The sequence below is a fragment of the Sebastes umbrosus genome, chromosome 16 (genome assembly GCF_015220745.1).
Source record: "Sebastes umbrosus isolate fSebUmb1 chromosome 16, fSebUmb1.pri, whole genome shotgun sequence".
NCBI lineage: Eukaryota > Metazoa > Chordata > Actinopteri > Perciformes > Sebastidae > Sebastes > Sebastes umbrosus.
In genome coordinates, this window is record NC_051284.1 from 16,242,614 (window position 1) to 16,379,941 (window position 137,328).

The 137,328-nt window shown below is 39.6% G+C and overlaps 3 protein-coding genes across 5 annotated transcripts; 1 reads left to right on the plus strand and 2 right to left on the minus strand.

Moving 5' to 3' along the window:
- Positions 1-4,801: 4,801 nt before the first annotated feature.
- ivd (isovaleryl-CoA dehydrogenase) lies at positions 4,802-15,576 on the minus strand. Its single transcript, XM_037746949.1, has 12 exons — positions 15,251-15,576; positions 13,001-13,090; positions 12,771-12,822; positions 12,482-12,651; positions 12,278-12,371; positions 11,162-11,292; positions 10,863-10,959; positions 10,616-10,709; positions 9,376-9,457; positions 9,117-9,221; positions 7,816-7,888; positions 4,802-5,239 (listed from the first exon to the last, which is right to left on the minus strand). The coding sequence occupies exons 1-12, from the start codon at positions 15,383-15,385 to the stop codon at positions 5,106-5,108; spliced, it is 1,257 nt and encodes a 418-aa protein (XP_037602877.1). The 5' UTR covers positions 15,386-15,576; the 3' UTR covers positions 4,802-5,105.
- Positions 15,577-20,697: 5,121 nt separating this feature from the next.
- itpka (inositol-trisphosphate 3-kinase A) lies at positions 20,698-33,769 on the plus strand. Its single transcript, XM_037747132.1, has 7 exons — positions 20,698-21,357; positions 28,193-28,289; positions 28,823-29,036; positions 30,169-30,373; positions 31,174-31,275; positions 31,688-31,759; positions 32,072-33,769. Exons 1-7 carry the CDS (start codon positions 20,998-21,000, stop codon positions 32,333-32,335), a joined length of 1,314 nt encoding a protein of 437 aa, XP_037603060.1. The 5' UTR covers positions 20,698-20,997; the 3' UTR covers positions 32,336-33,769.
- A 2,184-nt stretch (positions 33,770-35,953) lies between these two features.
- On the minus strand, positions 35,954-101,821 carry ltk (leukocyte receptor tyrosine kinase). Of its 3 annotated transcripts, none has more exons than XM_037747099.1 (29): positions 101,551-101,821; positions 74,212-74,310; positions 72,422-72,571; positions 71,902-72,130; positions 69,959-70,098; positions 69,537-69,674; positions 66,854-67,003; positions 66,264-66,364; positions 65,965-66,125; positions 65,068-65,162; positions 62,721-62,792; positions 62,207-62,381; positions 60,962-61,112; positions 60,638-60,766; positions 60,217-60,373; positions 56,012-56,197; positions 55,216-55,314; positions 50,582-50,746; positions 50,291-50,401; positions 45,907-46,093; positions 45,611-45,701; positions 45,051-45,115; positions 42,752-42,881; positions 42,561-42,658; positions 41,969-42,061; positions 41,640-41,741; positions 39,776-39,910; positions 38,409-38,499; positions 35,954-38,276 (listed from the first exon to the last, which is right to left on the minus strand). In XM_037747099.1, exons 1-29 carry the CDS (start codon positions 101,600-101,602, stop codon positions 37,260-37,262), a joined length of 4,569 nt encoding a protein of 1,522 aa, XP_037603027.1. In that variant the 5' UTR covers positions 101,603-101,821; the 3' UTR covers positions 35,954-37,259. The 3 variants fall into 3 exon arrangements, with proteins under 3 accessions (XP_037603027.1, XP_037603026.1, XP_037603028.1); XM_037747098.1 differs by having other exon boundaries at positions 50,291-50,404; XM_037747100.1 differs by lacking the exon at positions 101,551-101,821 and adding an exon at positions 100,083-100,625 and having other exon boundaries at positions 50,291-50,404.
- Positions 101,822-137,328: the final 35,507 nt, after the last annotated feature.

The following is a 137,328-nucleotide window of genomic DNA, read 5'->3' on the forward strand; positions in this document are numbered from 1 at the left end:
CTTTGTGTTAATCTGAAGAGCATTACTGTCACTCCACTCGACCATTTTGTTCACGCCATGTTGGTGCAGCTCAGGGTTGTCCGAGTGACTTAACAGAGATATTATAGCCGTATCATCAGAATACTTTAGGATGTATTGATTTGGTGTATTTGTACGACAGTCATCGGTGTAAAAGGTGAAAAGCATAGCTGAACTCACGCAACCCTGAGGGGCCCCGACGTTGGTCGTAATGGCAGTGGAAAGGATTTTATTCACTTTTACAATTTGAACTCTGTTAGTGAGAAAAGAGGCATACCAGTGTATCAAATAGGGATTCAGTTCCCGCTGGACCATTTTTGACACCAAGATGTCTGTCTGTATTGTATTGAATGCTGATGAAAAGTCTAGAAAAAGGGCTCTTGCATAGGTTTTTGGTTTGTCTAAATGTTTTGTAATAACATGAACCAGAGTGGCAACAGCGTCTTCTGTACCACAACCCTGCTTATATGCAAATTGATATGGATCAAGTTTGTCTTTTGTTGTACTGACAAGATATTGGAGCAGAATTCTTTCTAGAGATTTCATAATCACTGAGGTAAGGGCTATTGGTCTAAAATCCTTGTGTTCTTTAGGACATGGTATTTTGGGTAAAGGTTTTATGTGCGCAGTTTTCCATGACAGAGGTGCAGTGTGCGTGTCTACAGAAGCCTGAAAGACTGGTTGCCACACTGATGCCAGCTCGGTTGCAAAGTTCTTCAGAAGGAAAGCGCTGCATTCATCCGGTCCAGCAGCTTTCTTGGAATTTGTACACCGAAAACTTTTCCTAACATCTTCGACAGTGATGACAATTCTGTCTGAGGTAGTTGGTATAATAGTTTTAAGTATTTCAGTGCACTTATCAGAATTATCTAGTGATTCAAATCTGGTAAAGAAAGTGTTTAGGTCGTTGGCAAAGCAAAATTCATCATCTGTCACAATAGGTTTAGTTGGAGATGACATTCCTGTCATAGATTTCATGGTATCCCACACCTTTTTAGAGTTATTAGCTTTAAAGGCATCTTCCAGAAGCTGTCTGTGTACCAGTTTTGCTTTCCTCAATTTGATTTTGAGCTCTTTTCCTGTCTGTTTAAGTGCTCCATAATCTTTGTTTTTGAAAGCCACTTTCCTTGTATTTATTACTTGTATTATGTCCCTGGTCACATATGATTTATTATTTGGATAGATTTTAATCTCCTTTGTGGGGACAACCAGCTGTACACAAACATTTATATAATCATTTGTAACAGTAGTCATTTCTTCTAGTGATCCCTCCTGAAAGATTTCCCATTATGTCACAACAATGACCGGTTAGCTGTACATTATCCCGCTTATTACATGGCTACTCAATAATTTGACACAACAACGGTCCGCCAGAGTCTGACATCAGAACTGCGTCCATGGCAACGGTCTGTTATACATAGCAACTGTCTGCTATAAAGAAATAACAGACTGTAGAATACCGTGTTTGACCAATCAGGATAGAGTATTCAACAAAACCGTGTTATAAGTAGTCATTTTAAGTAACAAAAACACAAGGTTTCTTATTTTCAGGTGATTATACACTAATGAAAACATAGTTATGAATATTATATTCCATTTCTGCCAATAGATCCACTTAAATGTTACACAGTCTTCCTTTAATAATGCTTTATAGATCAGTTATGAGCTAGTAATGTAGGAACAACTTTGGGGTTGCCAGGTTGTGGAAAATCCTTTTGTCCTCTGTTTATCCTTTCTATTACGTAATAAATGTTGATAATCCATTAAAAAATGCATTTGGGGGGTTTCTCATTCCAAGTAAGTGGACAATTGAGCAACCCAAAAGTTATTCTTAATGATCTACAAAGCTTAGTAAAGTAAACCATTGATGAAGCCATTGTTGTTTAAATATATAAACCCTTTAAGAAGGTTAAATAGCATCTAACAAACATTTATCAGTTAGCTCCAGATGCTTATTGTAAAGAGGAAAACATTCACTTGACAATAAGGCATTATTCAGTTTACACCTCTCCCCTGCAGGGAGGAGTCCTTCCTGCTTCATAAAGAGCCCCACAGCTAAACAGACGAAGCACACTCCACTGACAGGAGTTACACAACAGCTTCCTTCACAGAAGCCCAGAAGTTTCCATTATAAACACTTATAACTGATCTGCAACACATTAAATGATTGATTAACCTTTTAAAAAGACAACTTTATTGATGTGCTTTACTCTAAAGTTGGACCTAAGCTGATAATAAGCCATCGTATATTTAATAAAATAACAATATATCAGCAAAGCTATAAACAATAATGGTCTATTTGCTGGATATATAGTGGTATAACAGTCTGACTGCTGCGTGCCACAGATGCACCATCATCTCTGAAGTGAACCATCATCCTTCATCTTGTCGTCGTGCTTTTGAGAGGAGAATGGGCCACCTGCCACTTCACGACAGGAAACAGTTAGATTGATTGTCTTTAAGAACATCGGAGGTCTTCAGAGGTATAAAGTGATATATTTGGTATTTCTCTTGAGGTCAGTTTCAAAGAGAGAAGAGGTGAAAATGAGGAAAGTCAGTCTGTTTGATTATCATTTATTACATTTCACACACGGATTATTGTTTCATAGCTTTGCTGCGTTGTTTGCTTGAACAGCCGCCTCATCAGAACTATATAGTTTGACTTTTGCACTTTTGAAAATCACATTAGCCAGTTCATAAGTGGGTTCTTGCATTAACTGTGTACTAACCAGGGTTATTATAGTAAACTAAAACAAAAACAAAAATAAGCTGTGAAAAATATTTGGTAAAAAACTAATAAATAAATAAATGAAATAAAATTAAATGGAATGAAATAAAATGAATTAAAACAAAATAAAATAAAATAAAATAAAATAAAATAAATTAATTTCAGTTTTAGTTTTTTTGCCACATTATATCACTACAGAAAAAAGATTGTACAATTAATATCTCAAGTTCAGCAGCAGCCACAACCATTTAACTAAAACTACTCTTAGAGTAAAGTAAGTACAATATTGAGGTACTTGTACCCAATTTATATTTACACTTTATGCTAATTTATACTTCTACTCCAATACATTTCACAGGAAACTATTGTCCTTTTATTCAGTACATCTCCTGATAGCTACTTGGTAGTTAGTTGCTCCATACATCAGATTTTAAAGTATGATGGATTGTTACAGATTAAACTACCTAAGTGTAGTTACAGTTATCTATATCCTGGTAAACATAAAAGTGCTTCCTAAATATTAATACATCAATAATAATAATAAAACACTCATAGCGTAATTAGCACTTTTACTTTGATACTGCCGCACATTTTGCTGCTTGTACTTCTGCACTTCATTTTACCTTTATATATACTTTACATATTGTTTTATAAACTGTTAGACCTCTGTGTATATATACACATATTTATTACTCCTCTATACATTCTACATTCCCGTTTACACCACTGTATATATATATATTAGGTACTTCTCATTATTACATACTACATTCTGTTAACATTCAGTTTTCCCATCTGAAACACTGTCATCAACAAATTACACATTTACATTACTATTATATATTTACTTATGTTTATTTTTATTTTAACTGCACTATTTTATGCCTTAGATTATCATTTTGCTTTTATATATACTGTACATATTTTATGATCATTGTTGAAGGAACCAAAGATTTTCATTGCCAATGACTGACTTTGCTGGAATTGACAGAGGACAAATAAAGAACCTTGAACCTTGTACATTAGAACATTTCCTATGCCAAGAGGAGTGCGGTATTAATATGTAAATGATGTGAATACTTCTTCCACTGTTGGTCATATGTGCCCAAAAAATATTAAAGTCACTTTCTCAATCAGTCCCATAAAGTGTCTGTGATCACATCACATATTAAATTTGTTTTTAACTCTTTTATGTAATCGTTAACACTCCTGTATCGTGGACTTTTAAGAGGATATATTCTTAGAAAATAACATTTTAATCTAATTTCTTATCAACATCTCATTCCAGTCCAGTTACCGCAGTGTGTTAGAGATAATAATGTTGTCTTGTTTCCTGTAAAGGGAAAACCCACCCTGAAACATGTATTATTCAAATGCACTGGGATAGTTCAATCATTGTCTGCACTAGCTGTCTCCCCTTTGGCTTTTCTACAAACAAGGAGCTCGGTGTTCAGCGGGTGTAGAGAGACGACAGAAACATGGATGTTTTCTTTACAATGTTTTTCTAAATGTGACACAAACACCAGAAATAAATAAACATTTTTTTTTGTTTTTTATTCATGGCAAACAAATTTACATTATTTCATATATTTCACACTGTACATCTATATTTAGTCCTTTGGAGAAGAGACAACAAACACATCTTTAGGAGTGTTTCTGCAGTCGGACTGCACAGACAGTTATACAACAGTGGAATATATTTGCTCCAAAAAATGGACAAATGGTTTTCTAATGCTAATTCTCTACAACAGAATCCTCAGACATCAGATGTTTTCTTCCTCATTGATCAAAAACAGCAATTAGTTTGCACCGAAATCATTAAAATTAAGTTATAAAAGACTCACAAAACAAGTTTAAATCAACTATAGTGATATTAAAGGTCTTATTGATAACATCTTTATGTAGCCAAATATTAAAAAAACAAAAAACAAAACAGCCACAGAGCCTTTAGAATGATGCCGAATAAAAGTATGTCTCTTTCTGAAAAAAAATTAATATGATTGTGAATTAACAATTTTAAAAATGTTGGCGGGTCCGATATGACTATTTTGTTTATCTCTGTGGAAGATATCTGACGTTTGGTTCCCACTTCTAACAAGGCTTGTGAGCCAATAGTATAACAGCGTTGGTATCACGTGGTAACATCTTTGTCGACTGTGATTTCATGTATTTATATACTGTATATATATCTATGAATCAACATCCCGTGTGTCAATGATTCTCAAACATGTGATAATCCAACAACATCCCACCAGCAGCAGCAGTTCCTACAGTATAAGGCCCAGGGTGTGAGTAACTGTGTTCATCCACGGCAGACAACTCATGACAGTCTTTAGCGATCGCCATTTCTCACTTCTGATTATTTGTACATGGAGTTGAAGGCTCGTCCGATAATGAGCCGGCGGACTTCACTTGTGCCGGCGCCGATTTCATACAGCTTAGCATCGCGCAAGAAACGCCCCATGGGGTAGTCGTTGATGTAGCCGTTCCCACCTGTTGACAAGTGGCACATGAATTAAAGTTAGTGTGCAGTAACGGAGCCGGTTGCTTCAGAGTGCACATACTGTAGAAATAAAATGCACACTACATGAGTCCCTGAGCTCCTAACATCTTTGTCAGTTGCTGCTGATAAAGCTTGTGTTGCATGGCATGATAACTCAACCAATGTATATTTTACACCTGAAGTATAAATAACTAATCCTACTTTATCAAAAGCCTAATTCATCTACATACTGTATATCTATTACCACTCAACAAAAATGATCAGAGTGATTTAACACATTAATACAATAGTCAGCCAACTACAACGTGAAGCTGAGATTATAAAAATAAAAATTATGAACGAAAAGCATTTACATTTAATTACCTTGACATGGTAATTTCTTTGCAAATATGATCACATTCTGTGCACAAAAAAATACTATAAAATGAAGGCATTTACTGGGAAAAACAAAGCGATAATATGTCATGTGCACTCACTTTCATCAAAGCTTATTATACAGCTTTGTTGAAGACTCGATTCTGATTGGTCAATCATGGCGTTCTACGGTCTGTTATTACTTTATAGCAGATCGTTGCTATGCATAACAGATCGTTGCTATGTATAACAGACCGCTTCTATGGGCACAGTTCTGATGTCAGACTCTGGCGGACAGTTTTGGTACCAAATTATTGATTTCTTAAGTAAGTAGCCGTGTAATAAGCAGGATAATGTACAGCTAGCGGATCATTGTTGTGAAATAAACCCCTCCAGGACGATGCAAGTCGTGGCATCACCCTGTCGGGGTTTATTTCACAACAATGACCGGCTAGCTGTACATTATTCCTTACCTTGCATGAGGTGAAAATGCTCACAGGCAATATCACATGAACACAAAGAGGCAAATTCTTTATAAGCATGCAAATGAAGGCAATTATAAAACTAGAGACCATCTTGCGATGGGATCACACCTGCCGCGACGCCAAATCGGTCCAGGGGTGTGAAGTCGAGGGGCCCCCTCGCCACTTTACCTTGCTCGGACAACACCCATCTTTATGTTGATCTCATTTACACACCTGTCAAGTTTCGTGACTACATCTTTCACGGTTGAGACTATTGAGGTGACAAAATCTGTCCACAGACAGAAATATAATCACTATACTATTACGGTATACCAGGGTATTTAGAAATCCCGACGGTATCGTTTTAACTACCGTCATAAATACAGACGATCTGCTTTCTACGATGCTGTATTGATGTGTTGTATTGTAGTGCACAACACGCGCCACCAGAGGTCAGCCTCTACTACTGGAACAGGTAGCTGAGCTTAGAAAGATGGTGACTATGAGTGGTGGGGATTAGGGCTGCAACTAACGATTATTTTCATTGTCGATTAATCGTTTAGTTGTTTGGTCTATAAAATGGTGATTTTTCACAATTTTCTGACATCAGTGTTTCTCAAAGCCCAAAGTGATGTCCTCAAATGTCTTGTTTTGTCCACAACTCAAAGATATTTAGTTTACTGTCATAGAGGAGTAAAGAAACCAGAAAATATTCACATTTAAGAAGCTGGAATCAGAGAATTTGAACTTTTTTCCTTAAAGGTCCCATATTGTAAAAAGTGAGATTTTCAGGTCTTTTACATTATAAAGCACATTTAAGTGCTTTATAAATACTGTTAAACTATCAAAACGCTCAATATATGGAGAAATACACACAGCCTGTATTCAGAAATTGCGCGTTTGAAACAAGCCGAGTCCATTTGTGATGTCACAAATATACAATATATAGACCATTACACGGTTTTAAACGTAAACATTCTAAATGGGTCCCAGTTTATTTCCTGTTGCAATGTATGTAAATAACATCAGCTGACAGGAAGTAAACATGGACCCAAACTGTTGCCTAGCAACGCAATTCCGTTGCAATTCCATTGAAATGCACTAAAACGGAGCGTTTCAGACAGAGCGTAAATACAGGTATATTCAGGCAGACAGTACGAGGAAAATAATGTGTTTTTTTGAGCATTACAGCATGTAAACATGTTCCTTTAGAAACACAAAATACAAGTATGAACCTGAAAATGTGCACGATATGGGACCTTTAAAAAATTACTCAAACCGATTACCTACATAGTTGGCTATTAATTTAATATTTAAAAACTAAATGATTAATTGTTGCACTTAGGGGTATTTTGGGTTTAGTCTTCTTCCAACTTCAAAAGCAGTTTATAGCCACATGATTTTATTCAACTTCCAGTCTGCCCCCCCCCAGAAAAGGAGAGCGTTCGTGACGGCCCAGTGAATATGAAGTAAGCAGTAACGTTATACAGTAGCTGTGAAAGTAGCAGTGCTAATGAACACACACACAGACTCACAAGGTGAAAACAATACCAGTGCTGCCGTGTAACGTGTCTACAAAGCAGTTCATGTCCGTCACTCAGAATCGAATCTCTATGTGCCATCAGCAATACTCTTTGTCCATAAAATAGATTATTCTGACTGAAATAAGGTAATTTTCACTAGATAGTACTGTAAAGATTATATTTTTAAAGGTTTTCATTTGAGCCACTCAGTTTCTTGGCACTTACCCAAACACTGAATGCCATCCAAAGCAACCTGGGTGGCGTTCTCCGCACAGTACAGGATCACTCCGGCACAGTCCTGCAACGACAACGCAAGTCAGCACGTTCACTGTGTGCAGTGGTGGGGGGTAAATAATGGTAGTACAATTTAGGAGAAAGTAAAATAAGATGCAGAAAGAATAAAACATCTTTCATTCTTCCTTGAGTTCCATCATGTTAAGTCTGAGGCATTTTAAACTTGTTATGCAAAATACAATCAATTAAACAATATTTGACCACAATATGCAAAGTTAAACACATACATAACCACCATATGACACAATATGACATAAATGTTTACAGGTCACTGATAACTCTTTGTTTCTCTCTCCAAAACTCTTCAAATGATTTTCTGACATTATAAACAACATTTTTGAAGTTTGTGACAGGGTCAAAAATGACTTATGCATGATTTATGTTTTATGGTTGTTTTTATTCTATTTTGCATGTTTTATGGTTTTTATTCTATTTTGTATATTTTATCCCTGCTTGTTGGTTGCTTTTAATATGTAGATTGAAGTGTGTTTTTAAGACATGCGGACACAGGAGGATCGCTGTTTTGGACTGGACTAGAGTGGAGTGGACTGGACTGGATTAAAGAGCCGGATTGGACTAGATCACTGGATTGGACTTTATCACTGGATTGGACTGGACTTTTTATAGGGTTTTTAACCTTGTTGCTAGTAGCATTTTATTCCTTTTAGCTTTTAGACTAATCATTCATTTTTAGACCCATGCTATTTTAATTGCAATAAATCTGGTTTTAATTTGATTTAGACTTCTGCCTGGTTTTTAACTCTGCTCACCTGATTTAAAAGAACCTGAATTTATCAGAGTCCTAGGCTCTAAGTATTTCCTAGGTGGCGTTGTCGGCTCTAAGCAAAAACATTCATTAAATCTAACTGGTACTTTAGGTTGCGGCCTTGCCGTTGGGCCCGGGCCACATTTCGACTGCTCGAAATATTGCAAATGATATGTGGTATGTTGGCATTAAACATTAAAGAATTAACTGTATTTAACACTGTTCAAGGAGACCCATTTAGATAATTAAAAAAATATATATTTTTCTACAAATCAACAATGCAATATTAAAAATATAAAATAAAACACACTTACAGAAGTTAAAGGAAGAAAAATTCACACAAATGAATCGATACCTGCTCCAAATATTTTTTTTCATGATTGAAGTGGAAGTTTTTTTGCAAAATTGAAATCATCTTTTTTCTAAAAAGTGTGCTGCAGGAGTAGATAAAAAAACATCCTCTCACCATTGAACTAAAATGTCCTTTGTCACAAGCGCGGGCGACATTGTACAAATACTGCCGACAGGAGCTCAGCCTGGTGTACATGTCAGCCATCTTGCCTTGCATTAGCTGCAAACACATTAACATTAAGCATTACGTCAATTTACAGTTTTAAATTCTATAGCTGCCAGCTTGACACTAGAGGTATTATAGTTACAAAGCATGTTTACAGTGACTTTTCAAACTCTACTTTCTTGTATAAAGTGAAAAGTGAAGGTCAAACCTGAAAGTGTCCGATCTTCTGTCCGAAAGCTTCTCTGATGTGCAGGTAGGGAACAGCGTTGTCCAACACTGCCTGCATGATGCTGAAAAGTCATGATAGTGTTAACGACTGCTCAACAATTCAAACAAGTCTCAAGTGAACAATTGCTTTTATAAAACAGTCATCAAGTTTGGCATCATGAAATCAGCATTAAAGACACATTCCATTTTTTTTTTTATTAATAAATAATGACATTCACAATCAAATAGGCTCTCCTTCCTGCACATACTAAGGCGGTTGCTATGGACTGTACACTAGCAGCTAGCATATTTCTATTTTCATCACAAGCTAATGTTACATTCATTTAATAATTTGCATGTTGCCTTATATTGTGCAACCACTGAAAACCGTCCAGCATCAGTAGGATGGCTTTGATAACTAGGCCTGCCTATTTTTGTAAGATTGAGGTGTGTTGCTTGGCGTGGCGACAATGTTGCTCCACTTTCTTTGTTACTTGGTTAGTTTATAGGCTGCAGAAGATTTAAAGACTGCAGCAACCAAAATAAACTGCACTCAGCAATCCGTTTGGTGAATTCAGCCGCGGTATCTCCACCAAAAATCAACTGCGTGTCTACATCGCTTTGTACGGTAAAGCATGTGGGCACCGACCAGGGAAGTCATGGTGCATTCAGGTGTACCTCATAGACTCTGAGAAACTCTAGCTGTTGTTGTAAAGTTCCCTCCTGCCGTCTAGTGGATCTTTATTTTGTTGTTTAACAGCTTGTTCCCCTATTGACCAACAGTATCAACCGGTGCAACAAGTTATTGTTATTAAATAAATGATTTAAATTTAACCATAAGGCCTTACTGTGGTACAAGCCGAAAAAAAATATCACGCTCGATACCATGTAGTCTCTCTTTTTAAAGAAGAATTTGAAAAAGACAGTTGTCAGGACATAAAACCAATGATCTGTTGATCTGTATGAATCAAGACTCCATAGTTTAACAATGGCATTTTGAAATCGAAAATCAAATCGAATTGTGACACCCCTAGTATGTGGACTGGATTCAGGTAAATAACAGACAGCACTATGCATAACAGTAGCTAAATGTGTAACAAATACACTAGAGAACACAAAGATGACCCCCTGCATATTACACTTTATGGATTATTTTCATTTTGCAGTATGTAATTACAATCTAAGCAATGTCTCCATTTTTCAAACAGTTTAATTCAAGCTTATCTCTGATATGAACTCACCCTACAGGTCCTGACGCAAGCACCAGCCTCTCCAGATCTAAGCCGCTCATCATCACATAAACGCCTTTGTTCAACGGACCAAGGATGTTCTCCTCTACAACAAACAAAAAAAATTACAAACAAAATCAGTTTGAAGGATCACACAACACACATGCAAAGAAATGGGACAGAACAAAAAAAAAATTATCTATTGATTCTCCTGTTTTTACATGAGTGAACCTGTGGCAGAGTCGGCACTTAAACACACCTGGGATTTTGCAGTCTTCAAAGAGCAGCTCGCAGGTGTTGGAGCCCCTCATGCCCAGTTTGTCGAGCTTCTGTGCCGTAGAGAATCCAGGCATTCCCTACAAAATACATATGAGTACAAACTTTGTTTAATCGCTGTGATTCATGCTCCTTTTGCATAATTTTGCATCATATTCATTTGACTAAATGCAAGGCTGATTCCCAAAAGAAGAGACCAAAACATGCGAACCCACTACGTCAACCGAGACACAAGCAAATCCCGAGACAGAGAAGAATACGTCTTCACTTGACTGGATTTACCTTTTCAACAATGAAAGCTGTGATGCCTTTTTGATAGGCCTCGGGATCTGTCTTTGCATAAACAATAATGATGTCGGCATCTGGCCCGTTTGTGATCCAGAACTTGTTGCCGTTCAGAACATAGTAGTCGCCTGTAGAAAACAAAAACGAAGTCAATATAGATATAAAGTGAAACTAAAACAGAGTCACACTGCAGAATTAAGATTTTAAAACCATTTGTCTGGATCCATGGTAAAATCTTGAAATGTTATTCACAGGTTAAAAGACAGATGGTGCGAGAGTGCAGACCTGCGATTGTGGTTAGTAAATAGTTTGTTGCCTTCTCATAAAAAGGACACAGCTCAACAATAAATTCAGTCATCCTGAAAACATCTCAGTCTCTCTGGTTAAACCAATACAAACCAAACACTACTCTGCCAGCCAGTGATTGGCTTCTCAGTCCCCACAGTCTTAAAAGCAACAGGCGGCCTTTTTAACACTTTAATTAAATGTACAATCAATCAAATTCAGTATTCACAAGGCATGAAGGAAGTTCAAAGACATAAAAAGGTGCAGCCTCCGACACTCACTTAGTGGTGCATCTGTCAAAGTATGTAGCAACTACAGTATATTTCCATCTCTGTGAACAATAACCTTTAAATTTTCTTTGATATAATTAGTTATTTGAGAAACATAAAGGCAATGATACATTATAGACTGAAATTTTAATAAAGTTTTGACCAATTTGTTGCTGCATTAAAAAAAGGTTTACACCTGAATTGTAATTCCGGTTAATTAAGATTAAGATTTTTTTTACCAAGTTGCTGGTGTACGATTTATTATTTTAATAATAAATTAATCTATTTGTCACATTTTGATTTACAAAGTTAGGAAAACAATGTTTAAGTTAAGCCTGATGTTGCCTCACACATAAAAGAATGACCCCAGTCACTTCCACACAGTGAGGCATACAGCTTATTAATTAAACACTTGTATCAGATCGGTACTCGGTATCGGCCGATACCCAAAGTCCAGGTATCACTATCGGTATCAAGACTGGAAAGATCGGATCGGCGCATCCCTACATGAGCGAGAGACGCAGCAGTTCAGCGAGGTGTAATGCAGAGGGCGTCCTACCTTGCTTCTTGGCTGTGAGTTTCATGGATACGACATCAGAGCCGGAATTGGGCTCACTCATGGCCAGGGCTCCTACGTGCTCTCCTGTCATTAACTGGAAACAGGAAAGACCGTGATGCAGGGTGATGAAGAATTTAATCCATCATACTTTGTGTTTTTATGTAACAGTTTATAATGTAAAGCATGAGATGTTTTGGTCCTGACCTTTGGCATGTACTTCTCCTTCTGTTTCACGTTGCCGTGGCGTACCATCTGGTTGACACAGAGGTTAGAGTGGGCGCCGTAACTTAGAGCGATGGCTGCTGACACGCGTGACATTTCCTCCATCACAATTACATGCTCAAGGTAGCCCAAACCTGTGCCGCCATACTCCTCTGAAAAGAGATGTAGAGAGTGAATTCACTTTAAAACGCTACAAAAAAAAGAGAAGACCAGTTTCCTATAGGTAGCTGTAGTGCAACTACTTCTAAACATAGAATGACAGTGTTTCTACCTGGAGCAGTGATCCCAAGGAGTCCCATCTCCCCCATGTCTTTCCAAAACTCCTGGTGGAGAGACAACGCAAAAAGTTACCAAGGCAGACATCCTGCATGTAAATTTACATGTGGAAATACACAACTCCTGTGTGCACATACAGCACAGCAGAAGTGCGGATCATATTCACGACTTTCTGAACTATTCAACTCAATCAGGAAACTACAGGTACAGTGTTCAATAACTCACCCGCATTCCTGGAAACTCATTCGTCTTGTCGATCTCGTTTGCTTGAGGCCCAATCTTTTCTGCACAGAATTTACGAACCGTCTGCCTGAGCTGTTTAAAATACACAACACAAACAATAGACTTTACTTTAACTCATTCATATTATTATTAGTTTATTAACCCTCTGAGACCCACAATAGACCCGTTTTTTTTTCTTTTTTAGGGGGGTACAGGGGGTCTATAGGGGAGATAGAAGGTCAACAATAGATGTCACATATTCGTGTACATCATCTGAAAGCTGGGAACCTGAAGATTAATTTGAGATGCAGCTCAACACTGTGTGTCAAGTTGTTCTAGTCATAAATCAGAAATAAAACATGAATGAATTAATTATTTAAAATGAATTGTAAAAGTGTATAAGAGCTTAGAACATTATGATCAAAGTATATGATGACCATCCCCATGCTCTATTATGTCTCAAAAGTTGTTTCAGTGATTTTGGGGTTTACACCATTTGTTACACAGATTTGGTGCTAAATTTAACCATTTTGTACCATTCAAGAATTAATAAAAATGATAATTTATCCCTCTAAAATACCACATTAAGACACCAAGACCTTGAAGAACACCATAGAAAAAGCCATGCTGTGATGTGGTATCAAAAACTTTTGACATTTGGAAATTTCTCTGCAAGAATTGCATTTTTTGGCAATTGGATGGCGAGCGTTTCTGTTCTGGAAACTTCAAAGAAACCTCCTTATTGTCAATCTAACTAGGAAAGCCATCCATCTTCTGAATGCTCTAGGTTTCTCCTTTGTGGTTGTAAGGTTTCATGAGGCTGTGATTATCCTAGAGGTCACCACAAGTCATTTTGTACAGTGAGGTCAAATTTTTAAAAAATGGTCTCACTGCAATGAAATGGCTACTATGGGGACTAACATCATCACACATGAATACAGTTGGGCTCATTAGATCCACAAGAGTTTCAGCTAATTCTAAGACTGTTTAGGGACTCCAGTATGCAGAAATATTCAAACATAATTTTTAGTATAGGTGAAAATAACACATTTATACTGCATTCAAAAACGTTTTTACTGCATGTTTTTCGCCCAAAACCGCATGTGATTATCATAAAGTGGGCATGTCTGTAAAGGGGAGACTCAATTAACAACACAAAACAATGACAAATATTGTCCAGAAACCCTCACAGGTACTGCATTTAGCATAAAAAATATGCTCAAATCATAACATGGCAAACTCAAGCCCAACAGGCAACAACAGCTGTCAGTGTGTCGGTGTGCTGACTTGACTATGACTTGCCCCAAACTGTATGTAATTATCATAAAGTGGGAATGTCTGTAAAGGGGAGACTTAATTAACAACACAAAACAATGACAAATATTGTCCAGAAACCCTCACAGGTACTACATTTAGCATAAAAAATATGCTCAAATCATAACATGGCAAACTGAAGCCCAACAGGCAACAACAGCTGTCAGTGTGTCGGTGTGCTGACTTGACTATGACTTGCCCCAAATGTCTGTAAAGGGGAGACTTGTGGGTACCCATAGAACCCATTTTCATTCACATATCTTGAAGTCAGAGGTCAAGGGACCCCTGTATGATTGCTACCAATGGATCCCTTAGGTTTTCTAGTTTCATATATCAGTACCTTCACTCTAGCTCTAAAACTGAACATGCTACAGCCTCTGATGTTCCTCCTTCATTTGACTGAATCAGAATCAGAAAGGTGTTTATTGCCAGGTGTAAGGGGTATACACTAGGAATTTTCTTTGGCTTTGTTGGTGCAGTCAAACAGTATAATTACAAAAGAATAGATAAAAAACGTAGAATAAAATAAGAATAAAATAAAATGTACAATTTACAAAATAAGCTATAAACAGATGTAAACAGATGTAAACAGATGTAAACAGATGTAAACAGATGGTGCAAATGACATGACAGACTGAGACATTGATTAGCCATATCTTTAACAAGTGTGTTGTTTGAGTTACAGGTGAATGAGCTGAGATGTTGCACAACCATGCAGAAATCTGTTAACCTGACTGTATATTCAACTTTCATAACACCCAGGATTAGAGGACAGCCACTTTCACCCAATCAAATTCTTCATATGAACCCCCCACCCCCCTAGCTAACGTTACGTCATCACGTCATCACGTCACAATATCCTTAGATAACCGTCGTCTTTTGACCGTTAAACTTATTATTAAGCCGTTACTGTTCTTTAACTCCGTTGCTAGTGGTTACCTGTATCTGGTCATCGGTGAGTCCGTTCACCACGTCGTCCACCGGGATGGCAGCAGCACCGGCGCAGCCTCTCCTCGCCACCGCGGGGACGGACAGCCTGGAGCCGAGGCGGAGAGCGTTTCGGACGGCAAACATTGTGTGTTGGTTTCAAGCTGACAGATCAGTGAGACTAAATAAAACACAGAAGCGTAGAGACGCTGTCACTCGAACACACCGGAGCTAGTGTCCTTAGCTTGCAGAGATCACAAAGAGAGGTCTCACTCTGATACTGTTTACCTGCACCAAACGACCTCCCTCTTCTTCGCTCTGCTTCTGCTTCTTTGGTGTTTATTGGTGGTTGGCATTACCGCCACCTTCTGGACTGGAGTGTGCAGCAGTAGATTGGCAGGATAATTGAATACAATAAAATAAAATAAAGAATATTAAGAAAGTACACAATCTTCTAATTAATTACTTGAGGGCAACAGAAATAATGGAAAGAATATTATTATTATTATTATTATTATTATTATAACTAACTAAAACTAAAATAATAATAATCCCTCCAAAATACCACATTATTATTATTATTATTATTATTATTATTATTATTATAATAACTAACTAAAACTAAAATAATAATAATCCCTCCAAAATACCACATTATTATTATTATTATTATTATTATTATTATTATTATTATTATTATTATTATTATAATAACTAACTAAAACTAAAATAATAATAATCCCTCCAAAATACCATATTATTATTATTATTATTATTATTATTATTATTATTATTATTATTATAACTAACTAAAACTAAAATAATAATAATCCCTCCAAAATACCATATTATTATTATTATTATTATTATTATTATTATAACTAACTAAAACTAAAATAATAATAATCCCTCCAAAATACCACATTATTATTATTATTATTATTATTATTATTATTATTATTATTATTATTATTATTATAATAACTAACTAAAACTAAAATAATAATAATCCCTCCAAAATACCACATTATTATTATTATTATTATTATTATTATTATTATTATTATTATTATTATTATTATTATTATTATTATTATTATAATAACTAACTAAAACTAAAATAATAATAATCCCTCCAAAATACCACATTATTATTATTATTATTATTATTATTATTATTATTATTATTATAATAACTAACTAAAACTAAAATAATAATAATCCCTCCAAAATACCACATTATTATTATTATTATTATTATTATTATTATTATTATTATTATTATTATTATTATAATAACTAACTAAAAATAAAATAATAATAATAATATTACCAATAATTCAATTCTCTCCATTATTCCTGTTGCCCTTAAGTAATACGCTTTGATAAATCAAAGCGTATTACTTAAGGGCAAAGTAATACGCTTTGATTTAAAATAAATCAAAGCGTATTACTTAAGGGCAACAGGAATAATGGAGAGAATTTTCCTGTTTGCTGCTGCTGCCTTTTATTAAACCAGATAATGATCTTATTCTGCACTATAGCTTTTACTCTTGTGTGTTATACTCTATTTTAGCTTCTATCCTAGCTTTTATTTTCTAGCTTGTTTTTATTTTCTAATCTTTAATGATTTTATAACTGTTTTAATTATGTCTTAATGTTCTTTTGCACTTTGTTGCAATGTTCTTGAATGTTTATGTAAAGCACTTTGAATTGCCCTGTTGCTGAAATGTGCTATACAAATAAAGCTGCCTTGCCTTGCCTTGCCTTAATAATAATAATAATATCTAACTAAAATAATAATAATAATAATAATAATAATAATAATAATAATAATAATAATAATAATAATAATTACATTCTCTCCATTATTCCTGTTGTCCTTAAGTAATTAATTAGAAGATTGTGTACTTTCTTAGATGTCTTTCCTAGCAGATTCCCCATTGAAATATTTCCATCATTTACTCCTGATAGCAATTCCCTTCTTTTTTCTTTCTGCTTGTTGGCACTGGGCAAACCAGTTTATTGGCACATTAACTCCACCTACTGGACTGGGGTGATTCCTATTCACAACGACAGCCACATAAAATCTGCAGTAGGCAGATTGTTTTTGACATCATTGGGCAAAAAAATCCATAATAACTTTTCAGCATATTGTAATAATTCAAGTTCTCGGTGAGATAGCTAGACTTCTGCACCTCCTCATGGCTCTGTTTTCAGGCTTTAAAAAATCTAGCCCTTGACAGGAGACTTTAGCCAATTAATCAATCAATCAATCAAGCTTTATTTATATAGCACCTTTCAAACAAGTCGAATGCAATTCAAAGTGCTGTACAGACGATTGATAAAAATGTAGAATGTTAAAAATGGATTTAGAGACTAATGCACACCAAAACAACCAATATAAAGTTCATTGAATAAGAAAGAAATAAAAGATGGGTATTTAAGATAATAAAAGATAAATAAAATACAAGGAAATAAAAATAACAATACAAAATGAATAAATAAAAATTATGAAACTAAAATAAGCAGATTGTATTAAAATAATTACATTTTAATAAAATAGAATAAAAGATAATGATCAACGATAAAATGTTGATTAAACAAAATATAGTAAAATAAACACTACAATGATGATGATGATAAATAAAATAAGTATAAACAATAAAACCATCAAATTCTAAAGTTATAAGACACTACATAAAAGCCCGACTAAATAGATGGGTTTTTAGTTTACGATTAAAAATATAAATATTTTCAGCTCCTCTCAGTTCCTCTGGAAGGTTGTTCCAGCGGCTGGGAGCGTGAAGGCTGAAAGCAGCATCACTAAATGTTTTTGTTCTGCTTTGAGGAACAACTAAAAGAGAAGAACCGGAGGATCTGAGGGGCCTTCCTGGTTCATAAACCAAAAGCATTTCTGCAAGGTAGTCTGGTGCAAGGCCATGTAATGCCTTATAAACTAATAAAATAATTTAAAAAAACAATACGAAAACTAACAGGTAACCAGTGTAAAGACTTTAAAATAGGCGACAATCACAGGTCATTTCAGAGAGAGAGCGTTCCTATTGGCTGTGCTCCGGCTGGTGGGCGGTGCTTGGTATTTCCTCAACTGATCTCAACATGGCTGCTGGGTCACAAATTTTCAAACTTATGTTATCTGGAGAAATAGTTAGACAGGACGCAGCATCCTCAGCCTACCACAGAGATAAAGAAAGACCAGAGAGATAGGCAAAGGGAAACTACAGCAAAGACAGGGCTCTGACGGAGATAGAGAGATTAAAAAATGTTCATGCATTGCATGTATGCACAGTGTGTGGGCCTGCATGTGTGCATGCAGGTGGTTTGAATGTGGAAAAGAGATGATGGGAGGTTGGGAAGGTCAGAACATGAATGAACAGATGAGGAGTGCTGAGGAAAACATTCAGCTGAGACTTGAGGAGATTGCATTTTGGTCTGTCATGGAAGCAAACTAGTTTAATTACGCACATACTGTTCAAAAGTTTGGACTCATTTGTTCTATTGTTTTGGCCAAAAAAAGAAGAAGAATTATATAGGTAAAACTTCCATTTAGTCGATGTCCCCACAGTGTTGCATGACATGAGAAAATACTGTTATAAAACTTTGATTTTTAATTTTTTTTCCTTTCTAGAAAAGCATAAATGACCCGAGATCAGTGGTTAGATTGAATATGTTTAAACTGTGATTTGTCAGTCTTTAGTATGTTCAGCTGTTATTCCCTGATCCAGCTCCAATAGTGCTAACCCTCCTAAACTAACCTATTTTCATTGTGAAGTTTGAAGAATAGCTCAGCTTGTTAAAAGTTGCATTATTGTGACCTTGACACTGAAAAAAAGAACCTGTTTCTATCTGCACATATTTTGATGCTAAGCTTCCAGTTTCTTTCACCAATGACTGCTGATTTCTTCTATTCTTATTTAACTGTTGCTCAGAGGGATCTTTGTCTCTTTCTGTCCTTTCAATTGTCAGTCTGCTTGAATCATCGTACAGCGTTTTGTTCTCCATCTCCAGCTTTATTTATATAGCACAGTTCACACACAGAGACAATTCAAAGTGCTTTACATAGTCGAATAAAAGCACCAGAATTATATTTAAAAACAATAAAATATTAAAACCAGAATAAATTAAACTAAGACAGAATACAATTTGATTTAAAAATTGGATGAAAAGAAATAAATTACATAAAATGTAGGGATTTCAAAATTAATGCGTTAACGCAAATAAATTTTAACGCCACTAATTTCTTTAACGCATTAATGCAACTTGCGATTTTTAAGGTTGCAGGGGGCTCATACTAGCTTGTCTCAAAGGAGGATAAGTAACGCTCCAAACCTACGCTAAACTTAAAGGAACTGTTTGTAACTTCTTACACGTATAAATCAATCTGGGTCGGTGTCCCATGCGAGCTCGCGCGTGGCTACGCTGTTCAGACTCAGACTCCAACACAAACTACACGGAGGCACCAAAACCGCAAAGTTCTATCTAGTGAAGCCCGTCTGTTAAACAGTGTTTGCCGCGGTTGGAGGACCCAGGGGAGACCGTAGCTTTGGTCTCCAGGGCCGGAGTCTCTGCTGTACTCTGCTCCTCTGCCTGCCTGCTTGCCTTCACTCACACACCGCACGCGTTCCCGCTATTTCATTCCACTCTTAACGTGCATGCGCTACACACTGCAGAAGAGTTAGTAGCTCTGAGAATATCTAGTGAATGTACAGTGGACGTTTGTGCAGAAATAAATGCTGCAGCTCCTCCAGACCAACAGAGGTTTCCCGTGTCTTGTGAAGTGACGGGGCTCCGCAGCGAGAAACGTTATAAAACTCCGGTGTCTCCCCTGTTCCCTCCGGCCGCGGGAGGCTGAGGCAAGAAAAGCCAACACTAGGATCAGCAGTGATTCATGGAGAGACCTTCGTCTGGTCAGCTAACATTACTGACAAGCAGGTGAAATATAGAGTGATATTGTGGTTTTAGCTGACGTGTGTTGCCTCACTGTTTTGATTGATGCTAGTTCATGTCTATTTAGAGCGAGCACAAGCGCGAGCCCGAAACTGACTTTCGTTGATTTAACGGCCACAGGTGTCCCTGTTAACAAGCATTTCTGAAAGTTACAAATAGTCCCTTTAAGTTTACTTTAAATGCAAGAGTAGTAAACTTTGAGTACACAACTAATTTACATCCAAGTTGTATTTTGTACTGCAACTAACTTATGAACTACACCATAAGTGAACTTACATGTATACTGTTAGTTTACTAGTTATATACTTGTAGCCCACTTTTTATTAGAAATAAACACAGACTGGGAATAAAGTGGTTAATGACACTATTGTGTTAAAGTAAAGCAGTGAGCTTGTGGGTAATATTTCGATGCAGCCAATAAAACAAAAGTCTGTAACTCTCAGGAAACTGAACCTGTCAGCTGTTTTTTTTTCAGTCAGGAAGCGAGAGAGGCGATGCGGAAGATAATAAGCTTTGTACAGTTGTGTGAGTGCGCCGGCGCGCTTGTGTGTGTAAAGCGCGTAAAAGCACCACCTCCAGCAGCAGAGAGGGGTTCCCCTTTCCAGCAGCTTTACGCGCAGAGAAGAGAGTCTGACACAAGCTTTTCATGTGTCAAAAAACGGACAACAAGCAACGAGGAAGTACCGCAGAGAAAACGACTGAACACTGAACTTTTCTTAAAGTGAAATGACCAGATTTTGAAGGTTAAATTGAACGCACCTCTCTCTTCGTGCGCTCTCACGGCGGATTTAATGCCCAAAGAGAGCAGGAGAAAGAGCTCCAAGGACATCTGGCTCTCCGGGAAGGTTTGCGATGATCTCGTCTCTCAGAAAGCCGCTCAAACAACCGGAGGAGCTCGGCCGACTGTGATGATGGATGCTCCCCGGGTACCGCAGGTCACCATCACCCCGGAGGCAGGCGGCTCCTCCCGGGAGATGCAGCAGGAGGACTGGGATGATCCTGTGGACGGCACGCTGCGCAGGAAGCTGTCCAACTCCTCCATCTCCTCCACGGGCTCCTCTGTTGTGGAGTCCGAGGATGATTTACTCAGCGACAACGAGAGCAAAAGCAAAGGCATCATCACTTTGGAGCACCTGGTGGACGCTGGAGAGGTGAGTAGATATAAAGATCAGGACTTCAAGAGGGGCATTAAAGGTCCCATATTATAAAAAAGTGAGATTTTAATGTTTTTTTTTATGATAAAGCAGGCTTCAGTCCTATATAAATACTCAATCCACAGGGAAATACACACAGCCCCGTATTCAGAAACTCTGCATTTGAAACAAGCTGTCAGGATTTCTGTCCATTTGTGATGTCACAAATATACAATATTTAGACCTTTTACACAGATTTAAACGTAAACATTCAAAATGTGCCCCAGTTTAATTCTTTTTTGCAGTGTATGTTAATGTCATCAGCTGACAGGAAGTACACATGGACCCAAGCTGTTGCCTAGCAACGCAATTCTGTTGCAATTTAGTTGCAATTCCGTCGAAATGTGCTAAAACGGAACGTTTAAGACAGGAGGGTAAATACAGGCATATTCAGGCCGACAGTATGAGGGAAATGAAGTTTTTTTTTAACATTACAGCATGTAAACATGTTCTAGTAGAAACACAAAATACAAGTATGAACCTGAAAATGAGCAGGATATGGGACCTTTAAGGTTCCTTAGTTTGAGTTTTCATGGGTCACTTGCAGGGTCCCTTGCAGGAATAGTTTATGATATGTCCCAGTTACATTGTATAAAATAATTCAAAATAATCTGTTCCATCCCTGTATACATTAATATTATATAATGCATGACTAAATCAACTACAGGTCGTCCTAAATGGAAGTTATTTCTTGTCATATATGCACAACAGTTACAGTGCAGCTGAGACTCCCTCCAACAATGCTCATACAAATATGCATAAAAAAAAAAGAAAATCCCACAATTAAAAATGAGAATATAAAGACAAAAAATAGTGCAGAAGTTACAAAATATAAAGTAATTTGTTGCAGACAGGTGTACAGCAATTGCAAAATGAAATAATGTAAAAAGGTTGTGCAGTAAATATAAATGAGAATCGACCGGATGTTTACTGACATAAAAAATCTCACTTTGCCATCTCTGACCTCCTGTCTGTATCTGCTATAATTACCCACAAGTTACAGTAAAGAGCTGATGTTTTGAAAAAAAGAAACAGTGAAGCAGAGCAGGACACAAACAACCTGCAAACTACTTCCTCACAGAGGACCTCTGGGATCTGTGACTGCAAAGAGAGAGGAGACAATTACTGTTTTGTATTTCCTCAGTTAGTTTAGTTGAAGTCCCATAATCATGTCTTACAAGTGCAGCAAAAACTTTTTTTTTTTTCATGGGACATTAGTCACTTCTTCATTTCACAAGTTATTTTTGTATCTGTTCTGCACTTGAGATCTGGGAAATCTCAGTTGTCAGATGTACCGGCGGTCAGAGTTGAGCTGCTTAAGATCAAGAAAGATTAAACAACCTTGAGATCTCTGCGAGAGAGAGCGCAGGATAATCGTTGAGGAAATGTGATTGTCCCCATTGAAATCTCATCATCTCTCCTTATGTTTAATGGCTGATCAGAGCCTTTCACATCACCTTAACGATCCCACGCACTGCTGTATGACCACAAAAAAGCTGCTGATGACCTTTGCCGTGTGGCAAAGTGACACATCATTTTGTTTACTGCAAATTATCTTAAAAGGCCACGTAGTGCAAATGAATTCATGATAAAAGACACAGCTTCATGTCATTTTTTTAGTGGCATCTTTTAAAATGATAATACTTTTTTTAGCACAGGCTATGGAGTGGATAACTCCTGCACATGTTATGCACATTAATAATAGTAATAATGTTAAATGTCAGATCATGTTTTGGAACTGTAAGTCCTGACCTTTATCACTGTGCGTCCCTCCTTCAGCACACACATACACACTATAGCGTTGAGGGATCGGTCTTTACTTCAGTAGACGCTGAGGGTGGAAATTTGTTTGACATTCTTGGCTGATAAAGCTTTTACCCGGGCGTGTGCACGCAAATAGTGCAGTTTTATACCTCTCAGATGCACAAATTCTGATATTCTACATTCAGATTTGAACACATGTTTTTGCAACTGTTACTCGCCAGAACATAATCTGCTTCTTGTCTACACTGTCAGCACATTACACACAGGTTCGTTGGCTGTGTGTGTGTGTGTGTGTGTTTTAATGGTGCACTTCTCTTTGCCGTCTCCATACAAGGTCTGTAGCTGTCACTTTACTTTAAACAGACTGAATACACATGGCCTGTTGAGCCTGTGTTTGTGTGTGTGTGAGAGAGAGAGAGAGAGTAGTTAATCAGGTGAGGCTCAGTGTGAAAGCTTTATCAAATAAAAGTCTATTCTGGCTCTTTATTGGCTCTTTAAGGCATCATAACGTCTAATGGAAACATGTTGGTGGTGTCACCTCTGAAAATAACCACTTTAGTGCTTTTGCCCCTTCAGCCCACACACACACACACACCCATACAAACCCACACACACACACACAGCACAGGCTAACATGTCATTGTGTAATGATGTTTTTCTGTGGTCAATAGCCAGTTTGAGCCATGGCCTTTGACATTTAGAACCACTTCAGGAAGTCTTGTTTCTTAGCGTTTGCTAGTTCACACTTTGAAGCGTGTATAATAGAGATTAAAGCTGCAGTGGGTAGAAATGGAGCAAATGAGATTAAAAAAAGGTTATTTTTATAAAACGGTCACTATATCCTGACAGTAGTGCATGAGACAGGTAATCTGAAAAAAAAATCATGTGCCTCTGTGTCCTCCGGTGTCCTATGGTGCTCCTAATGGCATCTGTAAGATTTTACAGACCGGAGGAAAACAACCAATCAGAGCCGAGCTGGAGTCTTGCCGTCTATAAGCAGCCGTCAATAATTCGCAAACTCCGATCAAACGGTCAAACTAGGCGGCACTGATCAAATATGAATTAATATTCTGTTACTGTAATGCCTATTTCTCACCTCAAATGTTTTCAGAAACATCTTGAAGTGTACTGTTTAGCTGTAAGTTTGTGACACCAAGCACTGCCCACCAGCCGGAGCACAGCCAATAGGAACGCTTTCTCTCTGTAATGACCTGTGATTGGCCAGTCTCCCATCCCGGGCTAGCTTTTTTAAAGCCTGAAAACAGAGCCACGAGGAGGTGATGAAGTCTAGTTTTCGCTCAGAACACTTTAATTACAATATGCTGAAAGGTTATTATGGAATTTTTGCCCAATGATGCCAAAAATATATATTGCCTACTGCAGGTTTAATCTGCACAGCAAAGTGCTTTTTTAATGGAAATGCAGCAGAGGAGAGGAAACAGACACACAGGTGGACAAACAGGCTCGTCATAATGTGATCGTCTCGCAGTGGTTTACATCCCATCAGCACTTCAAGATGACAAGTATTAACACGGAAGGCGTGAGTTATAATGGTTCGGCTGAGTGAGTCACATCTCATGTCTCACCGATTGTTCTCCTCACACCTTGAAAATGCATTATTGCTTTCAAAGTTTGCTTTCAGTGGTCTGTATTGCTCATGATGAATACTCAGACTGTTCATATCAGCGTGGTGATCTGTCAGCTAGTTTGTCACACATACACACACACATGCACACACACACACACACACACACACACAGACAACAGGCCCCGTGTTACCAAGAAAAGGTGTGTCTGTCTGACAGCAGAAAGCAAAGTGTTGAAGAAACCGCTCAGATAGCAAACAATAGGTTCCCTTTAATTTGTGGGAGTAAATAAAACTGTGCATCTTTGTGTTAAGTAGTGGTGGAAAGTAAATATGTACATTTACTAACGTTCTGTACTTAAAGCAGCAGTGGGTAGAAATGGAGCAAATATGATTAATAGAAAAGTCACTATATCCTGACGGTAGTGTATGAGACAGGTAATCTGAAAAAAAAATCATGTTCCTCTGTGTCCTCCGGTGCTCCTAACAGAATCTGCAAGATTTCACAGACCAGAGGAAAACAACCAATCGAGCTGGAGTCTGTCGTCTCTGAGCAGCTGTCAATAACTCGCAAGCGGTCAAACGGTCAAACTAGGCAGCGCTGATCAAATGTGAATCAAAATTCTGTTACTGTTATGCCTATTTCTCTTCTCAAATGTTTTCACAAACATCTTGTAGTGTACTGTTTAGCTGTAAAATGAGAAAGTTTGTGACCCAGCAGCCATGTTGAGATCAGTTGAGGAAATACCAAGCACCGCCCACCAGCCGGAGCAAACTTCCTCATTTTACAGCTAAACAGAACACTACAAGATGTTGTAGTAGAGGCGGATGATCCTGAGGCACATGGGAAAAGAACAGTTGATGTCAGGATCCAAAACAACACGAGGAATAGTGCTCCGCAAACATAAAACTAGAGGCTTGCAGCTTGAGAAGTTACCTCGGAGACGATGATCTGGCAGCAGATGTGTGAAGAGCCGGGGTTGAAATACTGCGAGGCTGATAAACTGATGAGAGGCAGGTGAGCAAACTGGGAGGGGCGATGTGGCGATTGATGGCAGGTGAGCAGATATCCAGGAGCCAGGAGAGTGTGTGGCAGGACAGGAAGGACACACACAAACACAGAGACACAAACAGGGGACACGGCAGGACATGAAGGACACAGAGAAACACATGAGACAGACAGGGGAACACGTTCTCATCCCACACTAGTCACATACCGCTGCTTTGTCACGTCCCTTCTCTCTTAATTTTTGGCATCAAAACCACTATAGGCGTTGGCGTAAATAGTAAATGGACTTGCATTGGAATAGATCCTTTCTAGTCTTCAGACCACTCAAAGCGCTTTACACTACATGTCAACATTAACACTGACATTCATACACTGATGGCAGAGGCTGCCATGCAAGGTGCCAACTTTGCCCATCAGGATCTAATCTAAATGCTCATTCACACCCCGATGGCTCAGCAGCTTGCCACAGCCGCCCTTTAGGATTAGGCAGCAAAACCGCTATAGTTATGTTTAGGAAAGAACATCATGGTTGGGCTTAAAACTACCACTTTGTGAACACGGGAGAGGCACAAACAGCTGATTGTATTGTCACACACGGGACATAAAAAGCGGTCTCCTGGACGAAAGGCTTGTGGCGCTGAAGGGTGCCGCGCGCGGCGGTACCGAACGCCGACTGCCGTAAAAAAAAAACTCAGAATTTGAAGCCCTGGGAACGAGAATGTGACACCCAACCATTTTGGCTTTTGATGCCTCATAATAACAGTGTGTAATTGAAGGTTAGGTAGGAGTTGTCAGCAGTTCAAGGCCCAAAGAGGTCAAATGATCCAGTATTTTACTAGGTTACGTATCGGAATGATGCACTCTGATTCATTCAGTAAGCAGACCTGTTATTTCTGATTGTTATCAGTACAAACTCTTCTGGTTTCTGTCGTCAAGGCTGGCTGGGAGAGCATGCTGTGAACTACATGAAGTTTCAATGTCAAACTATGTGTAAAATAGAAATATTGGCTGTGTGGAGCTGCAGGGTTGTTATGTTTACATCAAAACTCAGAGATCAGATCCAAGTTTCCATTCCCTTTCAGTCCGTGGATAAAACTCCAGACATCTATTATATTATATTATTCTCTTCTGTATGTAATCAACCGGTAATATGCTGAAAATATTCATGAGACAGTAACTCACTGTATTTTCTGCGTTAATTGACCAGCCAGTAAAGTTAATAAGCAATAAAGCAAATGCTCTTTTGGAAGTCTCACACCTTCACAGTGCGATATTATCAGTAAACAAGTAGCACTACAGTAAGTGAAGCATATCACCTGACATTTAGCAGAGACTTGGCTGGCTGCTGCAGAGCTTTGTGTTTCACTAACACGAGTCCCTGTTTCATTTCCTGTTTCAATCAGAGCACGCAGAACAAAATGACCTCTCCAAAGTCTAAAGATAGGATCTAAGAACATGTACTGCTTTTCCTCTCCAACGCCTGGGACTTTGTGGATTCTCTGTATTTTTACTAAGAAGTATATTTCAGATGATTGTATAGAAGGAAGAGTGTATTATTTGAGATGTGGTCAGTTTTCTTAGAGGGAATAAAACAGGCAGTTCTCCACAAGTGTGAAGAGCTACTGAGTCTGTGAAATACGCAAGCTGTTACTGTGTTTTTCTGTGTGTGTGAGTGTGTGTGAGTGTGTGTGTGCACAATGAGAGACGAGGAGAAAGCGAGGGTGGTATAAGTAGAGTCCTTAAACAAACAACCACGAAAACATCTCTGCCAAGAGAAGATAATTCACCCGTCAGTCATCTATTTTTTTTGTTGTTGTTCAGGATTCAGTGCAAACTTTGATTTGTTGCAAACAAAGAAGTGAGAGGGAGTTGAGAGGCCGGCAGCAAGGACAGTGTCACCTTTTATGATTTGGAGTTAAACCTTTAGATTTTTTAGATGACAAATGATGCATGCACTAAATGTTTTAGAGGCAGCGTGATATTTGTCATCGCATTTTTGTTTTTTAACTAATTTTGAATCATTTTGGATAATTTTTCCTGCATCAAATCAACGTCTATGGTTGTTGCTTAAGATATTAATCCTGGTTTGAAAATAGTTTTTTGTTAAAAGTCAAATATTGTTCTCCCAAATGTTGGTGTGCACTTTTCTACAAGCAAGAATTAAAGCCCATCACCGCTACACCAAGCTGGAGATGCTGAACAGAGATTTTGAGTGCCGATAAGAGTTTCCACAGAAATGGCATTTAACTGACCTACATTGGAGGTTTCACACATACAGACTTACTGGGTACAGTTGCTTATTCGATCAGATTTCTATTCAGGCCATGTAGGGTGGACCGAGGTCGGCACTTCTTCCTGTTCTCAGATCAGGAACACAGATACACCCACGATTCTGTTATATGATATTTATTTCTGTTTGTTTTCTTGCCCTCCAGAGCAAGCCGTGGCGGAAGTTGAAGACGATCGTCAACTGGCCCTTCAGTGTTACGCCGAGACGAAAACTGAACTGGGTTCAGCTAGCCGGGCATAAAGGTATGATGTGTTCAGATCATTGTTGTGGTGTTTAATCTTTCTGGCAGCTTTTCGGAATAAAAAAAGGGACGAAAAAACATTATCGCCACGCCGACAGGTATTAAAACACTTCTGTCATGGATGACTGACCTTAGAGCTGTTGGTTTCCTTTAATAATAATCTCCCTGCAGCAGACAAACACTGAATGTCACTGGAAGTTACAGTCATTTCCAGCATGCAGGCACATTTCTGGGCAGTCTAACAAAATCAGGGCTTATATCTTTAAATGTCTGGATTTTCTCATCCCTCCTGTTTGTGGCAAGGAGGGTGAAAAGAGGAGATGTTACGCGTCATCAATGCGTCATATCTTTGGTGTACAACACATGCGCAGTAAAACCTGGTCTGCACTCGCCAAAACTGAGCCAATAGCAACGCACGGCCGCAGCTCCAGTTACACTGCACATGTGTCATACCCTCAAAGCTCAACACCGCGTCCCAGCCTCTTTCAATAGGCCTTGGTTTGTGAAGCATCGCTCTTCATCTCATCATCTCAGGTAACTTCAAAGCAGCGGACAAGGGCAACATCCTGAAGAAGTTCTCGGAGAACGAGATGCGGTGCTTCGAGAAGCTGAGGGACGACGTGCTGCTCCCATTCGTGCCCGGTTACCATGGCACCGTGGAGAAAGACGGAGAGTCTTTCCTACATATGACTGACCTGCTGGCGAACTTTGACCTTCCCAATGTCATGGACTGCAAGATGGGAGTGAGGTAAGGAAGTAAGGTGTTCGTTTAATCACTTATAACAGATATTCAGGCATCTATTTTAAATTATAACCCTATTTCATTTACATACATGTCAAATAGTCTTTCTGCCGCACTAATTTGAAATGATAATGTCAGATAATTTCCTTGTTTGTTTATGTATTTGATGTTTGTGTTAATACTTAATGCTCCGCTGCAATGGATTAATGAGACGTGCAGCCTGGTGACAGTATGTGGCGCCTAAAGCGTTTTTGCTCTACAAGGGAACACCTGTTGTAACTGCAGGCTATATGCTTGGCTTCCTGCCACAACGGGCGGGGTGCCTCGCTGCATCACATGCACAGGCACAAATACACACACACACACACACACACACAGACACACACTGTATATGCATGAATGCACACATGAATGTATACATGCACTTGCTCATGCATGCACAGACGAGAACTTAATTTCTGTTTCAACATACCCATGTGCACTAAACTTACAGACACACACTTGAACAAATTGTTTTATTGTCTACTAAGTGTGTATGTGTGTGTGTCTGCATTTCTGAGGTTACACAAACACACGCACGCACACAGACACAAACACACACACACACACACTCAGGGTGTCCCTGGAGACTCCCCTTTGTCAAAAACACTCACAACCACAAAGTTGCAAAACCGCTACGTTGCACGAACACACACTCAGACTTTCACACAGTTGCACGTTGGAGTCTCCTCTCAGCTTCCTTCTTCAGCACAGAGGAAGTGAACTGTGAACAAACTGAAACTGAAATTTACATCTGTTTGCACACAAGTGTCTGGTATGAAGTGTGCATGTGCTGCTCTACTGTTCACCAGCAGAATTTAATACTTATACAGCATGTTACTGTCGGCTGAGCGGCTCAGTCATGGCGTTTTTGTTGCACTGGTCACCTTCTCTGCGTGAGTGAACGCCATTAGAAAAGAGCTGATCTCAAAGAGTCCTCCCTTTGTAGGATAACTGTGTATCTTACATCTTAATAACTGTGAATGTAAGACAAACCCTGAAAGTAAACAAACTGTATTTACCTACATGCAGAGAACACAGTAGTCTGTAAACATGCAGCTCCTGCACCTGAAGGCCTTGTTCCCCCCTGCTGTTTCAGGACGTACTTGGAAGAGGACCTCGTCCGGGCGCGGGAGCGGCCCAAGCCGAGGGAAGACCTGTACAAGAAAATGATGGAGGTGGACAGCGAAGGCCCGACTCCCCAGGAGCATTCCCAACGAGGTGTCACCAAGCCGCGCTACATGCAGTGGAGGGAGACCATGAGCTCAACCCACACCCTGGGCTTCAGGATAGAAGGGATCAAGGTAGAAAATACACGTATAGAGTTGAACAAGACACTGCCATAATAAAGAATAAATCTGTAAAAGAATAATAAAACAAATGTGGAAATATAAAGATGTATAAATAAAATAATATATAACTAAATAAATAAATGTGGAGATATGAGGAATAAATAAAATGATAAATAAATGTGGAAATATGAGGAATAAATAAAATAATATAAGTAAATAAATAAATGTGAAAATATAATGAGGAATAAATAAAATAATCTAAGTAAATAAATAAATGTGAAAATATAAAGATGACTATATAAAACTCTATATAAGTAAATAAATTAATGTGTAAATATAAAGAGGAATAAATAAAATGATATATAATAAATAAATAAATGTGTAAATATAAAGAGGAATAAATAAAATGATATATAATAAATAAATAAATGTGTAAATATAAAGAGGAATAAATAAAAGAATACATAAGTAAATAAATAAATGTGTAAATATAAAGAGGAATAAATAACAGAATGAATAAGTAGATACAAAATTTAAAAATATAAAGAAAAAAATATTATTATAAATAATATATTTCTATATTTATTTATTTATTTATTTACTTATTAATTCTTGTATTCATTCATCTTTATATTTACGCATTTATTTTCTTATTCTTATACAGATGTATTCTTTATTATGGCACTCGTATGAAGCACTTAAGTGGCCAAAAATAACTTTTAATTAAATTAAATTATGGAAGAATGGACATAAATTCAGTCCAACCACAGGTCAAAAATAAATTTAATTGTGCGATATTTCCTCTCTTTTAGAAATGTGACGGTACGTGTCGGACTGACTTCAAGAAAACCAGATCGAAGCAGGATGTCATCCAGGTGTTCAGGGACTTTGTCGGAGGAAACGTCAACATCATGGTACGTGGCAACGAGTTCGCTTCTGCACACATTATATATACTGTTTATTCATGCATGTGGACACACACAGAACATACTTTACTGAGCATATATACAAGGCAGTCTCTCACAGGGATTACCTGAAACAGGTTGGGGACAGTCTGGTGATGAATGCAAACAGCTTTGAAGTGTTTGAACTGCACATAGCAAATATACACTGCAAGTTAATGCTGTTTGAGTTTTCTAGTATGTTGTGTACACATATATATATATACATATATATACATACTGTATATATACACTGTTTCGACACCCTTTTTACTTTACAACTCTTCTAATTCATGGATTCAGTTTAAAACATATTAAATTAAATCACAGGCTTCGGATAATGTTATGATCCGCCCGTCACTGTTTTTTTTTTCTTGAAACACAGAAGTCTTACCTGAGCAGACTGACGGAGATCCAGCAGGCCCTGAAGATGTCCGAGTTCTTCAAGCAACACGAGGTGATGACTGATCTAAACATGAGAAAAACAAACATAAAGCACTCTTTAAATGAAGTGTTGCAGCAGGAACTTCATCTGAAACTTTACTTTAGGGATTGAACACCATTTCTCCAAAAGATATTCTCGCATTTTGATGATTAGGTGGAGAGCGCTGTCTAACACGTTGGTCAAAAATGACTTTTAGCAAACTATTTCAACTGTTTATCCTTCACTTTTAACTAAACTGTTTAGAACTAAGCATGGATGGATGAATAGAAGGAGACCTAAAAGCAAAAGCTAATATGAAACCCTTATTGTTTTGTTTTTTTGCAGGTCATCGGCAGCTCTCTCCTCTTTATCCACGACCACACGAGCACTGCACAGGTCTGGATCATTGACTTTGGCAAGACCACGGCGTTACCAGAGGGCCAGACGTTAAACCACGACATTCCCTGGCAGGAAGGCAACCGGGAGGACGGCTACCTGTGGGGGCTGGAAAGTCTCATCCACACTCTGGAGTCTGTAAGCAACGAAGTGACGAACGAAGAAAGCTCAGTTACCAAAGAAAATATAACTACAGAAACAGATGGTCAGTGACCTTTGACCTGTAGCTCGGTGAAAGGAAGTCAAACTATTTTAATGGACACCACAGAGAGGTTGATTTGCTTTGGGTGCTCGATGATAATAAAAAACATTTTGTGTGAGGAGCTTCATAAAGTCACTGACAGAGGAGACAATGAACAGAGAGAAGCAGAGAATTTGTCACTAGTTGCTGAACGATTGAGCAAATGAACTGACACTAACTCAACTTCCTACTAAATGAACAGAAGTGAAAGTGTAGGGATTCTGCATTTCAGTTTCAGGGACACGTGAAGGAAATACTCAGTCCTCCTTATTGCCATTTAACCCTCAGCATAATATTAAAGGGCAGTATGAAACTCACAGACCTCCGTCATATAACTACAACATATAATACTGCATACTGTGTAATGATTAGAGTGTATTATCTGCGTTACTGTTCTGACAAACTCTTTTATTACTTTTCTTTCACTGATTTTATTCCTGTAATCAAACTTGTAATTATTTCAATTTCTTTGTTAGAGCACATTTGTTTATGAGGGGTGGAAGTAATGGAAATTGGAGGTGATGGAAAGGCGTGTGATTTGACTAAATTAAGCCGGAAAAATGGATGTGAAAGGAAAAATGGAGAGATGAGTCATCAAGTGAGTAGGGCTGTGTTTTGGCAAGAATCTGGCGATACGATACGTATCATGATACAGGGGTTACGATTCAATATATCGCGATATTACTGTAAGCAAGGCGATATATTGTAAATTGTTTTAATCTAATTTAAGGAAAACTGTCGTATAAAGAACACACCACCTTATGCATAAAATCTGAGTAACTTTGTAATTTTTTAAGCAATCATAACAGTTGGATCTGCATTTATCACACTCCTGTAACATCCAACATCACAGCACTACTTTTAAACTATTAATTAAAAATCAATACAGCGTTTTTGAGAATCGATACGGTATCACGAAATGTAATATCGTGATACTCGAAATTTTCTTACACCCCTACAAGGGATTTGATTCATTTAAAGCCGATTTGACAAAAACAGTCGCGATATGATGAAAGCGGAGCCATGTTTCATCATTTTTCCCATCTTACATTCATCATTCACAACACAAAATTGCCATTTATCACTTAAGGAAAGTGGCCTCAAGATGATAAAGGGCAATTTTGTGTTCTGAATGATGAATGCAAGACGGGAGAAATCATGAAACATGGCTCCGTTTTCATCATATCACGACAGTTTTAGTCAAATCGTCTTTAAATTAATTCAATCACTTGATAATTTATCACTCCATTTTTCATTTCACATCCATTTTGACGGCTTTCTCTTTCAAATCACATGCATTTATATACATTTTTGTTACTTCCACCCCTCAGAGTCTTGGTCCGTGATGTTGGTGCATATGAAATGAATGAAAATGTCTATGGAATTAAAAAGGGCAAATACTGTTATTTCTTTTAATTTTCAATAGTAAAACACTATTGTGGTATGTTTAATATGTAACTGATCAAATTCCCACACATAAGATCAATATATATATGTTGATTTATTTGGGGCACAGTTAGGTTAGAGGAAAGTGTCAAAGACAGTATATTGCATAGAATGTCTTTGCATTTTTGGTTGAGGCGTAACACCGTCAGCTACATAAAGAATACAGAAAAAAAGTGTGAAATAAAATGCACCAGGCCATAACAAAGATAAACTGTGAGCAAGACAGAGGTGTTTCTGTCTCCTTCTGTAAACCTCCCCACCCCCACAGTAATCCATATTTCTAAATGGCACAAATTTCTCGCTAAAAATGAGTATTTGGTGAGTCACCTTTTCTAACAGATGTTGTTTTAGAGCAAACTGTTGAGCAACCAAAATAACACTAATATCAGCAGGCCTGAGCATAAAAACACACAGTAAGAACCCTTAAATGTATTCAACATACTAAAAAATAAACTATCGACATGTTTAGGCTCAAAATAAAGACACATATCGGATACAACTACCAACTTGATTAAATAAGAATAACCTGAACACATAAATACTGAACTGAGATACCTGCAGCAGCATGTTTGGTATATCAAGGCTGAATACCGCCCCCTGCTGAGTAAACATAGGTACTACCAGCACTACACCGGTAGGTGCAGCGCAGTGGTATTTAATGGCAGTGATCAACTACAAATACAGATCCATCATTAACATAAAAGAATACAAATAAATGATAAAACAAAAGCAATGGGTTAGTCCAGTGTGTGGTGTGAGTACAAAAATAACAAATATTTTCACAGCTGCGTGGTCATCAAACTCTACACGCTTATACATTTATGAGACCTCCTGCAGTCCAAGTAAATATTGGGACATGGGGAAAGAGAATGGTCAAAAATACGCAAAACCAAATCAAGATCTAAAAAAATGATCTCAGCAGAGAAAATACAGGAAGCACAAACTATTTTAACACCTTAAGGGAATTGTTTTTTTGGAGGAGAAATATCCTTATTTGCTTTCTTGCAGCATTAGATGAGAAAATCGATACCACTTTCATGTCTGCACAGTAAATCTGAAGCTACAGCTGGTTAGAAGAAGACTGGAAACAGGGAAGCAGGTTAGTCTGGCTCTGTCCAAAGGTAAAGATATCTGCCTGCTACCACCTCTACAGCTCACCAATAAACACATCATATGTTGTTTGTTTTAATCTGCACAAGAACCGAAATGTAAAGTGGGTTTAGGAGCGGGACTGTTTCTTGGCCAGGAGCTGTGACTTTCTGGAGTCTTGTCCTCAATGTGAGGTTACCAGGAAATCAGCGGTGGCTCTGTGTCTGTCTGTTGACTGTGAACATCAGACCAAAACCAGCAGCATCAACTGGGAGGTCAAAGTCACTGAAAGGAGTCAGTGGACGGCTGGAAAAAGATTCATATTTGTCACCTAAGACTGCATTCACACGAGATCAAGCGTTGCGGTGAAAAAACACAAATTTTCCCATTCATTTTGAATGGGGGTAGTGCATTTGGGCTGCGGCTGCCACAGGGGGTGCCAAAAAAAAAGTTAAAACAGAATCAACTTTTGAAAAAAAAACGCAACCTGACGACATGCTGCGGTGGCGATCCAGAGCTGTACAACCCCGCCATGAGGGAGCAAATAGGATTAAAAAAAGTAATTTTTATGAAACGGTCACTATATCCTGACAGTAGTGCATGAGACAGGTAATCTGAAAAATAATCATGTGCCTCTGTGTCCTCCGTTGCTCCTAATGGCATCTGCAAGATTTCACAGACCGGAGGAAAACAACCAATCAGAGCCGAGCTGGAGTCTTGCCGTCGCTGAGCAGCTGTCAATCACTCGCAAACTCCGATCAAATGGTCAAACTAGGCAACGCTGATCAAATATTAATAAATATTCTGTTACTGTAATGCCTATTTCTGGACTCAAATGTTTTCAGAAACATCTTGTAGTGTACTGTTTAGCTGTAAAATGAGAAAGTTTGTGACGTGACAGCCATGTTGAGATCTGTTGAGGAAATACCAAGCACCGCCCACCAGCTGGAGCACAGCCAATAAGAACACTCTCTCTCTGAAATGACCTGTGATTGGCCAAAGTCTCCCGTCACAGGCTAGATTTTTTAAAGCCTGAAAACAGAGCCATGAGGAGGAGCAGAAGTCTAGTTATCGCTCAGAACACTTAAATTACAATATGCTGAAAGGTTATTATGGAAGTTTTGCCCAATCATGCCAAAAATATACTGCCTACTGTGGGTTTAACGGGCCACCAAAGTGACTCGCCCAGACCTCTGCACAACCCTGCGGAGAATCGCTGCAACGCCTGATCAAGTGTGAATGCAGCCTAATGGTGCAGATCTACCAAGTCACCAAACTTTCTCATTTTATAGCTAAACAGTACATTACAGGATGTTTCTGAAAACATTTGAGGAGAGAAATAGGCATTACAGTAACAGAATATTGATTCATATTTGATCGCCTAGTTTGACCGTTTGATCGGAGTTTCGCGAGCCTGCTGCCTTGCGATGGACGAACCTCATTAGTTGAGGTCGAGTCATGATTATGCAAATTCAGATACGGCGACCGGTCTGTCAACTCGCCGTGTCTGATCCATTATGCAACACGTGGCCGGAGCTCCTGCTCTCCATAGAGAACGAACAGGATCCATAGACTTCACGTTAATCAACTGATTTGGTGGATCTTCTGGTGTATGAGACCATCCTCGAATAAAAACAGGGTTTATGATCTCCTTGTGACTCCTCCATGGACAACTGAGCAAACTCCATCTGCTGGGGAAGCGTTGGAAACAACCAGTAAGACCGTGTGTTGAGAAAAAGCATCGAAGTTATTGCAGTATATTAGGCGTCAGTGTTTTCACATTATTTAGGGTGAAAGCAAAACAGAATCACGGAAATGTACCGCAAGTTTCTAAAGTATGCGTATAATTATAAATGAAGTTGTTTTAGTAACTCTACTGCTTTACTGAACAAAAAGACATGCATGGAGATTCTCTTCCCAATGGCTCAATATTTTAGCTTGTTATGGTCCTACTGTACACTGATGACTACAAATTCCAACAAATTGTTTACTATAATGCAACATATACTACTTTCAAAGCTTCCATGAAAAAACAAATAGGTAGAAAAGGAGTCCAACTACAGCTGCGGGCATTGAGAAAGCGCAGGGCTGCGTGTCATCCAGTGTTTCAGCTACCAGTGTACCAGAGGCCCAGGAAGGAGCTCTGAGTCCAGCGTTGGCTCTCTGTATCACAGTGCAGAGTAGTGTTTGTGTTTTCCAGCATTCCAGGAGATCTAATAATTGGATGTTGTGGCTCTCAGACCGTAGCGGAGCCCTCGTGGTCATGCTTTTTGTTCCAGATATCCAGTCTTAGGTTGTGAGAAAAAGGGGCTCTACGTGACATTTGACTTTCATATCGATCCTGTTACGGCGAGCCGTTTCTTAGATCGGAGTAACGCTGAGGTCTTCAGACAGAGAAAAGCCCGAGTCTCGGTCGCGTGTGGGCTTCTCAGCTTTGGTGTGTCTCCTCACGTCCTCGTGTCCGTAGCTGGCGTGGCGCTTCAGCAGCAGCTTGGGCATGCAAGATGAGGCGGTGTGGAGGCCTAACGCCAGTCCCAGGCTGGTCCCCGAGGACACGCTGGGGGCAGAGCTGGTGTTTGTGATGCCTTCTGGGACTTTGGGCATAACCAAGGGTAGGCTCTCTGCCTCATAGCTTTGCTCATCATAGGCGTAGTTGACGTTACCGCAGGGGAAACTCTGGAGCTTAGCCAGGTCCATGCCAGCTTTTGTGGCACCACCTGCCAGGGTCTTATGGGAAGACGTGCTCGGCACAGGTTGAGCCTGGCAGGGCGGGGACGGAGTCGAGGAAGTGCAGCTGTCGCACCCAGCCTCGTTGCTCTCTATGGTTGGGTTGCAGGTCTGAGGAGTGTTGGAGGTGGAGGTAGCGGAACTGGAGAGCGGCATGGACTGAGTGTGAGCAAGAGTTTTCTTCCCCCGGAAGCTTTCCAAAACCCAGGAACCGTACGTGGGGTTCCACAGGTTCTTCGTCTTGTTTTTCAGCCTCTGGCTCCCCGAGGAGGAGCTGTTTCTGGAGCAAGGCCGGTGATGAGGAGGCTCAGGGTGGAGCCAGTGGCCTCCCGCAGACAAACCAGGGGCAGGAACGGGCTCGGCCCAGGACGGCTCCAAAGCCTCGCGGCACGATGTCACTTGGTGGTGGACGGGCTGGGTCCTCTGGAGGAGCAGACGGGGTTTGGTGGGCTGTGGAGGGACAGGGGTTGGACCCAGGCCCAGAGAGGAGAGACCCAGCTGGGGGGAGGAAGCCCGGGAGACAGGACGGGACACCAGGAGTGGAGTGAGGCTGGTGGAGGTGCGGTCAGAGGGACGCATTATTGTGCCGCCTTCGTCCTCTGCAGTGGGGGAATATTCCACTGGCAGGGGTGTGTTGATCACATCTGGGTCCTGGTAGAGAGTAGAGAAAGGGAAAGGTAATAATAAAAAAACAGAATGAAGGAAGGAAGAGTAAATAAAATCTTACATTTATTTAACACTAATGCCAATATATTAATTATTATTATAATATATAGAGTGTACCTGAGAGCAGTAGTTTATTCTCTCCAGGATAGTAGAGAAGTTGGGTCGGTGCTCGGGACAGTGCTGCCAACACTGGGTCATGATCCGATAGCTACATACATAGTAACAGACACACATTTCAGGTATATTGTTTAACCTCTTCCACTCCACCCCTCTTTTTCATAGCCCTGTTTTGGTCTTTTTTAGGGGGGGTACAGGGGGTCTTTAGAGGGAGATAGCACGTCAACAGTAGATGTCTCATAAAAGTGGTGTACATCATCTGAAAGCTGGGAGCCTGAAGATTAATTTTTGCAGCTTTAGTAAGTCGTTGCAGGAATTTTTGAGTTGATACCATTTGTTACACAAAATTTAACCATTTTGTACCACTCCAGAATTGATAAAAATGATCATTAATCCCCCCAAAATACTACATTAAGACATCAAGACCTTGAGGAACACCATAGAAAAAGCCATGCTGTGATTTGGCATCAAAAACTTTTGACATTTGGAGATTTCTGCAGGAATTATATTTTTCTGCAATTGGATGGCGAACACTTCTGTTGTGTAAAATGCTCAGAAACCCCCTTATTGTCAATCTAGCTAGTAAAGCCATCCATCCTCTGAATGTTCTAGGTCTGTAGTTTGTGGTTGTAAAGTTTCATGAGGCTGTGATTATCCTAGAGGTCACCACAGGTCATTTCACACAGAGAGGTCAAGTTTCAATAAATGGTCTACTATGCGGAGTAACATCATCACACATAAATACAGTTGGACTCATTGGATCCACAAGAGTCTTTGCTTTACAGTGATACCCAATTTATGTAATTCCAAGACTGTTTAGGGACTCCAGTATGCAGAAATATTCAAATACACCATTTTATAATAGGCGAAAATAACACATTTATACTGCATTGAAAAAAATGGATGGTTTCTGCCCCAAACTGCATGTGATTATCATAAAGTGGGCGTGTCTGTAAAGGGGAGACCCGTGGGTACCCATAGAACCCATTTTCATTCAAATATGTTGAGGTCAGAGGTCAAGGGACCCCTTTGAAAATGACCATGCCAATTTTTCCTCACCAAAATTTAGCCCAACTTTGTTATCTACTGAAAAATAACACTGAGAACTGAAAACGATAAAGTTGGCCGAGGGTGCCGGCGCCCTCAAGAAATGGAAGAGGTTAAGCTGTATGTTATATGAAATAAGTATACTAGAAGTATGTTATGCTATTAGATAAATTGTATTATCATAACATAATAATCCTCACTGGTTATACATCAAGAAGAAGCAGAGGAAACCTCCAGAAAAATTCAATCAATTCCACATAAGTCATTCCTAAAATCCTCCCAGCTGTGCCCATCCAGGCTCGTCTCCTGTCGGTACTCACACAGGCCCCGGACAGCTCTTGGGAGGATCCATCCTGCCTCCGCTGGTGACAAACTCCAGCACCTCCTGGTTGGTTTTACAGGGATACGGCATGTAGCCCAGAGAGAGGATCTCCCACAGCAGCACTCCGAATGACCTGCAGGGGGAGAGACAGACCAACAATTGAGCTGAACGTCGCTCATGTTCCTCAGACTGGAGACACCAGAATCAGTCTGAAAGTCTAAATTTGAGTATCTACATTACTCTAGTGCTCCCAGATGAACTGAGATGTTACAACACATTTTGAATTTTCTCTTAACCAGTGTGCTTGAAGTGGAATAAAACAAGTGCCAGTACTTCTCTTATTCACATGTTGCCGTGTGTATCAGCCGGTATCAGCAATCTCCTGCGACTTGTTCCTATTTATTCATTATTTCAGTCATAATCGGCTGTGATTTTATTGCTATATTATTATACTCGGGTTATACATCCTCTATAGTAGGCCTATAATACTCCAATAATATTCACACTGGAACATTATAGGGTTACGGTGGTGTGTTTGTATATTTACCCATAGTGTTAATAGTTGAAGTGCCTTCCTGAGTTATCTGTAGCCGGTGGTGGAATGTAACTAAGTATATTTACTCAAGTGATGTACTTAAGTACAAATTCAAGGTACTTGTACTGTACTTGAGTATTTTGATTTTCTGCTACTTCATACTTCTACTCCACTACATTTATCTGACAGCTTTAGTTTTATTTAAAGATAATTTTCATACCCTTCCTGTCCAGTAAAAAAACATGCTTCTCCAGATGTGCTGATGTTGAATGTTTGTGATAAACAGAAGGATTAATTGTTCCTTTACGTGAGTACATCATTTTGGACCATTATTATTACTAGTTAAATGATTTTATCTGATTTTTATTTACACATATCACAGCCTTCGTCTGAACATTTAATTCTTCTGGAAATGTTTGCCGTGTAAAATCATATTCTGTAAATCCAAAGAGCAGATTCAGAAAACTTTTAAAATAATGTTTCATTGATTATATTTGTTCACGAATAAAAACAAAACAAAAACATTGTCTCGATAAACAGCACCTCGTTCTCGTGCTCTTTATTTTCCCACAGTTGTTGACTGCGGTTGAGTTCTGGTATAACTGGATGGAAAGCCTCACAAGCCAGTATTCTTGTTTTTTCATTTGTTCTGCTGGAAAAGAAATTGTCTTCTAAACAACTTTAAGCGAGAAGGAATAATGTGCCTCACCAGAGTTTAACAATACAAATTTTATCCGGCACATATTCCCACCACTAAGTGTGAGTTTTATGGACAGCTCGGCTGTATAAATCCGCCGTCTCAACATAAAAATCCGGATTTCAACTATAAAGTTCGGACTTTTTCGGAACTTGATCTGTAAACAAATGTTTCCTCCGGTCTTCAAACATGAAATTTTGACGTTGTTTGGTCCGTGCTAAATATTCAACTTCTTTTATCATTGGAAAAGTGGTTTGGACTTTGGACAACGCTCCTCACGGTGTTCTTTGCACAGCTGGCTCTGTGTCTTCAATACAGATGCTGTTGCTGTCTTGTTCACGCGATATACTGCTCTTCAGACGTCAGGTTCTCCGTAGGTCTTGAAAATTACTTCAATCTCTCCAGCTTGTCTTGTATTGACCGCATGGAGGTTTTTTGAATTAGCTGCAATTACGCGCCGGGATACTTGTCAGAACAATTTGGGTTTGACATTGTTAGAAATGAAAAATATTAAAATCGGCTTGCAACATCTGCCAAAAAAAACACATGATTCTGTGATTGAAAACAGTTCCTCTATGTGGATTCATACTTACTACCGTATACGGTATATCATGTGTTTAGTATTCATACCATGTATCCGTCTTGCAGGTGAAGATTCCCTCCATGAAGGCCTCCGGTGGCATCCATTTGACCGGCAGCATGGCCCGACCACCTTTCCTGTAATAGCTGGCTCTGAAAAAAGAAAGAGAAATCTGATTTAGTTTAGAAGAGAAGGTAAATACCTCAAGGCCATGAACTCTGGAAGTACATTTTGAATCTGGCCCCACGGAGGATAATCAGATAGCTTTTCAACTGGTCCCCCATTTACCACATCAACCCAGTGCAGCCCGGACTCCTGCCTCCATGAGAGACGTATAAGTCATCCTGTGTGCTTTGCTATGTGGATTCAGCATACAAACCTGTATATGTCTCGTGCCATGCCAAAGTCCCCAATTTTGGCCACTCGGTCTGGTCCAGGGCAGGTAAGCAGGCAATTTCTGGCAGCAATGTCTCTGAAAAACACAGGATGTGTTACTAAATGTAGCTCCATGAAAGCACTAAACTCTCTAACGTGCCAAATTAATTTACTGTATGATAAGCAAAGCTCATAGTTTATTGTTGCCATTTTTAGATTTGTTGGAACCACATTTTTTAAAAGGATATTGATATAAAGATGGGTATAAACCAGTTTTCACCTGGATTTATATTCACCTAAAAGTTGACATGTTTCCTGCTGCAACAAAATGTTGAGCACTATAAGTTTACAGTAAACATGGTCTACTTGAACATTTAGTTTATTTGAGAAGGGAAAGTTCAAATTAATAAATACTAGGGCTGTCAAAGTTAACGCGATAACGCAAATTTGTTTTAACGCCACTAAATAAAATAGTGAGGCGTAATGCTATAAGTGTTTTTGTTGGAATAAAAGGGGCATTCTTACAACCCCAAACACTTTATTTTTGTGTCGTTTAAACTGAGCTCTTAGCAGTAATAACTGGTGCAGATCTGAACCTGTGTATGAAGTGGTTCTCCTCCAAGTAGCGACAGCCGAAGGCGATGTCTCTGGCCATCTGCAGCAGCTCCCGCATTATGAGAGTGGAGGTCTGGCCCTGGATATAGTACAGCTCAGTTTAGTGTACCACACAAACACCTCAGACACACACACACACACACACACACAGAAATGTGTAGTATGGACGTACAGCTCGTGGCCTGTTCTGTCTCAGGAAGCTCTTCATGTCTCCTCCGGTCATCAGCTCCAGCAGGATGAAACGTGGCAGGATGTTCAGACTGACGCCGATGCAGCGCACGATGTTGTCATGGCTGAACTTGCTGTGTGGACAAACAGTTGTGTTAGCAGGCCTGTACTTGTGTTTGTTATTAATCATAGAAAATGTGTTTGTTTATGTATTTTTATGCTGGATACAACTTCTTTTTGTATGTGTTTTTATGTGAAGCGCTTTGTATTTTGTTTTGTTAAGTGCTATGTAAATTATTATTAACTGGGCAGGAGAAAGATAAAGACATTTCTGATAGATGAGAGAGAGAGAAAGAAGATGGGTGCTGGTACACACTATGTTTGTCCAGATTTAGTAACCACAAAAATGGGGCAAGGCGGCACTGAGACGAGCTAGAAATATTCAAACTATTTCCAATTACAAGAGGAATAGCCCAGATGGCTGCCCCCCCCACCAGGCAACCAGAAACTGGCTGTTACAACAAACAATGTGAGCAGAACCCTGCTGAAGGTGAACCCACACAAAGCTGGCGGCCCAGATAACCTCCCTAGTCGTTTGTTCTTTGACTGCTCTAAGCACAGGTTGTAAATTTGATTTCCTTTATTTTCCATCACTGCAATAAAACAAGTGATTTCCTGAGAACACCGGCACCATGTTGCTTCCCTTACCCCTAGACCACCTCTGGGTTGTAACACTGTTCATTGACTTTAGCTCAGCCTTTAATACCATCATTCCCCAGATCAATGAGCTGAGCTCTCTTGGAGTGAGCACATCAATGTGCAACTGGATTTTAGACGTTCTGAGTAATAGGACACAGACGGTCAGAATCCATACTGGGAGATCTTTAAATGCTACTGTGAACACTGGAGTCCCCCAAGGCTGTGTGCTGGGCCCACTACTGTACACACTGCTGACCCCCACCAGAGCAACTACATCATCGAGTATGCTGACGACACCACAATCCTGGGGCTCATCACCAACAACGATGAACCTGCCTACAGGGACGAGGTGAGACAGTTTGAGACAAGAACCTCTCTGTGAATGTCGACAAGACGAAGGAGATGATTGTCAGCTTCAGGAGGCTGGAGCAACTCACTCCTCCCTACAGGTTGCTGGTAAGACTGTGGAGACAGTTTTACGTTCTTGGAGGTGCACATCAGACACAATCGCTCCTGGAGCTAGAACACCTCCTCCTTAGTGAAGAAGGCTCAACAATGCCTGCACTTCCTAAGAAGGCTAAAGAGAGCTCCTCTCCAGGTTCTACAGATGTACCTTAAGCTGTGTTTGCACTGCTGCATGGTGCGGCTCTGCTCGACTCGACTCACTTTTGGTACCAGGTCCCTTTCAAACAGAGGAACGTCTGCCCTTCGTCAGTTGTACGGCGTAGTTTTCTCTGACCTAGTGTTTTAGCTCCACCTTCTAGTATCGGCTCAGCTCGCTGAGTGGTTCTTTTGGTACCATCCACAACATTTGCTAATGGAAACATGAAAATAACTCTTCTAATGTGTAACAAACTGAACTGAAGTGAACTGCTTGATGGAAACACATCTATGGAGTCCATACTGAGTGTAGCATCACTATTCGGCATGGGAACTATTAAGCTGCAAACAGGAAGGCCCCGCAGCAGGTTGTGAAGACCGCCCAGCTCATTACTGGGACCTGTTTCTCTGTCATCAAGGACATTAACACCAAGAGGTGTTTCATGGTCTATCAGACCCGCTGATGAAGGCTTAGGACACTTTCATGTTTCTAACTTTTTACTGCTTTGTCTTAATTTACTTTTTCTAGTGTCCAATGCTATGCTTGTTTTTATTGTTTTTCCACTGTTATTATGGATTGTACTACGGCCCAGGGGGCACTTGATTTCATTCCTGCTTCTTGCATAACCTGTAAGGAGGAAGGACTAATCTAAATGAGGAAATCTTCTTTGATCTGGATCACGTCTTGTCTTTCTAATAACGACTGTAATTAAAGCATAAATGCCCAACAGATGTTTGGGAATGAGGCTAGTTACACACAGGTCATAAACTAGGGTCAACTTATCTGTATTACAGTTATTATACCGAGATCAAAAAATATCCCTGCAGACACTGTCCTGGACTAATTAATTAAGCTGAAAAAAAAAAAATCCAGCTGTATTATCTACAGTCGTGGTTTGATTTCTAGTGAGTAAAGTTCCACATCTGTTAGCTCCTCTAACTCAGAAGCCTCTATAAGAACGATGCATTGGGTCAATCAATGTGTGAACTCCAGTATGGTGCACCTCATAATCAGGGCCTCCATCAGGAAATCCATTTCGTCCTGTTCGGAGCAGATTTCTGGAAGAGTCTGTGGAGCAGAAAGAATCAGAGAAGTGCTATTGTCAAGAGGAAAGATATCGTTAGACCCAATCAGCAGACTATTGAAAAGTGAAACACATGTTGAGCTCACTCAGCTTTTTCTTTTTTAACCTTGTGGAGCTTTGAAGCTAAGCGATCTGAGGGCATTGACTGACTGACTTCTTTTTTTTTCAGTCATCAATCTGTTCTGTGCAGTCATGAGGAAGTTGCAGTTTGTGATTTCATTTTTGCATTATACAGATTTACACATCAAACCACCTTATTACATAAAGCAATTAACCCTTCTCTAAATAAACAAATTATATAAACCTTGTCTTTTCAAATCCTTCATGCGTGTGTGACCTTTAGATCCAAGAGGCAGGAAGCACCCCTGTGAGATGCTGTTGAGTTGATTATATGTAATCGACGCAACTCCCAGTGAGGTGCTATCATCTGACACTTAGATGCAACTTGTCCTCGTGTGTTTCACAGAGTGCGAGCTGACCTTTATCGCCACCTGCATGGGGCTGTTATCGCTGCTCATCCCCAGAACTTGTCCTTCGTAGACTTCACCAAATGCACCATGGCCGAGAGCCCTGAAAAAGGTGAAAGGGAAAAGGGAAAAGTGAAAAATACAACAATTGAGGTGAAAACATCAATAAAAGGACACTGCGTACTGTAAGTGTGGACATCAGCACGGAGAGCAATCAGAACCTCAAACTGACATTTTGACAGGGTGTGCTATCAACACAGTATCACAGCCAACTTGTCAAATACCGTGAGAACGGATTGGTGCTGTACCTGAGCAGTGTTATGTTCTTGCGCGGTACTTCCTTCAACTCGTTGAGTGAGGCGGCCTTCCCTGCGAAGCAGTAGTTGGGGTTGTAGTCCGTCATGATGGTGGAGGAGCGGATCTTGCTCAGCTTGTACTCTGGACTCTGCAGACGCCCCCTCACTGCGTGCAGGTCGTTCTTCCTGCGATACCACACTAAAGACAAAAACAAGTTTCTTTTACTTCAAAGTCTAAGAAGGTATTTTCAAAAATCACAACCCTAACTGGACCCCACACTTGCATGTAAGTTGTAGAAGCAACTTCCTGACTATCTGCCAACTGTAGGAGCGGTAACACAAGGAGGGGTCAAGCTGCATCTCAGTAGTCGATGCTTTTCAATGTAAAAACAGCATCATAGGACCAGTGGGAAAAAGTGAAACTGTGACAAATCCTTCCACACGCAAACACAATGTTTTGCGGGATGCATGTGGGATGTCCTCTCCTTGGTTACTGCTCCTAGACAGTCTGTGCCAGTGAGTTTGGACTCACCCGCCGTGGAGGCAGCCCACGTCCCCGATGCAGGTTGGTAGTCTGCCAGGGAGGGGGGGCGTTGCGTGCAGGTAAGAGGTGCCGTCGAGCCATCGCCCGGTGCAGATGCTAGGGACTCAGGGGGGTTGGGATGAGGGGTGGGTTGAGGAGGAGGAGATGGAGGAGGAGGAGGAGGAGGGGAAGGAGGAGGAGGTGCAGATGGGGCGCCCAGGGAACAGACTACCTCCCTGCATGGGGGAGAGCTCAGGTGAAGAGACACTGTTAACCTGAAGGGTGTGTGTAGGTGTGCTTTGTTGCAACGGAAGGCAACATGTATGTAATTGCACAGATGTCATGTTTTTGTTTTAGTATTTGATTTATTCATTTGCAAATTCACACAATTACACACAGTGCAGTTAGTGGAAGTCACACTAAATAGCTTGTCCATTTTTCATAAAAAACTTGTGCACAGAAGTCTAGTTTACACTTTGTCTGGTAATTACAGGATGTCATGCAGTTACTCCACAGCTGTTTGTTCATTACTGGTTATAATCAGCAAAACAACCATCTTATCTGCAATTAATATCAGTCTCATTACACTAAGATTACACAGAGTGCATCTATGTTTAGTGATACCTAACCAAACTCAAACCTTTTGTTTCACATACTAACATTTTCATTTTGTTTTCCGTCTTTTGTGTTCAGAACTTTGTGTTTTTTATCTAAAAATACCATTTATCTGATGACTAATATTTGCTGGCCTGACTGATCTTAACCCTGCTTTCACTTAAATGTGTTTCACATTTTTCTAAAATATTAATGCCATATGAACATTGTCTAATAAACAAATAAATAGCTTGCACTCTGCAGGGCTCCAATGTTCACTACTTTATTGCACAGTCATGTTCGGAGCACAACTGGGCCATCAATTTGTGAAAATTGGAGCCCTGCAGTGTGCGAGCTAATTATTTGTTTATTCTGTGATCTGCTCACTTTAACATGCCCTTTTTTGGATTTGATGCGCGTGTATATATGCCTATATGAACATTGTTGCTCCCCTAAAGTTGTTTTGATTATCTGATTACCAGCAGGAAGAATCAATCTATCAAATATTCTCAACATTCATAACTTTCATCAGTAAATTTCACGTCTGTTTAATCTGCTGATTTGTTTTCCTTTCCTGTGTACAAGGCAAATTATGCTCCTACAGTTGTGTCAGATTTAAAAAGGTAAAATATGCAAGAATTTCCTAAAAAAACAATGTATAGACTGATACAAAAATAATCTGTCTCCATCATCACTTATGCCTGTTCACCTCTGTTTCTGCAGAGAACCTGCCCTCTGTCTGTATTTTCTCTTTTCTTCTTATTACGCTTTACTCGGGATGATTCTGGGTGTCTGCACACAGCCTTTGGGCTCAACATGGGGGTGTCAAATATCACTACTTTGTCACGCCTCTCTGCGTCTGATACCGAGGCACAAGTCCCCCTTTAGCTCTGTCAGATACAAAGCTGCCATATTTGACGGATGAGAACAGGTTGTGTTATGTGCATGTGTTCCAGTGATCCTACTCCTCTGCAGCTACGATCGATGTGTGTCTGTAGTTTGAGGGAAGAGCAGCCACAGCGGACAGGAGGAAGCCTGCCCTTTGGCTGCATTCATTCAAAATCCAGCAACACATCACCTTCCTGCGGGGTTTTGTGGAGTACGTTGTGTTTATTTGTGCTTTAGAACGTAACCGTCATGAAACAATCTGAAAATAACGTTTAATTTCTCCAATTCACTGCTTTGTTCTCACTAACGCCGCTCCCTCTCTTCATTCACTTCATAATTTCACACTTCCACACCCTGTCTGTGGCTCTCAGCCCCAAGCCCATTTTTTCCTGCTGAAGACATGTATATGCATAATAAATTTTCATTTTTATAAAAGGCTAATTAACTTCATTCACTCTATAGCTCGCTCGACCATCGCTGCTCGCTCTCTCCCCCTCTCATTCGTTGAGTCGCCAACGTTGAATGCCGTGTATTCACAGACAGCAACCGACAACTATAACATATTATGCCTTTAATTTCACCAAAACGGATCTGTCTAGAATATCAATACAACATTTCTGTCTTTTCATCGCCCAAAAGTTGTCAAGTTATTTTGCTTTAGGGTTGGCTGGACATTACCTTGCTCAGGTCTCACTGCCAATGGGGTAACAAAATCTCCATATTGTTCCTTTAATGTGTTAGATTTACTTTTTAGTCATCACTTTCCTTACACAAGGTTTATTGTATGTATTAGTTCAATAGAAACTCCAAACTGCTTTTGCCTGGTCGTCTTGTCAGATAGCGTACAAGCCCAGAGAGCTGAAAATGTGATTGATATTTTACAGGAAGTCGGTGCTGTGCAGATTTCTCCAGAGGCCCTTACACACAAAGTTTAGATTCACCCTAACTGACTGTGGGAAAGAAAGAGCGAGTCCTCTACTGTTGAGCTTCACTTAATATTCAGCACTTTCAGTGAGGTTATCGAGAGGACGAGAGAGAGAGAGAGAGAGAGACTCTGCTGCATTCAAACACCTGAAACAGCACTTGGTGGAGGATTTGTGGGTCGACAGAAATGTCAGCATTCCCTTCCTAATTATCTGCAGCAGATGGTTGTCAAAAAAGGTGACAAAGGTGCAAAAAAATGTGTTATTAGCTGTATAATCCCTCACTGTCCTATATTATTGCAGAATGACTGCATATGTTATTGTAACAGCTGCATACAATCTGTCATTATATAAAGTGTCTGCGGTTAATAAAGCTAGATTTAGCATATCAGTCAACATTAAACAGTATAATATTGCATAGCAGCTCTTGAGACCAATATAAATAATAATGCAACACTAGTAGCATTAATGTATGTAATGTTAGAATCATATTTCATATTAAAGATTATGGTTGTCTTTGAATTCCTCACTTGTCTTTCTTTCTTTTTCCTAGAGTGTTATTGCCACTGAGTAGTAAAACTGGTTCATTGTTAATTCCCTAATTATTCCTATTTTAAGCAGTTTATTTGTGCAAGAATCATCAGTAAGCATTTTTTGCAGCATGTCTGACTGTCACATTGTCTCACATTGCAGAAATCAATTCATTTTAAACCAAATAATCTTTATCACAGTGCTTTGTGTAAATAAATGTTTGCTGTATCCAACTACTCGTATCACAGAGAGTCAATGCCCGTGGGTTAGGATAAACTGTGTGCTTCTCAAAATGACTGAACGGCTCATCTTATATCACAGTTCTCTGTTTTCCCATATTATTATGCAATAATCATATCTTCTTCAAGTTTTTTTTTTCAGCCACTGAATCATAACACCTGACATTTACTGCTGTTTAGTCTCACTCACCACCACGCATCTCCAGCTGAGAGAAACTTCAGAGTTAAATGTCAAGCCTTTCTGCTTGTCCTTTTTATAGCCAATAATGTAGTATTATATTAGACTCATACAGTGAGATGCCTATAGAGCAACTCTACCGTTCAGTGCTTCCGTGAAAGCAATCGTACTGTAGGCAATAAATACAACATATCATAATATCTCACTTCTCATCTGCCGTATAATCTTGTTTGACACTCTTTGGCACCAAAAAAAGAAAACAAAAGGAGTCACCTGAAGTGCTTGTAATAAAAGTGTCCATATGTGCTCAGCAATATGTAATTTAGAGCCCTATCTTTCCCACAGCTCTGTTAATCATCCAGCAAACAGCCAGAGGAGGGCAGTTAAACCAACACTTGTCAAAAGGTGTTACTGTTTCTGCTGTCAGCAACATCTGGAAGCATCTGTATTTCCAGCTGTGCTCACAGCCGATGGAAGGTGGCGGGCACAGACTGCACACAGAACTGGGAGAGTCTCTTACTGAGGATGATGCCGGTGCAGATCAGCGCGATGCCGCTCGCGATGGTGGAGACTACGACCGCCAGGATCAACGATGTCGACATCTGGCCCTGCAGAGACGGGCCTTGAGGAGCTGCTAGGAGAGAGGCGAGGAGAGATTAATAAACTTCAAAATGTGTTTTAGTTTAGATGCTTGATGTGCTTCGATTGGAAAGAGGGATTTATTGTTTGACATTAAAATGAACTGTTAACACATTATGGCTATCATCCAAGAGAAAAAGTAGTGTTTCTACGGGGGTATAATTAAACATACCTATAGTGCTGACACATGTGACGTTGTCGCTGGCCAGGACTTCGTCGTCGTCATCGCAGAGACAGAGGATGAGGTGAACATCTTCGTCTCTTTTGCAGCTCTGCGTTTGACAGTGGCTGCAGTTCAGCTGCACCTTGATCTCACACTCGCCGTGACTCTCCATGGCTACAGGGAACAATGTGCACACACATAAACACATGAATGCAAAGAAACACAAACAATTTGTTAGAGAGGGAGATCATTAAGTTTGCGGGATACTCAAAACAAGATCAGGTGATATGCTGTATGTTTCTTTCTGCCAGCAAATCTCATGAAAAGATCAAACCCAACAATGAACTGAAGTGTTGTCTGATGCATTACAGCTTATTCCTCAGCGCCATTAAAACACATCAATGAGCCACACAGTTGCACTGGGTGACATGTTCCTTCATTACAATTACATCAGATGTTCCTCACTTTCTGACTGAAACAAATTAAATACACAACATGATGCTGTTGCTGACATTTTAACATTCAACTTTGTGTTTTCCTGATAGAAACAGAGCACACTATGCAGTAGGGATGTTAATAAATAATCATTTAAATAATAAAAAATAATAAAAAGCTGACCACTGAGTTACTGCTAATTTCATTCTCATCATCACACACATGCTCTCTCTCGACCAGCGGACACTTGCTAACGTTACGCCGGGCTTGCACTGGCGGAAACCCTGACATTAGTACGCCAGGCAGACACACAGGCGACAACCTCACAGCTAAACTAATGGATGTGGTGGAGACTAAAGTGGCTGCATGTGTCCACGACAATGCACGCAACATTGTGGCTTCTAACTCCCACGGACGGGTGAACTGGGGAGAGCGGCCTGTTTTGCGCACACTGCAGCTGATTATTGGGCTATCGTTGCAGCTGGGCGCCACTTCAACTACAGCACCTTTGCACGCAAGGCACTGATCTTGTCGGTTAACGTCACGCTGCCGTAAAGTGGTATCGGATGCGGTTGTATCCGAGTAGTTTTACGAGTAGGAGTCCAAGAGCACAGTATCAGACCCGGTACCCGATATTGGTATCGGTGCATCCCTAATTACAATGAACATGAGCGCTGTATTTTATTCTGAGTCAATTACAAATACACCAACACACACTTTAATACGCTACTATATCAAAAATTAAGCACAACTACAAGCCAAGTATACTTTATTATATTAAGTATATCTTGATCAAAAGACTAAGTACAAGTTGGCCTATAAGCAAAGTATACTTAGACTTTTCTGTATACTTATCAGTATGAGCCAAGTATACTTATGTATACTTTTGTTAAGTATATCTCTGATAAGTTCATACAAAGTAAACTGAATACTCTCTTATTTTAAGTTTAAAAGAAGTATACTTATAGCACACTTGAATAAACTTCTTTTTGTAAGGGCACTGCTGTAAATACTTGATAGAGCACCAAATCCGTAGCTGAAATAGTCCCCAACAAATGCACTATTTACTCCTGTTTGGGTAATGTTCGCTTAATCCCACAGCACCCAGTTGTTTTAGGAAATTAGTTAGCCTTTTATAAAAATGAAAGTATATTATGTATATACACATCTTCAGCAGGAACAAATAGGCTAGGGGCTGAGAGCCACAGTGACGGTGTGGAAGTCAGAAATCATGAAGAGATGGACTAACACGCTGTTGGTTTTGGTGTTTTCAGGAGAGTTGCTGATGGTCAGAAAAATACAGAATATTGCCAGCCTTGTATTTTAAAAGGGATACAGTAGTTTGGGTGTTTTGTAGTGGGGTTGTATGAGGTACTTATCCATAGTCAGTGTATTACCTACAGTAGATGACGGTCGGCACGCCCTCAGTTTGGAGAAACAGACACGAGTTAGCGCATGGGAGCAAAGTAATGTACTGCTGTGGACGGGGACGGCAGAAAAACATATTTTAGCCACTAAGGCTTTAAGGCTCGCCTGAAGAAAAATCAATATCCGTTAAGTGTACGCTATATTTAGAATATTTTCACCACTTTATCTTGCTGTCAGATAACCCTTTCAAACGGGGAACTGAACTGAAAGTAAAACTTATCTTCAATGCCACCAGACTCAGTTGACAAAAACAGTATAGATACGTTTCACTTTCAGTTCAGTTGCCTGTTGGAAAATACTCTAAATATAGAGTACACTTAAACTGATATTGATTTTTTAAGGTGTGTAAATTCATCTTGCTGCCAGCCCCGTCCACAGCAGAACATTACTTTGGTTCCGTGCCGGTACTCCTGTCTGTTTCTCCAAACTGAGGGCGTGTCGACCATCATACATACAAGCCCACTTCAAAACACCCAAACTATCCCCTTAAACTATGAACACATTATGTTGAGCAATTATGTCTGTATTTGTGTAAAATGTGTCATGTGCTTGTAATAAAATGTGCTCCATTGTGTCTTGACCCTAATTATGAATATAAGGAGAAATGTGTCACAGTAATCTTCATTCATCATTTCAAGACAAGATGATTTGACTACATTACAGAAAAACTTAAAATACAACCGTTTAAAAGTTAATCTCTCTCTGTTTCGATCTCGCTTTCAATGTGTTTCATGTTTGAACACCGCAGAGCCAGCCACTGTGTTTGAAAGCGACGACTGGCAGCACACGCAACAACAACAACAGCGTCTTTCACATGAGAATGAAGGGCTGTCTGTTGGCGCCAAAGGCAACAAGCTACATGAGGCTGTGAATTAGTCAACTGCCTTCCTCTTTGCTCCCGCTAAATAATGAGAATCAGATGGTAGGCTCAAAAAACAAAACACCACTACATATATCCATGTGCATGTGTAGGCCCGAGTGTTCAGACAGAAGTTTGGCACAAACAGGTAAAAGCACATGTAAACACACGCACGCACACCCTGAGGCACTGACTGGATCAATAGCTTGGAGAGCTAAGTGCACAGACGCCCAGGAGCTCAGGATCTAATCTTCACAGCAACAGTGTCTTTACCGTGTTGAATGAGGTCTGTTCATGCACTGATAAAACTCTATTTTAAATAACTCCAAAGATGTCCTTGAGTTTTCACATTACTGCGGCAAAAACAAAACGCATGGTGATAATTCAGTGTCTGATTCATTTTTCAGCGTATCTGCAGGTTTAATAGTGCAGAAATTACACAACAAATCAGTTTTCAATTAGATTTCTTTTCATGACTTCATATCAATTCATCTAATTTATTTACTTAGTCTTTTTTGTCGTTATTGTTCTTTTTCCTCTTCATTTTATTATCATTTTTATGTTCTATTCATCTGTTTATTCATCTCAATTTTTTATTTGAAATTTGAAATGTTGCTAGGAAACTTTCCGCAGAACTTCCACAGTGCTACTGCCCACCACTAACCTGCATTATTATTATTATTATTATTATTATTATTATTATAATAATACGCCTGCACTCTATTTGTCTATTCTATTCCAGTTGAATTAAAAAATATATCTCAAGATCAACTTGCTAGCTTTTTCAGAGGCTTTGTAACCGTATCTCAGTGTCCTTATTAGCGGATTGAGTTTGTTTTCTGTTCTTTTCTACTCTACTTTACTCTATTGTAGTTTGACAAAACACTCTTTAACTCAATGTACACTTACTAGCTTTTTTCGGGGCTTTAAATTGCATCTCACAGTCCTCCTTAAAAGATCAAGTTAGCTCTCTGTTCTTTTCTACTCTACTCTAGTTTGACAAAACGTGCTTAACTCAATGTACACTTGCAAGCTTTTTCCAGAGATTTCAACCACATCTCACTGTCTTCATCTGTAGATGGTGTTTTCTCTCTTTGCTCTCTATTTTATCTCTGTTAACTCCACTCTATTCTGCTATTTCAACTGAATCTCATGGCCTTTATCAGCGGAAGGCATTTGCGCTCTTTGCTCTATTCTACTCTACAATACAATTACTTCATTCTTTTTTATTTATATCTAGTTTGACAAAAAAAATATTCACTCAACGGTCACTTTGACTTTGACACTTTTTTTGGGCTTTCGACGCCATCTCAGTCTTCATCTGCACTTTTGTTTTTGCTGTCTTCTAATCTACTTGACTCTGCTCCATTCTATTCTATTTTATTCTAGTTTGACCAGAAATCTTAACTCAAGGTCCCCTTGCATTTTTCAGTGCTTTCAATTACATTTCATGGTCTTCATTAGCAGATGGAGTTCGCTCTCTATTCCACTCAATTCCCTTCCATTCTTTTCAACTGTGATCTAATCTAATTTACTTAACTCTATTGTATTCTAGTTTGACAAAAAAAAAAATCTTAACTCAATGTCCTCTTACTAGCTTTTTTCAGAGCTTTCAACTGTAACTTATGGTCTTCATTAGCAGATGGACTTCGCTCTCTATTCCACTCAACTCCAATCAATTATTTTCTACTATGATCTAGTCTACTTTACTTAACTCTTATCTATTCTATTCTACTTTGACAAAAACAAATGTTCATTCAAAGGGCCACTTTTTTGATGCTTTCAACAGTATCTTATAGTCTTCATCAGGGGATGGCATTTGATCTCTTTTCTCAACTCTACTTTCTCTATTCCTCCTCTATTTTCAGTCACTTATCAGCATCATTGTCTTCATAACATTATCATATGATGTCAGTCTCACCTGCCAGAGGCTGAAGGAAAATCTCTCCCATTGGATGAATGAATGAGATCCCACTCTGACCGTCAGCTGTGATCTCATCCGTCAGCGCAGCGTCACCTCCTGCAAAAAAAAAGAAAATGTTGTGAACTCTCAGTCAGTACTCATCAGTCAGTATTAAAAATAATGTTAAAACCATTCTGACCCAGTTAGGACAGCTTATGCTCTTCAGTTTGCTGCCACTTTTGACAGTTTTCTCTTGACAAAAAAAGAAACCCACCATGTTTCACGGCAGACGACACCCTTCATTTTCACCTCAGTGACAGAAAGCTGAAAGATTGTGTGATTAGATAGGAGGGATCTTACTATTAACCTCCTCCATCTTGCTGGTTCTGACAAGCTGTTCTCTCACTCAAGGACAAAAGCATATAAATAAAAGGATGTACAATTACTGTGTATGATTACCATGGCAACAAACTGACAAACTATCAAACCGCACTGCATGGTAGTCCTTGACATTACTCACTGTACATGAATGTGACAGTAACAAACGTTGCAAAACTTTTTCCAGTTGAAGATGTGTAATTTATGACAGGAGTCAACTGTTGAGCGCAACTAGACAGCCATAAATTATACTTTAAATGGAGGAACAAATCTCTTTTAAGAGACAGTTACGGCACACAAATGATGAATATTCTTAAGTAGCGTGTCTAGGATGAAGAGACAGAAGAATAGACATAAATGAGATGTGGGTTTTTAGTGAAGGGGTTAGAAATGGTAAAGCAATGTTGTTTGAGGGTGGCTGACAGAATGTTGTTACCTCTGTAACCTCCTCCGCTGCCTCCGGCCGTGCAGGCTCCACCTCCACCTCCAAATCCCCCAAAGGTGGACCAGCTGAGCTTGGACAGGGCCAAGGGACACGAGGACCCCCCCTCAGCACCCTCCACCAGAGACTTTCCCGCCCTCAGGTGAGGACTGGGACTGTCTCTCCAGCCTCCACCTCCACCTTCAGGGACACAAATACAAAACAAGCACAAACTTAAACAGCATTTTATCATATATATTATATATCATACTTTTTAAATATCATACATATTTTGTAAGGGGGAAAAAATATGACCAGAGCTAAGGAGGAAGGAACAAAAATGTGGCAATGTTAAGCATGATTTCGGCGAGGGTTGCAAGTGACCACACGGCCAAAGTGTCACATCATCAGACACGGCCCTTTGCGGGGTTCCGTGCGGCAGGTTTTCGCCTGACTGTGCACATCCACATTTTTCTAAATATGCGGACGCGGATGGGCAGAGGAAATGGAGAACTTTAAGTAGCTTGAGAATGTCAGTTTGCCGCAAGGAGAAACCCGCAGACCCGGAGTATAAAAGATCCAAACATTTCCTCGTCATGATTCAACGCCCATGCACGGGAAGCGTAACTAAAGCTTTAGACAGCAGTAGGGCACTGCATTGCATTTCCATACAGTTAGAGGGCTGTCAAGCCCTAAAAACACTTCTGCAACTGGAAAGTGTCTTTGGTTAGACCCTATCTTCCTGCTAAACCCCCGTGTCTTTTCAAACTCCATGACCCGTTTGTAATGCAGGCCTTTCTATCATAAAGTTATTTGTTTTGTTTTCAATTTTTTTCCGTATTAATAAGGTCAATATGGGATCCACAGGGGGTGACGTTAACTTCCTTAGAAGAAGAAAATAGAGGCTTTCTGGATTTACAACCTTAGACGCTTACATCCAAGGGGAATTAATGAACACTTCAGCATTAGTTTTTATAGTAGTTTTTTCAAGCATTTAATAATTTAATAAAGTTGTTGTGGTTTTTAACTGTATTATCAGTTTTAAACACTCAACCAGGGTTTTAAATTCTATCATTATTTTTGTGATGGTATTTTGTGACTGTGAGTTGTTTTTTTTGGTGTTTAAGTTTGCTGTCTACTTTTATTTTGAAATTTTCTGCACTGGATGTGCAGCATCGTTTGAAGCCTGGCGCTGTATGCGTCTAGCTAAGATTTATATGATCCCGGTGAAGGCATTGCTCCTAAACACGTTGGTGAAATAAAAAAGATTCTTCCTTTGAGTACCTAGTTGGCCGGTGAAGTAGCGACAGCACGCTCCTGCTATAAATGTGTAGTCGCCACCACGAGATACCCTAGATATCTACGTATGAATGGCAACGGATTTTGGTATTGTAAGCCTTTTTGTTTCAGTTTTTAGTCCGAGTAGTATTGACCAACCACGTTTGAGTGGGCTTTGGTTGCATGCAGGTAAACAGTCTGTTTGGAGAGCAAAAGATGCGGAACGCATTAGCCAAAGTGCAATCACGGAACCCATCCTATCGTCTAACGACAGCTTAGCTTTTATTCAGTAACTGAATAAACTCAATTCCATTCTCATGTCTCAAGTTGCTAATCGGACTGTAAACAATGAGCAGCGCATGGAAGAGGAAGTCTTGGAATGCTGTGAAGCTTCGACCGTTGCCATGGTATTCTAAATCCCAAAATATGAAATAAAGAATAATCCCATAACATTATTCATTATTCATATTCAACATTCATTATTATTAATTATTCTCATACGGATATCGTCAGCGGCACTGAAACGGTGGAGATGGAGACAGACAGACAGAAGAACATGTCAGACTGCTGCACCATGAAGCGAAGCTTCGAATACCTTTGAATATTACTCACCAAAGCTTCGAAGCCAAAAAAATAGTATTCACGACAGCCCTAGCTACACCGGAACCCCAGAAATGTTGTCTGTTGCCCCCAGAGGCTAAATCGTCGTCAAACCGATAGTTGATGGGTTCAGAGATTGAGTCGGCTGTTACTGGAGGTTCTTGATTGATTTAGAGAAAGAGAACTATCTGATGGGTGTCCAGCCGGCAAATCGGGCTCTGCTCGGTGAGTTAGGGACTTTATGTCTCAAGAAGGCAAGATTTTCCAAGGAAAGAGCTTTGTCTTGTTGAGACTAAGTTTGACAAGGTGGGAAGACATCGTAAAGCATTAGAAATACACAACATAGAAACCAGAGGAGACAGTCAGCACAGAGCTCTTGTTCTGTCAACCAGTTTTTTGCATGTTGTTGTATTTCTTTGTTTCTGTTCAGAGGCAGCTGGTAGGCGGACATGAGAGGAGCTTCAGCCATTCAGTCGCCCAAAAAAAGATAACACAGGTTTTTGTTGCTTTTGCCTTTTGTTTATCACTTTACACCCATCCACACTGATGTCACTGACAGCCACACACTTTTTTATATTTATATACAAAGTTGAACTTTTGTAACCACAGCGCAGTGATGGAGACAGAGACGCTCCAGCAATAAATAATCATGTACAGAATCTACGCTGATGAGCAGAAGATCACATGTCCACCGGCTGGAGTTCTTAAGCCTTATCAAATTTTGCAATGCAATGCATGATGATGTGTGACGGCAGGATGACCAGTTTCACCATTTCAACACACAGCTCACGCACACACAAATGCACCAGCACATCCACACACACACACACACACACACACACACCTCCTCTACACACTACTACTGTAAGAGCCACATATTTCCCCTGACACTCTGATCTTTATCTAAACAAACCCACAGAGGTTTCAATAAGACGAGCTGATCTGGTCTGGTCTGTGTTGATACTCTGTCGGTCAGGGGGGATTTAGTGAGTACGTTCCAGCAGGCATTCCCAGGAGCAAAGAGAGAGACCTCTCTGCCATATATGACTTGTTCAACCTGTTAGGAAACTAAAAATACAACCAGAAAGATCCCATTATCCACAGGCCAAACATCCCAGTGTGTGAGAGCATGCAGGCCAACGTGTGCTGCTTCGAGTGTCCTTTTTCATCACCTTTGTAATGCATGTTTTTTTCTGAAATGTTAAATTCTTGCTGATCTTAGGGCTTATTCCATTACATATCTCAGTAAAATGTCCTGAAAAAGTGAACTGAGGGTGCTTTCACAAGCCATAGTCCGTTTTGCTAGTCCGAATCAGACACAAATTAATACATTTGGTTTGTTTTCTATTTAGTCTGGTTCGAAAACTATTTCCTGAGGGGCGTGTACGACGGAGCTAATTCATCTTTTTTGTCTCGAGAGCTGCCACTTCTATGCAGGGAATCGCAGGCTTTGATATATTGCTGTCCAAGTGTTTTCACTTTGACTCTGCACTGATCGACTGTGCGCACGAACCCCTGACTTGATTTCATAAACCACTATTTTTGTGAACTTTATTGAGTGTATTCTGTATGTTCACTTTGGCCCAGATGTCAAGCAAACATTGTACTTCTGCAGAAGTCCAGGCCAGTCCTCTCCCACTCATGTTAACCAGTCGTTTACCTGTGTCCAATGCCCGCACAGGCAGCCTGCGTCTTGATTCACCAACTCTTGCATGCGGTCTCGGACCGGTTGTTTTGGTCAAAGTATGATTACTGCGTTCACAACCGCCCAAACGAACCACACCAGAGTTTAATTAAAACGGACCAAATGACTCGGCTTATGAAAGTTCCCTAAATACCAGCATTTAGTGTCTAAATTGACCATTTTGCATATTTAATGGACCATCAAAAAACAAAAACATAAACCGCAACAACCCTGGCTCGCCTCCGGCCGGGACCTACATTGCATGTTCACAATCTGTCTGCCTTCATTTTCTGTTTATTACATACAGGCCTCACTGTCAAGGCTCTCACTGAAACTGCTATTGATTAAAGAAAAAGCCTCTATGAGGACTGTTGACTGCATGTTCTATGGATTATCCAGAATATTAGGAACATTGATTCTGGAAAGATATATATCATTTTCAATGTTGTGAGCACCACAAATAAAATTCTATTCACCGTCATTGTATTAGGATGGAGGGAGTAATCTCAAAGTCAGGCATCTCAAAACCTGGTCAAATAAAACTGAAAGTGTCTGCGTACCACTATGTGATTTTTATTTTCTATGTATTTTAGTTGAGTCAACCCTTTAAACATACAATACATCCTCATTGGTAGTAGTATGGCTTATAATATAGTACCTGCAGCACCAGTTCGACCGTTGGTACTGGGAGCTATGGTGCTGTTTTCATACTGCTCCAGTGGTATCTGGTCCAGATTGGACTCTGGGTCCTCCAGGTAGGCATTTCCTCCTCCACCAGCGGCAATCAGCAGGGGAACCACCTCACCTCCCTCCATCTGAGAAGAGAGCATCATACTCATTTGAGGGATTTTCAACTATGTACACGCTCGGAAACTACCAGTTTATTACAGATGGGAGATTAGAATAAAAGGGACGAGTGAAAATGTGTCTTGTGCCAATTTTATGATAACGGCTTTTCAACCTCTAGCGTATGTCCAATCTACGTAGATTTAAACCTGTGGATAAGAGTGAGACACACTGCTGAACCATTTCAATATGCCTATAGACATTTTTGAAACAACACAAGCATCTTCTGTCACCTTAAAGATGTAGGTGGCTCCCCCACCTCCGCCTCCTCCCCCGGCCCAATCGGCCCCGGCCTCTCCCCGGAGGTTGTCTTCGATCACTGACGACTCTCCCAGGCAGATCCTCTGGGTGTGGGGATTTCTCTACACCACGGGGGGAGAGGGAGATTTGAATTTCAGAGAGAGAGAAGTCGTTCTTCACAAAAGTATGAATCCAGCAGTTTTTTTGATCTTGGTGACTTTCTTGTCTCTCCTCTCCCTGGCAAAAGTCATCCCAGTGGGACAACACACACAATTCAACAAATCCTTCCAGCTCGTCCTCGAGTTCAACCTACTCACCCCCGGGCACGCATCCTCTCCCTGGTGGCCCACCAAGATGTGAAGTATTTCTCCTTTCTCCAGAGGAAATATGGCAGATATGAAGACCCCGTGGTTGCGTTTGTTGTGGGTTTTGGCTCCTTTCCCTCCTGCAGCCCCGTAAGCAGAGATCCTGGGGGAGATCATTGCACCACAAGGGGTTTAAATACTGCGACTGAAAGAAATTGCTTTCTGGCTTAGGCTCTACAGCATACTACACACTAGATGGGCAGACTGCATTACACTTGAACAAACAGCTATTAGATGTCTGTTGTTACAACACACAAATTACTGTCGGAGACACAGACACCTGCTGTTTTATAAAGATTTCCTCTTACAAACAGACCCTCTTTGGCATGAAGAACAGCTGTGCGTAATCCAACCAAAGTGATTCAACAGCCTGTAAATTCAATGTTTAATCCTGCCACTTTTCTGTTGCCTCATTTCATGTTGTGAGCAGTGATAATGAAGTCCCATGACATGACTGCGCAAAGACAATCAAACTGCTTGAAGTCTTGATCTGGCAGGACAACAATCAGTTACACTGAGCATGGAATGAGCAATTTAGATCCCAAGCACGCAGGCAGACACACCACGAAATTGTCGCGGAGCCCAGCTTATCTCTTCGATGACTAAGCTCCTAGAAATGACCTATGGGATTCAGAAGAATGTAAAGTAAAGCGTAATCATCACTGCTCTTACAGGACAAAACTGGCTTTGTGTGTTTTTTTGTTCGTCATTGTCAAAAAGATGAAAACCGACAAAACATCTGGCGTTTGTGGCTCTCATCCTCAAGCTCATTAGTTGTTACTGAATAAATCTTTTTTTTTAAACGGGTCACAGACTACACATTTTCATTTTTTAAAAAAAGGCTAAGTTATTTCCTATAACACCTGGGGACAGCAGGTTTTAGCAAACGAACAGAAGTAAATAGTGCATTTCTATTTACAGCAGCAGGCAGCGTATGTGGGTTGACTCAAAATAAACTAGGGTGGGTTCACCGTAAGGAGGACATGTCACCCAGCTCAACTTAGTGGCTCATTTATGTGTTTTTAATGGTTTATGGACATCGATAAAGGTTCACAGTCTTTTCATGGGATTTGTTGAAAATAAGAAAAATACAGAATATCACCAGACTTACACTTAAACAAATAACTGACCAGCCTGTTGATTTCCACCTTAAAGCTCAAGTAGATGAACATTAAAGCCATCCCCTCCGTCACTTACAGGTATCTGTTAGTAGCAGGCACCTTCCACATTTGGACTCCTTTCAAGGGCTCTTCCTTCCCCACAGTAACACTGACATTTTTGTTCCTGTAGGTGCTGTCACACTGGGCCTGGGTCGGGCCGTGGGGACCGCTGGCACCGCATGAGTTAAACCACCATGTCATCAAAGAAACCTCTGGAAAAATGGAGACAAAGAAAAGTAAAACACTGACATGAGCTGGTGGGAGACAGACTTGTTGAGTGAGTCGGTAAAATGAAGGTACTGCGTATTCACACATAAACACAACAAAAAATACAACGAAATACGTGAGACTCTGGACTCACTGGAAAGTGCATTAACCACCTGGTATGTGAACGCTAAATAATGCAGAATGGATGAAAAGCTTTTGGTCAGCTGGTAGATAAAGCTTGTAGCATGTACCGCCACCTGGTATGTAAATTCTGCATGCAGAATGGATTAAAAATCTCACAGTAGACGAGGGAGGCTTTGGAAATTCACAAGGTATCACGGTACCTGAGGCTGAAGGCTCTGGAAGGGGGCTTAAGAAATCCTCCAAGTCCGCCATGGGCAAAAGAGAGTTCAGATCTGGTGAGAGGCAGGAAGCCAAGGTAGAGAAAGGTGGGGAGAAAGAGAGACAATGAGTCACAGTCAAACATCTGCATTTAAATTATATTCAGACAGAAAGCAACACGGATCAAAAGGAAATGAGAGCAATTCAAGGATGGGTATTTTGGTTGAACATGGGCACATTTCCTGAGCAGGAAAATATCATGAATATATTTCACCCTCTGTAACCACTATGTAGCATCAGACACATTGAATTTTATTCATCTCCATGTTTTCACCTGATGTGTGTCTGTAAAAGATTAAGATTTTACAGGATAGCGTTATTCGCAGTTTGTCCAACCCAAGACCCAAGATCCAAGATCCACTGCACTATCCTTTGCCAGTGCAGAACTGCTGAACTTACTTTATAGCAACGAAAGCCACCATGGTCTAGTTTCAACCCCATAAAAGCATACAAGCCTCCCCAGCAAGATCCCAGCACAAAGAGAGGTCAAATATGCCACAGGTGGAAACATTAAGCTAAGTTATGGCTTACTAAAGTTACTCTGGGTTCCTGAATTGATACCAGTTAGACAATGTTCCAGTCTTGTCCAGCTGGAGCTGATCAACAGCTGCGTATACCACCGTTCACACTGTGCCTCCCCGCAGGTTTTAAACAATCCTTCCCTTAAATCACACACAAAAACAAAAACAGGCCTTTAATCCAATTCTGTGTTTCAACTCTAGTACCATGCCAATTCATAAAATTCACCCCAGGAACATTGAAATAGAGCAGAAAGAGTTTATTTTAAACGTCCGTTCACATGATTGTGAGAATTCTAATGAGAAGTCTAATCAGACTGACACAGGAATGTTTGTACACATTTTCTTGCCATTTTGCGGTGCTGCGTTTGCAGCAAAGCATTAAATGTTGGCTACCCTCATGTCAAAAACAATAATTTTCTTCATTTTTTAAGCCAAACAAATAACTGAGGACCGCTGCAGGGCCGGGCGTCAGACAGCTGTCATCGCTTAGTCTTGACAACAATCAGTCTCAACAGTTGGGAGGACTCCCTGTACTCCTCTGCTCTCCATTTCATTCAGTACAGTGCTCCGTTGTGGATACAGAACAAATGTTGTTTCAATGCATTTAAGTCTAGCTTGGTTACTGGTTAAAAAATAGATTACTCTTTTCATTACTTGTATTTATCAGAAATATTTCTGTTACAAAAATGCCACTTAATTTGTTTAAGAATTTACCCTTCAGCTTGACAACTCTACCAGAAAGTTTACATTACCAAAAGCAAGGACAAATGCAATCAAACGAACAGTCATGTACAGAGCTATGCATGAATGGAATTTGTTACCAAGACATATCACACAAGAAAACAGTAAAATTCAATTGAAAAGTTTAGTTAAAAACAGCATCTTTTAATTAGAGACAATGAAAAAAAAGTTTTGAACAAATTGTGTGGATATAATATACTGTGAGTTGGATTATGTTGACTTGTCTGGTGGATGTGGAGGGGCGGTCTGAGTCAGTGGAGCGGGAATTCTGGAGTGAAAAGGGCTATTTTTCATGTAAGCTACTTACTTCTCTTAGGATGTATGATTTGCCATAACTGCGGGACAATGGAGTGTAACGGACTACTTCAGGAGCTTGTCTTGTCTGAGTCGGCGTTTCAGTCTTGTGCTGCTTTATTCTGTAATGTTATGTTATATTATTTTTCTATGTGTTTTGTCTTGTCCTGTTTATTCTTGCACTTGTCATATTGTAAGTGTGTTTGTGGACCCCAGGAAGAATAGTTGCTGCAATGCTGTAGCTAATGGGGATCCTAACAAACTAAACTAAACTAAAGCTTGATTTATGCTTGCCGCATCTGTGAGGTTCGCGAGTGTCCGCAACGCCAAAGTGACGTCACACCATCAGAAACGGCCCTTTTTAACCTTTATTAACAATCAATGTTTTAGATCTAGATCTAGAGTGAGACAGTCACACGAGACTCAGAAACAATAGTTAGACAGAAATATCTAGATTACAGTGACCACTAGTCATATACACTGAGTATGACTGTAGCATGTGAAATACACTGATATTTCTTCATTCAAATGTCACACAAACACCATTTATGTAGGGGAAACCACCAGTAACTTACATGTTTACCTCCCCTGGCGGAGGCGAGTCCTTGTCCTAAACTAAACATTATATTTGTATTGGTTTTACATAATTATTGCCACACATATGCTTGAACCATAATTAATTGGCGTAGTTTCTGTTACGGTCGGTAGCATTTTATGATGGCATGTTAGCTACCTGTGTCGAAGCAGGCTGCTCCGATCGCAATGTCATCGAGAGCGACATCAGCATTGGAGCCTTTTCCCCACACGGCCGTCACCTTAACGTGGAACCTGGAGCAAAGCACATACACCATTTGGGTATTTAGAGAATAAGAATTTTTGTCTTTATGTGGAAGGCAACATAAATTCAATCCCAATATGTGTAAAACAGCTTAAAATCTTCAAGAGTTCTTCTTAGATCAGGGGTTTTCAAAGTCTGACACTGTGGGCCTCCCCCCACACCAACCCCTCTTAATTTACTTGCTTAGTTTCGCTCAATTCCTGGTTGCCTATGTGATCCTAATTATGTTTTTTGATCCCATAGACAATTGAGCCAAAAAAGTCTGTTATTGCTGTTTGATATAACTTCAGGCTACACCAAACACATAATAAAAGGTCCGGCATACGGTATTTATTAGTTTCTGACTCTGGGAAAGGGGGAAAACAGTAAAATTACCCCAAACTACTGCATCTTTGAACTCTCTCTTTAACAAAATCACACACATTTAGGCTATTCTATGTGATCTTCTGATAACTAATGTAATATGTTTTCATTGAAAGTGTTTGGAGCCCCCTGAGGAGACCCACCCGAAAGCCTCTGCTTTAGATAAAAGCTGCAATTTTCCTCTTTCTCCTCATCAATCTAAAGTACTTGTTTTGTTTTGACGTGGAAAATAAAGGAAATCTAAATATTACAGAGCCTGATGTGAAAAAAGGTCTGTTTTTGAATGACGATGAGGAAAAAGAGGAGGCTACAGTTGTATGATAGAGGTAACCTCTATACACAAGAGAGCGTGCCTGATTCTTTTGCTGTAGCACGTCAGTGTTACATAATCATCTGTTCCTCTACTCTTTTGTTTTCCCTTTTACGCACCCATGATGAAGGCCTGTCAGCTGCAGGGCAACATCCTCCCAGTCATCTGTCCACTGATCATTTCTCTCCCAGACCAGTGGTGCAGTGCTGGTCCCATTCTCCTCTATAGCCACCAGCAATGAACCATTGAAGTCCCCATACAGGTACAGAGAGAAACGCATCTGTACAGAAAAACAGACACCATTTCAGCAAGTAGTTAGCATACTGACAATAGATTTTGTTGCAGCCTCACAAGGAGAAGGGAACAAAAACATATCAACAAAATAGCTGAAAGTATTGTATCTGTCAAAAGAACTGACCTGACAGGCTGTCGTAGAGACCGGGGGAGGGAAAGAGGAGCTCTGAATGGACGCCTCTCGAAGGGAATCACTCTCTCTTACCTGCAGAAACAGGAAGTGCCCTGGAGGGCGCACAATAAATGTGACAGAGCAGAACGCTAACCAGCTCATGAAACACACCGTTACCAAAATAATGGGCACTGGGGATACAGTAATAATTTGAAGAGTTTTTGTATTCTTTATTGCTAGACGAGACCCAGCAGCCTATATAATAAAAAATCAGAAGATTGAAAGCAGCTGTAACATGGGATGAAATATAAACCTATTGTGTGCTCTGTTAGGACGCTTATGTTCTACAGCTAGATTTAAACAATCCATATGAACTCTTCTAGGTCATGCTGTGTAACTTCCTATGGTAGTAATCTAACAAGGCATTCCTATTATTATCTGGGTCAAGAAATAACAAGAAATGAAACGCCTGTTCGAGACGAACAAAATTGAGTTTTGACACTAAGCAGTGTGAGATCTGAGTGTGAGATAGAAATAAGGTCAGAATAATATGCCCATATCACATGTACAGTACTGCACACACACACACACACACTGCCAACCTGGTGTACTCTGCAGAGCGACACCCTGCATGTCTTCTTTCTCCAGAAGTTCGTCTCCAGCAACCCTTCTCCAGGCCGAGTGCCGGTTTGAAACGGACCAACCACATGCATCCTGTTCAAAAGAACAGTGAGAGCCAAACGGAAGGGCACCTGTGGAGGAGGGAGATTGTTATCATATTTCACCAAAACAGACATCACAGCTGCTAAAAAACACATCTTCTCTCCTTGATTCCTCTTTTCCCAAAGCAAGAAATACATTTTGGAGAAATCAGCTGAGCACCACACTTTATACTATCTGCAGGTTAGTGTCCTCTCCCAGACTAGGAAATATGCTTGTTTGGCTTACAGCCACATTAGAGGATTGATAACATTTTTTTTGCAGCCAGCACAAAAACAGCCTGAAAGCAGGGGGAAAGAAATTAGCCAACTTCAAAGATAAAAAAAAAAGCCTCCCAACAACTCCAATATTGTCTTATTTACATGTTGAATCTGGGTCAACATATTTCAAGTTCCAACATCACTATAAAGGCAGGACTTTTGAGCAAACCTCTACATCTTATTTTCAACATGCATGTCTACGAGGGCTGTCAAAGTTAACGCGAGAGCTAGAGTGAAGATACTCGTATCATAGGAAAGTAGAAAACCTAAGAAATCCTTTGGTACCAACCATGTCATACTAGCTTGTCGACAAGGAGGTTAAATAACGCTAAGAAGTTCCGCTAAATTTAAGCAAGGAAAAACTGGCATGGCCATTTTCAAAGGGGTCCCTTGACCTCTGACCTCAACATGTGAATGAAAATGGGTTCTATGGGTACCCACGAGTCTCCCCTTTATGCCCACTTTATGATAATCATGTGCAGTTTGGGTCAAGTCATAGGAGTTTGCCATGTTATGATTTGAGCATATTTCTTATCCTAAAAGCAGTACCTGTGAGGGTTTCTGGACAATATTTGTCATTGTTTTGTGTTGTTAATTGATTTCCAATAATAAATATATCATACATTTGCATAAGACAGCATATTTGTCCACTCCCATGTTGATAAGAGTATTAAATACTTGACAAATCTCCCTTTAAGGTACATTTTGAACAGACACAAAATATGCGATTAATCATGATTAACTATTGACAATCATGCGCTTAATCACGATTCAATATTTTAATCGATTGACAGCAATAACGTCTACACATGTTAAAGAAATAGTTCAACATTTTGGGAAATATCCTTATTTAGTTACTTTCCAAGAACGAGATGAGAAGGTCGACGCCTATCTCCGTGATTGGTATCGATCTTCTTTGCTCGCTCTCACAAAGAAAGTGAATAAGCACATTTCCCTAAATGGACTATTCTTTTTGTAACACCCACCACACCTTTCCCGGTCCGTGTCAACTGCCACATTTTAATCACACAATGTACATGTATGATGGGTAAGACGACAATAAAAGCCATTTACAAAATGTCGAAGGCCCTTTAACAGAGTATTTCATGAACACTCATGCAGGATCAATTTTACTTGCAGGCCATTGAAAAAACTACACCACCGCTGTGACCATCTCCTCTTTCCCAGGAATCCACAACGCAATAGCTCTAAATAGCCCTGACTACCACTGATTTCACCACTGACTAAAGCGGTTGATTCTCAGCGTGAGGAATTGTTTTTGTACTGAATGATGGATGGTTTTAAAGATAGGAATCTGTGAGGTGCCAGGAAATGAAAGCCATTAATTGACTCTCTGCAAACACACTTTTCTGCAGCATATTTTTCAAATCTGGGATTTTCAAAACACTGATAAAATGATTTTGAGATGAAAAAAGCATATGAAATTCCTTATAATACAATAAAAGAATTTCCAGCTCATGAAAAAAATACACAAGCTGAAATGCGTGTAACAAGCAGAGTGTACGTGTGCTGTGAACCTGCCTGTGTAGACGCATCTTTCTATCTGAATAATGTGTCGAGCTTTAGATCAGGATTTTGTTGGTCAATGGCGCAATCGCTTTTTGCTGCCATAAGATAGCAATGTGCCAACAAAGCGCCTGCTCACACCTCATTTTAAGACCAACACGCCCATGGGCGCCCAGATGGGCATTTGCTTCAGTTCTTACACAACGTGGGTGCTGGGCGTGAAAATGACAACGGCATCGTTTTGAAACTAGCAATGACAGTTGCGCAGCTTTGCGCTGCTTTGTGCTGGGTGTAAGATAGAGCCCTATATGTCCAAATAATAGTTACTCCCTGCACTTTAAACATATTGAGTAAAGGCCCTTGGCATGGAATAATCCAGTCAGACTCAAAGGATTAAAAATCTTCATGGATTTAAGTTTTAATACAGCTAATGCAAATGGATGCAGCCTGCCAGTAGCACCATATTCTGCTTTAGGACTCCTGTACTGTATGCTGGCCTCACTTAACTCTCCACCCACAATCACACAAAGTGAAGCACTCACAGAAACATCTTTTGCTTTGCATGTTGCTTTCACACTCCCACTCTCACAACCAGTCCAGTGGTGCAGATCAAATCAAATTAAAAATGATTCATCATCACACAAGGGGAAACCTCTAAAGTCGACTGCATAAGTGCATTTTCAAGTGTTACTAGTAGAAATTGAAGGCCGTGATTTCCCTCAAAACAGCATCTTATTCTGTATGTTGTGATTTTGATTTAGAAAAAACAAAATCTCACCACAGATGAAGCCCTCATCCTCTCCTAGAGGACAGTCGGTGTGGAAGTTGCACACTTGGCTTGGGTCGATGCAGAATCCTGAGTTTTCACAGAGGAAAGATTCCCCACAAGCCGTATCCAGACTGATGACCTGGTGTTCTGCATCCCAGCAACCACACAACAGTTATACAATCCACTACATTGTGGAGAACTAAGCCTTATTAGCCACTTAGTCATTTATTAGTCATTACTTTCTTTTCAGCTGCTGTGGAAAACGATGTTCCCAAACATGTGCCACTGTGAACCATCAACAGATTTCCAGTTTAAACAAACTGTACAGCTGGTTCCTTCCATTTGGTGCTTATCAGAGGAAACAACTACTATGGCATTTGGTTTGAACAGAAATCAGTAAATCACAGCTCTAGAGAACATGATGAACTCACCTGATTCACAGTCAATGAGCTCCAGAGAGTCCAGAGCCACAGTGCCTCCATCTTCCCCCAAACAGGAAGTGTAAAGCAGAATCACCTGGAAGGGCTCGTCCACCTGACCAATCACAGTCTCCAGAACCTCCCACTCAGCCCTGCAACAACCAATCACAGAGAAATGTCTTTTCACATCCCTTCACAGTCACCTTTCATCCTCCTAAGCTAACATGGTTAATAACATTAGCTAATGTCACTACCAAACTGAAAACGAGGTCAGTTGAAGTCAGCTGATGTTGTTTATCACATATGTGTATTTTATATCATGATGTTCTCGGTGAAGCAGGCCTTAGCAGAAACAACCAGTTTAAAAATACTTTTTGTCCCAATTAACCCCTCTGCTGTCTTCAAGATAAAGACTTTTACTCCTTGAAAAACTTTTGCAATCTACTTGAACTGAAGTTTAGAAAAAACAAACAGTGGCAGCTCGGTAATCAGGGTTACCTTGTGGCATTTCATTGTAAACAAACACTTGAAGGCCAAGAAAACATGTAGAACACATTTTCTGTTCAAACAAAATATATGCTTTTTTGAAACCTGCATTGTATATCAAATTGCGTCATTCATCTTTTGCTATTTAATTGGCGCATTGTTACCTTTTACCGGCACGACACTGCCACCATTGACCATATGCAGTCAGCAAACACAACACCCCCATAGTTGAGGCATGTACAGTAAGTGGATCCTTGTGCACAGCATCCACAGTATACAAATAATAGAGCTCACCAAAACATGCATCTAAACGTCCACAGCTCCACAGGGTACCTGTACACATTATAATCCATCCATCCCCTTGTTATGTTATTACTATGTTCCCACCTGACATGCAGCAGCTCTGCTCTTGCAACAATGCAACGATAGCGACCATTACAAAGTACAATTTCACTAAAGATTTGACATTTTTGATCTCAGAATGCCACCCTACATATGTGAGCACACCTTCACTGAGCTTTACTTCACACATTACACATCCACCTCTCAGAGTCCATTTCTAAAAATACACCCACGCTGGCACAGCTTCAAAAAAACTGTACATTTAGTTAAGTGGGTGATGTTTCACTGTCGGGTACATACAGTAAAATGAGAATAATGCGTACAATCTAGGGGGCCGTTTCCAGGTCTGTTATGAAAGAAAAATGGTGAATTAGGACGGTTGCTTACTTCTGAAAAACAGTCAGTGCAGGTGAAACACACACAGCACCACCACCACAGTAAAAGATGCATCACATCAGATGGGAACTGTGCTTTAAATGGAGAGTGCGTCTATAAATTCCATCTACAGGTTAGCATGTGATGAATAGCGAGCTGAATAAATGAAACCACTGTCTGTGTGTCTCATAATGGAATTGCTCAGTCCATTAGTGCACAGACACTAACAAAGCCAATGTACAAACTTATTGCATATGCCCATCCATCCTTCTTCTGTCCTAACCAATTACATATAAATTCATTTCCAGAGTCTGCATCTGGACACATGAATGCTTTTAGCTGCTCTGAAGATGGCTGTACTTTAGCGTTAGATCAATAGGAAATACCTGTCCCTCTTTCCCAAACAATACACAGGGGACCGCTGTCCCCACACAGTCACAATTCTACAGTTTGTCCCACATGACAGCTGAGAAACATTTTCTTTATTTAACTTTAGAACCACAGAAGTAAAAGATATTAGTTTCTGTGCCCTTGCTCTGTCTGAAAGCCTGTGTCACCTTTCATTGCAGCGAATCTAAGCTGCCTTTTATACATTTCATACAGTAGGCTGGACCTCAACTTGAAGAGCACTTCAATCAGTAAAGACGCAGGGTTTTTGCTTTTTGACACTAATTAAATGGACATGCTGTGCTGCATGATAAATATATATTCTGCAGAGGCACGGAGAGCCTGTTCTGAGTGTGTTGGCTGACCTGCGGTCGTCACGTCGCCTGTGGTTGATAACCACAGAGTGAACAGCTGAACCTGAGTGGGCCGGCTTGATCAGGAGCGTGAGGTTCCCCACCGATGGACCGGACTCATACAGAGCCACCTGCAGGATGCAGTGCCTGTCGTTTCCTGGCAAAACTGGGCTGGTTAAGTGGTACTTGCACCTCCCAGAGGCCTCAGCGGCAGGGGAGGAGCTTAGGAGGAGGAAGTGCCCTAGAGTGATAAAACAGTAGAAATTTCATGCATGACAGTTTTATAGTCGCCACATAATACTGCCACTCCTATAAATCATTTGACAAATGCTTAAACATTAAGATAAATCACAGACTAGGCATTAGGAAATATCAAGCACAAAATCAAAATAAATGTCAAGGGAGATTCAAAAGAGCTTTTAGTCCAAAGATCCATTACTGGGGTTTCTAACCTCTAAATATGTTTCATAGAAGAAAAAGGCATGAACAGTATGCTGAAGCACCTATTGAGTTTCTTTCCAGAGTCTCTTACCGTCAGAGCTTCCCACTGAGTGGTCAGCCACGGGCATCATCCCCGCCTGAGCGCCTTCTGGTTGCTGTGGCGACACCACTGACCAGTCGATTTGGTCGCTGTGATTTGATAAAGTCCAGTGGCACGGTGACTCAAAATCACAGGAGGTAACTGAAAGACAGAAAGACGAGAGTGTAGCCATAACTTACTGTTTGTTTTGTGTAAATATTCAAACATGTGGGGGATTTACTTAACACTAGAAACAAATGTTAATAAAATCACAGTTAATAAAAGCGAGATTTTTGTCTTCTATCCAAAGTTTTACAGTGTAACTTTGGATAGAAGACAAAAATCTAACAGGCATAAAACTTTGGAAAACTTTCCAAAGTTTTATGCCTGTTTTATGTTTTTGTTTGTATGTATAAAAAACATGATTATTTAACACAGTGGTTCTCAAACATTTTCACATCAAGGACCCCTAAACCGACACAAATTACACTGCGGACCCCCGATTGATAAGATTTTGTCCCAGGGTCTCCCATCTGATAGGATTTTTGCTTTTAGACATTTTATTACAGAAAATGTATGAAACCCATGACCAAAATAGTCATAGATTCTGTCATTGTTTTATTTATGAACAAAATTATGGTGAAAATAAATTATTCATCCCCTTTTTAACAGATAAAATTTAACAGACTAAATCTTGAATTTCCAAAGCCAACTAACCAACCAAACTTTGATTCCCCCCCAAAATGAGCCAAAACATTTATTATGAATGCCAGAGTGAGAATAAGCAAGATAAGATATTTTTAGTTGGTTTTCTTGGGATCCTGAGAAATTTAATTAATGATCTCAACAAAAGAAAACGTTTTTTATTAGAGTATGAAATCCTAAAAAGTAGAAATACATGACGCCATTCGGCAAGACTACAAAAACCTCTCAATGTCCCATGTGTAGGGAAACATGTACCATGTGCTTTCCATTAGAGTAGTCACTGTAGTTCATAAACAAAAACAACAAAGTTGTTGAAAAACGCCCTATATGACAATGTTAAATAATAGTGTCCTGGAGTCACACCTGGATCATGACCTCCACCTCCACCATGACCTCCACCATGGACTAATCACTTCCTTGGCTCACGGCCCAAATTTCCTCTAAATTTAATTGAAATCCAAAATCTGTTTAACAGCCATACAAACAGACCCTTTGTAAATTTTCAGTGATTGTGCGTCTGTCTGTGTCGGGCTGGGTGGGGGTTGAGGAACAGGATGAAAAAAGACAAAGCGTTCCAGACATCATGTGATGGTTTAAGAGGAAACTGCCACTACAGCTAACATGGCAAACAGCCATAGGAATTCCTCTGGGGAGGGAAGGACGGAAATACAAGCCATATTATTAAATTGTTATTTCATTGAAAGCCATTTTCATTTCTTCCTGTCATAAATCAACTAAAAATAAACTTCCTTTGTTCACAAATGACCTAAACTATGTTTTCCTGGTGTCAGCATGCTGTTTTGTTCTTTTAATTTCACCATTTAAGAGAGCAGCGTTCTTACACCTCGAGTTACAAACACCTCGAGTCATAATGAGTAGCTTTCTGTTCCTCCAGTTTCTTGTGGTAGATAATTGGCAATACAGTCAGTTCCTGACCTTTAAAGTGGTTTCAGGTGCTGCACATATGTGGACTAAACACTATCAAAGTTTCCTCTCTTAACTTTGCTTTTCAGTCGAGCTAATTCTGATGCAGGTAATCACTGCAAGTATTGATGTTTTCCGTTTGTTTGTGTTGGACATCAGTACATAACTCTTACTTTGGCTGTCGTCTTCTGAGTCCAGATGATGAGGAAACAGCTGATCTGAGAGGTTCTCCTCCAGAAATCTGTCCAACAGAGCATGGCAGGTACTGCTGACTGAGGAGAGAAAGACAGAGAGAGAGAGAGAGAGAGTGGTTACAGTACTTGTTTTGCTTATGAGGGCAAGTCATGCATACATACATGTACAGTACTTCAAGCTGCTGTGCATTTCACTCATTACAATCATTTTGAAAATCATTGAGGAAACAAATAGGTGCCTGAGTGGAGCTCCAGAGCAACTCAGTTCCAAAGTGTGGAATACATGGCTGTCTAAACCCTGCCTGCGCCGATGGAGGAAGTTAATTAAATACAGCCTGCAGTTGATGGAAAAATTGGCATTCCAAATTGAGTGAATGAAAAGACGTGCAAAAAACAAGTTAGTTGAATTGACAACTCGAAACAGTAGTTGTCACATAGAAGTGATCTACATCATCTGAAAGCTGGTAACCTGAAGCTTAATTTGAGATGCAGCTCAGCAATGGGTCAAGTTGTCATAAGTAGTCATAAATCAGAAAGAAACACGCATTAATTATTCAAATAATTAAAATAAATTGTGAGAGTGTATAAGGGCTTAGAACATCATGATCAAAGTATATGATGGTCATTCCTTCTGTTCTCGAAACTGCTCAGAAACCTCCTTATTGTCAAACTAACTAGGAAAGCCATCCATCCTATGAATGCCCTAGGTTTCTCCTTTGTGGTTGTAAGGTTTCATGAGGCTTTGATTATCCTAGAGGTCACCACAAATCATTTTATACAGTGAGGTCAAGTTAAAAAAAATTGTCTCACTACAATGAAATGGCTACTATGTGGAGTAACATCATCACACATGAATACAGTTGGGCTCCTTGGATCCACAAGAGTCTCAGCTTTACAGTGATACCCTATTCATGTAATTCCAAGACTGTTTAGGGACCCCAGTATGCAGAAATATTCAAATACACCATTTTTAGTATAGGTGAAAATAACATATTTATACTGCATTCAAAAAACTTTTTACTGCATGTTTTTTTGCCCCAAACTGCATGTGATTATCATAAAGTGGGCATGTCTGTAAAGGGGAGACTCGTGGGTACCCATAGAACCCATTTTCATTCACATATCTTGAGGTCAGAAGTCAAGGGACCCCTGTGAAAATGACCATGCAAGTTTTGCGTCACCAAAATTCAGCCTAACTTTGGAGCGTTCTTTAGCCTCCTTGCTGACATGGTTTCCTTAGGTTTTCTAGTTTAATATGATACCAGTACCTTCACTTTGGCTCTAAGTCTGCTACAGCCAGATCACCGGCGATCCCGCGGGCTTAGAGCAAAGTGAGGTTCTGGCATAGTCACCTACTAATGAGGTGCAATAAAGGGAGGAAATTGCAGCAAATGAAGAACACATTTATTTATAGTATGCCTTGAATACATGGAATTTGATAGATTAGGCTTAATTGTCAACAAAAGAGAAAACAATCTATTACGTAAGACACTCAACACCATTGAAATTCCTTCAACGTGTTTGCCTGATGGCGCTTTAGGCACATTTGTGTGACCAACCTCTCAGTGCATTAGCTGTCGATGAGGCAATATGGAGGCAATTTACCAGTTCTGTACTCTGGATCATTGGATGCCATTCCTCATAAGAGCCTTTATACTTACCTAACTTTGTGGCTTATTACACACAAATGGCCTTGTCAGATATTCTGTGGGAGTTTTGATCATTTTAACTCCCACAGATCAAGATTTGCTTTTACAGTTTAGAAACACCCACTTCTCAAGAGCCGGTGTGCAGAAGTTTTTGTGTTGTGATAATGAGATAAGTATCTCGAGGAAGCAAAAGACCATCATTAAAGATAATGAAGATAATTTCCAGATACATGTAAAGGGATAAAAATTTGCCCATGGCTGAATGTAGTTCTCTGCAGGATCCCAACTTCTACTGGGAATCGGGGGCAGATATGTCTCTGTCACAAATCCTATTTTTGTACCTCTACTTTTACAGTTTGATTTACTCACTAAAGTCTTTCCAAACAGTGTCATCCTTCTGTTCAGATGTCATAAACCAGATGAGGGAAGCTTTTTTTTTTTACCCCGTGGTTTCATCACTCAGGTGTCTGGCTGACTAACTGAGGTCAAATGGTCAAACAACGTCTGAAAGCTCCTATCCCACACCTACATCTGACAATTTAACTGTAACTTTAATTGTACCTTTCCAAAATGGTCCGTTCGACATTCACGCCCACCTGTGTGATCGGATGAGGTGATCGGTTTATTTCACAACAGTGACCTGCTGGCTGTACATTATCCCGTTTACTACACGGCTACTTACTTAAGAAATCAATGATTCAATAATTTGACACAAAAACGTTCCGTCAGAGTCCAACATAAGAACTGCGCCCATAGCAACCGTCTGCTATAAAGAAATAACAGACCGTTAAAGGTCGTGATTGACCAATCAGATTTGAGTATTCAACACAGCCGTGTAATAAACTAGTTTATTTCAAGGATACCCCTGTCTAACCTTTTAATTGTCGTTGTTGTATGAATGGAGCCTGAGAGAAGTATCTGCAGACACTGTTCAGGGCTTTAAAGACAACTGGAACCACCTCTGGATAATGAATAATTTAATCTATATTTTGATTAACAGTTGACAATGTGTAATTATAATATTCTTCTAAAAAGACGCACTTTCCACAGCTATAGCAACCCAAATTGAAATCACATTTACTTTCATTAATAGAGACCTATTGCTGTCCTTTCCTGCCTCATCCTGATTAATGTTCAATTTTAACAATAACCAATTTAATCACAGTGTATTATTTGCAAGATTGATTAAAATGTGAATGTGATATAACTGAATAAATGCAGGGAATAGCATTAATATAGGCTTATCCATTTATATTATTTACAAGCTGAGAATAGATCGATGGATGTATGAACGACAGAGTTGATCCAGAAATAGGGCCACTGCAGACTATCCAAACACTCATAAAAAACGACCCACAGACATGGTCTTGTTCTGGAGGACGACTGAGAGGGAGGGCGTTTAACATGTGACTTGACATTGAACGTATTAACTAGCATGACCAGTACACAGTGAGGGAGATGATCATGTCCCAGTGGGTCAACGCAACTTAACCCATTTAATGGCCTCTGAACAATGACATTACTGTTCTCTGGGGCCTGTAAGGCAAGGTCAAACAGGTCAAGCAAGACAAATTGAGATATCGAGAAGACAGTTTATAAAAAGCAGTTTGTGCTGATAATGACGAAGGGTGAGGGAGGGTCATGTATTTGAATGGGAGCCTAACTATTCATCTGTAATTGTGGAATAAAAGCAGCTATGGATAGATTTCTGAATACGGAAACCGGAAAATTTTAATAGTCCATAAAGAGGGGGATTCAGCCAAATAACAAACATTAGCATTCTATTATTAACATAAAATAGCAAACTGTTTTTTGGGAATCCCCCTAGAAATCACATTACATTCATTGCCTCTCACTCATTCCCTTTTTGTTATGTCAAGTTTGGATAAAAAAAAGAAAAGAAAAAAAAAGAATCTAACACAAGTTGGCATCTCTTTTATGAAAAAGAGGGAATGGAGGAGGAGGAACGGCCTCATCTTCAGGCAGCAGAGCAGCTAGTCACTTTGATGACAATCCAGGATGCTGGATGCGGCTTTGAACAGTGTGACTTTGAATGCTGTCAGTTCTGCAGAAAGCAAAGGCTGTCTTAGTTTAAGACTAAGTAGTTTCTTAAGACAAAGGCTGTATCAAGGTCAAACCAGTTTCCTGAGCAGAACTGCTGCTGGTTGAAGTTCAGAATCTGTTCAAAATCTACCAACCTCTCAATAGATTACCATTGGGTTTTTTTGGCTGGTGCTAATTTCCAACCCTGGTAACATATACTTACAACCCAGTTTATTTTTTCACCATTTTTGTCACATTATGTTTTTTTCTAATTTATTTGGGAAGGTGCTCCTCAGAATTTTTTAACAATCAGAAGTGGGCCTTAAGTTACAAATGGTTGAGAACACCTGATCTAACACCCAATAACAATATAGCTGCATCAAGTGTGAAGACAGATGGAGGAAACTTTGACAAGGGAACAGACGGCAATAAAGCCCAAACTGAACACACTTATATTACACACTGTGCTTTCGAGGAACTTCACTAACAAGGCTTCAAATATTTAACTCATACAATGAAAGTACTTGTTGTTAACATAGCTATCATTGAGTGTACTCGAGCCTTTGTAATTGCTTGCGAGTGTGCATTTATGGGAACATTGAAGTGTGTCTCTCTACTTAATTTATGTGCAAAACACACTGAAAGAGAACAAAACTCTCACCCGACAAACATTTGCTCTCCATGGCGAGGAGTCAACGTTCGCGCTGACTTCTTGGCAGAGTATAGAGCTAGATCAAAGCCTCAGACATAAAAGATGGATCTTTATGTTGTCTGTTACTAAACCAAATCGCAAGCAGAAGTTTGCAAATCTGTCAAAGAGATGTCTGAAAACTGTCCGGGGAAGCTTCTAACTGAACAACAACTGGTTACAAAGGATGAGGGCGGTGTTTTCTTGGGACACAGATGGTACAACTGTGACATTGAGGTGATGTATAGAACTGACCGTAAAACAACCAGTAACACAGAGGTGCACTGTAACCTGCCATGTTTACACACAGCCAGAGGACATGCATTAGCTAAACAGGCCACAGAAAATTCATGACAATGTATACACAGTTATTGTTATGTAGAGTTGATCCTCCAGGGTGGAATACTTACAGTAGCTTTGACGTTATGTTCACACGGCATGTCAAATTAACTCGGATTCGCGCTGCAGTTATTTGTCTGGTGCTCTGATGGGAAATTACCAGAAAGGTGACAGAGTGGTCTGAGGGAACTGAGAACAGGCAAAGCTTTTCATATTAAATCAGTAAAAGGTCAAGTCAACATGAACAGGCCAAGTAAAGGAGCAGCAGGGCAACATCATTTGTATGTGCCTTCGAAGCAAAGACCCTGGAGTGGGTTAAAATTATTGTTAAGATTAGGTGACCTTCATTGTCATGGTTACAATGATAACCACAGGACTAAGGTTAGAGGAAAGGATTGTGGGCACGGAAAAAAACGACCTCTTAAAACGAACAGCGGTCTCCCAATGCGACATTTTGCTGACGCATTCATCCATCCCGACCTCGTCGCTATACGGACTTTGTGGCTCTAAGTAAGAACATCAACCGGACTTCCTTCTTTGCTCCCGATAGACAAGAGTTATAATCATGATGGCCAATAGAGGGCTTTGTCATTTGAACATAAATATATGTCATTTTGAGACACTTGCTGAAATGAAAATTTGTTTTGAGGGGCAGTTTCTGACCTGGTTACCTTTGGACAAAGCCAGGCTAGCTGTTTCCAGGCTTTATGCTAAACTAAGCTAACAGTGTATTAAATCAGTGCACATGGATCCTGTTTAAAATCTAATAATATCAGTTCCAAGATATAATTTAGCAAAGGAAAGAAAATGAAATAATAAAATGAAACCCCAGTACTCTCATCTCCACAAAGAAAGCTCTGACAGTGACAGTCTGGATAATTAAACTTAACAAATGAAGAAGCGCTTCACTTTATCGTTCACTGGAAAAGCAAATTCAAATTTATGATGACCACTGATTCCATGTCCTTTAAACAGGAATGTAAGCTCGTGTCTACTGTAAGTTCATAAACAAGGCTCACAAAGGGGTAATTGTTTTTCAAAACAGCAGAGTTCAATCCGTGCTAGCCCAGTTGTAATTAATGATGTTTTTAACACCTATTTAATGGTTACACGTCACTTTTAGACATACATTTAAATAATGTGGTACAAAGACCTCAGAGTTTGTTAAATGTTAACACAATACTCGTTTTATGATGGTTGAAATTACAAAGTGTTTTACAAGTATTACTGCGTAAAGTAGAAGAAAAAGATTTAATGAAAACCAGAGTACCAGTTCTTTGGAAAGAAAGATAAATAAAGAAATACAATGTGACAAAATATATTGAAGGTAGTGGAAAAGAGGGGGACACAACGTTTATTTTCATTAATCTGCTGATAATTTTCTCAATTAGTTCATTAACCGTATTGTGTATGAAATGTATGAAAATAGTGAAATGCCTGATAATCATTTTCAAGAGACCAAAGTGATGTCTTTAAATTGCCCGTTTTATCCGACAAACTGTCTAAAACCCAAAGATAATCAATTTACTTTCATATATGTCAAAGAAAAGTGTCAAATCTTCTTGATTTGAGAAGCTGTTATCTGAGAGAATTTGCTTGGAAAATGACCGAAAATAGTTTCTGATGCTGATTAATTTTTTTCCCATCTGCATAAAGTACACGTATCATCCGGTGATTTTCCTCATCCATTGGGCCCATAGAGCAGGCGCAGTAGCGTTTCCCTTAACTCCGCCTCCCAGCCGCTCGGTCTGGGTCTCATTCACATGAACAGAGGAAGGGAAATAACTCTGGATACAGCTATTAGTCCATTTTACAACTTTTAGGACCTATCGATTTAAATAAGGGCTATTGAAGTGTTCATACTGGGAAGTTGATTTACCTAAAAAAAAAAAAAATTATTACAGTTACAGATGTCTTTTTCCCAATGTAAGACTATGGGAAAAAGCATTTTTGGGCCCAGTGGTATCACGTGAAGGACACGGAAGTTGTAGTACCGCCGTTTGGCCTTTACGAAAATTTGCTTCATAGCCCGGCGCTCTTCCTGTGGGCTTGGGAGTGTGTGGGACTCTCCCCACACACTCCCTTGTCGCTAAAAGTTGCAGATTGATTGATGGATGGATGGATGTCATGATATTATTGGTGAAATTGGTTGGTACTAGCTTACGTAAGCGCAGGTCATATGTTGTTTTACAGGAAGAAATTGGAGATTGAATGTTGATATAAAAATACGAAGATATTGATTTTTTGTCATATTATCTTGGTTATATTGTTAGATAGGAGCAACATATGACCGAGGAGGTGATCTAACAGCTTTAAAAAGGCATTTTTCATTTCATCTTGACTTTAAAGACATTACACAAAAAGGTTCCTGTCATTACTTCATCTCTCATAATTCAAGTCATGAGATAACTTCTGTTGTGATTTGGCGCTATATAAATAAAACTGACAAGCAAGAAGCATGGTAGATCAATGGTCAACACTGTCATCTCTTTCCTTTGAGTATGATCTCTACCACTTAAAATACCAGAGTGTGAATGTCAGTACTGCATCATCTGATCTGATGCCAGGTCCCACAGTACAGTAGTTATTCAATATTCCCTCAAACTGCTTTGTTGCAAATCACATTAACCAATAAGTTACAGGACATTTAAAAAAAATCCAAGAGCATATTTTTCACAGTTGCTACTTGTATGCTCACTTGTTTGACATCAAACCATATAAGTGTCTTTTATGACGAAATAATAATATTGTCTGAATTAAATTTCCTCTTGCAGTTTAAAATGATCTAATTGAATTATCGTACTGTACATACACACTGCAAGTTATTTAAGTTAATATGTTCTTATTGGATTCAATAAGACAAAAAAGACAAAAAGAAGAAAAAAAGCCAGTCAGACTGCCGAGCTGTTTTTCCATTGTGGATTTCTATTTTGCTTTCGTCACAAACTGTACTACTTTGTAGATAAATACAAATTCTGAGGAATTAGTCACGCATAGCATTTGAAAAACCCATCACTCAGTCAAGTCAGTTATATTTAGGTAGCCCAAAACAAAAAAAATAGCTTGTCTCCACCCTTCACTCTCCTTCTCTCCTGCCAAAACTCTGATCCATGCCTTAGAATTAACTACTGCAACAGTATTCTTTATGGCACATCATCTGAAGTCCTGAATAAACTCCAGATCACATCACCCCCGTCTTCCAGAACCTCCACTGGCTCCCTGTGCCACAAAAGATCCAATTCAAAGTCCTTCTCCTCACTCACAAAGCCCTCCATAACCAGGCTCTCTGACTGACTCCTTCCCACAGCCTCCGCTCATCTGATGCCAACCTCCTGTCTTCATCACTCAGGACCAAGCACTGGACCTGGGACGACAGAGCATTCTCCCCTCCCTCTGCAACTCACTCCCCAGACACATTCAAGTCTGCACCAACCTGCCCACATTCAAATCACAAATCAAAACTCTCAGAACAGATTTTAATCTGAAATTAATGTGTTTTATATATTATGTTGTTTTTCTTTGTGACAATTTTTACTAATGTAAAGTGTCTGAGTTTTTATGAAAAGCGCTCTATAAATAAAATGTATTATTATTATTATTATTATTATTAATAAAACTCTCTCCTAAAAGTAATATGCAGATATTAATCATTTGTTTTACTAATTACACTGTGGTGATGAACGTAATCACTGCCTGGATTGTGCTCACAGGCAACGTTTTTATAGTGTGAATAAAGCACTACATTTATCCGTGGAGATTGTTGGGGTGGATGATAGAGCTCAGGATTTAAAAACTAGTGATTATTTAAGTGTGCACCTTCTGTCCTTAGAACCGTGTTACTCAAACTTGTGACAGAACCCCATGTGGAGTGTACTGTAAATCACAAGTTTCATCACAATACGATATTATATTGATTCTTTGGGCAACAATACGATATTTGCTGATATCATGAAGCCCGTCATGATACAATTTCGATTCAATTCAATTCAGGGGCCTGCGATCGATATGAGACAATATTTTAAGCCTATTTAACACAACCAGTTACATTTATATCAACTCACAAAAAGCACCTAAAATTATTTTTATTACTGGGCTCTGTAGGATGGAGGTGTGTCTGGAGGGAAATGGTGCAACAGACGGCCCATGGGAATTTCAAAATAAAGGCATATTTTTTAACGATGACAATATGTATCGAAGTTTTCACTTTGCATCGATGATATTGGATCATTGATCATGAATCGATATATATGGATATAGATTGATGCATCGTTACACCCCTAGACCCCATGTGGGGTCACTTTAGGTCACATAAGTATCTAATACACTGATGTTTGAAAAAGTGGGAAATATATTTATTTATTTCCATTTAATGTGTAATGTATGTGCAACACAGATCTCCCTTCGTGTCTTGAAAATTAAATAATAATGTAAAGGATAGTCATGATGCTCTGGGGACCTAAAAAAATAGGGGCACAGTTGAGAAACTGTGCCTTAGGTCCTCAAATTAGATAAGGAAAAACTCCCTCACTAAAAAAAGCTTTATCGAGAAAAAAGTGCAGAGCTTTGTCCAATCTGCTGGGAGGTTTCAATTTTGGTAACGTCAGATATAAAATAATCTTTCTTCCAGAAGAGAATAGCTTGTTTATACTGGTGTTTGATACATTATCAGTCAGAAGTGATTCATAGCTGGGCGCTGTAACTGTAAAAACATTAGTTCATCATTTCACTTCAGGGTATATTTTTTCAAATGCAATGTGTAGCCATTTCAAGTTTAACAAAACCTTTAACCTTAGCTTTAAACACATTGTCTTGCATTTCATAGTCCATTTCTCAACTGCCTATCACAAACTGTGCCGCTGTCTGCGCTCAGAGGCCCGTCCAAAAGAAGCAAACACTGCTATAACCTCCAAAAACCACATCTTTTAAGCTCCAGACACTCACTCACTCACACATATTTGGAAACTTAGCTATTAATACTGAAAAATGAAGCAAATATAATTGTTCAGAGTTATGTTCACAGTTATTTAATCATGTAGCTTTTATTGAACCTTCATACCACCTGATGTTTTTCTAATAAAACTCTACTGTAGCGTGTTAGATGGCTTACCTCACTGACTTATTATGCAGTTTGGCAAAGACCATAACTTCTAAGATTAAAAAAATACAGACTAAAATTAGATTGCAGTCTCTAAAAACAGTGAAAAAACAATTTAGTGTTACACCAACAAAACCTCCAAACTGGGAGGCTCCACAACTGTCCTCAATTAATGAGTGAAATAGAAAACCACGCAAAGTTTATGTTTTCTTTTCTTCACTTGTATGCAAACTCTGAATCAAATGTGTCAATGCAAAAAGTTCTAAAAACGGTGATTATTAAAGGAACAAACAAATGAAAGACTCAGCAAGCCAACCTCCCTCTAAAATATAACATTATACCCTTCATTATACTCACCAGATAATAACAGGGAGGCTGAGCCAATAGTGGTCAGCTGTAAACATGCAAACAGATTAGCTCACTGTTGGACACTAGATCCCCCCTCCAAACTAAACCGCAAAATATGTCATGGATCATTGCTTTTCAAACAACACATTAGCACTTTCCTATCATTTCAGCGCCTTCCTAAACTGTTACATATGACTATAACAAAAATAGAGTCAAAAGTAAAAAACTGGAAATGGACGGTGGGTCTTCTGTGCCCAAGTCACATGCTTTGTCCCCCATCCATCCAAAACATACAAAGGTTCACAGCCGCTAGAGGCCGCTAAATTATTCAATTACAAGTAAAAGTCCTGCATTCAAAATCGCAAATTAATCAAATTTTTTTATCTGTTCAAAATATACCTTAAAGGTAGATTTGTCAAGTATTAAATACTCTTCTCAACATGGGAGTGGGCAAATATGCTGCTTTATGCAAACCTATGTATTTATTTATTATAGGAAATCAATTTAACAACACAAAACAATGACAAATATTGTCCAGAAACCCTCAGAGGTACTGCATTTAGCATAAAAAATATGCTCAAATCATAACATGGTAAACTGCAGCCCATCAGGCAATAACAGTGTGTCACTGTGTCAGTGTGCTGACTTGACTATGACTTGCCCCAAACTGCATGTGATCATCATAAAGTGGGCATGTCCTTCATGACAAGCTGGCTTCCTTAGGTTTTTTAGTTGCATATAATGCCAGTTTCTTCTCTCTAGCTTCAAAACTAAGTTAAGGAAGGTTACTAGTTAAGGAAAGCGCAGAACGTTATATGAAAGTCTTTAACAATACTTGGCTTTCAACAACTTTAAATCTTAAAACACTTCAGAGACCCAGTTCTGAACTAACAAAAATGAATTGGAAAAAATCTGTTCACTTGATCTATTTCATCTCCTAAATACAGAAATAGGTTATGATGTAAATTGGTGATAAATGGAGCAGCTGAAGAAAAACAGTAAAAAAGCAAGTTACACTATTCAAGGAAAACAAAAATACGTCTTCTTGCTGGACATTTGAAAACACTGTTTGTTCTCAAAACACTGCCTTGTTCTTATACAATGACTTAAAATAGATTTTCACATGGGAATAAGTTTTGCACGATTTTCAGTAAGGGACTTTCTTAATGTGACATCCAAGAATGAAAAACAGCCAGTGGAAAAAAAAACTTATATCTAAAATTTCCCATTTATGCAATTAAACATTGTATGTCTAATAGCTTCACAGATGTAGGGCACATTATTTGGTACTTGAAGTGCATAAGCAGCATGGATTATCTTCCTCTCTGCTTGGAAATGGATAAAAAAAAAAACAGTCCATTAATTCACATTAACCCACTCCATTAAAGGATGGGTCCCTTATTTTTTTATATCATTCTGTAACTTCACAGTGGTGTTCCAATTGAAACAATACCATTTTAGTAAAAGTACGTATATTTTAGTGTCAAAATGCTATTCTCCCAAGCCCTTCTTAAAACTTTTTCCCACAGGACCTGACGTAGGTTTCTGCATGATGATGCTGTTACATATATAGTATATATATCCTAATAGTCAGTGTATTACCATTACATGTACACACAGTAGGGGTTGGACGGTGAGGACATTTTCCCACCGGTTAATAAACTTGTTACAACACCGGTGTTACCGATTATAGCAGACATTTTACAAGAAAAGATGACGCTCAATATGTGTAACGCGCTTACTTTGATCTTTACCGTCGGATGTCTGTGTGTCTGGCCTCTGAGGTAGAGCTTTTGCTGCGGGGTCGGGAATAATTAAAAAGTGCAAATCTACAGATGGGGATCATTTGCACCAATAAAACAAGCATATTGTGTTCTTTACTCTCATCCACATTAGCTTTGGGCCAATAGAAAATCTGATTGTGACACACAGAGATGACTTCAATATTTTTAGGTTGACGCACGTAATGTAAGTAAGCTTTAGACCGGTTAAGACTATGTCAGTCTTGCTACTGTTCATTTTCTGAAAGCTTTTAAGATCAATTACTTGAAATGTATGCTATAAATGCTGTCAAGTTGAGTCTAAATGTAATTTGAACAAAATCCCCTTCTGTTTAAAGGTATATAAGTGGTGTTAACATTCAATAACATTGCAAATTTCCCCACTATGGGACTAATATTGAAATTACTGTTTATCACTATGAAATAAGTCTTAAGTATTTAGGTTGAAAAGTTTTAGAATACAAATAGCATCTATTCCAATGACATCTAAGAGTACAAATGGTAGTAAACATATGCTGAACCGGTGTTACGATTAAGAGGGAGTCCTTGGAAGTTTTTCTCCCCTATAAGGGGTCCCTGGCCCCAAAAATTTTGAGAACCCCTGATATCACTTTTAAGTGATAGCAAGCCGAGACAATGAGTAGACTGGGAGTTCTTTTGTGCTTGTACAAAAGGAGACTAAAGATACGTCTTCATACCCACTCAGTCGTCAGTCGTAAACTGATCTTCATTTCCTTCTAAAGAAGAAGCTCCATAACAGTATACTGTATCAGACTTTTGGTAAGAACTAGACTATGAGTGCGCACGTCCATGTCAAAATATGTGCATCTTTGCTGAGACCCTTGAATGTCTATCTGCATCCAAACACACTTCTGAAGACCCATTCATGTGCAGCGAATCAGGCTTTCGGTATTTCCAAAAGAGCTAAGTGCCATAACTCAATTTATGATTTAATTGGTTGCAGCTTGGCTTCAGTTAGCTGGTATATCATACCGGTATGCAGCTCCTATCAGAGGGTCCTTTATCAAGAAAGATAACCCAGACTTTCAGACACACACCCTGTCTGTTTTCTCTGACAACCAGTTATGAATATGAAGATAAAATGCATCATACACATAAGCCAATAAGCATTTAAATTCAAGGTGACTTGGGACAAGCTGACATGGAAACAGAACATGTGATTTTCATGAGATTAAAAGCTTGATGGTGATGGTGAAAAGCTTTCAATACATTAATGTGATGTGTTTTTGCAATGATATTTTTTTCATGTGTGGTACATTCTTGTATGAAGTCATGAAGCAGTGTGTTTGTAAATGTCAAGTTCTGGAGGGTCAAACCTTTACTGCTACAACTAGAGTCTGTCACTGTCCATACATGTATACATTTGCTTTTTGCTCTAGTTAAATGTACAATCCACAAATTCAAACTAAAATCAAGACTGGTATCTGGTATCACTCTCATACTCATACTCATTTCAGGATCAGTTAGTTAGTAAGTTAGTTCTGATGCTATGTAATTCTGTTTACATCAGTAATGCTTGTTGACAACATAATTTAATGTTAATATTGGAGTAAAACAGTGATCTGTGGCAAGATGTGGGTTTACTGAGTTATCTGGAGTAACCCGAAACGACCTATTCTGGGTTTGACACAGCAAATCTGTCCAGATAACTCAGTAAATCACCTTCTTGGAACAGCCACAGGGTGATTGCCCTCGCTCGAAAAATGGTGGTTTGTTGAACCACTTAAAAGGTTTTCCTGACAGGAGCCTCTTGTAGCCAAACAAATAATGACGTTGAATGTTGTCTGGCTGGAGCATTGATAGAAGCAGCATCACCTTATGACCTTATGAAGAGGAACTAAACCCAAACCTTAAAGGTTTAGAGCATTTATTTAGCATCAAACTATTTTTAATGTAAGGATATAGAGCAGTAATGTCTACCTGAGCAGAGAATGAAGTCACGTCTTCAATTTGCTTTGTTGATGGGCTGGCTGCGTGTGCCTTTTAGTGCATATTCGTGCATGTGAGCGTGCCCCACTGGCTAACTCACAGCCGACGCTCTGCACTTCGCTCATACGGCCGTTACAGCTGATAACGCCGTCCCGACATATGGCGTTGTTGTGGAAGCGTAGCACCCACTAGGCCTGAAATGATTCCTCAAATAACTTGACTAATTCGATTAGTAAAAATCATTAATTCAAATTATTTGCCTCAAAGCTTTCTTTAATCCATATACTCTATATGGCGCACTGTGTTTCGCATGGAAGATTATTTCTGTGGCACAACGCGCTTACTGCTGTGGACAAGTGACGTGAAGAAGACGCCACCGATTGCAAAACGGAGGAAGATGGGGAAAATAGCGAAAGGCGAAGAGAAGATACAGGCCAGGGAAAACGGCCGAGAATGTCCAACGTTTAGGATAATTTCAAGCTGAAACAAAACGAAAACTCTGTACTGGGCAGCAGTGGGGTTATTACCAAATTCGACATTCCACCAGAGAAAATCAAAGTTCTTGTCCATGACAACGGCGCTAATGTCGTAGCAGCGGTGAAAATTTTGAAAGAAAAACATGGCTGGGCATCAGTGCGAAGTCAAACCCTGAACTTGGTTGTGCAAAGCGCTCTGAAGAACCACCAAGCTATCTCCAAGTGTGTGGCTGCTGCAAAATGCCTTATCAAACATTTTAAGAAGAGCGAGCTGGCGTGCACCAAACTAAAGGATAAGCAGCAGCAGATGGGCACAGCGCAACACATGCTGGTGCAAGACGTAAGTACTCTGTCCAGGCCGCTGGAACAAAGGTGGCCGGTGACTGCTGCACTCTCGGACCCGGCAGTGACTCAGAGAGGAAAACACTTCCTTGATCTCAAGCCTGAACAATGGAACTTGATTGGGGAGCTGAGCCAGGCCCTAGAGCCATTTGAAGGAGTTAAAATGTTGTGGGCAACAATATGTTACCATCTCTGCAATTCCACAGCTAGTGCAAAGCCTTAAGAAGTCCATAATAGTTGCTGCCGCTCTGGATCCCAATTTTAGAAAACTTAAGTTCTTGCCTGCTGATGAAGCATTCAAGGTCCAAAGCACAGTACAAACTATGGCACTTCCTGCCAAAAAGGAAGGGAGCCGGTCCAACCTAAGTGAAAATGCGGAGCCTCCAGCACAGCACAAGACGAGGGTGCAACATCATTCCTCGACAACATACTGAGATCATCAGACTCCAGCACCAGTAATGAAGAGGGTGGGGAACAGCAATTAAGCCAAATTGTGCAGAAGGAGGTCTTGATGTATTTTGGAGAACATCTCCTGTCCAAGAAGGAGAATCCGCTGTAATGGTGGAAAACAAATGCTATCCAACGCTGGCAAAAGCCCTTGCTGTGTATTCAGGCAACATCAACGCCATCAGAGCGTCTGTTTTCTGTAGCAGGAAACATTGCATCAAAGCGCAGGGCAAGCCTCAGTTCTGAGCATGTTGATATGCCCACTTTTCTTCATTGTAACCACATGGTCTTTAAAGGCTTACATGCACAAACACACACACACACACACCAGTATGTAGAGAGACATTTAAGAAAGTATATTATTCTCATGAATAACCTTTATTACATGTTGGCTTGTGTGGACTCTGTGACTCTTGCTCCAAACTTAAAAACTTTATTATATTCATCATACATACAGGTACATACATGAAATTTGACCTTTCCATTTAACCTATACTTAGGAGCAGTGGGATGCTGTAAAGCGTGGTTCAGTGTCTCGCTCAAGGACACTTTGACATGCGAACAGTAGGAGTCAGGGATCAAACTGCCAACGTTAAAGGACAACTCTACCCACTGAGCTAGCCGCCCCTCCTGTCAACTCGCTTTGCTTCCTACAAATGCCACAAAGCCTTCCAAGAAGACAGTAAAGGCTTACGTTATGCCTGAGCTGTAGTTCAGTTGAAACATGTTTAAACTTGTAGTTCTGAAAGTTAAGTTGCACAACTTAAAAGCAATGTTTATGTATTATCATTTCAATTTATGCCTTAGTTTTAGGTTGTATGTATAATTTTTTTGAAGTCATTTGAAATATCTTTTTTATGTATTTATTTATTTGTTTTTGCATTTCAGAAAATGTTTTCTTTAAAACCCAGAATGTATAAAATGCCACTTAAATGCACTAAATGTTTTTTTTTACATAATATATGATGGAATTTAAGCAATACAAAGTAGATTTCTCTAAAAAGGAAACGAGTTAGTTGTTCAGTCTTACTTTCTCTTTTGTTCTTTATTATTGCTCTTTAATAAAGCAAAGTATTCTTTTATACAATTACTCAAATAATCGATGGAATACGGCCACCTTTTGGTTCCTCTGTCAGCACTGTGCAGTTGTTAGCGCTGTTAGCTGCGAGCTATCGCCATGTTGAGAGCCGTGTGGAGGCAATAGATATGGTCTGAATTTCGAATTTAGCGCGTTTAAAGGAAATGTTCGACATTCCAGGCCATGACAATCTGTCTGGTTAACATCCTGAGGAGGTGGGGAACTGAAGCCATCTTTCTCATCTCTAACCACAAAGTCCAACTCCCACTGATGAGATCAAGCAGCAGGGTCTATGAAAAAATGCATACCCTTCACTCATAAGCTATGTCTTTCAGTTCAGCATTGAGACATAAATTAAGCCAGAACATCACTGTGACCAACCAGAGCCAGCGCTGTCTCCCGTATGACTCACTAGCTGTGCCCTGGATGACTTATGAATATCTGCTGCCCAGTGATTTAAGACCAATTGTCTTTGAAAAAGGCAAATTTTGCAGCAATATGGAGGAAATTGAAAACACAAGGTCAAATATATTAAAATGTTTCCTGCTTACAAAATGTTGTTTGCCTGTTTGAGCAAAAAAATTTGCTATACTACCACCCGAAGTGTCACCATGTTTCTGATTTCCTTGATAGACAGATGCAGAGAATTATAGCAGTCTGTCGCGGTCTCGGCTGTTGCCTGTTTATATACGTCACACATAAAGATCTATGGCTGATTTACTGTTCTTAGCCACGAGTCAGGACGCTGCTGTGTGACAGTGGGAACCCGGTAACCGAATTGACAAGAATGTAGCACAACGTGAAAGTCTTGTGATAAATTAACATGTGACCTCGAGTCTGTGACATCGGACACTTTGTTGTTTTGTTTTGTATGTTTGCTTCCTCTGACAGCGGCCTGTTTTCATTCAACAATGTCAAGTCACTCCACAGTTATTCTTCACCAGATGGGAATTTACAGCCTGTGAAATGAGAAGCATTGTTATCTCTAATAACTTGCAATTAGCTACAGTAACAATTATCTTCAGTATTGTTAAATCTGCTGATTACTGTTTTGTTGTTTAGTCAAAAATATCAGGCAAAGAAGGCTAATTATTGATAAATAATAATTTCTCAGAGCCTGAGATGATGTCTTCGAAATGCCAAATTCCAAAGTAAAAGTCCCTAGAAGTGTATGCTTTAACTTTTCCCCATGATCTAGTGTTAAAAAAGCAATATATCTAAATATTGAATTGCAATACTTGAAGAATCGCAAAACATATCGAATCGGATAGGTGTACCTTCTCAGCCTTACAAAATAGCTGCCTGATTTTTGTTTCTGTTAATCAACTAATTGATCCAGGGTGTCTATATTATCCTAATGTAATCCTTTAAAGGGTTAATTTGTCATCTGAACTCTAGGGGTTAGGATTGACATTGTCAGCCTGCTGTAATTATGATTAAATACTATCATCCTCCACACACATTTTCTCACATAATGACTGCTTGTTTATAAAAATAAGCACATAATTCTCCAGTATTATTTCACTGACTGCATCCCCAGAAACAGAGATTCTCTTAGCATTTGTCGTTGAATAAATCCGAGGAAAAATCACTTGTCATCACTTGTCTTTTCTTAGAAGCACTGCTCACAATACAATTTAATTTCTCCTGATGAAAACCCAGATTAGAAGAATTGACAGATTGGCACAATCTGAGCTTTAATATATTAGAATTTTACCGAAAAAAAAGAAAAGGTTTTGCAATTCACTGTGGTCTCGCTCATAGTATTCTACTGGAAGTTGCATCTATTTATAGGGGTAATTGTGATTACTCTGTGTCTGGAGCATATTATCTGTACGGTGCTTTAGGGGGTGAAGAATTCATTTGAAAAGCTCAACAGCAGCGTCTCTTTCTGGAGTCAACAACTTGATTTTTTCCTTTTTTGTTAGCCCTGCTGCTTTATGAGCAGACAGGAGTGGGTCTACACAAATCTCTTTTGTGTCTTTTATGTTTTATTTTTGGTATTTGAACTAACCCTTTACAAAAAGAGGCACGATTTAGATCAAAAACTCATTCAAGTGTGTTTGCTTTTGATAATATCAATGTCATAAAATATGTGAGATAAAGGAGAATGGCCACAGTTGTTATATCTTTAAAAGTGTGACCACCTGAAGCTTTAAACGCTTTACACATAGCAGAATCAATGAAACCATTGTTCCTTTTCTGTTTTGCGTGGCTTCTTTTTAGTATTGCTTCTGGGGGGCAGCTTCAACGTTTCATGCCAAGTCTAACATCAACGGTCATCTTGATGTCGTCATGTTTCGTCTCTAAATGTTGCTTCCTTACTGTGTCTCTCTTTATCCATCTCTCTTTCTTTCTCTGCTGTTTTTGATGACAAGAATAAGAAACAAAAATGATCTGACTGGCTTCGCCTCGACCCATGGTCGCCCTTGAACGTGAGAGACGCACAGCTGGCTGCTCATCTGTCTGTTATTCAGGCAGCAGAGTGATGCTCCTGAGGCACAGCTTTGATCTGCTGTCTCACTCTTTTTGCAGACCGTACATACTGTACATGATTACGCTCTAACGAGATTGCAATTTTCACGGCCGATTCCGATTTTCTTTCTAAGAACTGAAATTGACAGCAAGGCTCCAGAAAAGAAGTCTAAATGTAATCATTTTACTTTTTGTTATTATCATCTATATTGGTTATTTGCATAAAAACACACAATTCAAATGATTAGGAAATAAATTATTGTATTTTTATTTATATAATTGCTTAAGATTTATAAAAAGTCTTGGCTGCTTAGAGCTGGTGTTAGTAAGCTAAACGGGTCATAATTCTCTCTCTATTATATATTTTCTATTGCTGTGAAAACATCTCCTTCAATCAACTGTATTTATTCTCACTAAAAACTAAATTTTACAAGATTACATTTGAACGCATCATGATAGCGTTATAATTTACCTTCACCCAATACTTGTTTTTATTTGAACGCATCATAATGCAAGTCAATGCAACGTCCATGGTGAGCTGGTTGTCACTGCGATTAATCTGAGCTGCATCATAGGAATGAATTACAATATACAGTAATAAGTGTCTATTTTGGACTTGCAGTTGTGACAAATTGCAAGCTTTATGTCTACTTCACTCACGCTGATGAACTTCCACACCAGTGTGTGTGTGTGTGTCTGTGTGTGTGTGCGTGGTTGTGACGTTACTGTCTGTGCTGCTGTGTGCTGACGTAAAACTTGTATGTGGAAGCGACACACGTGTGTAAATGTGACGGGCAAAACACGACATGAGACTCTCATCCAGCAACTTTATTACAAGGAGGAAACACTCTCTCTGTCTGTGTGTTACCAACAGTTGCTGGTTCAGAAGGTGGAAAACAATTAACATAAAGGGGGTTGAAAGAAAAGAGAGTCTCAAACGATGGGGTCTGTCCCGAAAGCCTGCCAGAGAAATTCTGAGAGGACAACGACCACGAAAATCAGACGTGTTGCAGGGAAAACAAAAATATATGGATGCAAAAGTGATGAAGTTTGCACCGCTGAGGAAGGATCCTATTCAGGCCAGCAAGACATCTGAATCCTGAGATATTCAAGTGAATATGCATCTAATTACCATGTTGGACTAATCAATAAACATCTTAACCCAGCTCCTCTTGGGTTAGCCTTTAAGGGATGTCATAAGAACTGCTCCTTCGGTTCCAAGTCGCTGCCAAATTTCTGAAAACATGACAGTACTCATTTTTCTACAGTACCGCAGGTACCGGGGATCAGGGCTCGAGACTAACGCAGCCCATCAGGAGGAGAGCTAGTTAACGTTAGCTGTTAGCAGCCGGTGAGCAGCACAGAGTTAACAGTTAACGTACAGAGATTGCATTGAGTTACATTATGATGCGTTCAGGCTCTATTCAGTAAAAATGAGTATTGGACGAAGGTAAATTATAACGTTATCATGAAGTGTTCAAATGTAATCATGTAAAATGTAGTTTTTGGCAAGAAACTTGAGGCAGATCATCAAGGATTAATTATAAATTCACAAAAAACAAGTATGCAAACAGTAATGGAATAATTAATAATTGTTTTGTTTTTTATCATGGTATCGAGAATTGAGGAATTTCACTGGTATTGGTATTGACTACTAAATTTCTAGTATTGTGACATCCCTGCAACCTTTAATGTTTTGTTTGATCCAAAAAACATTGCACATTACCCTTTATGCCTCTTAATAGCACGGTAAATTTCATACAACCATCAGGATTAATCTGACTTAGATGACATTTAGCAGCATGTAAATGTTGGAGGTGAGTTTGTGTTTATATTAAAGCATGAACTCTGAAGGTCTACGCTGGTTTAAATGGAATCATTCAAGTGATGAGCTGACTCTGCCTGCACTAATGAGACTCAAACCCTGCTGATTAAGTGCAGTGCACATTCGACTCGTCTTTTTTTATATTCATAGAAACATGAGGACTGAGAGGTGCAAAATAAACACAGATGATTAGCTTCAGTTATTACCTGAGCCAGTGTGATATTTACTTCTGAAGCACACATTTTCATTGCAGTCATACCTCCACAGTCATTAACTAAGAGCCTTGCTGGTTTCAGTTTGCATTAGGAATGAAGTACTGAAGTAACCCCAAATCCATTTATGTAAGTCTCTGTTGCAGCCAGCCAATATCTTCAATAACACTAAAAGCTCAAGTCAAATCAAAACCAGGGCCTAAGCTGAAAGCTAAGGATGCAATTCTTCTGCTTTTTGTTTCTGACAGGAAACAGGGCAGCAAACTGAAAAGGTACATGGCACAGACAGAATTACAGGGTGGGATTGGACTTTTTGCATTATTCCCAATCCTTGTTTTTTGGGGGAAATTAGCAGAGGCTTCCAGGGTAATTGGAAGTAATAATGGCATGAGTCAATGACTACGTTTACATGCACGCTAATATTCTGAATCCGGCCTTATTACAAATGTAGCATTTTCCGATTAAGACGTGGGATATGTCGATATTATTCAGGTTTTAGGAGCATTCTTTGGAAAATGTATACAGCACATTCGGAATAAGCGTCTGAATTGGGTTTTTTACAGCAGTTTGCGACATATACGGCCTCTTGCTTGTTTACGTCCAGTTTTGTGTGTTGTACACAAACCAACAAGCTGACAGTTTGCAGAGATGCATCCCCAAAAGAAAAGCCCACATTTCTGGTCGGAAGGAGAAACACACCTACTTTTAAACATTATGAGAGACTTGGATATCAACAGGTTTTTGGATATGCGCAAATATCGCAACAAAAAGGTGGTTAAAGGCATGAAAGAGGGAGGCTGTTTTTGCACGATCGAACAGGTCCGCCACCAGTTGCGTTAATATTCATTTTCATTAGCCATGTAAATAGCTTTGCAGGAATATTGACTTTTTCAGAATAAATGCCCTGACACAGCAAGCCAGTTTGGGGCCGTCGGTGAGCGTCTGTCGGCCTAGTTTTTGCGGTGTGTCCCGCAACGTCCACTCCAGTCTGCCCGTGTCAGCATGTTGAATCGGCGGCGGAGCCCGTCAGTGAGAGAAATCACTCCGATTGTCTGTTCAGCTTAAACGAATCAGTACACGTGAAGAGAAACGACACGGTCATCTGGAATGAAGCTAAGTGATGAGAGTGGTGTGAAAATGGGCGGCAAACGCCGCTTTGTTTCGTCTATGCATCATAACACAGGTTATTGTGTTTCCCTTTTTTGAATGAAAAATACGGACTACCATTATTTAATCTCACGAAGGCACAGAACGTACATGGTAGTTGGCCATTGACTGTAGTCTTTGCGATGTGTTCGAGCGCAGCTTTTTAGCCACGACACAGGTGATGTGAGGCGATGCAACGGTCAGTCTTCATTGCTGCTAGTTCTTTGATGTCGGTTTGGTGTGTCTGGGCCTTTAGGGCAAAAAACAAATTATTGTGTGCATGTAAGTCAGTGTGTGAAAAGAAGCGCTTTCTCTTGATTAATGGCATAGTTGCATTTTGGCTGTGCTCTCCTCTGTGCCAAAGATGCCACCTGGTGTTTGGCAAAGCTGTTAGAGGAGGGGATAAGGGATCAGTTAACAGAGTCTGAAACAGCGATTTTAATACCTCCAGTGTATCTACTGTGCAACATCAGGCTGCACAATGTATACAATGGCCCAAAGTGATTGCATTGCATTTATCTAGCTATTATAACAGCGAGCAAGCCCTGCTGACTGCTGAGAAATGTGATGTTAGTGGAGAGTTCTTCCACTTTTGTTTTTAATCAGCATTCCAAAAGGTTTAAATGAGCCACAAAAGGAGCTATAATTGCTATAATTTCAGGACAAAATAGTAACAAACAACAATAAAACGTTAAATAAAGGAATCATTTCCATTAACACTTCATTTGGAAACATTGCCTTTGGACCAGATGCTCAAACATCACATTAAAAATGTGTTTCTTGAGGAATCAAACTGTTTTAATGGAGTATACTGGCACCTTAAGGTAGGGCTTCCCCCTCTTAGTTGATTAGTCGACTAATCAGTCGTTTTGGTCTTAGTCCAGTAAGATTACTTTAGTCGATTAGTCGTTTTTTAGGCTTTTTTCATGCTGAATGACTAATTTGCAAGAAACTTATGAGCACATCTCTGGTAAACACAAGATTTAAAGTGGTGCTTTTGTGTGATTCTTTGTAGAGAAACTTAGTTTTACAGATCTGTTGATTAAATAAATTAAAATCAACTAATGGATTAGTCGACAAAATCGTATGAGTGTTAGTCGACTAAGGATTTCTTTGGTCGAGGACAGCCCTACCTTAACGTATTAGAAAAAGTACTGTGGGTGGATTGCCCTGTAAAATTTCACCGAGTCCACTTCCTGAGTGAGCGGCACAATAAATATGAGAGGTCGCATGATGAGAAGAACAGCAACACAGCCCTGCAACAGACGTCAGAAAAGGAATATTTTCATGCAAAACAAAAGGGGCTTTCTTTTTCAATATTTAGCCTAGACCATAATCTTTCCCTAACCTTAATCAAGTACAGCGAGTGCCTAAACATAACTATAGAAAGGTCTGATCATGCAGGAGCCGCTACCAGCATAGGTATAGCTAATGCCTGATTTATACTCCTGCGGCTGCGCGCCTATGCGTTCTGTGCGGGCACCTCTCGTACATGCCAGGTATACTTAGTAATGTGGTGAATTGCGGGTAGCATTTAATTTCTTTTTGATTTGGACCCGTGGTTTTGAAATCCTTTGTAAGATGGCCCAAGATAACTCCATGGCTGGGAAAAAAATGGAAGACTAGGATGATGAGGAGGAGCTCCTGTTCCTAGAATTAATAAGGTTGTTTTTGTTGTAATGGTTGTGAAGTACATGTCCGAAAATGCCCCCTCTCAGCTCTGATGTCCAATCAAACTTCTGCAGCGTTCGCAGTACCTGGCGCATAGTCAGATTTCTCGGGATGTGCGCGGGGCTTCTATGCAGCTCACTGCGAACTCCCCAAACCATCTCTGTGGAAGCTCTGAGCAATCTTTTCGTCATAAGTATAAATTAGGCATGAAGTGTATATATTAAGATTTTGCAGATAGGTTCTGTGTGAACATTTTGCACTTTTTGAATCTACATTCATTCAAAACATTGCCTCATTCGGTTTATAAGTAAAACGTAATTTCGGCACTACATTTCGCTTACTGTGAAACATAATTTGCTGTTGCAAATTAGTAGTATTTAAATGTAATTTCAAAGAGACATATGAAAGAACTGTACCTCTCTTGCTGCTAAACTAGGCTGCATGCTGGAGACGACTCAAGAACAGAGAGGGAGGGGAGTCTGACATAATACTGTGAGTTTTGGCAAAGCTCACCCTGGGTTTTCTCCTGTCACTGGGATTGACTGCAGCAAGAGCCACTTACACTGGTGCAGCCAAGACGGGACAAGCCAAGAGATGCACTCTCTTTTGTAAAAGAAAAGGAGGTGTTGCTGAATACTTGTGAAATAAGATAAGAAAGAAGAGCAAGATAAGAATCTTATTGGGAAAGCCTCTTGCATGAAGTCCATATTCAGCAGATTCAAGATCATGTGTGCAAAGCATAACAGCACAGACTACATGTGCATTTACCAGACGGTTTCCTGAAAAACAAGCACTGGCATGAGAACTTGGGTAGCGATCAGAAATAAGCAGGTGATCTAAATCAGGCCTTAACAAGTAAAAAGTGAACTTGTGTGCTCCATGGGAGAATTTAAAGCCAGATGAAGTGATGCCAATAAGCCATAAGTGAGCTCATCATAATTTCATTTTCCACATGACATGCCTCTGCCAGTCGTAAACACTCACTCCATTCATATGACATTAAGCGTGGTCGGATGTGGTAAGCAAGGAGCACAAATAAACATGTTCTTTCGGTTAACAATGTAATTTGGATTCTATACAACAATATTTTTAATATAATGATGGGGGATTTCAAAGTGAATAGAAACTGTAAATAATTATACCTTTTTATGTGCTGATTACTGTTAAAGGGACTGTTTGTAACTTCTTACACATATAAATCAAACCGGGTTGGTGTCCAATGCGCGCTCGCATATGCGCGCTCGCGTGTGGCTACGCTGTTCAGACAAGACTCCAACACAAACTACACGGGAGCACCAAAACCTCAAAGTTATATCTAGTGAAACCCGTCTGTTAAACAGTGTTGGCCGCAGTTGGAGGACGCGGGGGAGACCGTAGCTTTGGTCTCCAGGGCCGGAGTCTCTGCTGTACTCTGCTCCTCTGCTCCTCTGCTCCTCCGCCTGCTTGCCTTCACTCATCTCGCTCCACTCTCACATGCATACAGTGGACGTTTGTGCAGAAATAAATGCTGCAGCTCCTCCAGACCAACAGAGGCTTTTTACCGTGTCTTATGAAGTGACGGGGCACCGCAGCAAGAAACGTTATTGTCTCCGACCGGTTGCCGGTGTCTCCCTCAGGCCGCGGTCGGGAGGCTGAAGCAGGAAAAGCCAACACTAGGATCAGCATTGATTCATGGACAGACCTCCGTCTGGTCAGCTAACATTACTGCCAAGCAGGTGAAATATAGAGATATTGTGGTTTTGGCTGACGTGTGTTGCCTCACTGTTTTGATCGATGCTCGTTCATGTCTATTTAGAGCGAGCACAAGCGCGAGCCCGACGCTGACTTTCGTTGACTTAACGGCCACAGGTGTTGCTGTTAACAAGCATTTCTGATTCTTACAAACAGTCCCTTTAATAAATGTGTTTTTCCGTTAGGCTACGAGCTTAAATATCAAGCCACGAGAAAGGTCACAGTTTCCTCTGTTATTTTGTTTCTATAAACATCAAAACATACACTATATACGATATTCTGTTCCTGCAAACCCCACTAACTGTTAAGAGAGCAGTAAGCAGAGCCAGTTTCTTGCCAAGTCTTGTAGTCGTGCTGCAGTGTAAATGAATGTAAATCAAATTCCCTCAAGTGTGCCTCAAGAGAATATGACACCTGGACTGATGCCGTTTTTCAAAGTGGATGTGAAATGAAAACACCTCTGGTGTTGTGCATGGAAATGAGAGAGAGAGAGAGAGAGAGAGAGAGAGAGAGAGAGAGAGAGAGAGAGAGAGAGAGAGTTGCTGTATACTTACAGGCACCATGACAGGCACTCTGGAGAGATGAAATCAAACTGCAACGGGCTCAGGTTAATTACTGGACTGCATGATCAACTGGTGATCCCTTTTCACTGTAGTGACACAATCCCACACGGAGTAGCGGTGGTGTGCGCAGCTGAACAGCAGCAGTTAATTACTATGACATGTATTTGCATCCACCAAAGTGCGCATTTTCAATTTGCGCATTAAAAACTGAGGGGAAACGCGGAAAATTATGAAAGAAAACTGCGCCAAAAATCAGGGACAAAACTGAAAATATACCTAAAAAGTTTTTACACTTGGCTGAAGTGGAAAAGTTAATAAAAATGCGACAAAGTTAGTCAATTAAATCATGACATAAGCTAGCTACATGAAACAAGTGACTAACCGTTACCGTAGTGACCGTTACCGTTACACTGAAACTTCCGGTTCACTGAAGAGATGAAAAATGGCAGCAGACGAAAACATCATATATGAGGAGGCGTTTTTTTCTGTAACATAAATAATGCTTAATTTTAACTGTAAGTATAATATTTTTTATATATAAATATATATAGAAGTTAATATATATTTTTAAAATAATTAAGATTTTTTTTCTCACAAATTGTCGTTTTGGTCACATGATGAGGTTGACACGGGTTACCATGGTTACACGTCTCCAATATATATAAATCCCACAAGGCAATGCGGCAGGGACGACAACGGTCATAACAGACGTTGACTGACATCTCTGTAACATCAATTATGTTTCACTTTAACTGTAAGTATAAGATTTTTATACATATATATATATATAAGTTAATATATATTTAAAATTAATTAAGAATTTGATTCTCACAAACCGTCGTTTTGGTCACATTAGGGTTGATACGGGTTACCATGGTTACACGTCTCCAACCGCAAAAGCAGGCTCTCATCAGGAAGTGACGACATAAATTACTGTTCAAGTGTGTCCGAATACTACTGTTTATTCACACATGTTGAACAATAGTACATTATTGAGTATGTAGTGCAGAGTCTGCGATTTCGGACGAAGGCAGCTCTTTTTTTCATCATCTCGTTGCGTCTTCTTCTGTAGTTGTAGCCTGTAAATGGCACCTGACTGGACAATTAGCCACCTAGTGGTTTGTCTTGATGTACTAACTCCCAATGATAGTATACAGTAGTGGATGGAAAACGCACTAAATTTCTGAAAATTTTGGTTAAAAATGTTCACTACATTTGAACAGAAACATGTTGACAATTTGGTTAATTTATTATTTATTTATTTAATTTATTATTATATTTATTATTATTATTATTATTATTTAATGTATTATTTATTATTTTATTATTTATTTATTATTTTGGTTAATTTAATAATTTAAAGAAACAATAAAGTAATATGACTGAAGGAGGGGGGGTGTTAAACATTTATAAACGTTTATAAAAAACACCAATTGAGGTAAAAAAGTGAATTACTTACTTATCAAAATGACGATGGAGAGATGAGTGTTGTAGTTTTTTATATAATCCATGGCTGGCTCCCGGTTTTTTTTCGGCAGGTCCACAGAGAGTCCGAGTAGTTTTCTTCACCTTTACGTCCTCATGAATACGCTCACCAACAGGCTCCTGAAGCTATAAACGGACACACACAACATGCGCTTCTTCTCCGGACAGTGTAGTTGTTTCTCCAAGTTGCGCACTGTTACTCATTCCAGTGATGCTGATGCTGCTGCAGCCTCCAGTGACGACAACCCCCACCCATCTCTCTCTCTCTCTCTCTCTCTCTCTCTCTCTCTCTCTCTCTTTACCCCCTCTGCTCTCTCTCTCTCTCACTGGGTGTTAGTCACCAGTCATAAAGGCTCCTGGTCCTAAAGACACTCATTTTCTCTTCAGTTTTTTGCTCTCAAAAGAGTTTTATCTCTTGCAGTTTTATATTAGAGGAGAGGTGAGAAAGGGGTATAGGGAAATATAAGTATTACTTCTACCTACTCCTTTTCGGACACTATTACTCTTGTTTTGTTTGTTATTATTTTGTATCTGTTTTTATTTATTTTTATGTTCGAAATAAATTCTTTCATTCATTCATTCATTCATTCATTCATTCATTCATCTCTGTTCTCCAGCTGCTGGTGGAGACACCAGCTTGTCCATTAAGAATAAAGATGAAGTTTTAATCATTACAGCAAAGAGCAGAGACCGAGGAGCATTGTTATACTCATTCAGATCCTTTAGCCTACTCAAGTAAAAGTAGCACTTATTATATTATATTATGTTATGTTATATTATGTTATGTTATGTTATGTTATGTTATATTATATTATATTATATTATATTATATTATATTATGTTATGTTATATTATATTATATAATACTATATTATATTATACAAATTATTATTACAAACAATTTTATAAGAACTTTTGTGCTATTTTGTTGCACGGTGCAGTGGTTAGCACTGACGCCTCACAGCAAGAGGGTTGCAGGTTCGAATCCAGCTTCTGTGTGGAGTTTGCATGTTCTCCCCGTGTTAGCGTGGGTTTTCTCCGGGTTCTCTGGTTTCCTCCCACAGTCCAAAGACATGCAGGTTAGGTTAATCGTTGACTTTCTCTATGTGTCAGCCCTGTGATAGTCTGGCGACCGGTCCAGGGTGTACCCCGCCTTCGCCCAATGTCAGCTGGGATCGGCTCCAGCCCCTCCGCGACCCCTAACGGGATAATCGGTTGCAGATGATGGATGGTTCTGTACTATTTTTGTGGTGCGTTTTTAACATGTTGCCAGGGACAGCAGATGAAAATGATCATATTATCATTATCCAGCCAAATGAACAAAAGATTAGGGCTGACCCGAATGCTTCGAAGCTTTGACCGTTGCCATTATAATCGAACTCCAAATCACTATTCGAATGCTTCGTATATAAATTTCATGGTAATTAGGTGATAATTAGGACCAACCTATTTGAAATTTCTTTGGAAATACTGCCAAATTACCCCCAAATTTACCTAAAAATATATTGAAAATTACTTTATTATAAACATTATTTAATAGTTATATGCAAAAATAGCATATAATCATTAAAATAGGGCCCTTAGGCTTGAGAAGCAGCTGTGTGCTGCTCTGTGCTGAAAGCCTGCTGCACACGGAGCAGAGCTTTGAATACTTAGAATATTTCTCACCAAAGCTTCGAAGCCCCAAAAATGGTGTTCTGGACAGCCCTACAAAAGATAACAATAAAATAATAACCATAAGTGTAGACCTAGAAATACAAATGTACAATTAAAGGTCTACCCCGTCTATATCATTGATGCTAGATGACAGATTGCAGGACTGTTTTATTAGACTGCAATAGTTTTAGCTACCTAATAAACTGGCAACTATTATATTCTAGGCTTGTTGTTATTATGAATTCATTGTGTGTATAATCAACATTTTAATGTTTTAGCTGGTCAAGGTGAAGTCCTTTTAAGGACTTTATAAATATGTGGGTAGTTTAATCTGTAACAAAAAATACATCACATTTTATAAACTAATGTTTTGTATATAAAATCTTAATCTACAGAGTAACTATAACTGTCAAATTAAAGTCCCTCTCAAACTTAGAGGAGTAAGATAGTATAAAATGGAAATACTTTGAGTTACTTCCCCATATTGTTACTTTACACCACCGCCCTTTAATATCAGCATTTTAATTCATGGTGCGAAAAATGGTGTTCTGTACTCCAAACATTCATGTTTTCATCATGTATGTGCTGCCGTGTGTTTCTAATTAACGGCTCAGATCAACACACGCCGCCTCTGTGCTGAGCAAAGATCAAAGTAGACCACTGCAGACGTTCGCTCATGACGAGATGTTGCACCCAAGATGAATAACTGGTGAACTGTGGATTTCTGGGATCTACTTTAACGATGCAGATGTTGACGCAGATACCATGTCAACCATGTAATAATCATTTTGTTAACTCTAAACATGCAGCAGTGTTTGTACGGAGATATGCTTTCTTGTTGATTTGATAAGTGAAGGGTGAATTCACATCAAGCAGAATTTTAGATGCTTTTTCATGTCTTTTTAACTTTGTTTTTAGCGAGAGCAAACAAGTATAAATAACACATATATAAGTGAGAATTGTTCACACATCTCTCTAAACATCATATTTGAATACATTCTCTTTATTTCTGTATTACAATTATTGCTTATCTATCTTTCTTAAAGGGACAGTGTGTAGGTTTTGGCAGCATCTACTGGTGTTGTTGCAGCTCTCTCTAGAGCCAGAGGTTGGTTTGTCCGTTCTGGGCTACTGTAGAAACATGGCGGAGCAACATGGCGGATTCCGTGAAGAGGACCCTGTCCCTATTTAGATATCATTGTAAGCTAACAAAAACATAACGATTCTTAGTTTCAGGTGATTATACACTAATGAAAACATAGTTACGAATATTATATTCCATTTCTACTAACAGATCCCCTGAAATGTTACACACTGGTCCTTTAAGTGTTTTTCTTGGTTGTTTTTCTCTTAAAGTGTTAGTATGGGTGTTTTGAAGAGGGGTTGTATGTATCAACAAAATGAGGGCTGAGGGCACACCAACCATCATCTATTGTAAATAATACATCTACTATAGATAAGTACTTCATACAACCCCACTTCAAAAACACCCGAGCTATCCATTTAATGCAATGCCTGCTTCAAATGGACGTACCTTTTTGGTACTTCAATCATGCAAGGCTTGCTTCATCCGCCCGCAGTACCTTTGTGTTCATCTGTGAACCTGTCAATCAGCGGCAGCTTGAGAATCATGTTTGTCACCCCTCATTCAGACCGCTTGACACTGCAGAGTGACAGCAAAAGTGAGGGTGGCCGTGAAGGATAGTAGCTTCTTCCTGTAAATTGTGACTGTGGCTGATGAAAGCACCAGGACTTGACTTTGAAGGGTCGTCCTCTCAAAGACTTCAAGAGCCAATCTGGTCCATCAGGAGAGGTTTCATTATGTTGAGCAAATGGAGAATACTCATAGACGAGACAACAGGTGCTACAGGCTCGTTCAATGCATGCCATGTGTTCTGCCTATTAAAAGGCTCTTAAGACTTTTTATGTAAACATTAGTCACGCATAACCAGACCTCCACATCAGATCTCCACAGCGCTGTGAGACAAATGGTGCCTTCAAATGAGGTTGTGTTTACCGTGTTCACAAGAAGAGTCCATATGATCGTCCCCCTCTTGTCGTATTCACGACCTCGTAAGTGGAAAGTTTCTGAAAGCTCAGAGTTTACGATTTGTGACGTGTTTGTTGACGTTGTCAGAAATGGCGGAGGCCATGGAAGTACATTTTTCGGTGCACAATAAGTTAATATAATGCAATTTTAGTCGTTTATTTTTCTTTGTAATTTTATAACATGTCTGAGGAAAATGTTGATATTCCTAACGGCCTCGTCTAAACGCCGACAGTAATGTTAATATTGCTGTTGTTTAGCGGCGTTCTCACGACTTAACCACTTGAAAGCCAAGCATATCGTGTACACGACTTCCCATGTTGTAAACACAAGCTCACGAGTTTCATTTGAAGGTATCAAAAAGTCTGGCTCTCAGATTATTATTCTGGCGTAGAGAGGCGAAGTCCCGCCCCATCCGGTGGACCCCATGAGACCTTATTTGGGAAAGACATATGTACGGTAGTCAACGGCGAGAGACAAATAATATTTTGATCCTGTTTGAATTGCGCCATGAATCACACATATGATGTTTGTCAATTTAAAAGATAATTTTGCAAGTCAAGAAAGTCGGAGTTTGTTGTAGTATAATTTAGTTTTGTGTGAAACAGCTCAGTGAACTACATCTCTCGTCTCGCACAATATACGTCACCAACACCAGCTAGCCAATGTTCCACGCACAGATGAAACGTTATCTTACCTGATGTGTTTTATCCAGCGACTCCTGGTCTTTTTTATCAGCTGGGAAGTGAAAGAACGATCAGACCCGTTGCTCCTGTGAGTACATCCCAGTAGGAAACACACAAGACATCGTAGATTCAGAGAGAGAGACGTCCCTTATGTGTCTCTTGGGGGTGTAGTCTTTCAAATTACGTATTTTCACAGTCTGATATTTCAACAACACAACAAACTGCGACTTTCTTGACTTGCAAAATTATCTTTTAAATTGACGAACATCATATGTGTGATTCAAGCCGGGACCAAACAGGATCAAAAAATGATTTGTCTCTCGCCGTTGACTACCGTTCACATTTTTTGAGAAATAATGGTGGTCCACTGGAGGAGGCGGGGTTTTGGCTGCCTTATTTATATTTCTTTAAACCAATGACAATCGTCTTGGGAGGCGCTACACACAGGATGCAGCGATGGCGCCCTTGCAAAATAGAAGAATGTTGCGTGAAATATGCAGCCAATGGCAGGCTTATACCCACAGTGTACATCCAATGTGTCAGACTGTGTAAAGATAAGATGGATCGCCTGCAGTCCAAGCTGAAGAACCAAAGAGAACCTGAGGTTCAAACTGGCTTTGTTGTATGTTTTTCACACTCCCAACTTGTCTGACTCTCTTCTCTGTAAACTGTTCAATACTGGAAAAAAAAAATCTTATAATTCAGTATTCAGTATTTTCCACAGGTTCAGGGAACCCGACTAGTTGAGCTCAAAACCCACAGATGTTTTCTTCTCATCAGTTTTTGAGAGACAAAAGACAGTTCTGTTTTATACCTTCCTATTTCAGTCAGAGACACCTCAGTGAATTAACCATTTATAGCAAATGGTTACAGATTTGGTGGGAAAGACTTTGCTCTTTGAGGGAGCTCACAAAGAATCCTTTAACAAACACATACATGAACATTAAATCTTGTTTGAATCAGTGGCCTATCAGCAGAATAATAATAGTGAGAGGTATCAGGTTATAATGGTCGTGCACCCGCAAATTGGACATTGATAGCCAGCTGGTGAATGAGCTAAGGATTGTAAAGCAAAGATGAAACAGCCAAGCATGACTTTGTTATGGCTGAGTGAAAGACATAGAGAGGCAAGAGACTGGAGATTGATGTTTTATTGCAGGAAATAAGGGAATGGATTTCAGCCAGGACTCAACAGAGCAGAAGGAGAGCCGGGACTGATCTGAGATGGGTCTCCAGAGAGAGAGAGAGAGAGAGAGAGAGGGAAACTGAGCCAAGCTGGTCCAAAGGGAATCTGGAGTGTAGCTGAGTCGAGTGGGGATTCAACAGGGTAAGGATGACAGGAATCAGAGCAGACGGAAATACAGGGAGATGAGAAACAGAAGGACTGACTGAACAGGAGCTACGATCTAGCAAGGTGGATATGGCAGAGCTGAGTAGTCTTGATTGCAGGATGGCATGCAGCCGGTGAGGCTCTGCTCTGCTCTGGCACACCTGTCTCAGACAATCACAGACTGACAGACTCTGCAGGGGTTCAGGACATGACTGGCTTATCTCTGACTGAACACATGTTGTTTCATTATTGTAACATGCAAACAAACTAATACAAAATACTGAAAAATTAGAAGTCAGAATAAATATCTGTCGTTAAGTATTGGTGTACTCACAAACCTGCTGCTGCCTTGAATAAACTCTCCGGAGGGCTCTTTGAAGACATTTTCTTCATCTAATCCTCTTATGTGACATTGCAAAGGAGAGACTCCTTTTCATTCTGAAAGGCTGAGGTGAGTGAGTTCAACCCAGAGGTGTTGCAAAAAACAAGGGTTGAAATAGGTGACCTTCTAACTCGAATGTGCCTACAGAAACATTTCATGTAGGTACATTGAAATATTATCTCAATAACAACGGAGAAAATCGATATTTCTTGTGCTTTTATACATAAAAGCACAAGAAATATCGATTCTCTCTGCCAGATTCAACAAGGTGCTGGAAACATTCCTCAGAGATTTTGGTCCATATTGACGTGATAGCATCACATAGTTGCTGCAGATTTGTCTGCTGCGCGTCTATGATGTGAATCTCCCGTTCCACCACATTCCAAAGGTGCTCTGTTGGATTGAGATGACTGTGGAGGCAATTTGAGTACAAAGAACTCATTGTCAAGAAACCACTGTGAGATGATTTGAGCTTTGTGACATGGTAAGTTATCCTGCTGGAAGTAGCTCTGGTTGTGCATGATCAATCCCAGTAAATCACCATCCTGGTTTGAACTTCAGCAGATCGTCTCGACCTTGTCTTCATGCCCCAATGCATTGAGTTGCTGCCACGTGATTGGCTGATTAGATATTTGCATTGATAAGCAGTTGAACAGGTGTACCTAATAAAGTGGCCGGGGAAGGAAGGAAGATAGAGAGATGGAGATTTAATTCATGGCTGAGGGCAATAGTGTCCATTGTTGTGGACATGTTTGGCTTCAGAAATTGTTGCAGTGTCTCTTAACTCAACATCCGGGCATCCTGTTTTCAGCTCAAATCTGCCAGCAAAAGAGATTTCCACAGAGTGGTTTCTACAGAGCTCAATAAGTGCAAACCACTGATCATGATGTCGGCCTCATATTCATAGTCAAAGCCTCAGCTAAATTTGACCAATGAATCATCTCAAACTGCCCCTCTGCTACATCTGATGTTGAATTACAAGACAGCCTTTCAGCATCCAGTGTCTCCACGTCATTTTATCAAGAATGTGAATGCTATTCAAAGCTAAAATACCAACTGCTACCTTTGATCACCTGTGTGCTGTGAGAATCACTTCACAAATCAATCACAAGATTTCTAAATCGAAAACGAGACAATGGCGTCAGATTTTGCCAAAAAGCTGCAGATTTCTACAGAAATCCAAGAAGACAACATACGTGGGCTGCATCTCAAAAAAGAGAGAAACTACAGTAGAGATCAAAATTATGTTTGTGTCTGTGTTTTTTTTTCTCCACTTATTACTTACATTTCATGGCTATTGTTGGTGAAGGGAAAAGCATACTGCTGCCGGTGAAGTTGCAACCCTGCTGCGTAAACAATGCACAAGTTACAATTACAGCCCACTGATTCTGACGTGAATGGACATTTTTTTTCAAGTAGAGAAAAGAAAAGACAGAAAAGGTTTCAAATGTTATTCACCATTTAACAAGTTTTTCTTAGATAAGTAGACCAGAATGAAGCCACAACATGCAGGTTATTTCAGGTGATGCTGCACCCGTTTCAACTGTTATTAGGCCATTAAATAGGCATTATCAGTTGCTATAAGCACCATAGATGTGGGTCAATAAGGGCCTACTATGTTGTAAAAGTGAAAGTGAAACTTAAAAGCAACACGTTCTGACATGAAAATAAAACGAAATGAATCATCACATTTTGAACCCAAACAAAAAGGCTTCTTAAGGTTTAGGCAACAAAACTACAACTTCTTAGTTTAGGCAACAAAACTACAACTTATTTAGCTTTAGGTAATAAAACTACAACTTCTTTAGGTTTAGGCAACAAAACTACAACTTATTTAGCTTTAGGTAATAAAACTACAACTTCTTTAGGTTTAGGCAACAAAACTACAACTTCTTAGTTTAGGCAATAAAACTACAACTTCTTTACGTTTAGGTAATAAAAACAGTTAGGATTAGGTAACACAACTACAACTTCTTTAGGTTTAGGCAACAAAACTACAACTTATTTAGGTTTAGGCAACAAAACTACAATTTCTTTGGTTTTAGGCAATAAAACTACAACTTCTTTAGGTTTAGGCAACAAAACTACAACTTATTTAGGTTTAGGCAATAAAACTTCAACTTTAGGTTTAGGTTAAAAAAAAAAAACTCAGTTAAGTTATGGGAAAGACACTGGGTTTTGAGTTAAAATAACTACGAACACAAAGACAACTACACATTGTTGGTTTCACACAGGATGCAAACTCCGGTCTCCATTACTACGGTCGCTAGAAGTCACTGTTGTGTTCTTTTATACCTTCTTTCGGTGAACTATCATCTCAATAGATGATAAAACCTACTATTGGGTGTAGTAGGCCCCTATTGACCCATATCTATGGTGCTTATAGCGACTGATAACACCTTTAATGCCCTGACAACAGTCTAATTGGCTGTCAATGTTGTGTTTACGGCTTGTTTCCGCTGCCCTTCCAGTGGCCAGGAAATGTGTTGTTTTTGGAGCTCAACTTCAACATCCTGCAATGTTTCTGTGAGGTCTCCTATACTCTGCTGCCCTATAAACTAGATTATCACGCAGTGTCTGGAACTTTTTATGCTTTGTATGGTCTTCCTCCAACATCCGCCAAGATGTATTGTAAACTGTGAGGCTCATGGGGGGGATTTAGTTTCAGCAATTTTATGTTTCTATTGTTGAGCATTTCATGGTATTCCTCGAACGTCACGCGGGCTGTTCAGGGAGTCTGACTACTGTAGCTACACAGCGGCCAAGCTGGGTCGTCCAGTATTAAGGCACCTAGCTGTCGTCTCACTCTCACCACGTTCCCCTGACCTTTGTTTGACTATACGTATACCATCTCTCAGGATGATCTCAAATCTAATCATGAAATTCAATTAGAAGAACCTCATTACTTTGAATCGCCTGCAGAAGTAAGGCTTTGTCTCAGGTCTCATTACATGACATTTCTTCTTCCGTGAGCAGAGTCTGGTTTGTTGGGTAATGGAGGACGAGACAGAAAGAGAAGTACAAAAGTGGAGGCCTTTGTTTTGAGAAATCAAGGCTACAAACCTTTCTTCCTTTAAAACAGGATGATTCATCCAACAGCCGCCGGGCGTTTCATGACTTGAAATACCAAATTTCTGAAGGCTCCTTTTAAAATAATATCTTGTAATGTTCAATTTCCGTTGCGTCAGTGAAGCGTTGATTCAAGTGTCGCCGTCACTTTGTGTCTGTGGGTGTTCAATAAGGACCAAGTTGCATTTCACCCGCTGAGAATGTGGTTTCAAACAACTTTCAAACGACTGCGACTCACGTCCGATTAGCCTGAAGAACCAGGATGAAACATGTTTTTCTTGTTACCCCATTAAGCATTGTTTGGACAACATTTCTGGAAAACACCAGCTTGTCGTTTTGGAAAGGTTCTGAAGATTTGAAAGAAAAAATATTACTTGCCAGAAAAAAAAGAAAAACGCTGATTAAAACAGGCTTTTTTTTTTGTTGATCACATTGTCTGCTTTTGTTTAAGCATTGCTGCAGTTATAATCTACATGGCGCACGCCTGCAGATGCAACAAATTGAACCTCTTGATCCTTTGATTGCACTGCTGCAGCTGAATAAATGTTTCCTACAGTATCTGATTAATATTTTGTGGCTTGCAGTGATATTTCAGGGCCGGACATTAAATCTGACCTGAGCCATTCAGAAATACTTTCCACTTGTGTTGCTGATGATTGCTTGACCATCTAATATTCATGAAGTTATTTATAATAATCATCACTTGTGCAGCTGATGACTGAACTCTAGAGAGGGAGCTTATTACGGCCTGAACGTTCAAAACGTCACTTATATATTATTTCTAGATGGGATTTTCGATGCGATCCAGATTTTTACTTCTGTTTTGCTGTACATCTAAAGACGTGCTAAAAAGTAATAGAGAGAAAAATGAAAGGGCTCAAACTAATGAGATGACCTTTTAAAGCTGCAGTGAATAATCTCATGTGTTTCCTATTTAAACCCTTTAAAAGTTTACGATATGCTAAGATTCTTTTATGACTTTATTAGCTAACAGACAGATGCATTGACAGATGTTGTCATGCAGCGCTGAACATGTTGTTGGTCTCCACAATCGACAGGAAACAACTTGCTCTTGATGTATAATCTAATAAATGTGAAATACGAAGCTGCCCGGGTCTGTCGGGACGTGTTTCCTCCATCTTTAATGTGTTTGTCAGTGTCTATAAGACCCATCAGGAGGCTTTTCCCCATGTATTGTGTCCCAGTTATTGTAAACAAGTCTCCCCAGAGTTGGTTTACGGACCAAAGTGACAAATGAGATCAGAATCATTTCTTTCTTCTCTCTTTTCCACTTGTTCTCCGTACCTCCTGCTGTCTCATTGGTCAAAAGATGTGTGGACAGAACAGTTAATACCAAGCAGATCAGGTTCCTTGTCTGTGCAGGTTTGCACAGAAACCACATAAGGCAATAAATATCACATTTCCTGGTTGACTTTGTGCACACACAGCTGAAGGCCAGTTGACTTAAACTCTTATGGGGACATAAAAGTAGGTTTATGTCTCTGTGAGAGAAGACATGAAGAAGAAAGTTTGTAAAGGTGCAGATTTTCAGTTAAAATCAGACATTTTCCCAAATGGTGGTTTGTTTGGCCGATCTTTGCATGAGAGTAAAAATCTCTGACTGAATATGATTGACTTATAAATTCCATTTCCTTCTGGCAAAACATCAGATCCCGAGGCGGAATTCTAAACTGTGGGAAGCACTGTCGAGGAATTTGAAGCGGAGTAAACAATGAGGTGACGCTCTTACAAATGGAAAATTCCTAACCAGTCAAGGAGGGCTGAAGAAGAGCAGATGATTAGAGGAAACGATGAAGAAAGGAACGAGAGAGATAAAAGAACGGGAAAAAAAAACGTAAATAAGTTTGTCCTGAATTTAATAATGAAACATAAAGGCCAGAATTATAAAGTGATACTAAGATAAGTTTAATAACATTAGCTGAAAGGGACATAAAGAACAGCAGACAGGGGAAATCCAAAGAAAACAGAAACTGAGACACGTGGCAAGTGACATGTGGAAGCAAATCAAGAGACGATCTGAGAGTACAGAGGGAAAAAAGGAAGACTGTCTGGAGTCTGGAGACATTTTAATAAAGAGCTGTGAGCCAAAGTGAGAGAAGAGAAATCAGAGTGACAGAAAGTAGGCGACTTTCTTCTGCACAGTCTCTGCGCCCTAAAGCAATATTTTGACATCTTGGGAATTGCGATTATTCGTTATCCTGCTGAGAGTTACATGAAAAGATCGATACCTCTTTCATTGTGTGATAAATAAGAAGCTATAGAGCCGGCGGCATGGTTAGCTTAGTTTAGCATAAAGACTGGAGGATCAGTTCCTGGCAAAGATTTGAAACTTGACTTGGACTTGCAAAAAATTACTTGTGAGCATCTCTGCTTTTTAGTTCATGAAAGTATACTTTGTATATTTTAAATTATAGTACTTAGCCAGTGATTTATGTATTACATAAAGAGACTTGCTCCTTTTGCTATTTGACTTGATGATTTGCCTCTACGGTGAACGGATAATCCAAAAACCTGAAGTAAATTCATATCAAAACATCCTTTTACAAATTCTCACACACTTTAATAGGCTACTCTATCAAAAAGTAAGCACAACTACAAGCCAAGTATTCTTTTCTGTAGGCCTATAAGGCAAAAATACTTAATTATACTTTTGCTTAAGTATATTTTGATCAAAAGATTAAGTAAGTAGGCCTATAAGCCAAATATACTTAGACTTTTCTGTATACTTGTCAGTATGAACCAAGTTGATCTCTGATGAGCACATTAAAAGTAAACTGAGTAAAGTATACGCTCTTATCTTAAGTTCAAAAGAAGTACACTAACAGCACATTTGAATAAACTTCATTTTGGTAAGGGTCTGCATGAAGTAAAACAAAAGATCTTTTATCCCATCTGAAGTTAACACGTTAAATCTTGTTAGGGATACGAAATAGAAATTATTGAGCTTTATTTCTTTTTTATTTAACCTTTATTTATCCAGGATAGTGCCATTGAGATTTAAAATCTCTTTTCCAAGGTAGTCCTGGCCAAGACGGCAGCTTAAAGGTTTGAACAATCAATATTAAAAAGACAGTTTGCATAATCAAACGATTAAACTATAGCCGTTTTGATTTGATTTAATTTATGAATAATTGGTCAATGTACAATAGCGAGCAGTTTTTTCAGCTTTAGAGATGCTTTTTAGCCTCAGCAGAGAATATTTTCTCCTTCCTGAGGGTTCAATATCAAATGACAAAAATTAGAAAAAATATAGTTTCCATAGAAGGAAGCCACAGTTAGATCAGTCAGAAACACACGAGGCTTCTTTTGGATCAGCTAAAAGACATATCTCTACTGTTCTATCTGTGAGAATGATGCATACCTGGAGTTTGAAGACATATTCCTGTCTGCTGTCTGGGCTCATATCTCCATTTATATTAGATATTACAGGAGGAGGTCTTGGCACAGACGTATAGCAGCCTATCCAGCACTGAGTATGAAGGATTGTTATTACCTGTACTTATAGTAGACAACAGTTCTCAGAAGACTAAATTGCCTTTCCAAGAATGACTTCAGAAATCCACATAACAGACAATGTACTCACATTCACTGTTCACGTTGTGCTCACTGAAAGCAGCATCTCTTTGCTTTACATCACACAGCCTATACTGTACGTCCACATACAGTTTAAATATTGAACATATTCGCCTGACTATTGTGTCTTTTGATGCTCCAATAACATCATTTCCAGATAGAGCAGCACTGCAGAGATAAAAATATGTCTCTAATAAAATTAAATAATTTCATCAGGGTAATGAATATTTATCGTCTCAGCTGGGAACTTCGTTTTGCTGTAATTTATCACACACTTTTTGGATAAAAGACATTCATGTGTTAATGAAAAGAACAAAACAAAAATATCTATGTATGTATTTATTTGTGTATTTATTTAGCCTATTTATCTTCTACTGTTACTTTGATCCTGTGCTTAAATAATGTTACACTTTTATAGAATGACCAAACTATCTTCTTGGCTTTTATTTTGACATGTTTGCCTTCACTTCCTGGTCACGTGACTGCCGTTCTCCGCACTTCGATTCAAAACAGAAAATAACAGAAAGAAACTTGAAGAAACTAAATCGGGTGTTTTTTTTAATTTGTTTTTTTTCGTTTTTCGTTTGGAAACAAAAAACAAACAGAGCACCACGTGATTCCGTTTTTTGTTTGTGGTTTAAAACGAAAAAACGAAAAACCCACGTGACTTCCGTTCTTCAATTCAAAACGAATAATGAGAAAAGGAATTCGCAAAAACAAACAAACGGCCCGGTTTGGGTTCGTTTTTCATTTTTTGATTCAGAAACGAAAAAATAAAAAAACGTTTTTTCCTTTCTGAATTCCAAAAGAAAAACGAAATATCCGATGATACCCAGACCGTAAATGAGGCGTTCGCCTTCAAAAAGATGAACCATCAGACTGAAGCAGGGTCATGCATACTATTACATACTTTATCCTTTGGACTGAAAGGGAAATACTTCACTTTTTGTGACACAAGATGTGGCATTTTCTGACAGATAATTGGAACGTGGTAGACTTTTTAAAGAAATGTAGAGAGAGAGAGCGGCTTGCCAAGTATTTTTCTGCTCCTAAACCAGCTGCAGAACAACAGTGGTGCTACTGTCCTGAGCCACAACATGTTGGCCTGTGCATCAGGTTTTTGTCCAGTTACAAAGTTTCACCAAACTTGCCTTCACATGGAAAGAATTCCCCAGCTGCAGAAAAGTAATCAGTTCACAAATAAAAACTCAAAAACTTATAATTGGTGTGAAGATTTAAAAAAAAGAAGGAGTTAATGGCCCTCTTTGTAGCCTTCTCATAGCAAATTTAACATTTTATGTATAATAAAACACATCAGTTTCTCTTGAAAAGAAATTTGTCAAAAGCAAAAAGAACTGTTGGAAAAACAGGCAAAATATACAGATGTCCAAAGACCATACATCTAGTATTATTATTCAGTCCACAAGTTTAATGTAAAATGGTAAATCAATTGACGCAATAAATTCCTCAGTGTATGCTATAACTTATTGACCCAGAAAGCTGAGTTTGCAGCTGCAAAATCTGTTCCAGTGATGTAGATGGATGTAAGATAAAATCACAGGCTGCTATTTCAGCTTGGATTTTTCTTTGAGTAGCCAGGGGCTACCATGCTCTACATGCCGCTCCAAAACAATCCCAAAATATGAGTGAGGACGTGATGGACGAGGATACATTTTAGAGTGTTTCTGTAAACTCTTTATACTTCCACAAATACAAATTGATTTTGTGCTGACCATCACGAAAAACTGTGAAATTTGTGTCTATGTACAAGAATCAATACATACAATTTCGTGACGAACTGCTGTGTGACTGAGCTGGACAACAGCAAGGTACAGAACTTCAGAGAGCCGGGGATGAGAGCGAGCGGGCGGGCGGGTGGGTGTCAGCTCCGTGCAAAGCACCGGAACAAAAACACAGACACATCTCCGACAGTATGATAATAATGCACTTTGTATGTCTAGTCTGATAGTCTGTAGATTATGTAGCTCATAGATAAGATATATTTTAATAAAATACGGTTGTAACGACAGGATACAGTAGAGCACAGAAGCCGTTTCCGTGCCGCGAGGCTCGCGTCTGCTTGTTTATTCACTTGAGGAGCTCAGAGACCCGCGGATCCCAGCGGGACATCAGTTGAGTAGGCGATCCTTCAATGTGGCTCAGGACACATTCACTACACACTGCTGAAAGAATGTGGCCACATGTGACCCAGACCAACTCCGAATGTGGTCTGGGCGATCGGATCATGATGCGTCTCGAGTGCGTTCACACCTGTCCTTAGAGCTGTCCTCTTGTGATCGGATCACTCAGGACGCATGTTAATACCAGGTCTTAACAGGACAACAGTGACCTTTCTGTTCCTGACACTCACCAACAGCAGAAAAAAAGAAATGAGGACAGAGATACTGGGTTTAACTGATCTGAGGGGCTCTCTGTCCAAACCAGCAGCTTTACTGATCTCAGACCAGGCTTCACTTCAAGCTCCAAGTGGCCCGCTTTAAACACAGCGTGCCTCAGATACAGTAGACTGCAGGCTGATAACGAAGGAGCTGAAGAATAATGAGAGAGAGAGAGAAGCAGAAGTGACACAGACAGACTGGTGAGAGCTGAGGGACTTCTCTTCAGTAATAGAAGAGCAGTTATCTGTCGCATAAGAGCTATTTGTATGCTTTGTATTTGTTATATTAAAGGTTTTCGCCGGTGGTATCATGCCCTGTAAAATACATCAAAATAGGAAGAAAAAAAAATAGGGGGTTTGATTTACTGCCGTGTAAAACTGCAGCGCTTACAGCGTAACAGAGTCAAGTTTTAATGAGGTCAAGATGTCTAGACAGGCTAAATTGGGTTGAAAAGTGTTCACAATCTTTACCCTGTTGGTGCACAGTTTCTCTAGAATTAAGAGAAAGTTTTTCATGGCAGGTTTAGTTTAGCATTTCCTGCTAGTTTTGGGGGGGGGGGGGGGGGGGGGGGTTCTCTGTTGTAAAGGGGGTTAAATGTGTTCAAACAATTTGTTATATGCGAATAATATGATTTTTCAAACAACCTGAGCCTGGTTTTAAGCTTGACATCTAGATGTCTTATGACCTGTGCAAATCAGAACAATAAATGCTTGCTGCAGTTTGTGTTAGTTCAATGGGAAGGTTTTATGTCTGGACACGTTGGTCGCTCTGAAGGTGGAGACAAACAGCTGAACGGGTTTCTGAATATTTTCAACCTGAAAAACGTCAGGACAATATATTTAAGTGCAGTGACATCGTTAGGCTATATCTAATTTAGCATTTAATTAACAATTACCCAGGTAAACAGACACTTGTTGTTGATGATTCTGGTTATGGCTCGGCCTTGTTTTGATCTTCAGCTCCGTCTTTAGCCTCTCTGCAGGCCTAAAACTAGCATCTCCTGTTTACCAGACTCACAAACTGACAAAGTGCTTCATGGTCAATAGGAAAGTCACTGCTGTTCACAGCCAGCCTTTGGCATAATTAAATAAGAAAAAAACAGGTCAAATAAGCTCACTGACCTGTTAGAGCCTCTCCAATCTGCTTCCATTAAAACATCAATGGAAAGCCATGCAGTCGCTTCACGGCTTCATTTAAGGTTCTTCTAACACACCAGTGAGGCTTTGACTGTGAAACACAAGCCAAAATACTTTTCTTCCGCAGAGACCGGAATTATAATGCATAGTGTTATAAAGCCTATTTAATGCTCGGATTAATGTTTTTAGCATGCTAGAGTGGCACCACTGAAATATCTCAACAACTATTGCTATGAAATTTCATACACACACTCACATTCCCCTCAGGATGAACTAGAGTAACTTTGGTGATCCTCTGACTTTTCATCCAGCGTCATCATCAATCTGTACAGTGGCGTAAATATTGACGGTGCAGCCCAGAAGCTGTCATGGGTCCAAAAATCACTTTCCTACACTCTGTCCACACTGAATCCGTTATATGCACTTCTGTTACGTCATGGAAACAAACCACATAGGCTTCCTATCAGCTGTGCGCTCGAGATCAGACTGGAGACGTAACCACTTATCTTCCTTCGTTTGTTCTTTTTAAACAAATTTTTTTTTTTTTAATATTGTGATATTTACTGGAAATGATATACAATATAGCCAACAGCAGTAGGAAACTCCCAGCTCCCTGGCGATTTTAAGCCAAGTGACAGGAATAAATAGAGACAGCTGGGCATCTGACAAAAGTTCAGCTCAAAGCGGCGTGCCACGGCGTGCCACGGCGTGCCACGGCGTGCTGCGTCGCTCACGGCCAGGACATTCAAATAAAAAAGATGTGGTTCTTAAGCAGTGTTGTTAATGGCTTTCCGGAGCACAAGACCTGTAGGATAAACTTCTAATGGGTCAGTAGTACTGGTTTATTTTTGTTATTATGGGATGGGATCAGGGATTTAAATCTATAGCACTGTAATTGTTACGCCTCGTGTTGGAAAATGTGTCTCTGTTATAACATTTGGCGGCTGAGTCCAAGGCAGGCTGATAAATTAGCGTTGATAAATTTGGGTTTGGGCTGCTGTCCGTGGTGCTGATCTAAAGCTGGTTTCCAGTATGGGAGTTGCATGGTGAGTCTTTCCATGGTGGCATATAGCAATTGTCCAGCCTAGTCAGAATGAGTGATCATTTCAGCTCGTTCTCACTCCCAGGGCATCAAATATCGACGCTTTGTCACAGCCGTCGGTGTTGCAATACCACCGCAAGGCACCCTTGAGAGTGGCATCAATCTTCTCATATAACTATCAGCAATAAAGAAAATATCAGATATCCCAACAACAGATTTCCTTAAATGTCTCTCTTAAAAATATGTATAATCTAAGAGAGCAGGATTAAAGTATTGTACTTTCAGCAACAGGGGAGCCAAAAGAGCGCAGTGTAACCACTTCAGAAACGCTGACTGTCTGTTTTCTATCCATTTAAGGAAGCGATGAGGTAATGGGAATGATAACGACAGCTCTGAATAAAGTGAGTGACCTGTTTGTCCTCAACCTCGACGACCTCTCACTCGTCTCCAGGATTTGGCTTTTGAACGGAGCAGAAGCAGCAAAAATCTGATTGAAGTGATCAAAGACACAGCTGCTCCTCCTGAGTCAACACAAACTCTCTGTGTGTGTGTGTGTGTGTGTGTGTGTGCGTGTACTGCAGGGCGAGTACTAGTTCATTCTTCAGATCTGTGTTTGGCACACCAGTGTTGTATTTGATCCCATGGATTTTTTCTTCCGTCTATTTATACTGGATCAATTAATTAATTAATTAACTGAACTAGTGACATGTTCTGTGACCTATAAACTACTTCATACTCAACAGATGGTTCATATGGACTCTTTTCGTGAACACGGTAAACACGACACCATTTGAAGGCACCATTAATAGTTAGGGTTCAGACCCTGAAGGGGTCGTCATAAATCTTGGTAGATATGTCCAGCCCCCCTTGGGGGAATTGGCCTATAAGCATTTTGAGCCAAACCCATAGTGGGCGCCACAAATACCACAAATGTTTACCTCAAAACTCAGACAGCATTTCACCAAATTTGGTACACATGCTCTGGGGTTAAGTATTAACCAGGATCTGAAGTATCATATTGATTAATACATTTGGGCGTGGCCTATTTAGGATTATAAATCATTATAACTATATTATGCTTTTGCCCAATTTGCTGTGAGCTAGAATGAGCTAGAGGCATGAAACGTGGCACCATAACTGTAAATGATGCGCTAATGCTTCCCATAAAATATGATCCCAATCGGGCTGACGGTGGAGGCCGGCCCCCACGCACCGTGAGTGTAATTGACTTGACATATACATCTCAATGTGCTCTACAAAAAATCCTTTTGGACAATTAAGGCCACCATGATGGATTTTTTTCCTAATTTGCATAATGTGAAAAACAGTAATAGACTTTTCAACACAAAATTTGGTATACAACCTTCCTGGACAGAAAAAAAACTCATCTCTGTAATAAATAAGTAAAAAGATGGCCACCACCAATCAAAAAAGTTTGCACAGGGTGGGGCTTAGCAGGAGATTGGCCATAACTCAAGCTGTCTTTGAGCAATCAAGATTAAACTCAGTGTAAAAATCCTGCGCTAAGTCCTGAACATACACACCAAGTTTGGATCACACCCGATAAAGGGGGAGCAAAAGGCGCATATTTGACTGTACTGTTTCTGGAATGCTGCATAACAATCAAACAAGTGTGTGATTGGTTCCACTCCTTCTTAAGCTGAAGTGACTTTTCTCGGCTTTGTGAAGCCTGAAACTCGCTCGCAACTGCTGCTTGCGGCTTTGATTTTGGCAATTGAGCCAAAGGGATCGGCCTTTCTGTTGGCCGAGAAAGGGATAGAATCCGCAGTTGCCGCTTGCAGCTATATTTTGTTTTGTTTTGAGCAATAATATTTTGTTTTTAGCTGTCAGCTGCACTTTATATTCGGTGCGATCTTTTATTCCGTTACCAACGAGCAGATGCTGGGGGGTGAAAATGGTTTCAGTCTTGTTTTTCACATTTTGTTCAAGCTTACACGTATGACTTGAAGACATGAAAAACTCTGCCTCCATCTCTTATCTCATAGCATACTCCATCGTATTTCAAACTGTCCAGATTTTACGTCTTTTTTCTCCAACGCAAAGGTTGCTCCTCCATTGTTCCTTTTCATACCCACTCTCTTATTTTCCTTCATTTTGATCTGACAGCAACAAAAGACCTGAAGACACATGGTTTGCTTTAATACCCACATGTCACGGTCACACGACGGTGGTAATCGACGCGGTAAATCAACCCAAGGTTTTCAATCTGGCTATGACCGCGTTCACATAAGGGCCGGTGTTTTCAGCATCTGACCAATCACAAACATGGACAAGACAGCAGAACGGCAGATTTTACAAACCAAGAGCAAACTATCATAAAAGACAAATTCAAAGAAGTTAAACACACAATTCAGGCTAAACAACAACACGGTTGCAGCTGCCAAATGCAGGAAGGACAGCTGGCAAAAAAAAACACCGACTGTGTGACTGCGTTAAGTTAACAGGCTTATGGCCACACAGAACGCGGTTTGAGCAATCTTGAGCCCATCTAGGGCACAAGTCGATCTGACTAGAATTACATTTGTGTAGTCCGTTAAATTGATGTGTTGCTTAGATGCATTTTTATGCCATGTATGACTACATTTTAGCCTTCTTCTTTCAGCTGCAACACTAGCAGTTTGAAAACGGACTTGGGAGCAAATAAAAAAATAATATAAAAACATAATTCAAAGCGTCATTTAGGTTTACTTTGAGAGCTGCACCGAATAGTTCAAAGCTTCGTTCATAACGTTGACATTCAAATTCTTAGTTCAACATTTGAACAAAAATAGATGTAATCCTTTTCAGAATTCACAACATGTTTTTATCTTATGAAATATTCTGCCTCAACCCATATTTGTTGGCATTTAGTCTTTCAAAAATATCATTTTTTTTGCTCCGGAGCAGGTTACGTGTGCAGCATAGTGTCGATCTTCCCTGTTATGAAGTGAACCACCGTCGTAACCCTGAAAACCCAGAGTTACACCTGAAGTTACCTCGTTAAACCAAATCTACTTGATAGTACAGGCCTCTCAGGGTTTCCTCCTAATTCTGTATACATGCAGCATTTAGGAATAATACATTTTCACAAGCGTGGACTCCATTCCTTACAGATGTCTCCTCCCATAGACTCCACATTTACAGTATTTGCATCACCATACAGAGGAGAGAAATCCCAGGAAATGCATGCGTCAACTGCAGCTGGTTAATCTGACAGGACAAGCTATATACATCCAGCATGGAGAAGCCATGTCCCGCTGTGTCAGCTTCATGTCAGGAGGTAGGGGGGGAGGAAAAAGAGGATTTCGATCCATGAGGACACAAAGAATCTCACCAAGCTCCTCTGGCATTCGGCTGGATGTGGAGGGATTAATTAAAATATCTTTGGCTGCATTTTTTTACATGGGCCAGACAAAAATACTACAGCTGGTGTTATTCACTCTCTCACTCAACTCTCCTTTATCAGCATTTCATTGTCTAATGTGTATTGGAGGATGATGGATGAGTATGGGGATACAGAAGCACAGTGTAGTTCTTCTCCAGGTCCATCGCTCCACTCAGTCTGGAGATCACTCGGGCAGAGATAAGTTATGATCTTTTTTTCTGGAAAAAAATTATCAGTTATGAACGTGAAAGCGATACTGAGACATTCCTGATAAGAACTCAAGCCAAACATTTTTTGGACATGCATCTATCAGTATCTCGTCTCGTCCTTTCCATGACCTGGTATTTTAATATGCTTGAAGTCAAATTTAGTTCTATAGCTTTGATATTTAATCGCTATGGGCTGTGAAGGCCGACAACAAGGAACCTGTTTAATAAAGAGATGAGGTAAAATGACAATATATTGTATAAAAATATTCTGATATCAAAACAAATGTTCAGCAGCTATAATGTTCACCATCTTAGTTTAAGGCAAACATGTCAAAATAAAAGCCAAGAAGATAGTTTGGTCATATTATAAAAGTGTAACATTATTTAAGCACAGGATCAAAGTAACAGTAGAAGATAAATAGGCTAAATAAATACACAAATAAGTACATACGTAGATATTTTTTTGTTTTGTTATTTTCATTAACACATGAATGTCTTTTATCCAAAAAGTGTGTGATAAATTACAGGGAGGGTCTCTACAGATGTTATACAACAGGGAGGGTCTCTACAGATGTTATACAGAACTCTCACATAATTGACAATTTTCTCTCTCACACTCTTACTATGGGCTGTTTCTTTATGTCGGCAGGTGAGAAGCACTATGTGGCTACTCCTTTCAACACACATGACACTTCCACCTGATCCCCTGCACTCCATTAGGAAGACTGTAGCCGAGTAGTTCTATATCATGATAATGCTGATTTTTCAACCAGCGATTATGACATTAATGCCAGCTAGACAGAATAAAGCTCTGTCTGTCATGACAATACTGTACTGGACTGAAGGCCACTTCATCACTCTAGATACTGTAGATTTAACAGATACCTGCTGTCTTCAGACGGCTGTAAAGAGTCACCCGAGTAAAGGAAAGGCTTTCAGTACAGTTCTATTGTCATGACAGACAGAGCTTTATTCTGTCTAGCTGGCATTAATGTCATAACCACTGGTTGAAAAATCAGCCTTATCATGATGTCGAACAAATTAATTAAATTACATATACTAACAAACAGACTAGAAATGATTGAAAAGCATCATAAACCACCAAACAGAATACAGAAAGTTAGTGATTTCAGTTTTTTAGTGAACTCAGGCTGATTAATCATCATATTAGACTATGATGTCTGAAGGTTGGCAAACATGCTGATCAACCATACTTATCTATCATTGACCATGATTATTGACTTGACTTTTCATCTATAAATGCGTCAAAATTGAAAATTTTACTGAAAAGAAAATCCTTGGGGATTGAGGAGTGGTGACCTCTGACCCCTACGGTGGGTAACGTCACAGAAGGCCCACTCATAAAATGCACTGACTTCACTGGTACCGAATCTCCCTCCAAACTAAATTGTAAAGCTGACGGCCCCTCAATATGAACTGATCAATACAATCAAACTTTATTGTCCACCAGGGTGGATTTTTCTCTTCGGCTCACAAATCACAGAAAACAACAGACAGCAGTTAGTAAAAAACAGAGACAGGTTATGTTACACATTAAAACAGTTCATGTCAGTGTCTGTGGCTCAGATCTGCTCAGTCACTGTGTTGAGGTAAGAATATTGATGGCATTTGGGATGAAAGACTTTTTAAACACATGTTTAGTTGCCAGAGGGGCTCTATAGCGCCTCCCGACTGGCTGCAGAGAGGATGGGAGCTATCTGCAAGGATGCTCCTCGCTTTCTTCCTCGTCCTTTCTGTAAAAAGTTGAGTCAAGGGCTTTTGGGGTTTACCACCTATTTTGCCTACCATTGACATAATCCTAGACAGTTTATTCTTCTATCTACAGTGTAGGTGACCGTACCAGGCAGGAAGGTTAAAGGTTAAAACACTCTCAACAATAGTTTTGTACACTAATTCTAAAATCTGCTGGCTGACACCGAGGCCACTAAGTTTCCTTAGAAGATAAAGTCGCTGTGAGCATCTCTTGAAGATATACTCTGTATTTTCAGAGAAGCTCACCTGGGTGTCCAGGACTGTACCGAGGTATTTAAAGTGTCCCACAGTTTCAACATGTTGGCCATCAAGTGAAACTGGCTCTGTGATCAAATGTTGTTTTGTGCAGCACATGATTAATTCTTTCGTCTCGGCCACATTGATTTCTAGCTGGCTAGTGTGACACCGTGTCTGAAGGGCTGTAGTGTGGGCCAGATAGGCAGCTTCACCTAGTGGGCCTGTTTCCTGTAAAAGACCAACTAAGGCCATGTCATCCACATACTTAAACAGTCTAAAATGTTTCTCATTGGTCATAAATTCATTAGTAAAAAGAGAGAATAGCACAGAGGAAAGAACACAGCCTTGTGGGCAGCCTGTCTGACATGTTCTCCCTGACACAGACCCTCTGATCCACACAACTAACCCTGTGTTGATGTTGAGATCAAGGAGCCTTTTCAGGAGAATATGCGTCTTCATTGAGTTAAAAGCTGAGCTAAAATCCACAAATAAAGCTCTGGCATAACCTTTAGGATGCATAAGGTGTTTTGTGGACGGTGTTAAGCAGAGTCAGCACAGCGTCGTCTGGGACTCTGTCGCTCTTATTTAAGCGAACTGGAGCAGATCTAGCTTAGTAGCCACTGTGCTGGTCAGGTGGCTGGCAAGAACTCGTTCCATGGTTTTACACAATATGGAGGTTATTGCGATGGGCCAAAGATCATTTGGCTTACTTACGCCTGGCTTTTTTAGCACAGGCCTAATTATTGTGAATTTCCATGATTTTGGCACAGTGCATGTGTCTAGGATATATAATTAATTAGGCTTTTTTAGGTACAGTATGTATTTATTTAGCCTATTTATCTTCTACTGTTACTTTGATCCTGTGCTTAAATAATGTTACACTTTTATAGAATGACCAAACTATCTTCTTGGCTTTTATTTTGACATGTTTGCCTTCACTTCCTGGTCACGTGACTGCCGTTCTCCGCACTTTGATTCAGAAGAGAAAATGACAGAAAGAAACTTGAAGAAACTAAATCGGGTCGTTTTTTTAATTAGTTTTTTTCGTTTTTCGTTTGGAAACAAAAAACAAACAGAGCACCACGTGATTCCGTTTTTCGTTTGTGGTTTAAAACGAAAAAACGAAAAACCCACGTGACTTCCGTTCTTCAATTCAAAACGAATAATGAAAAAAGGAATTCGCAAAAACAAACAAACGGCCCGGTTTGGGTTCGTTTTTCATTTTTTGATTCAGAAACGAAAAAATAAAAAAACGTTTTTTCCTTTCTGAATTCCAAAGGAAAAACGGAATATCCGATGATACCGTATGGCTGCGGTCGAAAAGTGAAAAAATGACGCCCAAATGTCTTTTCCTAACCACTGTTCCTTGACCTCGATGGAAAACGTCATGAGGTCAAGGAAAGATGTGAAGGAGGATTCAGAAGGACTTAGGAAAAGACAACCGTGAGAATCCAAATGCACTTTCACTAGGCTCCATAATTATGATGCGACGGCGGCGGATGTTATTGACGCAGGTCTGCCGTGGTGAAACTACAATGATCTGAAGATGGACTACAAAAGACGCATGTCTTTGAAATAAAAAAGGAATAACCTACAGGCTACCACAAAAGTTTATTTGACAAATATTGAGTTATTTTTTTAGTTTTGAAGCAGGTCTTCCCACTCCTTTCGGACGTAATATTTATTTATGTTGATTATTTGTTAATTGACAGTGTGCTATATGTTTACTGTTCATTTTACTTGTTATTCTTGTTTTGTTTTTTACTTATGTGTTACAAGTTAAAAATAAATAAATAGAAATAAAGTGAAACTAAATGGTTGTAACTGAATCCCAATTAGTGTATGACCGTATGAAAATATTATAGGCATATTGTTTGTTTTCATGAACGGCCGAATGGTGCATCGCTTTAAAAGTTGCGGCCGCAAGGAATTGTAGGACTTCATTATCTCCTTTCCTTTCTTAAAGGATGGTCCGGTGTATCCTATGCTAAAGGAAACAATAAAGGAAGCGTTGAAGCACCTTTCCTCAGCATTTAGAGAATTCGAACAGCTCTTATCATGGCTGATACTTAGATACTTCCGGGTCATTTCACTCTGTTAGGAACCTTCCTAAAGAAAAAAGACTTTTCGACCGCAGCCTATCAGTCAGGAGACGGGGAAAGGAGGGAAAGTCTGAGGGCATCTGGTTGACGGGTGGGAAATGGTGAGAGAAAATTGCAGTATCCCCGATGATCCTACCACATCTCCAGTCTGTTTACATTTCCATCCTATTCACCACCACAACATATACACAGCTCAGAAAAAAAAAGATAACCCGCAGCTCGAAATTACCCTTGAATCTGTTCTGAGAATTGTTTGTTCTGGATGTTGTGAAGAGCGTTTCACGGAGAAAACCTGTGAAGATTATGTACAGAATGGGAATGATGCGGTCCTCTCAATGCCAGGAATTTCACGGACGTCTGCGCATCTGGAATGTCATCACACATGTCCCACACACACACACACACACACACTGGAGCTAATGTGGCTCGACCTGCCAGCTAGATGTGAACGCGTAACAGGGTGGAAAGCCAAAGCAGCAGGAGAGGAAGGAGTGGTTTGAGAGCTCCCAAATTGACACCAAATTAAATTGTCATAACGAATCACATCAATCATGTGAGAATTAAACAGCTGGATTTGGGGAGGAAAGGAAGTTTAATTCCAGATTTCCCCTCAGCATGAGCTGCCTGCAGCAGCCAAGCTGGAGAGCCGTGCACAGCAAAGTGTGTGTCAATGAAACAGGGACATAATGCCTCTTTGTGTGTTTTGTCAACCTCCATATGTGAACCAAATGTGCTCAAAAAGGCAGATAGACAAAAGAAAAACTCTCAGAGTGAGTAGGGTTTGGTTGGTATACACATCTTTAAAGGGTAATTTGGGGATTTTTCAACCTGGACCATCTTTTCCAATGTTTTTGAGTCTAAGTAAACTGACTAATAGCAACAACAATTTCTGAAATTGGTCCAGTATTGAGGGAGAGCGCTGTAGACGGCAGCTGCTCACGGTCTGCAATAAGATCCTATTGGGGCAAGCTGGCACCGTCATTTACGTCCACTAAAAGTGCTGTTTTTTGCCGTGACAGGCTCCGATTGGTATTATAAGTGTCTGACATTAGGGAAAGAGTCTAGCTCAAGGAGAAGTCTCATTATGAAATCTGGCGAGGTGACGTGTTGCCAGAAGACAACGGTGGAATAGTGGAATACATCCAAGGTGGAAACGTGAGTTTGTTGTGTTAAAGTACAGAAAGCGTAGCTCAGTGTTATCTAAAAGATTTTCAACATCATGGTTGAATATTTGGATGATTTCGACAAAGGGGTCTTTGAATTCGATGGCCGCCCGTATTTATTTGAGCCAGAGTATATGGACGAAGAGCTCCTACAAATTGAAGAGCGAACATGGAGAGAGAAAGAGAGAGAGAGAGGGGTAACAGGGCAGCAGACGGTGTTCCTGTGGGCGCTGTGACTCTATGCCCACAGAGGAAGAATGCTGTAAAGAGTGGGACCTGTTGCTGCCCTATATTCAGATTTCACAACGACACTTCTCCTTGACCGGGACTTGGACACAATAACAAACAAACCGGATCAAGCAAAAGGTAAGAAAAAGTTGTCAGACACTTATAATAACAATGGGAGCCCGTCAGTGCCACTTTTAGTGGACGTAACGTTACATTGATGGTGCTCACTTGCCCTCACGGCTCGCTTTTGTGGCTGCTGGTTACAACGTTATCTCTAAATACTGGACCAAAATCATTGTCCCCATTAGTCACTTAGACACAAAAACATGGGAAAATAGGGTCCATGTTGAAAAATAGCGAAGTCGTTTTCAGCTGCAACAGGTTTGGCTGTTTTCAGCAAAAGTAAGCCCTTTAATGTACACTACCTTCCCAGCACCAAATTCATTTTGGGTGAACCGACCCTTTAAATGTGCTTCATGTAGTATAGGTTGGCTGCATACGTTGTTAAAATCAAAGAGCAAGAAGTCCTCACTCGGTCAACTGTGACTTTTGGATGTTTCCAAAAGTCTGTCTCCATGGCCACACACACACACACACACACAGCCCAGGGCTCAGCTGGGTCATTAACTGGGTCGACGAAATCCTAAAAAAGTATGATCATCCCGCACATCCTGCACACACACACACGCACACACACACAGAATCAATATCTCTCTGTGTTTGAAAGTGCGTGCATGTGTGTGTGTCACATCACACTGACGCGTTAAAGAGATACTGATTAACACAAAGCTGTTGTTTGAAGTGATCACTTCAGTATTGACGGTTTTAATGGGTTTATACACACACACACACACACACACAGTGCTCTAATTAATTAGTGTGCACTGACTCAGTCACTCTGAACATTGCTGTTAATGGCTGTTACGGAAAAGCTTCATTCCATTTATGTGGATGTTGATGTGTTTTTAACGCGCTCATGTAAACGGGGATTAGTCGTCCGTGGCGCCATCATCATACGGATTCAGGGGTCACGATGTTTGACACATCGCCTCCGTGCGACACAAAAGTGCAGCCTTGTTAACATGATGGAAAAATGTAAAGTTTCGTTTCACATAAACACCTCAGAGGAAGAAGTTACAACAGCTGTATCAACTTATTGTCTGTGTTGAGTGATGGTATGCTCACAATCGGTTTAAATTTTTTCATTTTACAGGTCCGCAAAGTAACCTTTACTGGCAAATTACCCAAATATATCCAAGAGTAAGATGCATAAAGATACAGTAAAACATTTACAATATAAAAACATCAGTAAAGAAAAACAAAAAGCACTGATATACAACAGCTGTTGTGAAGTTGAATCATTGGGAGCATATGTGCACACTAAGATCATCCATGGGTGACGGTGTGAATTGAATCGCCCCGCAGCCTTCCAAGGCTTCAGAAGGAATCCACAATCCACCCTGTCCATCATGAAGTATCATCAAAGAGAAAAATAAAAGCATTCGGGGTGTTGGTTGAAGACTCAGTTGTGCTCGGTGTAACTTAGAGAGGTTATACGAGGACAAATTACCCGTTGTTTTAGGATGCGACTCGGTCCGCATGCGTACTGTTCCTTGTTCCCTTTAATTACTGAGATCTGGGAATGTGACTAGTAAGAGATAATGTACAGCGAGCCGATCATTGTTGTGAAATAAACCCCGACCTGAAGGGGTTTATTTCACAACAATGACCCGCTAGCTGTACATTATCCTGCTTATTACACAGCTACTTACTTAAGAAATCAATAATTTGACACAAAAGTGGTCCGCCAGAGTCCAACATCAGAACTGCGCCCATAGCAACGGTCTGTTATACATAGCAACGGTCTGCTATAAAGAAATAACAGACCGTAGAATGCCGTGATTGAGGCCGAGCGAGGGCTGGGAGGCAGATTTATCAAGCCGTGACGACAGACGTGACCGAGCAGACGCTACTGCGCCTGCTCTATGGGCCCAATGGACGCGGAGGATCCTGAATTCTGAGGTGTTTAAATTTTCAATATTATGTATTCAGTGGCTGTTAAAATTCAAATACTTCCAAGTCTTCCCCTTCAGCTTCACACATCTCAGGCACGGCCCCCTCGTTAGCTGGCCGTTAAATAATTAATATACTTCCCAAACTACAGAGAAAGATGAGAAAGTGGACAAGATGTGAGCAGCAAACCTGACACAAACACAGAGTGGCAGCGTGTCTGTGCTGTGCTTTGAACATGTACCCGGGAGTTTGTGGGCGTTAGCGCCCACCGAGTCAGCTTTATTGTTGTGAAAATAAAGCATTATATGTGTAAATGCAGACAATGATGAACATGTCCTCTTTCTGTCTGGTGTTGTTTTACACTCTTAAATAAAAGACCCTGGGAGAACATTAAAGTTTTGTAACACACACACACACACACACACTGATGACGCAGCTCCTCAACATTAAGATTAATGTATTCAGTATGTTCTTTTTCTTTTTCAAGCACTGAAACAAGTGAGGCCTGGTGGGAGGCATTAATCTATACTCATTAATAAATCTTTTGTGGGATGTATTTTAATAAATGCAGTTAATTTACATACTGCACATACACATATGCATGCATTAACACAGCCAAATGCACGCATGCTGAGCTTTTTATCGACACACACACATACACACACTCCTTTTAAAAAAAGTTTCACACTAGCTGCTTTGTAAAGTCACATTTGCATTTTTTGCTCTCTCTCTCTTCTTGTTTTTCAATCTGCCATCAGAGTGGCCGTGGCCTGAAGGCAGGCTTTGTTAGCGGGACATCGTGAGAGCACCATGTCCCCCCTCTAATATAATCAGTTTCAGTGAATTACGGCAGCGCCTAATGGCATTAGGACCCGGTGACACTCATTTAGTCCACTTAAGCCCCTGCATGTCTCCAACTTTGGAGAGTTGGCGCTGAGAGAGTGACAGCTGTCTAAACAGCATCTCTTCCTGGTGAGACAGGAGAATTACAACGAGGACTTTTCCTTCATGCTGAAGGACTTCTGAGCATAAAAATCTCACCCCAAAGCTGTCAAATTCTTCAAAGAGGATCTCTTATCTTGACTTGAGGCACCATCTGAATCTTAAAATACGATAATCTGTCCGAAGGGGGATTTTTTAGGAAGTTTAAGTGAGTTGAGCTTAGTTTTGTCATATTAAAAATTTAACATATTTGTCCAAAATGCAAATCACGAAACCTCGGAGAAAGAGGAATGAATGAACCAAAAAATAAAGGCAGCCAAAAAGAGACTGTTGCTTTGATCTAACGTATGGTGCCTTCAAATGAAACTCACGAGCTCATGTTTACAACATGGGAAGTCGTGTACACGATATGCTTGGCGTTCAAGTGGTTAAGTCGAGAGAACACCGCTGCTAAGCGACGGCAATATTAACATTACTGTCGGCATCTAGACAGGCTAACAATTTAGTAAGCTAGCAAGTGGGTAACATAATGCAAGGCGTATGGAAAGGAGGCTGGGTCACGGACGGACATGGGTCTTGGTGTATGGGGTATAACACACAAGCGCAGTGTAACTGAAGCTGCGGTCGTGCGTTGCGATTGGCTCAATTTCGGCGAGCGCAGACCAGATTTTACTGCGCATGTGTTATACCTCCAAAGATATGACGCGTGACATAGCCTCCTTTATATAGGCCTTGGCATAATCCAGGAAATGCAAAGACATAATGACGGAGGAAAAAGATGAGGCCGTTGGGAATATCAACATTTTCCTCAGACATATTATAAAATTACGAAGAAAAACAATATACGACTAAAATTACAATATATTATGAGGTCGTGAATAATGTTACCTCGTAAGTGGAAAGTTTCTAAAAGCTCCAAGTTCACGATTTGTGACGTGTTTGTTGACGTTGTCAGAAATGGCGGAGGCCTTGGAAGTAAAAAAAATTACGCTACATAATAAGTTAATATATTGTAATTTTAGTCGCATATTGTTTTTCTTCGTAAATCTATAAAATGTCTGAGGAAAATGTTGATATTCCGAACGGCTTCATCTCTTTCCTCTGTCATTATGCCTTTACATTTACTGCCTTATGTTACCGATCTGCTAGCTTGCTAAATCGTTACCCTCTGTGGCTTCTAGACGCCGACAGTAACGTTAATATTGCCGTTGCTCAGCAGCGATGTTCATTCGAAGGCACCACTAATCCCCACTTTTAGAAGCCAAATCAATTCCTGTCATTTATTCATACCTGCGTTGCGCCGTCTCTGACAACTGCTCTTAGCATGTTAAACACAGCGTTCATGGCCCTCGTACCTCTGAAGATGCTCTGCATGTGATTCTGTAGCTAATGAGATTGAGCTACACACAACATCAGCAACAGTTATTAATCATCTTCAAGGCTCACTTCTTTTGAAGTTAAAAGCGGAAAAAAATACAGTTATGGGTGTTATAATTTACACATGTACACACACAGACGTATTATTATTCTCCTTGTGCAGCTGAGTCATTTAATCATAAATAATATGCACACTGTCTCAACCTCTTATGTCAGAAATATTTGTCGTTAATAACCCCAAATGCATGTTTTCTATTATCACAGAGGCCTCGTTAGTCACTCTCTTGGACGTAGTCCCTCATTTTTCCTGCAGGAATGAACATCTGACGGTCTTTGCACTGCAGTCACTTCAAACTACATCTAATCCCACTTTTAGATGTGAGTGGAATATTTGATGATGCCTTTAATATGTAAAAAAGTGAGCAGTTTTTCTTTGACTCAGCATGTTCATGGTCAAAGTCCTCTGGGAGCAGCCCTGCGTATTTATTTTTTATGACTTGGCTTCTCTCATACTTTCCAACTCAAATTAAAGGATTTGATGAAAGGACAGCATCATACTGAAGAAATAAATGACAATTAATGAGCAGTTTTCTATTCCTTTATTTTGTACATGTTGTTTTGAAAATATAACTGTTTTATCTCATATTTATACTTAATTTTGGCAGATATCCAACAATCTGTTCAAGGATTTTAGGTGCACATTATTAATAGACCAATCCATATGCTGACAGAAAGTGAATATCACAGTATTAATAAGAATATTTATTGATATCATTATTGTATATATCACTATATGGCAATGTACAGTGGTAGAAGATGTACTCAGATCTTTTAATTAAGTTAAAGTAGCAATACCACAAGTAAACAAAATTTTACTTAAAGGTGCTAAATTTGAAATTCAGAGCATTTCTATTGCCTTCGCACGGCTCTCAACATGGCGACGACTGAGCCGGCCGGAAGTAAAGATTGCGTCTGAAATTCCACACTAACATGCTATTTATGCTAAAACAGTATGTGAGATATTTTAGTATGTCCGAAACCTTAGTATAAAACCAACAGTACTGCATACTATTTCCGGCGAAATATTACAGTATGCAACGCTGGACACTCCGACGGCATAAATATCCCACAACGCAGCGCGGTAGTTACGATAACATTCATAACGGATGTTGACAGACAGCTCTGCAACATCAATAACGCTTCAATTTAACTGTAAGTATAAGATTTCACTTTGCTATAGGCGTAATATAGATTTTAAATTAATTCAGACTTTGATTCTCACAAACCGTCGTTTTGGTCACATGAGGTTGACACAGGTTACCATGGTTACACGTCTCCAACCGACAAGGAGGCTGTCAGGAAGTGACGACGTAAATTACAGCTCAGTGCGTTGGAAAAGATGCACTCTTCACACAAAAAAAATGTTGAACGATAGTACACTTATTGAGTATGTAGTGCATAGTATGCGATTTTGGACGAAGCCACAAAGTACCAGACGGAAATGGAAATACTCACGTGAAGTACAACTACTTCAAAATTGCACTTAAGTACAACTCTTAAGTAAGAGCACGTTTTCACCACTGACAGTGTTTGCAAAATGATATACGATATAATCAAACCGATAAAACAATAACACAATATAATCACGTCATCACAATATACAGTATAGGATATCCTCCCCAGCGTGCTCCTTGTGTGGTGCAGCACCTGGATCTGTGTGAGCATGTTTTTAGATATTGACTGACTATCCAGGATTAGTGGAAAAACGAGCGGTTGTAAAAAGGACTCTTTAAATGGTTTTAAATGGCTCGGATTTTCACGCCTGAGAAGAATCTTAAAGCACAAGACCTTTATTATAGGAATAATTACGCAGGGTGTTTAAACCTTCCCGCTATGAGCAGGAATAAAAACTAAGCACCCACTTATTAGCCAATTATTCAACATCTTTATTTAAAGGTTTAATCTCAGAGGCATTCATTTAATTGCCTCCAGATTCTCGCTGCTGAATAAAACAGAGGGAATAAGTGTATCTCACTAACTGACGGCAACATGTGCACAATTTGCCACATTATGTTCCACATGTAAGGAAAAGAAAAAGAAAAAGAAAAACAGAAAGAAGCTACGCACCACAACACATAATTAAGTCCCTTTACAAGAATATTCAGAGAAATTGCGCATGTGATTAATTAAAACATCGGCCTTGCAGGTTTCATAAGTCATTCAAAGTTGTGTAATCATGTGCACTTCAGTACTTCCATCCTTTGGGGATTTTTTATGTTTTTCAACTTACTATACTATGACTTTTTTATGACTTTTTTCGACATACTATACTATGACTTTTTATGGCGTAATATACTATGACTTTGAGTTTGAAAATGTAATATTGTCGCCTGTCTTTTACAGATTTTACAATTTATATGATTGAATGCTCCTTGTTCCTGTTTTTTTTTTCCTTTTTCTTTTCTTATATGTGGAACATAAAGTGGCAGATTGTTCACATGTTGCTGTCAATTATTGAGAGACACTCCCACAGGAGAATAATTGTCCCACACCAGTGCACACAGAGTGGGCAGAGCATTATCTATAATATCAATGTTTTATAAATTGTGTAAAATACTCTTGACGAAGGTCCAGAGGGACCGAAACGTTAGTATGATCAATAAATTGTGGTGCTAAGCAAGGGATCTTCTTTTCTCAAGACTCATTTGATACTTTCCAACGCACCTGCATCGGAGATTGTTGGATATGTGATGTGTGACTCTCTCCTTTAAAAAAACAGTTAATAAGGACTAACTTTTGCAACACACCAATCAACTAATTTCTGCAATTTTAATGTGCACCATGGCTTGTTATGTTTCAACAATAACCCATGTTAAAGATTTATGATCATAAATCATCCAATGCAATCAAAACAGAAGGGATATAAGCTGCACATAAGGGCTGTTATGGTAGCAGCTGTAATATAAAAGTCATGTTATAGTTGACTGTTTTTCCTCTACAGAAGAAAAGCTCAGAAGAGGCTTGAAAAACACTCAAAAAATGTCTCTTCCTTTTTTCTTTTTTAAATCAGACCCTTTTACTATTGGTATCCAAATAAAGAAGCTCATTGAGATATGTTATGTAATCATCTTAGAAAAATGTATGAATATTTATCATATAAAATACATTTCTTGTCTCTACAGTAAAAAGAGAAATAGCTGTAGTATTGTCAAGAAGTAGATTAGACATTTTATGATCAAGTCCAAGTGTAGTTTCCCTGAAGATAATTTACTTTAGAATCACATTGGGCAATTTTGCAATTAAGCTAAGTGGAGCTGTTTGCGGTTGCCTTTTTTTGAAACGGAACAATAGCACATTTCCCCATGAATAAGACCAAATGTGGAGAAAAACCGTGAGACCAGTAGTACCCACAAAAGACACTATTGTCTTCACTGGCTAATTACATGCCGAGGAATTTCACTGGCAAACAAGAATCCAGCTGATAAATCAACAGATGCTTTGTCTTAAAAATAAGATGAAAATCAGGTGAGTGCGGTTTATCAGAGAGACAAACAAAGGAATAAATAAACAGCATGTCATCAAGCTGTCTGTCCGAGCTCTGACAGGAAAATCTGGACAAACTGAAAAATGGGAACTATTTAATCAGAAGCAGAAATTCACCTCAACAACTACAGTATACTACTGCAAAATAAAGACAAGTAAAAATGGATTAGAGACTACAACCTAAGTGTTTCTTGCCCGTACAATGCGTCTGTTGAATGCATAGTGCAAAAAGGAACTCCCCGGAGCATGAAGGAGATTGGTGTTTAACTAAAAACACATGCAGCTCTTTTTCAGCATGAACTTCACAGGACATCAAAACCAGGTAAATTACTGTGCGCTTACAATCTGTTATGAAATGTCTGAGAGCGGTTTATTCCTGGAAAAGACTGATCTCACTCCAAAAACATTTCTCAATTTGAAACAGGGAAGGTGGAGAGAGATGGAGATTTTACAGCTGCAGTAAAATCATATTGAGATGTGTTGTCACCAAAGATCTACATTTGAACAGGTGAAGGTTATGGCCCAGAAAGTATTTCTTCTTATTGTTATCATCATCGTCTTAGAAGCAAGGACATGACTTTTAATGGGTGAAAACACTCCAGAAAAATGCCGACCTCCTGCCCTTGATGTTGTGTATTTCAAGCTGCACTGTTGCAGAAACGGTATTATCAAAGGAAGAACCATGCCACCATTTATCAATTTGTTATACACTAAAATGTGTATACAACAAGACAAAAACACCATGTTTTCAAGTGCATCTGGTCCCTCTGAGGCTTTGTACCGCGTGCCATCGTGTGCATGAAAAGGACAGGAGGTTAAAGGACCAGCGTGTAACATTTAGGGGGATCTATTGGCAGAAATGGAATATAAAATAATAAGTATGCTTTCATTAGTGTATAATCACCTGAAAATAAGAATCATTGTGTTTTCGTTACCTTAGAATGAGCCGTTTATATCTACATAGGGAGCAGGTCCTCTTCACAGAGTCCGCCATGTTGCACAGTCATGTTTCTACAGCAGCTCAGAACGGACAAACCTTTTCCTGTTTTTGTCAGAGCATTTGATTTATTGATTACTGTTGGGATGTAATGAGAATTTAAGCTAATATAGCAAAAGATGTTTCTAAAATCTTTACCAACCCTACCTTTAAACTGAATATCTATGCTTTTAAATTATTAAAAATCACCAAAACCTGATTTATGAGGTTTTCTGGTAAACTTATGTAATTTATTAAATTAGAATATTTATAATGTGCAAAAGTAATACAAAAACAACATTCTTCTCCTAAAGTTATATCTAAAAATATCAAAATAATAATAATATTATATAAATATTGGTTACATAAGAAGTTTAACTTCATCAGTATGTGAAGTTGGCAATGTTACGTGGTGGAATTTGTTATCTAACTGAGCACAAAAACACACCGGTCCCCCTCAGGC

Coding starts and splice junctions, on each gene's coding strand:
- ivd (XM_037746949.1), bottom strand. CDS start 15,385: ATGTTTGCCGTCCGAAACGCTCTCCGCCTCGGCTCCAGGCTGTCCGTC. Junction 11,293..12,277: donor ACTCACAGCCAAGAAGCAAG/GTAGGACGCCCT, acceptor TGTTTTCTACAG/GCGACTACTATGTTCTGAAC. Junction 9,222..9,375: donor AGAAGATCGGACACTTTCAG/GTTTGACCTTCA, acceptor ATGTGTTTGCAG/CTAATGCAAGGCAAGATGGC.
- itpka (XM_037747132.1), top strand. CDS start 20,998: ATGCCCAAAGAGAGCAGGAGAAAGAGCTCCAAGGACATCTGGCTCTCC. Junction 29,037..30,168: donor GACTGCAAGATGGGAGTGAG/GTAAGGAAGTAA, acceptor CTGCTGTTTCAG/GACGTACTTGGAAGAGGACC. Junction 31,276..31,687: donor GAGGAAACGTCAACATCATG/GTACGTGGCAAC, acceptor CTTGAAACACAG/AAGTCTTACCTGAGCAGACT.
- ltk (XM_037747098.1), bottom strand. CDS start 101,602: ATGGATTATATAAAAAACTACAACACTCATCTCTCCATCGTCATTTTG. Junction 42,659..42,751: donor GACAGAACAGGCCACGAGCT/GTACGTCCATAC, acceptor TACTATATCCAG/GGCCAGACCTCCACTCTCAT. Junction 42,062..42,560: donor GAGAACCACTTCATACACAG/GTTCAGATCTGC, acceptor TGTGTTTTTCAG/AGACATTGCTGCCAGAAATT.